The 113,634-nt window shown below is 49.5% G+C and overlaps 2 protein-coding genes and 1 pseudogene across 7 annotated transcripts; 1 reads left to right on the forward strand and 2 right to left on the reverse strand.

Annotated features, from left to right (window-relative positions):
- Nucleotides 1-7,426: 7,426 nt before the first annotated feature.
- LOC118759820 (U2 spliceosomal RNA) lies at nt 7,427-7,525 on the reverse strand (annotated as a pseudogene).
- A 600-nt stretch (nt 7,526-8,125) lies between these two features.
- ZFYVE1 (zinc finger FYVE-type containing 1) lies at nt 8,126-50,284 on the forward strand. 6 transcript variants are annotated; one of them, XR_009244252.1, is made up of 13 exons: nt 8,126-8,645; nt 31,762-32,266; nt 35,931-36,145; nt 41,726-41,832; nt 43,379-43,487; nt 43,924-44,021; nt 44,112-44,229; nt 45,845-46,015; nt 46,694-46,874; nt 48,057-48,170; nt 48,974-49,096; nt 49,388-49,683; nt 49,791-49,898. XR_009244252.1 is itself a non-coding variant. In XM_058655194.1 (12 exons), the coding sequence occupies exons 1-12, from the start codon at nt 8,163-8,165 to the stop codon at nt 50,021-50,023; spliced, it is 2,457 nt and encodes an 818-aa protein (XP_058511177.1). In that variant the 5' UTR covers nt 8,126-8,162; the 3' UTR covers nt 50,024-50,284. The 6 variants fall into 6 exon arrangements, 4 of the variants coding, with proteins under 4 accessions (XP_058511177.1, XP_058511178.1, XP_058511179.1 ...); XR_009244251.1 differs by having other exon boundaries at nt 49,429-49,683; XM_058655194.1 differs by lacking the exon at nt 49,388-49,683 and having other exon boundaries at nt 49,791-50,284.
- A 6,574-nt stretch (nt 50,285-56,858) lies between these two features.
- DCAF4 (DDB1 and CUL4 associated factor 4) lies at nt 56,859-69,837 on the reverse strand. Its single transcript, XM_058655615.1, has 12 exons — nt 69,716-69,837; nt 69,280-69,437; nt 68,575-68,657; nt 67,841-67,943; nt 66,338-66,481; nt 65,052-65,101; nt 62,408-62,487; nt 60,108-60,203; nt 59,903-60,000; nt 59,002-59,175; nt 58,643-58,757; nt 56,859-57,281 (listed from the first exon to the last, which is right to left on the reverse strand). Exons 2-12 carry the CDS (start codon nt 69,328-69,330, stop codon nt 57,088-57,090), a joined length of 1,188 nt encoding a protein of 395 aa, XP_058511598.1. The 5' UTR covers nt 69,331-69,437; nt 69,716-69,837; the 3' UTR covers nt 56,859-57,087.
- Between the last annotated feature and the right edge of the window lie 43,797 nt (nt 69,838-113,634).

Here is a 113,634-nt window from a genome sequence, read left to right on the forward strand (position 1 = left end):
TGGGGAGGGGTGGGGAGAACCCAAGTATCTATGTAACTGTGTCACATAATACAATGTAATAAATGAAGTTAAATAATAAATAATTAAAAAAAAAAGAAAGAAAATTCAGGTTCACAGAGAGAAGGAGATACAGAGAGAAAGGTCTTTCATACACTGGCTCATTCCCCAACTGGCTGCAATGGCCAGAGCTGAGCTGGTCCAAAGCCAGGAGACAGAAGTCTTTTCGCGGTCTCCTACATGGGTGCAGGGTCCCAAGGCTTTGGGCTGTCTTCAACTGCTTTCCCATATGGCCACAAGCAGGGAGCTGGAAGGGAACTGGAGCTTCCAGGATTAGAACCGGCACCCATATGGGATCCTGTTGTGTTCAAGGCAAGGACTTTAGCTGCTTGGCCACGCCGCCAGGTCCACAGATCCGTTTATGATGAATCTCTGTGATATTGTTTGAAAAGTTCTTCTTTAAGCTTCTTTTATATTTCATAATTCACATAACTGAGATCCCAAGGAAGATAAAAATCCCTTGCTTGGGGATGGTGTTGAGGTATGTTGGTTAAAGTGATCCTTGAGACACCAGCATTCCCTAGCAGAGCACTGCTGTGAGTCCGGTTGCTCCCACTTCCTGGTCATGTATCTAGGGAGGCAGAGGATGACGGCCTGCAAACTCGGGCCCCTGCCAACCATGGGATAGACCCAGATGGAGCTTCCGGTGCCTAGCTTCAGGCTGCCTCGGCCTGGGCGTTTGGGGCCATTTGTGTAGTGGCTCAGCACATGAAGATCTCTCTTCTTCTCTCCATCACTTGACTGTTTAAATAAATCTTTAAAAAATTCTTTAAATGTTTGCTTATTACTGGTTCTTATTTCTGGACTTATTTATACGAGTTGCAATTTACCTGAATTTAACTTATGGCTGTTTGAATTGGACTTCAATCCTCAGAAAAGTATTCTTGGGTGGTCCAGAGAATACCACCAGCCTGGGACCTCTTCAGTTCAGAGCTCAGACACTGGAGACAGCATAGAGCTACAGTGCTCCAGTCTCAGAAGGTAGTGTTTTTTGTTTTTGTTTTTGTTTTTGTTTTTAAGATTTATTTATTTTTATTGGAAAGGCAGAGTTACAGACAGAAGAGGATACAAAGAGAAAGTGCTTCTATCTGCTGGTTCACTCCCCAAATGGCTACAACACCCGGAGCTGAGTCAATCCGAAGCCAGGAGCCAGGAGATTCTTCTGGGTCTTGCACGTGGGTGGGGTCCCAAGGGCTTGGACCACCCTCCACTGTTTATCAGGATTAGAGTATAGCCTATCTGGAGTCATGCAGACAGGTTTCTGCTTTTCCCTCCCTGGCACGCAGGCAAACTGTTTCCAGCCCACTCTTAAACACAGTGAAGGCAGATCCCAGGCTATCCCAAGGCTGCCTTGTATTGACTAAGCATTTGGTTTCCATTCTCTGAATGTACTTACCAATCCTACAGACTTTAGTGTGGGCCGTGTCCATTGCTTTTTTTTTTTTTTTTTTACAATTTTTAAACTTTCATTTACTTATTTATTGTTATAGTTATTTTTATTGGAAAGGCAGAATTACAGATAGAAGGGGATACAGAGAGAAAGTGCTTGTATCCACTGGTTCGCTTTCCAAGTGGCTGCAAATGGCTGGAGCTGAGTGATCCACAGCCAGGAATCAGGAGCTTCTTCCTGGTCTCCCATGTGGGCACAGGGTCCCAAGGCTTTGGGTCATCCTCTACTGCTTTCCCAGGCCACAAGCAGGGAATTGGAAGGGAAGTGGAGCAGCTGACACATGGGCTCCTGGTGGTGGCAAGGCCAGTATTTAGCCACTTGGCTACTGCACGGGGTGAGATGCTTTCCATTTCCTGTCAGTTGAGCACTTGTTTGTACTTGCTGTGTTACCCACCTGTCAGTGTTCTGCGACTCAAGCCATTTTAGAATGTTAATAAGGAATCCTCTTATAAACAAAAGGCCCCATTCTGAATTCTAAATGTATCTCTCTCCTATTGCCATCTATCTGGACTCAGGGTCCTTGGCAGCAGCCCATTCGTTGCACAAAGTCCATGTCAACATGTCAACACTCACGTATGGGATTAGGTGTGAACAGAATACTGTCCTCTACTTGCCTTTTTGTTATGTTTTTAATTTTTCAAATTTTGCTTTTTCTTTTTTAATTTTTGTTTTTTTAACTTTTAACTTTTTTCTTTCTTTTCATTTTTTTCTATTTGCCTATTGATTTGTATCTCCTGTTGTTGCTAACATTGTGTGAAGACCTTTGTTTAATTTTTAGAGATTTATTTATTTGAAAAGCAGAATTACTGGGAGAGCATGAGAGAGAGAGAGAGAGAGAGATTGATTTTCTATCTTCTGGGTCTCCCCAAATGTCTACAAGAGCCAGGGCAAGAGAGAAGCTTCTTTTGGGTCTCCCAAGTGAGTGCAGGGCCCAAGCAGTAGGGCCATCCTTCACTGCCTTCCCAGGCTATTGGTAGGGAGCTGGATTCGAAGTGGAGTGGCCAGGGTATGAACTGGTGCCCATATGGGATGGAAGATACATAGAGAGAAAGGAAAAGAGAGAGAGAGTGCAAGAGAGGTCTTCCATCTACAATTCACTCCCCCAAAGTCAACAACAGTGGAAGTACAGAGCCAGGAGCGCCAACCGGGTCTCCATGGGTGACAGTAACCCAGTACTTGTATATCAGCTGAGAGGAACCTTGGGCACTTGCTCTATCTGTGGCAAAGTCTGAGACAAATGAACATATGAGGGCGATTTTGAAAATAAAATGATGGGCCCGGCGGCTTGGCCTAGTGGGTAAAAGTCCTCGCCATGAATGCACCGGGATCCCATATGGGCGCCGGTTCTAATCCCGGCAGCTCCACTTCCCTTCCAGCTCCCTGCTTGTGGCCTGGGAAAGCAGTCAAGGACGGCCTAAGGCTTTGGGATCCTGTACCCGCGTGGGAAACTCGGAAGAGGTTCCAGGTTCCCGGCTTCGGATCGGCGCAGCACTGGCCATTGCAGCTCACTTGGAGAGTGAATCATTGGACGGAAGATCTTCCTCTCTGTCTCTCCTCCTTTCTGTATGTCCGACTTCGTAATAAAATGAGTAAATCTTAAAAAAAAAAAAAAAAAAAAAAAAAGGCCTCGGCAGCGTGGCCTAGTGGCTAAGGTCCTCGCCTTGATCCCATATGGCCGCTGGTTCTAATCCCGGCAGCTCCACTTCCTCTCTATCTCTCCTCCTCTCAGTATATCTGACTTTGTAATAAAAATAAAATGAATCTTTAAAAAAAAAAAAAAAAAAAGAGGGGGCCCGGTGGCATGGCCTAGCGGCTAAAGTCCTCGCCTTGAAAGCCCCGGGATCCCATATGGGCACCGGTTCTAATCCCGGCAGCTCCACTTCCCATCCAGTTCCCTGCTTGTGGCCTGGGAAAGCAGTCGAGGACGGCCCAATGCATTGGGACCCTGCACCTGTGTGGGAGACCCGCCTGTGTGGGAGACCCGGAGGAGGTTCCAGGTTCCCGGCTTAGGATCAGCGTGCATTGGCCCGTTGCGGCTCACTTGGGGAGTGAATCATCGGACGGAAGATCTTCCTCTCTGTCTCTCCTCCTCTCTGTATATTTGACTTTGTAATAAAATAAATAACTCTTTCAAAAAAAAAAAAAAAAAAAAAAAAGAGGGCCCGGCGGCGTGGCCTAGCGGCAAAAGTCCTTGCCTTGAATGCGCCGGGATCCCATATGGGTACGGGTTCTAATCCCCGCAGCTCCACTTCCCATCCAGCTCCCTGCTTGTGGCCTGGGAAAGCAGGACGGCCCAATGCATTGGGACCCTGCACCTGAAAAGGAACATTTGGGATTGGAAGGATAGTATAGGGCAGTGAAACATTTCATGATAGAGCCTGGGGGCCTGAGAGATAAGGGGCACCTGCAACTAGCCTCCGCCCCTAATTGCATGGCCCCCTCCCTGATTATGTTAATGGTTCCCCTCCCTGTTTATGGTTCCCCCTTCCCGTTCATGGTTATGGTTTCATGATTTTAGGCTTAGCTTAGCCTTTAAAAGAACCTCTGTCTAATGAATCGGGGTCGATGCCTAGCCTCCTGCGTGAGGAACTGGCCTTGGCCCCAGCGCGCTGGTGATCGAATAAAGCCTCTTGCTTTTGCATCAAGTCTCGTGTTCGGTGGTCATTGGGGAAACTCACTCCCTCGAGACAATTGGTAAGGTTTTTCCCTGCTGGGGGGGGGGGCCTTACACACCCTCGTGGGAGACCCAGAAGAGGTTCCTGGTTCCCGGCATCGGATCGGCGCAGCACCGGCCATTGCGGCTCACTTGGGGAGTGAATCATCGGACGGAAGATCTTCCTCTCTGTCTCTCCTCTTCTCTGTATATCTGACTTTGCAATAAAAATAAATAAATCTTTAAAAAAAAAAAGGAAGAAAATAAAATGATTATTAAAGAGATAACAGGGCCCAGTGCCATAGCCTAGTGGCTAAAGTCCTCGCCCTGCATGTGCTGAGATCCCATGTGCCATGTCCCAGCTGCTCCACTTCCATCCAGCTCCTGGCTTGTGGCCTGGGAATGCAGTGGAGGATCGCCCAAAGCCGTGGGACCCTGCACCTGTGTGGGAGAGCCAGGAGAGGCTCCTGGCTTTGGATTGGTGCAGCTCTGGCCAATGAGGCCAGGTGGGGAGTGAATCAACAGACTGAAGATTTTTCTCTTTGCATATCTGAGTTTGAAAACAAAGCAAAACAACTTACAGCAACATTTCATGGCATTCTAACTAGCCATTCTCAAGAATTTCCACTGGTGTCTCTCACCTGACTTTTTGTTTCTAAGATTCCTCCTCTCCTTTTTCCACACTCTCTGTTCCAAAGGAGACTTATATTTTACAGTGCCTGCTGCGGCTCAGTTGTTAGTACCCTGTTACCTGGCATAGGCTAGAAACCGCAGTTGTGATGTGCATTTGGTGGGTCAGTGGCTCTTGGCCGCGTCTTCACAACATCATTTCTAGCCGTGTAACCTCCGGACAGGGCTCATTCAGAGTTAGGTAGTCTTACCACAAGATAAATAAAGCATCTGCCTTTCAGGTAGTAGCAGGTGGGGTCTTATCTCAGCTTTGTCAATAATTTGCTGTGTGACCTTGGCAAAGCCCTTAAGCTTATCTTTTCCTCTTGGATTAAGGATGATCAAGATAGAGTCTTACAATGTAACAACCAGCAGGGCCCTCTGAAATCACAAGGTCCAGTTCCTGCATTGCATAGTGAGGCTGAGGGACTGAGTCTTGGCCATCCCTAGAGCTGGGCACAGTGTTACAACATCCATCCATTTCGGGCATCACAGACCGTCACTTTTCTCAGCACACGAAATTTTCCCTCCATGTTGTTTCCAGAAATAAATGGGAAAAAAAAATGTTCAAGTGCTCAACAAACATATGACCATGTTCAAAAATTCAGCGTTAAAGCACCACTAAGCATGGAAGTCTGAATGTTTATCTAACAATATCCCTGTCTCACCTAAGATAATTTAAAATTCAGAAGTCTGAAAGTAAAAGTACGTATGATTCTAAAAATAATAGGTAGGAAAAAAAGTTAATGGTCAATAATTTTAGGAATACGTTTTAAGAGAAAACAAAAATATCCTTTCCTAATACTTGCAATGCTTGCAATGCTTTATGAACAATATATTTTTTTCCTGGTTGTGGTGAGTGACATGGGGAAGTGGAGGCATTCTCTTTTTATAGGTTTCTGAAGCGACCTTGGCAAGGTACTCGAAATTCCATTATTCGTCTCGCCATCTTTCATCTGTACCAAACATAATTACATCAGATCTCTAATTTAGCGCCATTCTTTCCCAGGCCAACTATCCAAACCAATGTGTTAGGTAAGACCCCCACCAAGACCACAGTCCTGGCGAAAACTGCAAGTCCCGAAATTCCCCTTCGGTCGCTCTCCACCGCGGCCTCGTCCTCGGCGCTCCTGGGAGTCGTAGTCATCTCATCGTACTCACGTCCGGGAGGTAAGCCTAAGAACGCGTCGCCGGGAACTACCACTCCCAGGAGACTGTGCGCTCGTTCCCCGCCCCCGCCGGCGCCGGGCTCCTCCTCCTCCCGCTCCTCCCTCCTGGACTGCACCGCTCACGCCTTCCTGTTAGTCCGAGCTGGGAGAAGTTCACTCCGATCAGCTGATCCCAACTGACAACAGGAGAGGAGGAAGCCCGGGAGGCAACGAAGGAGGAGGGAGGAGGAGATGGAGGAGATGAGGATGGATCCACCGGTGCCCTGAGAAACATCCCCCGCCCCCACGGGCGTCCCGCGGCCCCAGGACGCGTCCTCTCTGCGGCCGAAGGTGCTCGGTGGCGGGGTCCCCGCACCGTCGCGGGCAGGGAAGGGACGGCACGGCCCAGTGCGGGACCAAGCGACCGTCCTGGGCCTCCGGCTGCCCCCGGGAGGAAGGGGGGCCGGGTGCGGCTGGGGTGGGGGTGGGGTGGCATAAACAATGGATTCGGCTCTGGACTCTGTCGGTGTGGGGGCGATTTGGGGAGACCGTCTTTGTTCTTAGGCTTCGCTGCTACCCTTTTGGTTGTGGTGGTGGTGCCCGGGAGGAAGGACGGGTGAGGAACCCCTGGCTTGGAGGGGTGCGTTGAGGTGAAGGGCCCCAGGGGGCAAATTGTTTGGCCGTGCTGGGCGAGGTGGTGGTTTTGGTGGTGGTGGTGGTGGTGGTGGTGGTGGTGGTGGTGGTGGTAGTGGTGGTGGTGTGAAGTGTTGGTTTTGAAATGTGAATTTTATATTTTTTCACAATTGTGACAAGTTTTGATTTTTTTGTTTGTTTCTGTTTTGGGAGCTGGCTATTTAAATATGCTTCCTAGTCCCTCCCTTGGCCTTCCTTGTTTATCCAAAGACTGGTAGATTGCTTAGGATCAGGGACTGCCTGAAGGCGCCTGCACTTTACTGGGGGCTTGGGGTGGAATCAAGGCTGGAAAGGAGTGGGGAATATAGTGGTCCTAGGGATCAGAAACCTCCAGCCCCAGTGACCCCTCCGCTTTTTTTTTCCTGAAGTTATTTTAAAGTTGGATTTTGAATGACAAAGAGAAAAATTGTTTTGACTCCCTGAGGCCTGGCTTTGCAGTGACTCCAACAGAGGAATTCTGTCTCCTGTTGCTGAACCCCCGCCTTTTTTTTTTCTTTTTAACTGGGAAAGAGGGACAAAAGGAAGTACACTAGTTACTGTATTGTTTTTGACCATGAAATTGTGGCTGTGTTGTTTTCCAGATTTACAGTCCTTAATAGGCATCTCTCTAGAATGGGCTAGGCCAGTTTTAAGGGTAACCAGATCTGCCTGTGTCTTTGGTGGATCTCAAGTTTTATTATTACATTGGTGTTTTCGTTTTTTTCCAGGCCTCTTCCTCACCTCTCCCAGGTGTGGGGCGCAGGGGATTTTTCTTTCAAGGAGTTTCTGCTTAGTGGGTTTCAGTTCTGAATTTAGTAAGTAAACTGGTAAGAACAGATACTACACTTGATCTTAGCCAAAAGACCCAGAAGCGATTGAATTTAGTAACTAAACAGTCTTAGAACAGTAAAGTCTCCTGCAAGGCTGGATTTTTTCAGGAGGAGCATTGGTCATGATTTTGAGAAGAAATTTCTAGTATTAGAAAAAAGCCTGCGTAAAGTGTTATGAGCCTAAATGTAATTTTTCCTTAGTAACGTTGGTCTGGGTTTTTATCATAATTTTTTTAAGGTGCACTTCTGTTTTTTTTTTTTTTTTTTTTTTTTTTTGCATGAGTAAAATCCTCTTCTTTCCTCTCCTAGGTATCCCTGGAAGTATTGACTTGAGGCTGGATTCAACTGGAAGGCTGCTGGCCATTGAGGCCCCACCAGCACAAGTGATGAGCTTCTGTGCAGGAACTCCTCAGACGTAGCCATCTAAGAGCCTTTCAAGTTCATTCTCACAACCTATTTGCCTGCGCTGCCTGGAACAGGCAACCACCAGATCAATTCCACTGAGTCAACGTTGCTGCTGATGCAAGAGTCTTGGAAGCTGAAAAGTACAAGCCCAAACAGTAGTTGGAGCTTGAAGCCCTGTAACCCAACCCTGGTGAAAGTTCCCTTTCAGGTCCTCAGCACCCTGTGGACGCGCTGTGCTGACTGTTGTATGGTGGGATCAAGTGCTTGCCAAGCCAAGGATGAGTGCGCAGACCTCCACGACTGAGAAGGGCCTGAACCCTGGGCTGATGTGCCAGGAGAGCTACGCGTGCAGTGGAGCGGATGAAGCAGTCTTTGAGTGTGATGAGTGCTGTAGCCTGCAGTGTCTGCGCTGTGAGGAGGAGCTACACCGGCAGGAGCGCAGGCGCAACCATGAGCGCATCCGCCTCAAGGCTGGCCATGTGCCCTACTGTGACCACTGTAAGGGCCCCAATGGGCATTTGCCAGGGGGCCGCCAGAGGGCCACAGTGAGGTGCCAGGCCTGCAAAATCAACTTGTGCCTGGAGTGCCAGAAGAGGACTCATTCCACAAGTAACAAGAGAAGGCATCCCATCACTGTGTATCTTGCCGGCAAGGCCCAGGAGTCTCTGGAGGCGGAGGAGATGGATGAGGAGACCAAGAGGAAGAAGATGACCGAGAAGGTTGTGAGTTTCCTCCTAGTTGATGAAAATGAAGAAATTCAGGTAAGCTCCTGGGCACAGAGGGATCCCCAGAGCTGGTATTGTTGGGAGGTAATACTGTAAAGCAATTCCAGGGACATGGGTTTGGCAAAGCTGAGAAACTGCTCAGTACTCCCATGGCCCATGCTGGGTCTCCACTTCCAGCTCGGCTTCCTGCTTACGCGCACCTAGGGCGACTGCAGATGGTGGCTCTAGCACATTGATTCCTACCCATTGTGGCAGAGCCAGGTTAAGTTTCTAGATCCTGGCTTTGGGGAGCGATTCAGCTCATGGAAGCACTGCCTGTTGGGTCTCTCTCCCTGTCTTTACCTTCCAACAAATAAGTATATATTTAAAAAAAAATTAAAAGTAGCTTACATTTGAATCATTTAAAAAGCAAGACTTCTGACGGTTTCAGTTACAGGGTGTCAGCTTTAGTTACCAGCTACTTGACCTTGGGCTGACTTGCTATAGTTTTCTTATCTATGAGGTGGGGATAGGGCCCCACTTTCTTGTCTCAAGACACTGTATAATAAATGCTCTAAATGTGGTAGCTGCTGTTAGTAGTATTATTAGTATCAGTAGGAAGAACTGGCTGGAAACAGTTGTGAATGGGTACACTTTAGCAAGTTGTAACTGTCACTGATGAGGGACTGCCACTCCAAGGGAAGAAACACTAATAGTGGGTCTGTGCAAAGGCTGAGCACAAAGACACAAGCTTGTTATCTGATTTTAGAAAGACAGGCAGTGCTTTTAAATAAGGAAGGCATTCTCTGGGGATGGTGTCTTTATTTTATGTCTAGGTTTCTCAGTCTATTTTCTGTTGCTATAAGGAAGTGCTTGAGACCAGGTGATTTGGAAGGAGTAAGAGTCTGCTGAGTTCATTTTTTCTGGAGGCTCGGAAGACCAAGAGCATGATCCTAGCATCTGGTGAGAGGTCAAGGCCTCTGTCCACTTTGCAGGGGTGCTGAGGAAGCACTTGTGATAGGGAGCATGGGTGTGTCAGCTTAACTCTCTTGCCTCAGCTACCATTGCCATCAGGGGAGCCCTACCCTTGAAGGCCTGGTTTCATCCTCATGACCAACCTCAAGGTCACTGCTTCAAATTGTTATCGGCAATTTATAGTTAACTGCCACAGGCAGTAAAGGCATGGCAAGGGAAAACAGCCAACCAACCAGCCAAGATGCCCCAGAAATTAGGATTCCACCTCTCAGGAGAGCCTCAGGAAAACAGAATTACTGTGGGTTGCTTGAGTTCCAAGTGAGGAGCAGACAGCATGTAGTCCATGTGGTTTCAACACATCTGTCCAGAAGGTATAGCATGAAGGGTGCACTTTGAGGTCGGCTTTTAATGGCGGATGGCCTGGGTTCCCATCTACTTCCCCACTCACTGGCTCTGTGACCACTGAAGCGTGAGCCAGTGTCACTGTGACTACCGGATTGTTGAAGATTCAGAGATCTGGAATGGGAAGCATTGGCCACAGGACCTGGCACACTGTGTCCGGGATGAATTGGCTGTTGTCCGTATCCTTGGTCCCTTGAGTCATTCATTCATTCATGGCTGCAGATGGGAGGAGTTCCTGTGTCCACTATCATTTGAGAAACTTCCCAATCACCCACTAACTTGCATTCAAACCTCTTATTTTCCTGCTTGGAGAAGTTTATGAAAACGAGTTACATCAAACTTCCCGTGTAGTCTCATTGTCAGCTGAGAACTTTGCTAACAGACTTTTCTCTATGGGTTGGAAAGGAGCTAACGGCATTGTAGAAGAGTGACCCGGATGCCATCCTGCCTGCCTCGTCAGTGATGGTGTCTTCATTATGGATTATGCACTATTGACATTATAAATGGAACGGTTGTATGTGGATGATCTCTTGCTGGTTTCGCTATCGATTCTTTTTATTTATTGTCAGTCTTAGGAAAGTCAGTTTGGGTTACTGTCACTTCCCCCCAGTGAAAGGGAGATTTGGGATAAACCACTAACTTCCCTGCACCTCCGTACCCCACCCTACAAAGGGGGAAAGTGTGTATACACACACAAACACACATACACTTTTTAAATATATATATATATATATATATGTTGGAAAGGCAGATCAGATTTATGCAGAGAAGGAGAGAAAGTGCTTATCCACTGGTTCACTCCTCCAGTGGCTGCAATGGCTGGAGCTGAGTGACCCGAAGGCAGGAAGCAGGAGCTTCTCCTAGTCTCCTGCATTGGTGTAGGGTCCCAAGGCTTTGGGCTGTCTTTGACTGCTTTCCAGGGTCACAAGCAGGATGTTGGATGGGAAGTGGAGTAGCTGGGACATGAACTGGTGCCCATATACAATCCTGGTGCTTGCAAGGTGAGGATTTAGCCTTTGAGCCATCGCACTGGGCCCAAGCATATATATGTTTTTTGCTGTTGTTACATTGCTCCAGGTTTCTTAGTAGGGTAACAGGATAATATAAAAAATGTAATGAAAGCAAATCAAGCTGCCCAGGAATGTTACTCTTTTTTTAAGATTTTATTCTTTTTTTATTACAAAGTCAGATATACAGAGAGGAGGAGAGACAGAGAGAAGATCTTCCATCCGATGATTCACTCCCCAAGTGAGCCGCAATGGACCAGTGCGCGCCGATCCGAAGCCGGGAACCAGGAACCTCTTCCAGGTCTCCCACGCGGGTGCAGGGTCCCAATGCATTGGGCCGTCCTCAACTGCTTTCCCAGGCCACAGGCAGGGAGCTGGATGGGAAGTGGAGCTGCGGGGCTTAGAACCGGCGCCCATATGGGATCCCGCGGCGTTCAGGGTGAGGACTTTTGCCGCTAGGCCACGCTGCTGGGCCCAGGAGTGTTACTCTAACTCTGTTCCTGTAGTAGTGTTGACGCGTAGACATTTGAGTTGTTTGTGACAGTTCACCTTGCTTTTGTTCCCTTCATAAACATAGACTACTTCCAGGAAATACCGATTTATACACTGCAAAAGCAGCATACGTTGAAATTGGTGGATTAGACATTTATTCATTTGAGGTTGAGAATCATCCTCAGAATCATAAGTGGAAAATTGCTTCAAACAGGGGCAGATGCAGCAGGTGAGCTGCTGCTTGGAGCTTTCTGTCTCAGCTGCCGGGTTTGGCGCCTGACTTCGCACTCCATTCCGTCTTCCTGCTAATGTGCATCCCAGGAGGCCACTCGTGATGGCCCAAGGAGCTGGATCCTTGTCAGTCAGCAGACTCAATCTGAATGCCAAGCTTTGTCTTTGGCTTCACCCAGCCCTGGCTGCTGCAGACATCTGGGCGCGGTGAACCAACAGACTCCCTAACTTTCTCTGTGCCTTTCAAAAATAAAAATAAATAAAATAACTAGTTCAGTTTTCTGATAGGTGGTTGTCCAAAACAATTAGAGATATTTGTCATACAAACTAGGTGACAGTGTGAACCTAGAGTGTGAAGTCCTAGAGAACAGTTCCTTGTTACCTGCCCTTTACCCTGTATCATATAGTACGCACAATACTGACATGTGCAGACCTGTTGCTTCATTGGTGATGTCACATATCAAAGTATGTTTTTTTTAAATGTCACGTATACAACTTATTAAAATAATATAAAAAATATTAAGTGGAAAGCTTCCTTCCTATTCCTGGTCACTTAGAACAGTCACCACTAACTATTAAAGCTGCATGCCCGGGTGTCTCCCTCCCGTTTCGAGAGGCACCCCACCTCCCTGCTTTCTCTCCGGAGGTGCTTTCCCTTCCCTCTCCCCTGCTCACCTGGTTCCTTTGCAAATAAACGTTTCTGTCTGGGAAAAAAACCCCAAAAAACAAAATAAAGCTGTATGCCCTTCTAGGATTTTTTCATTTGTACTTAAGAATATAGATGTGGACCAGGCACGATGGCCTAGTGGCTAAAGTCCTTGCCTTGAACGCGCCAGGATCCCCTATGCGCACCAGTTCTAATCCCTGCAGCTCCACTTCCCATCCAGCTCCCTGCTTGTGGCCTGGGAAAGCAGTTGAGGACGGCCAATGCATTGGGACCCTGCACCCGTGTGGGAGACCTGGAGGAAGCTCCTGGCTCCCAGCTTCGGATTGGTGCAGCACTAGCTGTTGCGGTCACTTGGGGAATGAATCATTGGACAGATGATCTTTGTCTTTCTGTCCTCCTCTCTTTATATCTGACTTTGCAATAAAAATAAATAAATCTAGAAATATATGTAGATGTGTATACTCTTAATTTTTTAAAAAAGATTTATTTATTTATTTACTTGTTTATTTATTTTTGGAAAGTCAGACATACAGAGAGGAGAGACAGAGAGGAATATCGTCCGTCTGCTGGTTCACTCCCCAAGTGGCTGCAACGGCTGGAGCTGCACGGATCTGAGGCCAGGATCTAGCAGCCTCCTGCGTGTTTCCCACTTGAGTACAGGGTCCCAGTGCTTTGAGCCTTCCTCAACTGCTTTCCCGGGCTACAAGCAGTGACCTGGATGGAAAGAAGGGCCGTTCAGACATGAACCAGTCCCCCTATGGGATCCTGGTGCATGCAAGGTGAGGACTTTAGCCATTAAACAACTGCACCAAACCCTATACTCTTTTTTTTTTTTTTTTTAAGATTTATTCATTTTATTACAGCCAGATATACAGAGAGGAGGAGAGACAGAGAGGAAGATCTTCCATCCGATGTTTCACTCCCCAAGTGAGCCGCAACGGGCTGGTGCACGCCGATCCGAAGCCGGGAACCTGGAACCTCTTCCGGGTCTCCCACGCGGGTCCCAAAGCTTTGGGCCGTCCTCACCTGCTTTCCCAGGCCACAAGCAGGGAGCTGGATGGGAAGTGGAGCTGCCGGGATTAGAACCGGCGCCCATATGGGATCCCGGGGCTTTCAAGGCGAGGACTTTAGCCGCTAGGCCACGCCGCCGGCCCCAACCCTATACTCTTAATTTTTATTTTTAAAAATGTTTGTTTGAGAGACAGAGTGACACCAAAAGGGGTCTTTTATCCATTGTTTTCTTTTTTTTTTTTTTTAAAGATTTTTAAAGATTTATTCATTTTACTACAGCCATATATACACAGAGAAGGAGAGACAGAGAGGAAGATCTTCCGTCCGATGATTCACTCCCCAAGTGAGCCACAACGGGCTGATGCGCGCTGATCCGAAGCCTGGAACTTGGAACCTCCTCCGGGTCTCCCACGCGGGTGCAGGGTCCCAGTGCATTGGGCCGTCCTCGACTGCTTTCCCAGGCCACAAGCAGGGAGCTGGATGGGAAGTGGAGCTGCGGGGCTTAGAACCGGTGCCCATATGGGATCCCGGTGCATTCAAGGCGAGGACTTTAGCCACTAGGCCACGCTGCAGGGCCCTGTCCATTGTTTTCATTCCCTAAGTCCCTGCAGTAGCTAAGGAGTGCCATTGGGGTTTCCCATTGCTGGCTAGGACTCAAGTGCACCAGCCATTACCTGCCGCCCAGGTGCATTAATGGGAAGCTGGGTTGGACGCAGAACAGCCAGCAGCGTACCAGGCGTTGTGGCAAGGGGTGGGTGTTCCATGCAGCAGCCTAGCGGTGCTTGCCAAGAGGCTCATCACCATGCCTAGTAAATAAATACTTTAAATGTTTTTTGTTGTTGTTGTTTCCCTGTCATTTTATCCTGTTGGTGGATATTTGAGTTGTTACAAACAAGGTTATGTTGACTATCCTGTATGTTTGTTTATTCTGTTATCAAGGAATATGAATTTTGACCTCAGAGAATTTCAGAACTTTGTTAACCTCTGATGTACTTCTTTGTCTCATGGATTCTAGGTTATTTATTTTTCTTAAAGACTATTTATTTGAAAGGCTGACTTAGAAAAGGAGAGAGACATCTGAGAGAGAGCTTCCATCTGTTGGAGCTTCTGATGTGTGAGTGCATAGACCCAAGGACTTGGGCCGTCTTCTACTCCTTTGCCCGCAGTTTGTAAGGGAGCTGGATCAGAAGTTGAGCAGCTGGGACTCGAACCTGCGCCCTTGTGGGAGCCTGATGTCACAGACAGCAACTTTACCCGCTGTATTATAGTGCCATAGTGCCAACCCTGGGTTCTAGTCTTGGCTCATGTTAACTAAATTCTTTTTTTTTTTTTTTTAAGATTTTATTATTATTATTGGAAAGCCGGATATACAGAGACGAGGAGAGACAGAGAGGAAGATCTTCCGTCCGATGATTCACTCCCCAAGTGAGCCGCAACGGGCCGGTGCGCGCCGATCCGAAGCCTGGAACCTGGAACCTCTTCCGGGTCTCCCACGCGGGTGCAGGGTCCCAAAGCTTTGGGCCGTCCTCGACTGCTTTCCCAGGCCACAAGCAGGGAGCTGGATGGGAAGTGGAGCTGCTGGGATTAGAACCGGTGCCCATATGGGATCCCGGGGCTTTCAAGGCGGGGACTTTAGCCGCTAGGCCACAGCACCGGGCCCTTTAACTAAATTCTAATGAGGTTTTATTATGGTGTCAGCAACTATTTTTAGCATTTTACTTGTGTGAGATTATTATTATTTAAAGATTCATTTTATTTTTATTGGAAAGTCGGGTATACAGAGAGGAGGAGAGACAGAGAGGAAGATCTTCAGTCCGCTGACTCACTCTCTAGCTGACTGCAATAGCTGGAGCTGCGCTGATCCAAAGCTGGGAGCCGGGAGTCTCCTTTGGGTCTCCCACATGGGTGCAGGGTCCCAAGGCTTTGGGCAGTCCTTGGCTGCTTTCCCAGGCTACAAGCAGGAAGCTGGATGGGAAACGGGGCTTCTGGGATTAGAACTGATGCGCATATGGGATCCTGGGGCATGTGCAACGTGAGGACTTTAGCCGCTAGGCTAACATCCTGGGCCCTATGTGAGATTATTGATTTCTTTATTTGTAAAGATTATTAATTGGAAAGAAATATGGGCAGAAGGGAAAAGAGAGAGAGATCTAGTAATAGTGCATTCCCCAAATGACTGTAGTAGTTAGGACAAGGCCTGGCTGAAGCCAGGAACCAGTAGTTTCTTGGTCTCCCACATAGCTGGCAGCGGCTCACGTACTTGGGCCGTGTTCAGCTGCTTTCCTAGGTGCATTAGCAGGGAGCTGGGTTGGAAGTAGATCAGCCAGAAATCAAAACAATGACCCTGTGGAATGCCAGCTTCTTTAGGAATAACATTACCCGCTGTGCCACAACTCTTGCCTCTGTGTGAGATAATTGTATCCTGATGAATGCCGTATGTACTAATTTCCTCTTGTTTCTCTAACAAATCACCATACGTTCATTTGGTTAAAACAACATGTACTTAGGTCAGAGATGCTGGGATGAGTCCACAGGGCTGTGCTCCTTCGAAGGCGTCAGAGAGAGCTCTCATCTAGCCTCGCTAGCACCCCCGTATTCCTTGCCTTAGGTCCCAAACTGCAACCTCAAAGCCAGTGAAGAGGCATCCCTCTGTCTCTCTGTTCGCCTTGTCATGTCACCATCAGTGACTGTGCTCTCTGGCCTTGCTCCTATAAGGATCCTATGAATACATCTAGCCCACTGCCTACTCCACCATGGCCTCCCATCTTGAGGTTCTGAACTTGGTCTGTTGGCCACAAAAGTCACATTCACAGATTCCAGGGATTAGGGCATGGATGTCGTTGGGGAACATATGCAGTCCTCGCCTGCCACACCCTGTGAGGTAGATTGAGTTTCAGAGAAGAGGACTTTAGAGAGCAACAAGTCTCTTGCCAAGATCAAGTTACATTTACCCAAGCCAGACTTTGATTGGGCTCTATAGTCTCAGCTTTTACATGTATTACTTCCTTTCTGCCTTTGACTCTTTTCCTTGTTTCAAAATTTGTTTATTTGAAAGGCAGAGAATCGGGAAGAGATTTTTCCATCTGCTGGTTGTCTCCCCAAATGGCCCCAACACTGGACGAGGCTTAAGTAAGAAGATAGGATCTCCATCTGGGTCTTCCACATGGGTAGCAGGGGCCCAAGTCCTCAGGTCGTCATCTGCTGCTTCATTTTATTGTTTTGTCTGTTTATTTGAAAAGCATGATTACAGAGGGAGAGACAGATCTTCCATCTGTTGGTTTACTCCCAAATGGCCACAAGAGCCAGAGCTGGGATGATCTGAAGCCAGGAGCCAGGAACTTTTTCCAAGTCTTCCATGTGGGTGCAGCGCCAAAGGATTTGGGCCATCCTCTGTTTTCCCAAGCCTCTGATTTGGAAGTGGGACAGCTAGGACTTGAACCAGTGCTCATATTGGATACTGATGCCGCAAGTGGAGGCTTAACTTGCTATACCAGGTTGCCAGCCCTCTTCCACTGCTTTTCTAAGTGGAAGAGAGCTGTTTTGAAAGTTTTGTAGTGCCCAGCACAGTAGCCTAGTGGCTAAAGTCCTCTCCTTGCATGCGCCAGGATCCCATATGGGTGCCAGTTCATGTCCCAGCGGTCCTTCTTCCCATCCAGCTCTTTGCTTGTGACCTAGGAAAATCTCTCTGTGTTCCTTCCTGTAGTTCTGGTATTCAAATGGATAAATAACGTTTTTTTTTTTTTTTTAAGATTTATTTATTTTCATTACAAAGTCAGATATACAGAGAGAAGGAGAAACAGAGGAAGATCTTCCCTGTGATGATGGTTCACTCCCCAAGTGGCCACAACAACTGGTGCTGCGCCGATGTGAAGCCAGGAGCTTTTCCTGGTGCAGGGTCCCAAGGCTTTGGGCCGTCATTGCCTGCTTTCCCAAGCCACAGGCAGGGAGCTGGATGGGAAGCAGGGCCTCCAGGATTAGAACCGGTGACCATATGGGATCCCGGTGTGTGCTAGGCCAGCACTTTAACCACTACGCTATTGCGTTGGGCCCTGCATCTGCCTTCATGTTGGGAAGTCTTATTGCCAGATAGCAGGGTTTTTTCTTTTTAAACTTTCCTTTGGACTGTAGTGTGAGGACTAGATTGTGGCCTTCATAAAACTAGAGCCATAGAAGGGGAAGCAGGCCATAGAGGCTGTTGCTGATGAGGTTAGAGGTTATTAAGAGGAGGAAGACATTGATGAATTTGGGACAGAGTTTGAGAGGCGAACAGGAGTCTTGATGTACTGAGTGGAGGAGTAAGGAGTAAGAAAATTCAGTGATGGCTGCTAGGCATCTAGTTTCTATGGGAAACACCAGCTTGCTAGCCCAGCTCCATTTCTGATTAAGTCTTTAGGAACCCACCGGGGTTGTGTTAGTCTCATCTGGGATTTCTAGCAGGGGTTTGTTAACAGGGGTGATTCTTGTCCCCCCCAGGGGGCTTCTGGCAGTGTTTGGAAACATCTTTGGTTGTCAGTGGGGCAGGAGGGAATCCCACCGCTCCTGGGTAGAGGCTACGGTCCTGCTAAATTCTCCCATAGGTCCAAAGGCAGTCCGTCTCCCAAAGAATTATCTGGATCGAAAGTGTTGAGATAGGACCAAGCATGGTAGCCGAGTGGCTAAAGTCTTCACCTTGCTCCTGGGATCCCATATATGTGCTGGTTCGTATCCTGGCGGCCCCACTTCCTGTCCAGCTCCCTGCTTGTGGCCTGGGAAAGCAGTCGGGGACGGCCCAAAGCCTTGGGACCCTGCACTCACATGGGGGAACTGGAAGAAGCTGCTGGCTCCTGACTCCTGGCTTTGGATCTGTTCAGCTCTGGCTGTTGTGGCTACTTGGAGCGTGAACCAGTGGATGGAAGATCTTTCTGTATCTTCTTCTCTGTAAAAATCTGACTTTCCAATAAAAATAAATAAATCTTAAAAAAAAGAAGACTCTATAGAATTGTACCATAAAATTCAAAATGAAAGATGAAAATTAAAATAAAAAAAAATGTTGGTGTATGAACAACAACCTGATGATGATTCAGTCTTGTCAGGAAATCTGGATTCTAGTAGAGTGGAGAGCCTACTAGGGATGAAAAATGTAACCAAATGTGTTTTCCCTCACTTTTTTCTGAAATCAGTATTCTCTTGGCATCTTTTGTAACCTGTCCAGTGAAATGGTTGGACTTTCTGGGTTCTGCTCATTGATTTTTCTAGGTCTCAGTGGAACAGTAAGAAAACCAAAGGACTTAGTGATCCATTATTCAGAGCCTGGAATAAAGAAATGATCCATGCAGACAGGTCATCCGTAATCTCATGAGGCCAGAGGCAATACCCTCAGGAAATGCTTCAAAGGTTAGAAAAATAAAGACTCTCACAATTAGAGTTCTTAGTGGAGAAAGATGAGATTTTTTTCCCCCTACCTATAGTGTCTTACAGTAAGAGACTGTGTGCCATTCAGGAGGAAATAAATGGAAACACTGAAAGCTATCTTTTTTTTAAAGAAACACGTGAACGTCTGTCCTTTTTTCACTACCACCCCAGTCTTCTCTCTGTCTCTTTTCTACACATTTCCTCGGAGAGTGGAGGAGCAGCAGACGAAAGTTGCTCCATCTGAGCTACCTGCCCTCTGACCCCTGATGACCATGACAAGGAGCTTTCTAGATTAAAAGCATGCTAATGTTGGGAACTCTCAGGCTGGTGAGGAAGCCAGTCGGTGACCCAAGTGTGCTGTGGTCAAGACAGCTAGCAAGCGTTGCCCTGGGCTGGCCCTCCCTGGCTGGGACGTAGCCTTGCGCCCTCTCTCAAGTGGGGTCCCCAGATGAGCAGGCCTGTTCTGCTCTTCCCCAGCAGTTACTGCTCCATCCTTCCTCCTGAGGCCGTTCCTTTAAGAGCCAGCCTGCTGCCTGGCGGCCGCCCTTGTTTACACTCCCAGAATAGAGCTACTCTGAGCACCAGGACCTCGCTTTCCTTCTGGTCTTCAGGGGGTTGAAGGAGTGTCATCCTGGTGGGATCCCCAGGCGGAAGGGCGGGGTGCTTTCTCCCCATGGGCGTTCTCTGCCAGATTGGGTCCAGCTGAACCAGGCGGCCCTTGCTCTGTGCAGCCCTAATTCAGCACCCGTGCCGTTGACCTCCTGGGCCCTGTGCTCTGCTTCCTGGGACCTGCTCTTTCCAAGCCTTTTTTGGGGACAGAAGCCCCTTGAGACACCCACTGGTCCATAAGATAATAAGCCAGAGGGAACAGAAGCTTCCTAGTTGAACTTTCCTGTTGTCCTGTGAAGCCATCAGCTTGTAATGGTGTGATGACTAAGTTTGGGACTGTGGCTGGTTAACCTATGCATGGGTTCTGGTCGACACATGCATATAGGAGGGGATTTCAGAAACTTGTGAAAAAGTAGAATTAAAAAGAATTACTGGGCCCGGCGGCGTGGTCTAGCGGCTAAAGTCCTCGCCTTGAAAGCCCCGGGATCCCATATGGGCACCGGTTCTAATCCCGGCAGCTCCACTTCCCATCCAGCTCCCTGCTTGTGGCCTGGGAAAGCAGTTGAGGACGGCCCAATGCATTGGGACACTGCACCCACGTTGGAGACCCGGAAGAGGTTCCAGGTTCCCAGCTTCGGATCGGCGCGCATCGGCCCGTTGCGGCTCACTTGGGGAGTGAATCATCGGACAGAAGATCTTCCTCTCTGTCTCTCCTCCTCTGTGTATATCTGGCTGTAATAAAATGAATAAATCTTTAAAAAAAAAAAAAAAAAAAAGAATTACTTGGCCCAGCATGGTAGCCTAGAGGTTAAGTTCTCACCTTGCATGCACTCAGGATCCCATATGGCTGCCAGTTCTAATCCCTGTGGCCCGACATCCCATCCAGTTTCCCGATTGCAGCCTGGGAAAGCAGTCGAGGATGGCCCAGGGTCTTGGGACCCTGCACCCACATGGGAGACTCAGATGAAGCTCCTGGCTCCTGACTTTAGATTGGCGCAGCTCCAGCCGTTGCAGTCAGCTGGGGAGTGAACCATCGGACAGAAGGTCTTCTCTGTCTCTCCTCCTCTCTGTATATCTGACTTTGCAATAAAAATAAATAAATCCTTTTTAAAAAAAGAATTACTGTGGTGCACATTTTCCCCCCTGGAATTTGTTATTCCAGCAGACCTTCTTCTTCTTCTTTTACTATTTATGTATTTTTATTGGAAAGGCAGATTTATTGAGAGAATGACAGAGAAAGATCTTCCATGTGCTGGTTCACTCTCCAAGTGGCCGCAGTGACGTGCTGAGCCGATCTGAAGCCAGGAGCCAGAAACTTCGTCTGGATCTCCCACGTGGGTGCAGTGCTCCAAGGCTTTTCCTGTCAACAAACAGGGACACAAACTGGCGCATATTTGGGATCCCGGCTTATGCAAGACAAGAACTTTAGCTACTAGGCTATCGCACCAGGCCCACAGTAGATTCATTTTCCATGAACTTTGTGAAGATCCTTGGTTTGCATGAATGAATTTAAACCTTTTTTTGTTCTGAAATAGACTTTTAATTCCATTTTTTTCTGTAAACTTTTTTTTTTTTAAATAGCAAATCAGATATACAGAGAGGAGGAGAGACAGAGAAGAAGATCTTCCATCCAATGATTCACTCCCCAAGTGAGCACAACAGCCAGTGCTGCGCCAATCCGAAGCTGGGAACCTGGAACCTCGTCCGGGTCTCCCACGCGGGTGCAGGGTCCCAATGCATTGGGCCATCCTCAACTGCTTTCCCAGGCCACAAGCAGGGAGCTGGATGGGAAGTGGAGCTGCGGGGATTAGAACCGGCGCCCATATGGGATCCCGGTGCATTCAAGGCGAGGACTTTTAGCCAGTTGGCCACAGCACCGGGCCCAATTTTTTTCTTTAAACTTTTTGAAATACCTTACGTTTAATGTTTGTTTATTTTTCAAAAATATTTATTTTTATTGGAAAGTCAGATACACAGAGAGGAGGAGAGGCAGAGAGGAAGATCTTCCATTCGATGGTTCACTCCCCAAGGTACCGCAACAGGCAGAGCTGAGCCGATCCAAAGCTAGGAGCCAGGAGCTTCTTCCTGGGTCTCTCACATGGGTGCAGGGTCCCATAGCTTTGGGCCGTCCTTGACTGCTTTCCCAGGCTTCAGTGAGCAGGAAGCTGGGTGGGAAGTGGGGTGCTAGGATTAGAACCAGCGCACATATGGGATCCCAGTGCGTGCAAGATCAGGACTCTAGCCGCTAGGCTACTGCTCTGGGCCCTTGTTGGTTACTTAGGTGTCATATTAGACAGTGTCACGGCGCAGACACTGTGGTTTAGGCTGCTGCTTTGGATCCTGGCTTCTCGCATCGAAGCGCCGGTCGGAGTCCTAGTTGCTCCACTTCCGATCCAGCTTCCTGCTAATGCTTCCTGGGAGCCAACGCAGCGTGTCTCAAGTATTTGCACTCCTGACACCTGTGTCACAGAGACCTGGATGGAGTTCTGGAATTTGGAGTTTTGGCTTTTGTGGGACATAAGGGGACTGAGTGATTCAGTGCATGAGAGCAGAGTTTCTGTCTCTCTTTCTGCTACTTGGCCTTTCTGATAAATGACAATACATAAGTAAACATTGAAAAAGAAAAACTTCAGCAACTGAAATTTAGAGAAACAAAATAGAAGTGCTTATGAGATGTCTACCAAAATAATAAACCATAATTGTATGAATTCCAGCGCCTCCCTTCCCTGCCGCTGCCTTTTACCTGAGTAAAAGCCCCTTTTGTTCAGTGGTAGTGCTGGTGGGGAAGGCATTACATGGAAATTCCAGGAACCCCAGGGTGGAGGGTGACTGGACCTGCTGAAGGTGGAAGAGCCCCCTGTTGTGTACCTTCGGCTTCTGCCCGCTTCTGGGGAGCTTTGCCAGCTGGAGTTGTTTCAACAGACTCCTGGTGTGCAACCTGGGAAGCTGTTCTGTTTGAAGTTTGACCCATACAAAGCTGCTGAAGCTGCCAGGAATCAGCTTTTCAGTGAGCCGATCTTTCATTATTTTCAGTGACTTCCGGGTGGCGTGTGCTTCTGTGTTGCTCTCATCTCTCATTTTGTTGAAGTGATTGATTTTCTGGGCAAGCGTTTGGCTCTTTGGGCCAGTTAATCTCACGGTCAGGTTTCATATTCAGTTGGCTTTGTCTGTTTTCCCCGTGAGTGCCTATCTTGGACTGTTTCACCCTTGACTTTGGGAGAAGACATAGCACAGCAAAGCTTCCCATAGCTGGTGTGCCTGTGGTAGGAAGCTTTGTGGGGAACTCCTCCTGTGTGTGATGGACAGGGCGTCTCCAGGGCGATGGCTCCCGCCACGTGTCATAGCCTTTTCTTTCAGGAGCTCAGTGACATTCAGCAGGAGTCATGGGTGTATGCCTTATTAGTGTGTGTAGTCTCAAAAGTCAAGGAAGGCTGAGTGGGGAGGAATGGCAGAGTTCTTTTTTCCCTTGCAATGCCCGGTTCTCTTGTTTATCCCCAAGTGGAGGCTATTTGAGGATGCACAGTTCTGTTTACACACCCATCGCGGCCCTCGTGACCATGGGTGTATTATGTAGTTGTTGAGTCACTATTCTTTTTTCCTCGTGTTTCAATATTGCTATTATTAAGATCTTCGTTATTGATTGGATAATCTTTGCTTGTGCCTCCCTCCTTTCTTTTTTTCTTTCCCTTTTTTACTGCAATCCTCTACTGTTTTTATGAAATAAGACATTGAATCTAGGGCAGGTGTGTGGTGCAGGGGTGAAGCTGTCCCCAGAGGCAAGTGTCTGTAATGATTTCAAGCTTCATCCTCGTTGTAGCATGTTTGGTAGTTCATTTCTTTTTATTGCTGCATCGTGTTACATTCTATGAATACGCCATGGTTGACTCACGTATTTGTTGCTAGACATTGTGTGTACTATTAGTTGTTGAAGTATTGTTTCTCTTCAATTTTACCTTCTGTGAGGACAGTATTTTTAATAAAGCTACAAGTCACGCAACAAAATATAACTTTTTTGCAAAAAAAGATGTGTTGGTTCATTTTACTGGCACAGTGACAGAGAAAAGGGCAGAGAGAGATATTTATCTTGTGTTTGCTGACTCACTCCTCAAATGACCACAATGGCTGGGGCTGGGCAGGCCAGATCCAGAAGGGAAGACTCTACTTGGGAGCCATCCGTCTTCCCGTCGGCAGTGATTTTTTTGTTTCATGTAATTGTTATTACTTTCCAGTTACAGAAATATCTGATTCAGAATGCGAAAATATAAGTATACAGTGTTATCTTAGTGTTATAATAACAGAAATCCAGTAGAGCTTTAGTCTTTTTTTTTTTAGTGTTTACTTTTTTTTTTAATTTTATTATTTTTTCTCCATTAATTACAATGTATTACGTGACACAATTCATAGGTACTGGGATTCTCCCCCCTTCACCCCAAACCCTCCCCCCCCCCGGTGGATTCTTCCGTCCTGTTGCATAGCCACAGCTCAAGTTGTTCTGGGATTCCCTCATTGCAAGCATACACCATACATAGAGTCCAGTGTCCCATTGACCAAATTCAACCACCTCTTAGGGAGGCCCTAGTGTTTACTTTTTAAAAAAAGATTTATTTAATTTTTTTATCTGAAAGGCAGAGCTGGAGAGGGTGAAGGTGAGGCAGAGGAGATGATCCCTCTGCTGGTTCACTTGTCAAGTGGCCTGTATGAAGCAGAGCTGGGCTGGTCTGGAGCTGGGATCCAGGGACTTCTAGGTCTGCTTTATGGGTGTAGGGACCCAAGGACTTAGGCTACCTTCTGGTTTCACAGATGCCATCGTGGGGAGCTGGGTTGGAAGTAGAGCAGCCAGAATTCAAAGCAGCTGCCATTTGGGATTCTGGCGTCCCAGGTGGCAGGCAGCTTCAACTGGTACAGCACAGCGTGGCCCCGGTCTTTCCCTCTTTGTCTGAGGAGACAGGTTCTTGGTGGGCAGTGGCAAATCCTGACTAGTCGCCTCCTTGTGCAGTTACCCCATTTCTTTAAGGAGGCATTTGTTGCAAGTTGCTTAACAGTTTTTCTTGGGATATTGGAATGGAATTCTTTGGTGTTGATGGCCATGACACTGGCTGATCTGGGCAGCCACACCACTGCCAATCAGCACTTCTCTGGTATTCACCAACCATATGCCTCCACCGTGCCAAGTGCTTGGAGTGTAGTAGCTCATGTAATGTACACAGCAGCGTTATGAAATGGACTGGGTGATCTTCTTTATTTTACAGGTAAGACAGCTCAGGGCCTAGAGAAACTAATAACTTCAAGGTTGATCTAAAGTCAGAGATGAAAGGTTGGTTGAACCCAAAATGGCGATAGCACACTTTTCTCTTTAGGGGAGAGAATATAGCAGCTAGTCCTTCTGTGCTGTGTTCATTCCTTTATCCTACAGCAGTGTATTGATTGCCTGTTGTGTCAGGAACTGTGTTGGGAAGCAATGTGAATGGTGTAGGCCAGCATGGAGTACATTCTCGTTGGGAAGCTTGGAGCTGGATGTTGTGACAGAAATAACAGTTGGAATGGAGGCTGTGAGGAAAAGGGCTGTGTGTGCTTCCTGTGGTGTCATTCTAACCTAGCTGCCCTGTCTTCTGTGCAGCTGGGGCTTTTACTCCAGTCCTGGGGCCTTTACCCACGTGTGCATCTGTGTTCTTAGCTGGCTAAATATGGATGTGCCAGGCCACTTAAGAGGGGGCGCCAAGGCTGTCAGTGGAAGCACCCTGGAAAGATCTCTTGAGGACAGAGTGTGAGTCTTGAACATGACTCGCTATTTCCAGTGTGTCCTCTGAATTCAACTTGGCTTGGAAGCTTTTTATCCAGACATAAATGCAGCGCTGAAGTGAGTGGGTTGGGTGTGGTGGAAGACAGTGATCATGGGGCTAAAAATGGCTGTTTTCACAGCATCTGTTGGTCATGCCATGCTAGGGTGGAGAGGAGAGCTGCACGCAGGCACTGCCTGTGAGTGTCAGGACACCTCTGGTCATAGCAAGAATTGGGAGGACTCCTGGCCTCACAAGTAATGGAACACTTTGGGGACGCTAGAGTGGAAGAAAGTGATCTTTGCTCTCACCAAATGTTCTCTGTGTGTTTGTGTGGCCAACCTCGTGACTTCAGTGATCTTAAGAAAACATTTGATTGAGAAATGATTGGGTTCCACATGAACCTCTATCAACACGTACATGGCTAAACACCAAGTGTACACTTCCCTTTTAGAATAAATTACAAGGGAACCTTCTGAGTTACTATGTCGGGGGCAACAGGTCTAGGAGAATTTCTGGCAGGCAGCACTTGATAATGGACTAGAAACTTCTTATCATTTGGACTTTAAGAACAAGACTGGCTACTGATCTGTTTTGACGTAGTTTAAGGAAAGTCCTGTTTGAATGTCAGGCCATGGCCATCAATCATTCTCCAGTATTCTTTTCTGTGAGTCAAAAGTGGTTCTGGATTTCTCAATGGAGTGTTTCTTCACTTGCTACTTCCTTCCTTCCTGTGGAGCAAAGTGTCACCTAGGTTCTGTGTCTGTGCTGGCCTGCTCACCACGTCAGTGCTGGGCACTGGGGAAGCCTGATACATGTCTTCATGAATGGAGGAATCAAGTTCTCGTGGCCTCTGCAGTGTTGACCCCACGTGACCCCAGTTCTGTCTCCTTCACTGAATTTAACCAAAAGCAGAATGGAAATAAAAGAAACTAGTAGAAACAAATAGAAGTCATCAATTGGGACTTAATTTGGGGGGGGGGGGTTAATCTCAACTTAGGCTAGTTTTCTTCTTTTATTTATTTTTTTAAGATTTATTTATTTTTATTGCAAAGTCAGTTATATAGAGAAGAGATAGGAAGATCTTCCGTCCGCTTGTTCACTCCCCAAGTGGTCACAACAGCTGGAGCTGAGCTGATCTGAAGCCAGGAGCCAGGAATTTCCTCTGGGTCTTCCACATGGGTGCAGGGTCCCAAGGCTTTGGGCCGTCCTCTACTGCTTTCCCAGGCCACAAGCAGGGAGTGGAAAGGGAAGTGGAGTAGCCAGGATACGAACCAGCAGCCTTATGAGATCATGGTGAATGAAAGGTGAGGACTTTAGCTTTTAGGCTACTGCGCTGGGCCCAGGCTAATTTTATTAAAAAAATTTTTTTTGTGTTTCAAATTTGCTTTTATTTGAAAATAAACTTTATTTTAGAGACACACAGAGAGAAGTAGAGATCTTTGATCCACTGGTTCACACCAGCTTTGTGGGTAGTAAGAATGCATTGCTTTCATTAGGAAGAGAGGAACAGTGCTAACTGAAGCAGGCAGTGATCTCTTCAGCCAGCTTTTAGGGGCAGTCAGTTTAAATCGCTCTGTATTGCTGAATTCATAATTGAACAGCAAGCACAGGTGCAAGGGTGGCTGTTGCTGCCAGGCATCTGTGGGTTTTCCCACTGAGCTGGACTTTTTTTTTTTCAAGATATTTAATTTTATTGGAAAGGCAGATTTACAGAGGGAAGAAGAGACAGAGATTTTTCATCTGCTGGGTCACTGCCTTAATGACCGCAGTGGCTGGAGCTGAACCAATCTGAAGCTAGGAGCCAGGAACTTCTCCCACTTGGGTGCATGTTCCCAAGGCTTTGGTCCATTCTGGTGCTTTCCTAGCTGGATGGGAAGTGGAGCAGCTGGGACACAAACTAGTGCCCGTAAGGGATGCCAGTGCTTGGAGGTAGAAGATTAACCAGTTGAGCTAAAGTGCCAGCCTCCCTCCCCCCTCCTTTTTTAGGTTCACTTATTTATCTGAAAGGTTTCTGAGGAGAGACAGTTTACTTCCCAAATGGCCTCACTGGCTGGTGGTGGACCAAGCTGAGACCAGGAAACAGGAGCTTCTTACAAATCGCCAACATGGGTGTAGGGGCTCAAGCACTTGGGCCATCTTTAGCTACTTTCTCAGGTGCGTTAGAAGGGAGCTGGGTTGGAAGTGGAGCAGCCAGGACTATTAACTGGTACCCAATGGGATGCTGGAGTTGGTCTTCAAGTAATAATGGTCCACATTACTTCCTGTGTGACTATACTGTGTCCTCCTACTTCCTTATCTTGCTTAGTTCACTCACTGTCCCAGGGGGTTGTGCAGTTGCACTGTGTCATTCTCACTTTCCTGGGTGTATCAGTGGCACTCCGCTTCTGCTGCTGTGTCAAGGCCAGAGCGGGGGTTGTAGAATCGGGTGTGTTAGCCAATGGGCAGGGCTCAGGGACCGGGAGCTGGGTTCACTCCACCTGGGAAGCCAAGTGGGCTCCTTCATGGCAAACAAGCAGAACGAGTAGAACAGGAGCCTGCTGGAGAGGGGGAGGGGGCTTCCTTTAGTCTGAGGAACTCTTTGCTTTACCTTTGCCTCCTTGAACAGGAAACCAGCCTGGCCAGCACGTAACCAGCCCTAGGTGTCCTCTTTGTGCTGGCTCAGAGGGTGGTAACCACAGGCTAGGGGCAAATGCAGACATAGGGAAACACAATGTGAAACGCAGGAGGAAGAGGCCAGAGTGACTTCTCTTTGCCGTGCGTTTTCTCGCCAACCTGTTAATTGGCGTAGCAGGAACTGCCCAGTGATGGGAAGTGAAGGTGGTGCGAGCCTCATTTAGCACAGCAACATTTACAGTCAGTGCTTGTTCAGTGATTGTCCGTGGCTTGTCTGTCAGCCATTGATGAGCTTGGAGGGCCTCACCCTGGACTCACATGCCTGGGTCCAACATATGATCATGTGGATTTGGCATTCCTCAGGCCGCCAGATGCCACGACATCCCCTCTCCCACACAGTGCGGGTCAGGGAATGCTTTGGATTCAGCTGCATGAGTGAATTTACATACATGCTGAGTCCAGAATTGGGTGGGGAATTACTGTGGATCCTGAGATCATTAATTCTGCCCCTGCAGATTCCCACATACACGTTTTCCAGAGAGCATTTGTTTTGTAGGTGAATAGATTTCCTGGCAGGGAAGGAAGTCTCTGGGTCCAGACTGCCCTCAGGGCTGTTTGACAGGGTGGATGGCTCCCCCAGCTGCCACAAGACCTTAGTTGACTCCTTCCTGCCTGGGAGGTTTGTGGAGCTTTTGTTTTGTTCCTCTTGCTGGCCAGCTGAGGGACTTGGACCCAGCATGCTAGAGGAACCTAGATTCAAAATGGGCAGTTCTAGGGAACTTGTTTTTTGCAGTTGTCTGCCAGACCAGTTAGGCTGTCCCTGTTTATTGAATGCTGCTCTGTGTTTAGCTCTGTGCAAGATGGGTTGGTTGGGAAAGTGATTCCAGTTTAAAGCAGAATTTAATTCATTGAACTCATTTTTTCAGTATGGAGCCATGGTGCATATGTGGAAAGGCACAGGTGCTGTGATGGGTATTTAGTGAATTGGTGTTGTTGTCTTTAAAGACTCTTTAAAAATAAAGCAATAAAAGGATTTATTATTTATTTGAAAGAGAGAGGAGAAATAAGAGAGCTAGATCTTCCTTCCACTTGTTCAACCCCAAATGGCTGTAAGAACTGTGCTGGTCCGAAGCTGGGAGTCGAGAACTTCTTTGGGTCTTCCATGTGGGTTCAGAAGTCCAGGAGCCAGGAGCTTCTTTTGGGTATCCCATGTGGGTGCAGGGTCCTGAGGCATTGGCCCATTCTCTGCTCCAGTCCCAGGTCATAAGCAGGGGGATGGATTGGAAGTGGAGCAGTTGGAACATCAACCAGAGCTCATATGGAATGGTGGTGCTGCAGGGTGGTGAATTAGCCTGAAGTGTCACCATGCCAGCCCCTTGAAGAATCTTTCTAAATTTGTAGATAGCAGGGACCCAAGTCCTTGGTCCATCATCTGCTTGCCAGCTGCATTTAGTAGGTAGCTGCTTTGGAAGCTTGGAGTAACTGGAACTGAACCTGCCCTTAGAAATGGGTTGCTTGTGTCGCAAGGGCATCTTACAGCTGCTGTACTGCAGTGCCCACCCCTTAAAGACGCTTAATAATGTAACAAGAGATGTCATTAGTAGGATGAGGAGTGAGCTGCTTTCTTCGTGATATGACAGGAAACAAGGGCTTGGGTTCCTGCTCAGTGAGGTGCCTGCATTTCTCTAGAACTGTTCTTTATAAAACCAGCAGCCTCTTGAGAGACAGAAGGCGTATTTTTCTCTCTTCACTGGAAGGTGCTTGGTGCAAGTGTTTATCACTCTCAACTGGAGTGGACCCAGTCCATTGGAGGCGGAGCTTTGACCCTGGGCATCTGTTATCAGAGGAGGAGTCCTGAGCACCCTTCTGGAATGTTAGAGTGGAATCTCAATGGTGCCAAGCCTCTTCCTTCCTGGTCTGACTCTTAATAATGACTACGGTGGTCTTTATACTGTTAGAGGGGAATTACTGTTGAGTGGAGACTGACTGCTATGTTTTTTCTTGTTCAAAAATTACTGTTGCCTGTGCTCTGTTATAGCAGGCGAAGCCTCTCCCTGTTATGCCCAGGCCAGCTTCCCATATGAAGTCCTGGCTGTTCTGCTTCCATTCCAACTCCCTGCTAATGAATCTGAGAAAGCAGTGCAGGATGGCCCAAGAGCTTGGACCCCCACACTGCATGGCAGACCCCAAAAGTTCTTGGCTCCTGGCTTCAGCCCAGCTCTGGCAGACGTGGTCATTTGGAAATGAACCAGCAGATGGAAGGCCTCTATGTCCCTCTTTCTTCCTGCCATTAGAAATAAAAACAACATTAAAAAATTTTTATTGAGGTAATTCACATAAAATTCACTTTTTTGAAATATATGGTTCAGGAGTTTTAGTATATTTGTAAACTTTACTAGCCACCATCCAATTCTGGTACATTCTCATCACCCAAAATTGTACCAGCTAGCAGCCTCACCCTGTCCCTTCTCCCCTATGCCTCTGCCCACCAGTAATCTACTCTGTTTTTGTGCATTTACTCTCTGGGCATTTACTATAAATACAATCATGCAATGTGAGATCTTTATTTTCTTCCTCTGTATTCAAGGGTCATCCATGTGGTGCTGTGTACAAGTGCCTCAGCCTTTTATTATTATTATTATTGTTATTTAAATATTTTTAAATTTTTATTGAAAAGTCAGATATACAGAGAAGAGGAGAGACAAAAGAGAAAGCTCTTCTGTCCGCTGACTCGCACCCCATTTGGCTGCGATGACGGCTGGAACTGAGCTGATCCAAAGCCAGGAGCCAGGAGCTTCTTCTGAGCCTCCCCTGTAAGTGCAGGGTCCCAAGGCTTTGAACCATCCTCAACTGCTATTATTTTCATAGGGAAGGTGGATTAGCTGGGATAAGAACCAGCACCCATAAGGGCTCTCAGTACACACAAGGCACAGACTTCAGCCGCCAGGCTATTGCGCTGAGCTTAAGCTTCTTCCAGATCTCCCATGCAGGTACAGGCCCAGGCTTTGGGCCATCCACTACTGCTCTCCCAGGCCATAAGGAGGCAGCTGGATTGAAAGTGGAGTGGCTGGGACACAAACTAGAACCCATATTGGTTGTCTGTGCTTGGAGGTTGAGTATTAGCCTGTCAAAGCATAACGCCTACCCTGAGAAATGCGATTATATTTTACATTCTTTTCTTACTCTTTGAATCAATATTTAGGAAATAAAATAAGTCACATGTAAGAAAAATATGACTTCATATAAAATTTTCTTAATGAAAAATGAATTGAGAGGCTGGCATTGTAGCACAGTGGGTTAAGCTGCCAGTTTTCACCTTGACTTGAGTCTGGCTGCTAGGCTTGCATTGCAGCTTCCTGCTGTGCCTGGGAATGCAGTGGAAGATGGGAGACCTGGTTGATATTCCTGGCTCCTGACTGTGACCTGGAGCAGCCCTAGATGTGGCTGCTGATAGGTCTTTCCTTTTCTTTTATAAATGATAATTTATTTATTGAAAATCAAGATAACTTAGGGGAGAAAGAGAGAAAGAGATCGCGCGCCTGCTAGCTCATTCCCCAAAGGACTGGAATAGCCAGGGTGGACCAGAGTGGAGTCAGGAGCCAGAAGCTTCCTCCGGGTTTGCCTTGTGGGTGCAGGGACGCAAGCACTTCTACCAGCATCTCTATGGCCCAAGTTGTACTTTAGATCAACTCTTTATTTATTTTTCTTTTGTTGATTGTGCTTATCTCAGGAACCATTGCCTAATCCAGGATCATAGAGATGATTAAGTCCTGTATTCTTTTTTTTCCTAAGAGCTGCATTGTTCTAGCTCTTTCATGACAATTGAATTGTTACACTGGCCCAGGTTTTGGAAACTCCTGGCTGAGGATATAGGTAGGGTGGGTCCTCTGCTTTGGGTCTTGCCACCTTGTCCTGTCAGGTCCTTGACCTTGGAACACATTTGTAGCTGGTTTGCGGTTTCTGTATTATAATTTTTAAATTCCCTTGTTTTGAAGGTAACGAACGAAGAGGACTTTATTAGGAAATTGGACTGTAAACCTGATCAGAATCTGAAGGTGGTTTCCATTTTTGGAAATACTGGCGATGGGAAGTCTCATACCCTCAACTATACCTTTTTTTATGGCCGCGAAGTCTTCAAAACCTCCCCTGCCCAGGAATCCTGCACCGTGGGAGTGTGGGCAGCCTATGACCCTGTCCACAAGGTCGCAGTGATAGACACAGAGGGGCTCTTAGGGGCAACTGTGAACCTCAGCCAGAGAACGCGACTGCTGCTTAAGGTGCTGGCCATCTCAGACCTTGTCATCTATCGAACTCACGCCGATCGGCTGCATAATGACCTCTTTAAGTTCCTTGGGGACGCCTCCGAAGCTTACCTGAAGCACTTTACCAAGGAGCTCAAGGCCACCACTGCCCGCTGTGGCCTGGATGTCCCCTTATCTACCTTGGGCCCTGCCGTTATCATTTTCCATGAGACTGTGCACACTCAGCTCCTGGGCTCAGGTGAGTAGATGGGCACTGTGTCAGGTTGAGTGGGAGTACAAAGAGGCGCCATCAGGCTGACACTAGCGACTCGGGGGTGATGAATTACCCAGCAGATTTTGGCCAGGCAATATGTGAGGAAGTGTCTGAGGAAGACACAGAGTGCTCAACTGTCAGAATCCGCTGCTAGGCCAAGTGGGATAGCTGAAGGAGTCCTGTTTCTCGGGCAGTAAGGGTGAGGGAGGGTGAAAGCTGGAGCAGGGCGAGATCCAAGCCATAGGAGTAGAAACCGAGAGTGTGAGTAAGTTCAGGTCTGAAGGGGTGCCAAACAGCAAGATGATAACTGGAAGCTGATGTGGAGTTTTAAGGATTTAGAAAAAAGTAGTATGTGCAATAGTACAGAATTCTGATGGGATTGATTCTTTTTGAGAGAGAACAAAACAGATACGAGAAAGAGAGGGCAGGAAGGATTGGGATGTGTGATGATCAGGTGGGAGACCCACCTTTTCAGCAGTGTGGACAGGCCAGCAGGAGGGAAAATGCTTATAGACACAATGACAGGTAAGTAGCTTGAGGTGAGCGTGTTTTATGTGTGCATGTGTGTACATGCAACCTCGGATTGCTTCTGTGGAGAAATAGGAAGCAAGGTCCTCGCCCTAGCGGGAGGATGGGGCAGGTATCTTCAGTGATGCCCTGGGAACAGTGGTGGCAGTGGCCCCTCCTGCTCGTCTGTACCCGTTCATTCAGTCAGCAGAGTTAGTGAGTACACATCCCGTGCTGAGCCTGCAACACAGAGCTAGGAAACAACTCCTCCCTTGAATAGCTCGCAGTGTGTTTGGAGAAACCACACAGTGTTGGCTTCTGTAGTAGCTGGAAGTACCAGAGATGTGGGAGTGCTGAGGAAGGACTGTAACTCCTGATAGGAATGACCGAGTAGGTATTGAGTACTGGAGGCTTGGATCAGAAGAACACACCGCTGCTGGTTTCAGGAGGCGAGTTCAGGGCACAGCAGGTAGTTCTGCGACGCTTTTCCAGAGGGAGGTTTTCTAAAGCTTAATGAGTGGGTTAAGCTGTGTCATACCGCCGTCCGTCCATGTCTTTGACTACATCAGAGTTGAGCTTCAACCTGTGGTGTCTTCATTCTAATTCTTGCCTGTGTCTCTTTTTTAGTCAACCCTTGGGTCAACCACCATTGTGTGTGTGTGTGTATGTGTGTGTGTTTCCCCATATCCCTGTGCACATTAATGTATGTTCTTCCACTCCCCTTTCCAGCCTTTTCTCTCTCCTCCCCCCTGTATGCGCTGCTGTGTCTGTTATCTCTTGGCTAGCCACCTAACTCTCAGATCCAGCTCGACTCTCCCTTTACCCCCTGTCTCTGCTTCAAGTTTTTCTTAACTACCCCCTGTAGCATAATCTTCCTGTACCCTAGTGGTCACGTTCTCATCCCATTACCCTGTTCTTCTGTGTCAGTGCAGCCAGCACTCTCCTCAGATGAGCTTATCTGCTGATAGCCTTTCCTATTGGAGTGGAAACAGCATGGTTAGGAATACTGCTGACTTAGTATGTAAAGAGGCTTTGGTAGCTGATGCGGAGTCACAGCTTAAATGGTAGGGAAGGGTGGAGCCACTAAGGGGTCAGGCATGGATGGCCTTGGTGCAGTTCTCAGGTTTACAGTACACAAGAGCCCCTGAAGGATCTTGGAGAATGACAAAATCAAAGCTCTGTTTCCAGTAGGTTCCTTGGCTCTATCTGGAGGCAGAAGGAGCAGTCCGATTGTGACAGTGGTGGGTGAGAAGTGATGGGGATTGAGCCATAGCGGTGGCTTTGGGGTGGCAGTGAACAGACTGGACCATAAAGGAGATGGATTGGGAAGGACCTTGATTCTGGGGTTCCTGACCCCAGAAAGGTGAGAAATCAAGATCTTCCACAGTAGAGAAGACTCACCAGCAAGTGACTTCTAAGGTACAGGGGCGGGTGACCTAGACTGGCCTGAGGATGCCTCCTGTGGGCGGTGCTTTTAGGCTGTTGAGGATGCCTCCCGTGGGCAGTGCTTTTAGGCTGCTTTGGAACTGTGGTCTTTAGGGAAGGGGAGGTTTAAAAACTAGCTGTGAGGTGCACTATGCTAGGTGTTTTCTCAATCAGTGTTAACTTCATTAGACACTGTAGTCCTTGGCAAGCCCATTTGACAGGTAACGAAGCTGCTTCAGTTACGTAAGCCTGAAGTTCTAGCTAGTAAATTGTCACGTTGGGATTTCCAGCAAGATGTTCTGATTCCTAAGAGCAGTTTCTGGATTGCTGTGCTGGTGCTTAAGGCCTGGAGTTGGAAACACGGCAGATGGTGTGGTGTGCCGGGTAGGAAAGTAAAGGAACTGTGGACAAGTGGTATTTAGATTTGACTCTGCCATAGAATTTCTGATTCCCAGTTTGGTTGTGTGTATTGCTCTACAGAACATTCCTGGATGGCAGATTAGCAGGTAAGTGAACTGGTTCTGCTTTACAAATGAGCAGAAACAAGTCTTTTGGGAGCAATCATTGCTGTGTTTCCACCTCGCTATTTGAACTATCACCACTGCTTCCCAGTACCTGAGGAGGTAGGAATCAAAACCCAGTGCTTGGGTATGGGACATGGGTATTTTATGTGCTGGGCCAAGCAGGCAGCCCAAAGTGTAGGGCTTTTAAATGTTCATTATTAGGTGTTTGGTTACATATAAAAAGGTAAGAAAATTATGTATTATGGGATGAACAACTTTTGAGAAAAAAGTCTTCCTGGGCCTGGCGCGGTAGCCTAGCAGCTAAGGTCCTTGTCTTGCATGTGCCGGGGGTCCCTATGGGTACCAGTTCGTGTCCTGGCAGCCCAGCTTCCCATCAGGTCCTGCTTGTGGCCTGGGAAAGCAGTTGAGGACAGCCAAAAGCCTTGGGAGCCTGTACCTGTGTGGGAGACCTGGAGGAGGCTCTGGGCTCCTGGCTTTGGATTGGCACAGTTCTGCTTGGGGGAATGAATCAACAGATGGAAGATCTTTCTCTTTGTCTCTCCTTCTCTCTGTATATCTGACTTTCTAATAAAAATAAGTGAATCTGTAAAAAAGAAAAGGAAAAGAGTCTTCCTGGGCTGATTGGCCTTGAAGTTAAGCCACTGGTCGGGATGTCCACATCCCTTGTTGGAGTACCGAGGTTTACCTCCCAGTTCCGTTCGCAGTTCCAGTTTCCTGTTCACACAGACCCTGGGAAGCAGCAGGTGGTGTAGTTGAGTCCCTGAGCTCATATTGGAAACACAGATGACGTTTCAGCTCCTGGCTTTGGCCTGGCCTAACCTGAACAATTGCAGAGTGCAAGTCAGGGAATGGGAGCTCTCTGTCCCTCTGCCTCTTTAATAAATACAGTTCAGAGACTCATTTTTGAAATATACCTATGAGAAAGTGCATCCTCTGCCAGGTGTGTAATGTGCTGAGTTTCCATAGTCTGAACGTATCTCTGTGGTCCGCACTAGACAGGAGGCCTGAGCCTTCTCCCGGGAGAAGCCCTGCTTGTACTGCCCAGCAGGGAAGGATGGGAGCGTTAGCTCTGCCCGTGTGAGGGCTGTGCCCGCGTGGAGTCACAGCAGACCTGACTGCACCCTAGGGGTTCTGCCCCTTGTGGGTTACTCCCCGACCCTCTCTGTTCACTGCCCTCCTTTCTGCCCATGCAGACCACCCCTCGGAGGTGCCAGAGAAGCTCATCCAGGACCGCTTCCGGAAGCTGGGCCGCTTCCCGGAAGCCTTCAGCTCCATTCACTACAAGGGGACGAGGACTTACAATCCTCCCACCGACTTCTCAGGCCTGCGGCGTGCTTTGGAACAGCAGTTGGAGAACAATACCACTCGCTCTCCCCGGCACCCGGGGGTCATCTTCAAAGCATTGAAGGTCAGTTGGCTCCAACTCCGAGTGCCTCTGTGTGTGTGTGTGTGTGTGTGTGTGTGTGTGTGTGTGTGTGTGAGAGAGAGAGAGAGAGAGAGAGAGAGAGAGAGAGAGAGAGAGAGAGAGAGAATGAGAATGGGGGCAGGCAACACTCTGACCTCTGACTTAGTTGGTGCTGATGCTGGGTGGCCTGGTCTGAAAGGATAGCTCAGAGGAGGCATCTAGACATGCATGGAGACGTACTGGAAGGTCACGTACAAGGTAGTCTGAGGTTATTGTAAAAATGGGAGCGGACCTCATCGTGGTGAGCAACTGGTGGGGAGTAGGAAAAAGCCTTCGGTTCCGGGTGACATAGCCCTGCCCTAGAGAGCTGATTGAAACTCAAGCTCCCCTAGCTGGGAAACCTTTATGCTTTGCGTTCTGCCAGCTCTCTGGTGATTTCTTGGCTAAATTTACTGATTCAAGAAGAACTTTTTTTGATATCAATACATGGAAAATTTGGCTGGCAGGTAGAAAATGACCAAGACACAATACGAACCGTTGCCTGGCAGCAGTCCTTACTGCTTACTCTGCAACCAGATGTAGAGCGCTCTGCACGGCTGGGGCACTGCTTGCCTCCCCAGCTACCCGAGTTAAGAACTCTGGTCATCTTCATCTTACAAGCAAGGACGCTGAGGCACAGAGAGATGCAGGAAGTGGTCACCCACCGTTGCTAAGTGGCAGGGGGCCAAACTTCCAACCCGTCCACCTAAGCTCCTTGGCCAGCTGGGACTCTGGCTTCTCAACAAATAAAATCCACGGTTTTTCTTAATTGGAGACTGTGGCTCATGAGCCTGGGCCCCGGCTTTTCTCTGTGGGAAAGGGAGACCAGCCGCTGTTCGGGAAAAGATGAAGGTGTGCTGCCCTGAGACTCAGTCCTTCCCAGCTTCTGTTGCTGTGAACAAGAGTTAGGATGGGAGTGACTTCTCCTGAGACACTGGATGTTGCTCAGAGGATCAACCATAAGTCTTGTCTTGGGCCACCTGCCGTATGTCAGGTGGTGTGTTGGTAGGGACGAGAGGCTGGCCCGAACCCTTTGGACCCTGCACCCATGTGGGAAACCTGTAAGAAGCTTCTGGCTGCTGGTTTCGGATTGGCTCAGCTGCAGCCGTTGAGGCCATTTGGGGAGTGAACCAGCAGATGGGAGATCTTTCTTTCTCTCTGTCCCTCCTCTCTGTAAATCTAATCTGCCTTTCCAGTAAAAATAAATAAATCTTTACAAAACAAGCAAGCAAGGAAACAAACAAACAAAAACAGAAGACTTGAGCACATCATCTTTTTTTCCTGTCCCAGCAGTGGATCAGTGCTGCAGTTAAGTCACTAGACGCATTTTCTTGTTACAGGCTGTGGTGGGTGACACCAGCTTCTTTGTAACCCAGCCATCCTGCCTCCTGCTGAGTAGCCCAGGCGAGACCCTCAGGATTGGCTCTGCTCTGTTTTATCCCATGGCGTCTTTGTTCTCACTGATATGTACAGTGGCTGTGCTGCTGACAGGCCCAGCATCGTTATACCATGTCCAGAAGCGAGAAGTTACAGAGGCAGTGTGTATAACAGAATAGCACACCTGAAAATTATGACATATGGGATTCCTAATGATGGAAAATTGTATGTTAGAATTGATTATTTAGTTCTGTGACATATACATTCCTCATAGGATCCTGTGTGCCTAGTAAAACTGGAATTTTTATTAAAGATTATTTATTTATTTAAAAGATATATTTATTTTTTTATTACAAAGTCAGATATACAGAGAAGAGGAGAGACAGAGAGGAAGATCTTCCGTCTGATGGTTCACTCCTTAAGTGACCGCAACGGCCAGTGCTGTGCCGATCCAAAACAAGGAGTCTGTTCCGGGTCTCCCACGTGGTTACAGGGTCCCGTCCTCAGCTGCTTTCTCAGGCCCCAAGCAGGGAGCTGGATGGGAAGCAGGGCCTCTGGGATTAGAACCTGCACCCATACGGGATCCCGGCGGCATATGAAAGGTGAGGACTTTAACCGCTACTGAGCTACTGCGCTGGGCCCGAGAAGCATTCTTAGTAGCTTATTGGATATCGTTTCAGAAATTTTCTAGTGCTGTGTGTAAATGCATCTGTATTATTTATATACATACATATATATGTATATATAAAATATTTTTGCATGAACAATATCAATTCCATTCATATCATTCTACAGCTTTTTTTTTCCACTTATTTAAAAAGACAACTTAGTTTTCTTTTTACTTAACTTCTTCACTTAGTTTTTTATTTTTATTTTATTGTACAATTCTGTGGAGCCTGGGATTTCCCTCCCACCCCGAATTCCATCCCCCGACTGATTTTCCCCATATTGTTGCAGTAGTATAGTCCTTCACAAGACAGCCATGTGTCTTGGTTATCTTTTTGCTGTTATGTTATACATGTCTGTTGTTTTAAATATATGTATGTGTGCATATGTATGTGCATACATATGTACTTATTTTCATTTTTTAAAAGGTGGACAGAGACTGATAAAGATCTTCCACGTTGATAAGTTCTCCCAGTGCCTTCGACATCCAGGGCAGTCGTGCAGCTGCCAGCATCGCCCCCTAAGGGGTGCATTAGCCGGAAAATGCAGTCAGAAGCGGAGCTGTCTGCGGCTCAGCCCAGGCACTTGGGACATCCCGAGTGGCAGTGTAAGCTCTGTGCCAAATGCCCAGCCCATTAGCATAGCTTTACAACATTAAATGCTGTATCTTATTTATGAGATTCCACCTGGCCGGTGTAGTCCTGCTGCATTGGGGGCGTCCAAACATTACTCTGTATGTTTCATTATTGAACAGGAAGTGTGGTTTGAAATGTAATTGAGGATTGAGGGGTCTGGAGGGAGGAAGAGAGCAGAGAGGGAGCGAGATTGAGAAATCTGTAGCCTCTTTCTGTCCTAGTGGCTTGGCCATGATGCTTTGGAATGGTTCCCCCAGTCAGCCTGCTTCCAGCGGTCCATGTTGTACTCCAGACCTAGTCTCTATGCTAGCTTGCTTATTTCCCGCCATTCACTGCTTTCCGCAGGATGCATAGCCCAGATACCTACACAGCATTGTCTCCCTGAGCAGGCAAACCTGTTTAAATGGACAGAGATACAGGGATCATAAGGGAATAGGGGCTTTCCCATTGGGTGATGGGAATCTCGATCTTGGGCTCATTATGGTTATGTGTGTTTGCACTTCTGAATAATTAGGGAACCATTTTAATTGGAAAGGCAGATTTACATCCACTGGCTTAGTCCCCAAGTTACCACAATGGCCAGAGCTAAGCCGATCCAAAGTCAGGAGCCAAGGGCTCCCTGCAGGTCTCCCATGTGGGTGCAGGGTCTCAAGGCTTTGAGCTGTCCTCGACTGTTTTCCCAGGCTACAAGCAGGGAGCTGGATGGGAAGTGGAGCTGTGGGATTAGAACCGGCGCCCATATGGGATCCCGATGTATTCAAAGTGAAGACTTTAGCAACTAGGTTTCCGCACTGGGCCCTAGTGAACCATTCTCAAGCTGAATCTGTAGAGGGTTTGTGTATTGTATTCTTTAGATTTGATCTGGAGGTGTAGAAATTCACTTACTATTCTATCACTTCAGGAAGGATGGGTAGCGCCATTGATTATCCAAGAGTATTTTGAGTCAGGAGTTGCCCGCAGGCCCTGGTGTCTGGGGCTCACCTTGCCGGTACAATAGAAGACGGTGACCCTGTTGCCAAGGCAACTGAGGTTCTAGATCATTTGGTCTCCCAGCAACCTTTTCCAGAAGCTTGCCCTAGCACTCCGAGCAGAGGCCCTTTGTGGACCTTGGGAGGAAGTGAGCCCAAGAAACCATGTAATGATGTGAGGTGTGGGAAATTGGAACTGGCAAAGGCTGGGCCAGGTGGAGGCTGTGTCTGTACCGGACAGGGAGCACCAGGTTCTGGGAGGAGGAGGACAGTGTGTCCTTCCTGTGGGCCTCAGGGATTTCAGCGTTGGTCTCAGTTCCTGATGTGTTCCCTTGCGTGCCGAAGCTTCTTCAGGTCTGATTCGTTACTGCTGGTTCACCCCCCAGATGGCCATAATGACTTGAGCTAAGCTGACTCGAAGCCAGGAGCCAGGAGCTTGTTCCTGATCTCCCACCTGATTGCAGGGTCCCAAGGCTTTCAGCTGTCCTCTATTGCTTTCTCAGCCCACAAGCAGGTAGTTGGATGGGAAGTGGAGCCAAGGGATATGAACCAGTGCTCATACAGGATCCCGGTGCAAGCAAGGCGAGGATTTATCCATTTGGCTATTGCACTAGGTTTAAATGATTTTTTTTTTTTTTTTTTTTTTTTTTGGTTGGAAAGTCAGATATACAGAGAGGAGGAGAGACAGAGAGAAAGATCTTTCATCCAATGATTCACTCCCCAGTGGCCTATGTTGTGCTGATCCCAAGCCAGGAGCAAGGAACTCTTCCAGGTCTGCTACGTGGATGCAGGGTCCCAAGGCTTTGGGCTGTCCTTGACTGCTTTCCCAGGCCACAAGCAGGGAGCTGGATGGGAAGCAGGGCTGCCGGGATTAGAAACGGTGCCATTATGGGATCCCGGGGCGTTCATGGCGAGGACTTTAGCCGCTAGACCATCGTGCCTGGACCTAAATAATTTTTTTTTTCTTACTAAATGGTTTTTTTTAAAGGAAGTAACATCTCATCTCTAGTTCAAGGCTGCTGTCCCTTCCCTGCCTCTGAATAATCAGGGTCTGACCACCCAGTAGAGAGGTGCCATCCCCTTGGTGCAAGCAGCATTGCCTGGTTTCTTGTTTCTCTGTGACCTGAGGAATGCTGGCCCTGCAGGGTAGTTTGTGCTCACAGGCCCGACAGGGAAGCCGTGCAGATGCTGTGTCCTGTTTGGCCCCGATCTTCGCCCTTTGCCGGCTCCGAGCATAGCAGCGTTGATAATTCTGCCTTGTTTTTTGGCTGTGGACATTTTTTCCTCTGTTGAGACAGTTCTCCGGCCTAGTAAACTCAGTGCCTGGGGTGAGGACTGGGGCGGAATCCTGGAAATGCCCAGCTTTCCCCTGGGCACTCCCCTTCCGTAAGGGAGTAGGTCTCCACTCTTTGGGCCCAGCTGACCAGAGAGGAGGTGTGCGGCTGGTCTGTTTCTCTTTTTTTAGGTTTTATTTATTCATTTCAAAAGCAGAGTTACAGGGAGACAGAGCTCAGTCTTGCATTTGTTCATTCACTTCCCAAACGGCTGTAATGGTTGGGGCTGGGCTGGGACAGACAGGAGCCTTTAGCGCCTGTGCCACAGTGGTTGCCCCCTGAGCTGTGGCACGTGTTGATGACTTCTAGGGCGGCGAGGCGAGAGTGAGTGCTTGGCTCACTCTTGATCTATTGGGAAGTGGGCCGGTTCCTTCTGAGGTTTCCTGTGGATTGGACCAAGTTTGGTATTGAAGGTCAAGGTTGAGGAACCCCAGTTACCAGGTTCCCTCTTTGCTGTGGCATTTTAGGAAAGCATTCAGTGGTGAGGAGTTCAGAGAGGCTGCTTCGGGGGTTGCACAGCCCATGGCTCTGGGTCAGGGGCCTCACTGTCGCCTTCCCTCACAGGCCCTGAGCGACCGCTTTAGTGGAGAGATCCCCGATGACCAGATGGCACACAGCTCCTTCTTTCCCGATGAGTACTTCACCTGCTCTTCCCTGTGCCTCAGCTGTGGGTGAGTGTGTGTGGCTGGGGGTGAGGCCGGAGGTAACGCATCTGCTGTTCCTGTGGGAGCCACAATGGCTGGGGGCTGCTGTTGGAGGTCACAAGGGCTTCCAGGACACGTGGCCCTGGGCTCTGACCTAGTGTAGTCTGAGCCAGACTGCCTCCTGAGCCAGGCCACTTTTGTGCCACAAGTCCTGGGTGACCTTCTGTGCCTCTCACCCAGGCTTCGAGTTGGGTATCCTGCTCTCAGCTGCCTCCTAAGCACCACGCTGCGGGTCAGGCACAGTGGTGGACCTAGTCCCAGGGGATTTTTGCTGCAGCAAGAGCACTTATCTACCACAGGGAGCTCCCAAATGACCGAGGCCACCTCCAGGCAGGTGATGGGGCTTGCAGCCCAGCCCTGGGGCATTTAAAAGGCTCAGCATCTGATTGTTATATTCGGGTCAATCTAAAGGTTTGGATTTGGGCTGCTGAGTCTTCTGTTTGAGCAAACAGGAGCATTGCCTGGAGGTCTTAGGAAAATATCCAGAGCTAGGGCTGAATGAGGCCTGACTCCAGCTCTGGGGGATGGCAACGCTGTGGACCCCACTGTATGATGCACAGTGAGGCCAGTGATGCCTCAGTTTTCCCTGTGTTAGGAAAACCCGAAGGGCATGTTGCAAGAGGCTGTTAGAGCCTCCCCTGAATGTTTCTGGTCCAGCAGGTCGGAAGCGGGGCCTGTGGCTTCTCAGATGAAGCTGATCTTGTTGGCCAGGACTGTGCTTTGGGGATCCCTGGATTAGTTTGAGTTGTTGACGATGATGGTGACTGGTCTGTTGGACCCCATGGCCTTCAAGGCCAGCAGCAGGATAGTGACTGCTGAGACGGTGTGAAGGCGTGGCTCCTAGATTGTGTGACTTATGCCAGGAGCTTGCAAAGGGGGACATGATGCTAGCGAGATGTCCCTTCCTTTATGCTGGGCCTTGCGAGCCCAATGGGAGGGGTTTATGCACTATGGAATTGTCACTTTCCCGTCCTAACTGAACCTACCCAGGGTTTCCAGAAACCCTCGTTTTATCCCAGGGAGACCCCAAAGTCCTGGTGTCTGCCTCCGTGTTGTCACGCTGGCTGAGCTCACTGTTTTTCTTGTTCCATCTGAGCCTCCCAGGGTGGTGCTGCCATGTCCTGGGGGCTGATTTTTGTTTTGCCCCTGGGCAGCCTGTTCCGTTGCATTTTTCATTTTGTCCTGTGTGGAGTTTGGAGATGCCAACACAAGATGGTCAAATCTTTCGGGTGTCTGGTGGTCAAGTTGATGTCTTCTGTATCTTGCCTTCCTGCCTGGGGTCAAATAGAGATCCCTCCCACTGCTTTCCTCTGTCTTGGGTAATGCTTCTGCCACCTCTGGGTGCCACAGGTGCAGGCCTAGCACAGTAGCCTGGCTGACATGAGCCATGCAACCTGCTCCCGCTCCCAGAGCCCTGTTAGTAACCAAGACCTGCGCCCGGCCAAGAGTTGGAGCCCCTGTGGAAGCTTTGTTGGCCCTGTAAGGCCTCACCACGTTTTTGGACTTCACTCAGGGTTGGATGTAAGAACAGCATGAACCATGGGAAGGAAGGAGTGCCTCACGAAGCCAAGAGCCGCTGCAGATACTCCCACCAGTACGACAACCGAGTTTACACCTGCAAGGTGAGTCTGGCAGGCCAGCTTGCTGCATGCACAGTCCTTTTGGGCCAACTGGTGGTCGTTGACCTGACTGTGTCCCAAAGTGCTGGATGCTAGATTGACTCGCAACGGTTTCTCCACTTCTGACCCCATGCTAAAGTACTCACTCTACGTGGTGGGCCCCCTCCCCCCATCTACTTTTTTGAGCTGTTTTTTCTGAATTGTATTTACCTTGTCAGGTCATGCCCATTGAGCATTCATTCTCAAATAGAGCAGGGAGGTGGTTTGGCTGCATTGTTGCTGGGTGGGACAGGTGTGTGAGAAAGAGGCTGGGTGTCCCAGTGCACACCCAGTTGGTTCTTGAGGGGTTAACATCAGGCCCACCTGGGGCTGAGCAGGGAGGCAAGGCGGCCATGGGTCTGGTGTGTATAGGGTGAGCTGCAGAGTGTCCACATTACAGGCCTGCTATGAGAGAGGCAAGGAAGTCAGCGTGGTGCCCAAGACGTCTGCCTCCACTGACTCGCCCTGGATGGGTCTCGCCAAGTACGCCTGGTCTGGGTGAGTTGCTGCAGCCTCACCCGGGGTCATTGAGTGTGTGTGCTTGCCACGCCCCTGGCTGCCTCACCGTGTCCATCTGTTCTTTCGTAGGTATGTGATCGAATGTCCTAACTGTGGCGTGGTCTATCGTAGCCGGCAGTACTGGTTTGGGAACCAGGATCCTGTGGACACAGTGGTGCGGACCGAGATCGTGCACGTGTGGCCAGGAGTAAGGAGTGTGTTTCCGTTATTCACGTGGAAAAGCAGATCTTGTTTAGAATTGAGGTTATCCAGGGGTTTCAGGATGTGGGTGGTATAGGGAGGCATGAGCTAAGAGCTGTCCTTGTTTAATTACTTGTAATAGGGAGGCATGAGCTAAGAGCTGTCCTTGTTTAATTACTTGTATTCTTGCACACATAGCAGAAGTACAGCTTTCAAGAAAAGAAACAAGAGATCTGTAGTGTCTAGTCCTTTAGCGAGTAGGACTTTTTCCATGCTCTCATTTAGTCTCCTATTGTGGACATCTTCATAAATTGTCTTTCACGTGCCATTTGTATGCTTTCTTTTCAGACACTTATATTTCATTTCATTGTATTTCCTCATTGTTTCCATTTTTTGTAGTATTCCTTGGTGCCAGTGTGTGTGGTCATTTGACCATTGCTATGTAGTTTGATGCACCGTGATGCACTGTTCCCTGATTTGGGGGCATTTCTGCTGTTTGTCATGATTATATGATCGACTCATGTAGTGCTCCAGCTTGCCCCCCCCCCCTTTTTAAATTAAAGATTTTAGAAATACAAATGTGTTTTCAGCAGTGGTGTTACTTGAATGGTGCACAAAGCACAACCACCCACACCTTCCCCCCCCAAACGAAAGAAGGGTATCTCCTGGAGAGACTCATCTTGCTGGATGCTCCCCTTGCTTGCTGCCCCCCAAAACTCCTCCCATGCTTAGCAGTTGCCCTGCGGGACCCTCCTGGCTCCTGCAGCCACCCCCAGACTCAGGATTCACTGCCTCTGTGTCCTGCCCATTTTCAGGCCCTCTGTGTCTTGGTCTTGTCCTGTGAGTTTCTGCCTAGAGCCAGGCTCCTAGGTGTTGCTGTCCAGGCCTTCCTTCCCAAGGATTTAAAGTGGTCGCTAACTGAGAGGCTGTGCTATCGGGAGCATCCTGTGTATTTCAGCGAGCCTGGGATGCCACGGTTGCCTGTCTGGCTGTATCCCTCCTGGCCCTTGGGGACCGAGCACAGGCCCCGCCATTTTTGCTGGCAGGCTCTTTCCTTCATTTGAACATGCATCGCTCAGTGTTTTGTGTCTGAAATGAATTTTAGACTTTTTTCCCCTTGTTTATTGCTGGTGCCGTATGAATTTTAGGATTGTTTTCTCTGGTTCTGTCAAGATTGTATGTGTCCCAAATTAAAGTTCATGCTTTCCCAGAATAGAAGAATGAACAGGATAGGTAGTTCTCAGATCGCTGATATCCAAATGGGGAGCTGAATGAGTCCATATTCACTGCACTTGCACATAGAAGTTGGGTTCTAGGGGACATAAGGTACTACAGGGACAGAGAGCCTGCAATGGGAGAGGGAGGCCTCCTGGAGGAGGTGTCAGGTCCTGGGTCACGGGCAGAGGCAGTGGCTGCAGGCCTGGGTGTGGTTATGTTGCAGGGAGTGCGTCAGTGCTTTCTGGTTGTATATAAACTTGCTTGGCTGCTGGCTGCTGGGCCCCACTCCTGCCTGCCAAGTTGTGAGGGGTGGACTGGTTCCAGGGCATGTGCAACTCGCCATACCACTCTCTGCCACCTCAAATGTCTCTACTGGGCATAATGGGCACTGTTTCTCATTTCAGACTGATGGGTTCCTTAAGGACAACAACAACGCAGCCCAGCGCCTACTGGACGGCATGAACTTCATGGCGCAGTCTGTTTCCGAGCTGAGCCTCGGGCCCACCAAGGCTGTGACCTCCTGGCTCACCGACCAGATTGCACCTGCCTACTGGAGGCCCAACTCCCAGATCTTGGTACGGTGGGACAGTTGTCCCCTGTGTCGTATCCCTAGCACAGCCTGCATGGCCTGTGCTTTTGGCCCTGTGTGGAGCCTGTTCTGGGATGGGGCACAGGAAGTTGGCGTTGATCCTGTAGTTTATTTCCCAAATGCCTGTGGGGCTGTACCAGGTGAAGCCAGGAGCTGGGGATGAAATCTAGGTCTCCCACGTGGGTGACAGGCTCCTTTGTCACCACCGCTTCTCCAATTCCCCATGAACAGAAAGCTGTAGTCAGGAGTGGAGCCAGGATGGAAGCCAGGGAAACTCGGATGTGGGAGGTGGCCCTACCCACTAGGCTAAGTGTCCATCCACTGGCAAGCATTTTCTTTGTGGTAGTGGGTTTGAGTGTCGGTGTCTGCAAGGTCCAGTTCCTACTGCTGAGAAATCAGAAGTCCTATCTTCCAAGTCAGGGGTGGCGTGAGGAGAAGGGGCCTTTGCAGGTCATGTGGGGTCACTCTTGGCTCCGGACAGAAACCTCTAGTGCTGCCTTGCCTTGGCCTACCTTGGGCAGGAACCTGGCTCCTCACCATGCTTCCTTTCCGCTAGAGCAACTCTTGGCAGTGGAGTTTATGGCTCCCTGTGAGCTCCAGAGGCTGGTGACGTTCTTAGCCAAGCAGAAGCCCATGACACCCGCCTCTTTCTTGTTTCATGCAGAGCTGCAACAAGTGTGCAACGTCCTTTAAAGACAATGACACTAAGCACCACTGCCGGGCCTGCGGGGAGGGCTTCTGCGACAGCTGTTCCTCCAAGACGCGGCCAGTGCCCGAGCGAGGCTGGGGCCCTGCACCTGTGCGAGTGTGTGACAACTGCTACGAAGCCAGGAACGTGCAGTTAGGTAACGTGGGGCCTGGCACCGGGTGCTAGGGAGAACGGCCCTGTTTGGCCCTGGGGGTTGGGAACTGGACTCCCACAGGAAATAACTCCAGAGCTAGCTCATGGCCACTGCTCCCTGTGGCTAGGTCAGCTGTCCCGTAAGTTGTTTGCTTAGGGTCCTACAGGTGCTTTTGCTCTCTGGGAAGGAAATACATTGCAGTGTTTGTGAGACATGGCTTGGCCTGTTTTCTCCCTGAAAAACATGGTAGATCATGCTTACAGATCTTGTCTGGTTTACTTTTTTTTTTTAAGATTTATTTTTATTTTATTTTATTTATTTATTTATTTAAAGATTTTATTCATTTTATTACAGCCAGATATACAGAGAGGAGGAGAGACAGAGAGGAAGATCTTCCGTCCGATGATTCACTCCCCAAGTGAGCCGCAATGGGCCGGTGCACACTGATCCGATGCCGGGAACCAGGAACCTCTTCCGGGTCTCCCACGCGGGTGCAGTGTCCCAATGCATTGGGCCGTCCTCAACTGCTTTCCCAGGCCACAAGCAGGGAGCTGGATGGGAAGTGGAGCAACTGGGATTAGAACCGGCGCCCATATGGGATCCCGGGGCTTTCAAGGCAAGGACTTTAGCCGCTAGGCCACGCCGCCAGGCCCTTGAGATTTATTTTTACTACAAAGTCAAATATACAGAGAGGAGGAGAGAGAGGAATATCTTCCATCCAGTGATTCACTCCCCAAGTGAACACAATGGCTGGTGCTGTGCCGATCTGGAGCCAGGAGCCAGGAACTTCCTCCAGGTCTCCCACATGGGCACAGGGTCCCAAGGCATTGGGCCATCCTCGACTGCTTTCCCAGGCCCCAAGCAGGGAGCTGGATAGGAAGTGGAGCTGCTGGGATTAGAACCGGCGCCCGTATGGGATCCTGGCGCATTCAAGCTGAGGACTTTAGCTGCTAGGCCACTGCACTGGGCCATTTTTTTGTTTACTTTAAAGCTTGCAAGAGTTGCAGGTACAAGGTAACACATGTTATCCAGTTTCATGGTCTTGGCTGACCTGGTCTGCATCCTAGACACTTGGACTATGGTGCCCTCAGAAAAGCCCCCAGGAGTGTCCCGAGGTGGCTTCCCGAGCTTGCTGTTTGTGAAATGACATGGAGGCCACAGTTTGCCCTTTTTCCTTGTCTGCAGATGTTTCAGAGATGCAGGTAGACGATGAAGGCGGAACACTGATAGCCCGGAAGGTGGGTGAAGCTGTGCAGAACACCTTGGGAGCCGTGGTGACAGCCATGGACATACCACTAGGTAGGCCTGGCACCACTGCTTGGGCTGTGCTGTGTGGAGGGGGCGGGGGCGGCTTTTGGGCAGCAAGAAATCAAAAAAACATTTTCATGTGCATGGGCTCCTGCTCATCCCGTGTACACACGCTCCCTCCCACTGCGAAGGCTGACAGTGACAACCTGTGGCTCTGGGAGTCAGGGAGGTGGCAGTGCCTGGAGCTCCCCTTTGTGATTCAGGATGGCAGCTGACCCCAGCAGGACATTTGCTAAGCTGGGGTCGGCAGGAGCCCTGTCCTTCATACTCTCCTCTCTGGTTCTCCTCCCAGGGATGGCTGGACTAAATGGTGGCTCAGAGTCCAAGAGCTAATGTCACCTGGGACAGGATGTGGAAACTGCCTGTCCCTTGAGACCCGGGCTTAGACACTGGCATTTGTCCTTTGGTTGGTGCCAGTCATAGGGCAGCAAGATGTCTGAGATGGCAGGGATGTCAGGGCCGTGTCTGTGTGTGACGCAGCTCCCTAGCCGAGCTCTTACCAATTTGGGACTTAAGGTTGCCATTCTGCTCCAGGTAGGAGTGTGTGTGGGTGGCTATGATGGCAAGAGGGAGAAAAGGGGAAACAGACTAGGGCATGGATGGGTCAGGAAGGGGTGGCCAGGTCCTGGGAGTGTCCAGAGATTCCTGGCAGGGGAGGAGTGGTGGGTTCCAGAATGGCTTGGATGAGACATAATCAGTGTGGCTCAAGGAGGGAGTAGCGGAGTTTTTGGCTCAAGGGTGTAGGAACAGGTGGATTTGCCCAGGCTTGAAGCTCAGGTTGCGTCTGCCCTCAGGGCTCTCTCAAGGAGGCAAGGGCTCCCCTTGGCACAGATGGCTGTCAGCCCTACTCACCATGAGCTCCCCAGCTAGTGTGTCAAACCCGTTACTTCTTATGAAGCTCGTAGCAGATGTCAGAGGTGAGTGAGTGAAGACAAGTAAGCCCCAAGGGGTTAGGTATCTTCTCTTCTTCTTGTGGGCGCTGGCGAGTGTGGACTCGGTGGGACTGGGGTTTGGGTGATCTGATGCTGGAGTATTGACTTCCTGGTGATTCCCCCAGGGGTTCTCAAGAGATAAATGCGGGCAGAGACCAAGAGAAAGAGAGAGTGTGTGTGCTCCCATCTGCTGCTTTCCTCCCTCAGAGCTCAGAAGGGCCAAGGGATGAAACCAAGAGCTGGGGACTCAAACCTAGTCTCTCACATGGATGGCAGGAACCCAGTTACTCGAACCATCACCACTGCCCCTTCCCCAGGGAATGCATCAGCAGGAAGCTGCTTGAGTCGAGAACAGAGCCAGGTGTTGAACCAGGCACTGCAGGGTGGGATGCAGGCATCCCATGTGGTATCATGACCATGTCTTCACTCCGAGAGGCACACCCTGCTCCCCCTGCTGTGGTCCCTAAGGCAGCTGCGTGATTAGGCTCACCTGGGGAGCTAAGGAAGCCATCAACATCACTGCCAGTGCCTCCGCCTTTGGGATCCTGATGGGTTTGGGAGGCGGCAGTCCCGTAAATTATGGTGTGTGCAGTTGAGATATGCCAGGAGGTATCTGAGGATGGCTCTGGCCTGCCAGGGTCGGTCTGTCCTGACTGTGGCACTCCATTCCTTGGCACAGGGCTGGTGAAAGATGCGGCTCGGCCGGCGTACTGGGTGCCCGACCATGAGATCCTGCACTGCCACAACTGCCGGAAGGAGTTCAGCATCAAGCTGTCCAAGCACCACTGCCGGGCCTGCGGGCAGGGCTTCTGTGATGATTGCTCCCACGACCGCCGGGCTGTCCCCTCGCGTGGCTGGGACCATCCTGTCCGGGTCTGCTTCAACTGCAATAAAAAGCCCGGTGACCTCTAACCCCAGCTCCCTTTCCGAGTCCTTCACAATTCCTTAGGTTCTCAGGGTTAGAAGTGCAAGTCCTATTGAGCTAGGCCCTCCTGCCACTCACCTGGCTGTGTCCTCACCTCTGCTTGTCCTGGGCCACTTGCTGTCAGTTGGGAGTGAGCCTGGCAGCAGGCAGGAAGGCAGCAGCCCTTCCTGGCAGGGGATCGAGCAGCAAAGGGAATGAACCAGAATCTGCATACATTTAAGTCACAAATACTAAAAGAGATCAACATCTTGCTTGTTCCCTCTACATCTTTGTGCTGTGCTCTGTGTAGGGGAAAGAGGCTTCTCCCTCCCTGCTTCTGAGCTGCCCAGTGAGGTAAGGTCAGTGCTACTTCATTTCACAAAGGGAAGAAGCCCAGTTCAGCGTGTGGTGAGTCAGCTCCGAGAAGGCAGCAGGCACGGGTCTGCCCTCCCTTGAAGGCACGAGCCTGCCCTCCCTTGAAGGCATGGGCCTGCCCCAGCAGCATCGTCTGCCCCCTGCCGCTTCCTTCTCTGCTCGGCTTCCCCGTGAGGCTGTGCCCTTCCACACCTGCTCTGGGCCCTCTCAGCTTCTGAGCGCTGCACTACAGTTTCCACTGCATAGTTTCAAGTGTCTTAAACGTTCGTTCCCAGAGACAGCATCCCTTTGGCTATTGGAGGGGTGACTGTGTGAAGCCTTCCAGGTAAACAGAATGGACTGTTAGTTGTTTTGCAGCATATGTCCTGCATTCAGCCTCCTTCAAGAACATACCCTCTCTTCCTTGCAAGTGAAGTCAGATGAACTTTGGCTTTCACTTTGAGCTTGGGCACCCTGAGCTGCCGTGATTTCAAAGACTGTTGTGCTGAAATCCTGTGACAGCAACATGGAACTGATGGGTGAGGCGAGCCTCAGGGTGGTATCTGTGTGCGCTTGTGGTGGAGCCCAGGGTGCTGGTCCTTTGCACACCTACTCCTTGCCACCTCCTACGGCCCAAGGACTGACCCTACCCTAGAACTGTGTTGTAAGGTTCTCCATTATAAATGAACTTCCTGCCAATTCTAGTCCTGCTGACTCATTCCTCTGACTCCATCAGTAAGCCATTTGCATGTCCTGCTTTTCTCCCTTCTTGGCCTGCCTGCAGCTGATGGTCAGGAAGTAAGCTGGAGCTGTCGGAGCATAGGCCAGGTGAGGGGCGTGTATGAGGGGGGCTTGAGTCCATGAACAGTGGAATCCAGTTGTTTATTTTGCTGCAGTCCATGTAGAGGTAATTCAAATATGTCATGAAAATGTCTACTGTCGACAGGTGTAGACTTTATTAAATTGCATTTCCATGAATTTTTGAAGTTCTATTATAATTAGAGTGGTGATATTTTGAACTCTTCATTTATTGCCCTCATGAAAACTAGAATTTTTTTTTTTTAAGATTTATTTTTATTGCAAAGTCAGATACACAGAGGAGGAGAGACAGAGAGGAAGATCTTCCATCCGATGATTCACTCTCCAAGTGACCGTTATGGCCAGTGCTGTGCTGATCCGAAGCCAGGAGTCAGGAGCCCAGAGCTCATCTGGGTCTCCCATGTGGGCACAGGGTCCCATGGTTTTCAGCCTTCCTCAACTGCTTTCCCAGGCTACAAGCAGGGAGCTGGATGGGGAGCAGGCCTCTAAGATTATAACTGGCGTCCGTATGGGATCCTGGCGCATTCAAGGTGAGGACTTCAGCCGCTGGACCACCGTGCCGGGCCCTGGAATTGGTTTTTCTAGAGGGAATTTGACTTTTAAGAGGTGTTGAATTGAAAGGCAGTCTGTGTGCTGGTTCACTGAGGCTTGTGACAGGTCAGAGCCAGGAGCTTCTTCAGGTTTCGTGCCCAACAGCTCAGAGTGAGCTTGCCCCTCGTTGGCCTGCTATGTGTGCCCAGAACCATGGCTATCGGGAAGATTGCTGGGTAGGGAATTTGGAGAGTAGTGGTCATAGCTGCTGCTGCGTGCATGTCCTGTCACAGCCATGCTCTGAGCAGGCACTGTGGACTCACCGGCAGCTGTCTAACCGTATATGTTGTGTACCTCACCTGGCTCAGGGTTTCTAGATGATTGTGCCTAGAGAAGCACTGAACAAATCAACTTCCAAAAATGAGATGGAGGCATGCAGACATCTCCCACCTGTTTTACTTCTCCAGCAGCCAAGGCTGAGCCAGGCCGACACTGGGAATTCAGTCTGGGTCTCCCATGCAGGTGGCTGGGACCTAACTACTGGGGCCATCTCCTGCTGCCTCCTGGGGTGCAGGAACTGCAGTACAGTTGTTGGGATGCTCCACTCCAGATGGCTGCCCTCAGCAAGTCTTTTAAGCTCATTGACTATTAGAAGTTCCTACTGGGCCCAGTACGTAGCCTAGTTGCTGAAGTCCTTGCCTGACATGTACTGGGATCCCATATGGTTGCTGGTTCGTGTCCCAGCTGCTCCATTTCCGTTTCAGCTCCCTGCTTGTGCCCTGGCCCAAAGTCTTTGGGACCCTGCAGCTGCGTGGGAGAGCCTAGGGAGGCTCCTGGATTCGGATTGCCTCAGCTACAGCTGTTGTGGCCACTTTGGGAGTGAAAAAGCGGATGGAAGATCTGTTAATCTACCTTTCTGATAAAAATAAATTTTTAAAAGTTCCTAGCACTGTCTGTGTTGCTCCCCCCAATCAAGATGTGTTTATTGCTTTCATAGGTTTTGCCAAACTCTTCTTGTTGGCCTCTATTCAGCTGCTTTCTGCCTTGGCGCTCATTAGTTTAAATTGTGGCTGGTTCTTTGGAAAGGCATGTGGGGGATTTTTCCACATGCTTCCTGTGAAGTTCAACTTTAGCCTAGGCCAGTGCTGGGTTAGAGCCAATCCCATGTGCTCAGAGGTGCCCCTGCCTGATGAACCCACCACCAAGATCAAGAGGACCAACCCCTCTTATCCTTGACATACCTTGTTTCAGCCCACTTATGCAAAGATAGGGGCGAGACTGAATGGTTGGAAGCAGCAAAGAAAGCTGAAGGGAAAGAAGGGACCAGACCAAGCCCAGAGTGCCAGCAGCCACAAAGAATGAGGGGATGGAGAGGGGCAATGTGCAGCAAGTGCAGAACCCACAAGACCCTTAACCCTGGACCCGGTCCTGTGTGTTCTGCTCAGCTTCTTCCTAATGTGTATCCAAGCTCAAGGTCTTGTGCTTCTGTTACCCACGTGACAGATTACAGGGGAGTCCCAGGCTTCTGGATGCAGGTTGGCCCATCCCTAGCTATTGAGAGCATTTGGGGAATCAAAGCAGAGAATTTCAGATATCTTTCAGGTAAAATGGGAACCTTGGTCTAGGACAAGGTTTGATGGCCGACTGTACCCTGGAATTGGCAGCTTGTGGGAGAATGGCAGTCTAAACCCCTCAGAATTCCTTAGGGATTGGTGATGGTGGAACCAGTGCCTAGCTGTATTGCACTGCCAGGTTCAGTGCTAGCAGTCTTACATGTGACGTGGGAGCTCTCCCTGGGAAGGGGTGGGTGGTGTTGGCCTCCAGCATGCCTGGAGCCTGTGCCTACCTCCAGCACTGTCGCCTGCGGGTAGCCTTCCTCCTGGAGCCTGTGCCTACCTCCAGCACTGTCGCCTGCGGGTAGCCTTCCTCCTGGAGCCTGTGCCTACCTCCAGCACTGTCGCCTGCGGGTAGCCTTCCTCCTGGAGCCTGTGCCTACCTCCAGCACTGTCGCCTGCGGGTAGCCTTCCTCCTGGAGCCTGTGCCTACCTCCAGCACTGTCGCCTGCGGGTAGCCTTCCTCCTGGAGCCTGTGCCTACCTCCAGCACTGTCGCCTGCGGGTAGCCTTCCTCTCACAGGCGAGGTAGTTCTTTCACATTCTTGTAACAACCGCCCACAATACCACTTTTGAAGGTTAACTCTGCCCTTCTGTAACGTGCGAGCCAAACTTCTAATTGCTCAGAGAGAAATCTGATGTAATGGTAATTTTGCAGGCAGCCATATTTTCATGTTGGATTCCAGAATTCCATCTTTCGAGTGGGTGGTGACTGATTCTGGTTTCGGGATACAAAATCTGAGCTTTCTCTTGAGCTGTACCCGAGGTAGACATTGTAACAGATCTTAGCAGTAAGGCTTGGATGGACAGACTCCTCCCTCGAAAACTGCTGCTTTTGATGTCAGCATCTCATACTGCAGTGCCGGCTGGAATCCCTCCCACCCATGTATGTGACCAGAATGGAGTTTCAAGCTCCCGGCTTAGCAAGGTGTGCTGCTGACTAAGGCAGTAGATAGCAGCTCTCTTTTCAAAAGCGGACTGGAACATGGGCTGCCAGTGTTGCAGGTGCCAGTTTAACCTGCTGTATCCCAACTGTGACATCACAGCAAAGGTGGTGTCCCACTGCCTGAAACACCTGTGAGTCATACCAGGGTGCTGGGATGGAGCTGTCCTTGCTTCCACTCTGGCCTCCTGCTGATGCATTGGGAGGCGGTGCCTGCCACACCTGTGGGCACCAGATGGAGTTCCTGGCTCCTGCCCTTGGTCTAGCCCTGCCATGGCTATTAGGGGTATTTAGGGAGTGAATGAAAACTCCCAGTCACTCTGCTTTTAAAATTATATTAATGAGTTGGAAAAAAAAGATAGCCTTGGAAAAAATTTGATATTGTTGCATCCAGTTCTAGGCAAACCATTTGCCAGTGGTGCCTTGTAAGCCAAGGCCCAAACAAGATCCAACCTGGGAAGACCCCACAGTTCATCATTATGTGTGTCTTCAGAGCAGCAGAGGGACAGTGGTACACTTGACGTGGACACAAGGAGGGAACTCACCTGATTCTGGGGCGCACCAAGGGCTTTTTTGGAAAAAGTCCTCAGGGACAGACTTTGTGGATGGGCCAGCAGCTGCTTCTAAGTGGAGAACTAGATTATAAGTGGCAGAAACTAGATTAAGCCTGTAACTGCTTTGGAGATGGTTTTATTAACACCTAGACCAGGAGGGACTCGGCCACATCCAGGGATTCTTGTTGGGGGACACTTCCAGACTGTGCTGTTGAAAGCATGCCAGGCTGGCAGAGTCCCAGAGTTATGGAACGTCAGTCATGGGTCACTTCGTGTACATGTTTGATAACCATTGGTTGTGCTAGGAGGTCATGAGCACGCGAACACTGTGCTAGGCGCCACTCAGTCCCTAACAAACCTGCTAGTGAACATGTGTCTGTGTAAGGCACTCTGGCTTTTGACACCAATAGATCGAAGAAGCCAAAGGACCAAAATGCTTGAACTCCTTGGCCAACTTTACCCAGAACCAGTGTTTGCAGTGGCAAGGCTGACCAGAGAATCAGTGTTTCAGTGTGCTGCAGCTGTTAGCAGCCCTCCAGTATTCCCTTGAGGGATAGATAACTACCCGTGTGTTCTGAGCCCCCCTCCCCAGTCATGGCATAATCATGCCTGAAGGGCCAGACTGTAAGGAATGAGCAGCACGTCCTACTGTGCTCACTTAGGACTTGCTGGGATCAAAGCCTGGGGACATGCTGCTGTCAGCATGCACTGTGCTGGGTTGTGCCTTGTGCAGTAGCACGTCACCAGACTTGATCTAAAAGGGGCTGCAGCAAGGAGACCACCTTCCCTCTTCATGGTAGGGGGACTTCCTAGGAACTTCTGGGACTGGGGCACAGACCTCAGTAACTACATGTGGAAGCACTCGTTAAGGTGCTCATAGCCAGTGCCAAGTAACAATGGCACCCAGCCACCTATAGGTGCCCCATGGCCCTGGCAGGGGTGGGAGGGACTTGGGATACAGAACCCCATCTTCAAAGTCCTCACCCCACCCTTAACAAGCTCTAGCAAGTCTCTGGGCCCTGGCTTATCTGCATAAGAATCCAATCATAGCCCTACAAATGATCCCACTTCCCTCATGGGTTGCTGTAAGGCTCAAATGTGAATAGCATTGGCGAAAGTTCCTTATAGAGCGTGACACGGAAAACCTTACACATAGTCCACCCGTCAGATCATGTACTGGATACTGTTAGTCTTGTTCTTGATGTGGCAGGAAGCAGGTGAACTATTCAAAGCAGCAGGTGGGGAGTCCTGGGGCTGGGAGCAGGGAGGGGTGATCAGGAGCTGCATCCCTGGAGACAGTGCCGCAGCCAACCCAGTCTGGCAGGAAGGGGGCCAGGAAGTCAATAGTCCCCCTTTTTTCTGCATTCCCGCCACCTGGCAGCTAGGGGTCAGTGGTCATGGCTCTGGAGAGGTGACCTGAAGCATCCCAGCAGGGCTGCCAAAGTTGGTCTCAGCCTTCTCTGTCCTGCAGACACCATGGCAGCTCCAGGAGCCCAAGCATGGCAACCGTGCAAGCTGACACGAGCTACCTGCCCATGGCACTGTTGGTCCAGTTTACTGGCAGCAGAAACAGGCTATTTGACACTTACATGGTATAACACACCACCACTCCCAGGTGACAAAGTGTTGCCATGACTCCTCTACATCGGGTCTTGTCACCAGCACCATAGCAGGAGCTGCGGTGCCGCCTAATCTGGAAAGCCCCGCAACCAATACAATTTGCAGCATCTGGAAAGGCCTTTCTGTCCTTCCAGCTCCCAGGAGATGTGCTGATAAGAACAAACCTAAGGATTTGCAGCTTGGGCCTCTGACTGCTCTGCACATTCTGAGAACTGCTGTGCCTTCCCCTGGCCTGTCCCTCTTCTTGGGACCCCAGCCTTGCTGATGGTCCTGCCATTTTGTCAGGCTCCTCCGAGGGGCTTTTTGATGAAAGGAGGGAACTTTGATTCAGCTAGGTCCAGCCAAGCTTTAGTTCTTAGGAAAACAACAACAAAGGGGATGTGGGGAACTATTTTAAGACTCAACAGAAAAATGATACAAGTACTTTTTATGAAGAGCACTTTCCAGCTCCCTGAGCCCAGACTGTAACGGAAGTAACTGCAGAGCCACCTTTGCCCAAGACATGGCACCATGCCCTGGCAGCTGTGCACAGCCTCTGTGGCAGCCAGTACCACCTGCGTGTCCCAGTCCAAAATGGAAATAAACCATGTTTTGTTCCTGCAGGTTGGTCCATGCTCCTCCAGGCCGTGCCCTGCAGCACTAACTATAGGAAAAGTAGTAGAGGTCCCGTCCCACGGCCATGAGCAGCCCCGGCGCCCCTCGAGAGCCCCCGAGCCGAGAGGAGAAGGCCACACTGGGGATGTCGGCTTTGGACGTGGGGTGTGGAGAGGGGATGGTCCTGAGCAGAAGGCCGTCGTGCAGGCTCCAGATCCGTGTGTAGCAGTCCTGGCCCACTAGAGAGGCAAGCCCAAGCAGCAGGTCAGCAAGAGGAACACAACACATAACGCCAAGGGCCTCTCCCTACTCCTTTGGGCCAACACCCCCGGGCATTCTGGTTCACGGGGGTCTGAGGGGGCAGGGTCCTGCCTCTTTTGGTGGCCAGGGCTGTTTCAATGGGCACTTGGCCCACCCAATCTAGACAACAGGTCACTGATGGCCTTTTTATGAAATAGTACCCAGGAAGCTGTCCCGACTCATTTTATCCCGGGGGACAAGCTGAGAGATGCCTCCTCCCCTGCCCAGAGCTCATGCTGGTTTAGGGGTGCTGCTCACTGGGACCAGCTGAGGTCTGTAGGGCCCCAGGGAGAAAAGCAGAGACACAGAGAGAAGGTCTTCCCATCCTCTGGTCCACTGTGAGTGGCCACAACAGCCAGAGCTAGGAGCCTCTTCTGGGTCTCTCAAGTGGATGCAGGGGCTCAAGCACTTGGGCCGTCCTCCACTGCCTTCCCAGGCCATAAACAGCTGGATGGGAAGTGGAGCAGCTGGAAAAAGAACCGGTGCCCACATCGGATGTCAGCACAAGGTGGAGATTAGACTGCTGCACCACTGCATTGGCCTCTGTAGGGCCCAAGATTTGAGCAGTGCAACACAACAACAACCTGGGTCACGGCAGCTCAGCTATGTGACCCAGCAGCCAGGGAATTGCAGCGGCAGCAGCGGGAGGGGCTGGGCCTTAGTCACTGTGGAGCCAAGGCACACGGTGCCTCTGAGACCTCAGAGGCCACCAGGCTGGGTGGACCTCAGGCTGCCTCTCAGCAAGGCTTCATTCTCCTGTTACCCAGCACATGGGAACTGTGCAGGTGCATGATGTGGGTCGAGAGAGACTGAAAAGGGTGCTCAGTGCAGAGGAGAGTAAATTGTCTGTAAAGACCAAGAGTCGCTACTTACGGCGTAAGCACTTTCTAGAATATGAAAGGAGTTCAGAAATGGTGTACTGTAATCAGTAGCTCCTTTCAAGGGGCTAGGTGGCTAACAGCCACTGCTGCCAGGCAGGCAAGTCGCTGATCCACATGAATGGTGTCAGAGGTGCAGCTATCAGCATCCTTACGGCCATGCCAATTCCCTTTCGCAGCACCTTGTGGCTGCTGAGCCCCAGTCCCAGCACAGCAGGAGGGGATGACACTGGCCTGAGCTGCTTTGTTTCACTGCATCTCCCGCCTCTGAGTGCAGGCAGAGGGCTGTCTGACTACTGGCCGCTCAAACTCTTGCCTCTACCTCCCCTTGTCTCCCCCCTTCAGTGCACACCCCTTTACTCAGCTATGGTTTTGGTTTAACTTCTCCCTGTGCGGGGATGGACTCCTCCCTGCCCAAGCACCTGCCACCAGGATCTCCTCTTCCTCATGCACGTGCAGGGGCAAGTAGGCATACTCATTCACGTGACCTTCGTACTCCCGGAGGCACTTGGCGGACCGCAGGTCCCACAGCTTGATCTGTGGGGAAAAGCAGGAGAGGTGGTGAGGGAGGGGCCGCCAGGTCAACTGGAGCAGTCCCCGGATGAAGGCAGGGAAGGCGAGCTGGTCTCCAGTGGCTTCTTCAGGCATCTCAGAGTCCATGCAAAGTGGACCCTCACAGCGTCCTGTCCACTTTTCAGCCAGGCTCGTGCGTGTGCACAGCCAACGTGTTACCCGGTCAGACAGCCTGCCCTACCTGAGGTGGGGAGTCGGCGCCCCTCACCTTCCCAGCCATGTCCGATGCCATAAGGCACTGTTCTTCCTGGAGGATTCGCACTGAGGTCACTGCCGAATCATGAAACAGACGGGCAGCCTTCCAGCCACTGCCCTGACTAGGGCAACGTAGATCAATGGCAAAAATCTCCCCGGAACGACAGCCATTAAACAGCAGTGGAGTCTGTGAAAGGAGGGGCTGCTAAGGCGGGGTCCTCTGGAACACTCCCTCTCCTGGCCCAGCCCTCAGCTCAAGAGGTGGCGGTGGAGATGGGGCCACCAGGGTTGGCTCTCAATGAACTTGGGAGGCAGAGGAGTCATTGTAGACAGGCGGGAGAACAAGAGCCAGCATGGCCCCGGGGCTAATCCTGCAGAGCCAAATGCCAAGTGCTGCCTGCCTTGAGTTAGAGGCTGGGGCGGAGGGCATGGCACAGGAGTGATCCAGTGTCCCAGCCAGGGAGGGAGGCGGGATGGCTGGAGTGACCCCAAGCTTGCAGGTCAGCAAGGTTCCCACCCCGGGCTTTGAAGATGGCCCTTTCTATAGGACAAAGCTTTCAGAGTTGAGCATATCTAAGTGCATAACTTGGAAACTGTATAGGAAAATATTAAGTGTTCTGACTTGGTACTTGGTTCACACATTGTGGAAACAGCCTTGCTGGCTAATCCATGTTCTTAGGAATGGTTACCAGTTGATTTAGACAGGAAGTTCTAAAGCCAGCTGTGGCAGGCCTTTCTGCAGGTGCCAACTTACATCCAGCTCAGAGGGTCACAAAGCAACACACTGGTGCTGTCCCAGGCTCCCTTTCCCCAGTGACAAAGGGTGATCTAAATGCTGCATGGGGGTCCTTGACTCAATCCAGCAAACCTCTCCACTGCAGGGAAATTAGGACCTTCTGTCTCAGCCAACCCACCAGGAGAGCAAACTGTTGCGCCAGGACGTCACTGTTGGTCCCGTATGTCTGCCGGTGTCCCGTCACCACGTTGGTCAACAGGACGCGCCGAGACAAACCTGGCAGAGAGAGACTGTGCCAGTGCGGCGAGGGCGAGTAGCTGCTGGGTGGGATCTGAAGCCCCCGTGCCTTCACCCAGGGCCCCAGACAGGCAGCCGTGGCTCACCAGTACTGAAGCAGTTGTTCGCCTGAATGTTCAAAGACCAGGCACAGGACCACGCACCGGGGATGCGGAAGCTGCACAGCATGCCAGGTCGGTCTCCTGCCATGAGAGAAGACACAGCAGGCTATCCCCAGGGGGCGGAAACCAGCAGGAGGCTCCACTTGGCCTGCTGGCCCCCTCAGAACCCACATCTGCAAACTTCCACCAAAGCCTTCTGTTGATAGTATTTGGAGGTGGGTTCAGTGGGAGGCAATGAAGGTTACACTGGATCATGAGTGTGGGCTCCCAGGATGGCAACGGAGGCCCTACTCTGGGGCCCTCTGGCATGGTATACCATCACTAGAGATGCCACTGCCACTGCCTGACCTCCCATTTACCCTGTGAGTTACAGCAACAGAGAGCAGACCAGGATAGGCGCTCTAACCTGGCCTGCTTCTGGGTTTTCTGGTAGCAAGGGAGAGCTCAGCCGGGGTGCCAGGCTCAGAAGTGGTTATTCTTGCACTAAGTCGGTACGTTAGGCAGAAGGAGTGAGGCAGTGAAAAGCAAGAATCGTATGGCGTTGTCCATCTGTGGGAACCAAACAAGTCGGTCTCATGGCAGCCAGAGAATGGAGGTGGTTCCTGGAGCTGGGGCAGAGTGGGTGGAGGCTGCGGGGAGTGATGGGGAATGGCTGATCACTGGATGCTAAGGCAGTAAGACAGGAGAAGTAGGGCACGTAGACAGGGAGGATGCACTGTGTAGCTCCAAGAACAAGCAGAAAGGATTCTGATTGTCTTCACCACAAAATGACAGACACTGGAGGACAGACACACTTGTCCTGATCTGAACATGATACAAGGCCTTCATATATTAAAAATCACATGGTCAACTGAAGGAAGTGGCTGTTCTTGCTACCATTCCTCATGGCTCACTAGTGCAGTTGGTGTCCCACACAGACGACTTCCAACTGTGCCACTTCAAGGGAGACAGTTTCAAAAACTGTGGGAAATGGCTGCTGATCTCTGCTTGCTTGGCCTATGTGGGAGGTCATAGGTACGTGACACAATGTGTCCTAGAAGAACCCTCCCCAACAACAGACTTGGCTCACCAAGACTTCAAACTGGCCTCATCACTGGTCATACAGGTGAGGAAAGTGGGCTGCACCCCAGTCTGTCTTCTGTCCTTAGATGAGCTGTGCTGGGACTTCCTTGATAAGCAACTCTGAGAAGTCAGGTGCGGTCCACGTTACCTGCTAGCCTACTTGGTATACGTGACCCACAGCCTACCTGCCAGCCATGAGTGTTGTATGTGACCTGTGACATGATTGGAGGGTCCAGAGAGATAGATACGTCTTCTAGCCAATTACAGTGCCATTGTTGGGTGGGAGGATTGTCGGGAGATGCCCTTCTGCCTTCCCCTTTTCTTAGTCTATGTAAGTTTGTGTTTGCATTACAATAAATGGACATGCTTGACCAGCCTGTCTCCAGTGGTTCTTGCTGCTACTGAACACCGTCGCATCACCCCTCAGTGGTTTTGGGGCCTGCCAGTCAATGAACATTGGTAAAGGGTATATACTGTTGGGTCAGAGTTCAGGGAGGTAACGCAAGGTTGGTTACTTGAGCCAGGTTCCCACTGCCCAGGCTGAACCAGCGCACCTGAAGCTCCCTCATGCCCCTTTCCCAACTGCTCTGTCCCCAGGTCCTCCTCACAGGAAACTGCTCTCCAGACTTCTAACACTAAAAGTGGTTTTTGTGAGGCACGTTCCGAGCCTGGTTTTGCCCCAGTGGCCTCATCTGTGAAGCATGGTTAAGAGCATGCTCCTGCTTCAGTGGCTTGCTGGGGCGACGGTGTGTCAGGCCTTGGGCTCAGGGTTCGCAGCCTCAGAGGCAGCCAATCTGTTCAAGCCTGGAGGCGGTGGTGGGGGTAGGTCCACCTAGACCTGCCCTCCTTCATCTTATGGATCCCGGGTCCAATAGGCTAGGAACTTCACATCCAAAACAGTGCCAAGAAGTAGTCAGACTGCCTTTAGATGGACAGCGTCTAAGTCCCCTACAGTGCCCACAGACCGCAGAAATGTAATGGAGGCTTTCTGAAGGATTCGTGTAGGCAACCAGACACAAATACACACACACCCGTGTGCACATTTCAGCCATGCTGTGGCTGGGTAGAGGAGGGGCAGAAACCCTTTCCTGCTCTGGGAACCCTCCCCATTCTCATCCAGCAGCCCTGCCCTGTGCTCTTGCACCAGGCTCCCCCAGTCGGAACGCAAAGGACAGAACCCTGGCACAGAGCAGGGGCTGCTGCCGGAGCCGAGGGCCATGTACCTGGGTGACTGCTGACAAACAGGGATGCAGGCAGCAGAGTGGCACAGCCTGGGGTCTCTGCGAGTCCCATGAGGCACAACCTGGACAAAGCTGTTAAGGACAGTCAGATGTGAGGCTCTCCTGAGGCAGGGGAGGAGGCAGTGGGACAGTCCGAGCAATGGCAAAGCCACAGAGGGGACAGACCCAGCTGTGACTCGCTTGCATGCATCCTGCAAGTGCTGCAAGATATCCTGAGAGTGCTAAAAGCTCCCTGGCCTTCCCTGTCCTAGTCCCCCTTCCCATTTGTGCAGAGAACTGCTGTTCTCAAAGTGGGGCAAGGTCTCTAGGGCCCTGTCCCGAGCTTCTTGCCCATCAGCAACACAACACACCTTGCTTGTTTTTAAATGCAGGCAAAAGCAGCATAGAGTCTTCCCTCACTTTCTAGGCACTTCTCTCTCCCGTGCTGACACATGTGTCCCTTGGTCCCTCCTTGCCACCAGAGGACAGCCTTCTACAAGCAACACGAGGTCCCCAACTGTTGGCCGACAGCACTTGGCGCGTGCTACCTTGTTGCTCTGCCACCAGGATGAGCAGCTCCCTGTCCCCGTGCCATACTGCCACGGGCGTGAGCTGTTTAACCCGTGGCAAAAGCCTCATGTAAACACAACATACATGGATGGAATGCTCCACAAATAATCTATCCTGACCCTAAATATGACTGTTCTCTTCTAGTCAGGTTCCTGCAGTAAGAGCAGACCTACAAGGCCCAGGAACTGACCCCCTCAATGGCAACGAGAGCACATTCATTTCCTTACACCAGTACTTCTCCCGACTTCCACCCTCGCCAACGATCAGCCCTTTACATTTTATTTATCTCTTCTTGATTTTTTTTTGAAAGGCAGAGTTAGAGAGAATCTTTTATCTATTCATTCACTCCCCAGATGGCTAAAACAGCTGGGGCTGTTTCAGGCCGAAGCCAGGAGCTTTATCCTGGTCTCTCAGGAGAGTGGCACGGCCCCAAGCACTTGGGTCATCCTCTGCTGCCCACATGGATGCCAGTGCTACTGGTGGCAGCTTCATCTTCTGTGCCACAATGCCAGTCCCAAATGTTTGCTCTCTGGAAGGGTTATAAAATGATATTAGAGAGGCAGGCCTTCGACACAGAGGTTAATCTGCAGCTTTCAACACCCCATCCCTATCAGAGTGTCTGGGTTCACCTCCAGGTTCTGCTTCCTGTCCCAGCTTCCTGCCGAGGACCGCCCTGGGAGGCAGAGGTGACGATCCCCGCCACCCTCATCAGCACTGCTTCTCTCCAGAGCAGCCCTGCTCAGCCTACTTCCTTACCTCTTTCACTCTTCAACCCGCTGAATTCAGGCCTGACATTCTCCTGGTTTTCGGATTTCAGGTTCAGGTTCTGGTCCTGCTCTGTGGCTGTGCAGCCCACCTGAGGTAGCGCTAGGTCCCTGGCTCTTCAGTTCCAACCTGCCACCCTCTCAGAGCCCCATCCTTAGACTTCTCTTGTCACTAAATGCTGGCCATAGGTAGGGTCAGGCCAGGCTGAAGCCAGGAGTTGGGAACTCCATCCAGGTATCCCATGGGGGTGCCAGGAAACCCAATTACTTGAGTCATCCCACTGTCTTCCAGGGTCTGCATTAGCAGGATGCCAGAGTCAGGAGCCAGGGCCACGCATCGAACCCAGGCACTGTGTGGATCACAGTTAGGCCAAACACAAGCCCACTTCAATAAAATGCACTATCAGATCACCAGTGTACTTAAAAGTTTGAAATCCTCTGAAGTGCAGGGCTGTGAAACAAATGGTTCCATTCTCAGAACTGTCATTTGTTAGGACTGACAACGTACTAGAAACTGTGCTAAGTGCCTACACACAGTTAACCCATGACCGTGACCATGTGTGAGGTCAGTGTTAAGTACAATGAAAGTATGCCATTTCCTGAACTCATTTATTATGGGAATGAACCAAGGACAAGAACCACGAACATATGGCTTTAGCTAAAGATCAAATAAATCCTGTGGAGTATCAAGTGTGCCCTGCCTCTTACGCATAGTTCCAGAAGAGTCCAGACCCCATGATACTACACTACTGTGCTCCTGGTAAATTCCCCCGATGCCTGTGTGTAAGATAGAGGCCAGAACGAGCTGAGGAGGCCTCTCAGAAAAGCGACGGCTGCCAGGCAGCCTGGGCACTGGGACCCGCAGAGCCATGTTTCCCACCTGGGTCCTAGCAGGATTCAGGGCTCCTTCCATGGCTGCGCTGTTCCTTTCTGTCTCCCCTCTCTTCTAGAGCACCAACTCTCAGGCTTGGCTGCTGGGCATGTCCATAGTCCCAGGACTGGAGGCCACAGGCACAGTGGAAGACCAAGCTCGGGAGCCACACTGCCTAAGGCCCAAACCTGTCTCTACCACGTAACACCGTGGTGTTCCAGAAGAGTGTGTGGCACTTGGAAGCTTTAGTGTCAGCCATCAAAGAGCCTCGACTGCCTCTCTGTGCTGCGTTTTGCTCCTGCTCCACTTTCTTCTGCAGGGCAAAACACAGTGTGGAGCGGTCTAGTCTCCTGCCAGCAAAAAGCCATCTTGCAGTGGGAGGGTGCTCAGGCCCAATGAGGGCACAGCTGCCCCCCATCCATCTCTGAGTGCCAAAGGATACAGAATGTGGGAATCCAGATGATTCAGCGAGGCCCAGCACACGGAGTTCACCTGGTAAGGAAACACAGGACTGGATGGAGAGAAACAGCAAAGTGCCTAGGGAACAGCCTGGGAGAGATACACACTAACTTAGATGCGATCTCACTGCCCTGCTAACAGGTATGACATGGCCCTAGGTGGGGCAGTGAGAGGTCACCATGAGGTGCCCACACTGAGGGATCTGGTATGTCCCCGGGCCCAGCTGCATCCTCTCCAGTGACAGGGAGGAAGCTGGCAGCAGGTGCACTGAGCCTCCCTTCACTCAGAAATAACTCACTTGGCATCCATCTCTCTCAATCTGGGAGAAAAGATAATGCCTTATGATGGGTACACATAGACATGCCTGAGCTCTGCCCAGAGACTAAAGTGTCCTGACCATGAGGAGACTTCAACTGCAGAGTCCATCCTCCTGTGAACCCCTTATCTCAGCAGGGAGATCCCTCGGGGTGCACAGAGGCACACTGCGCGAGCAGTCCCAGGTGTTGTACTTCCACAGCCAGCCCCGCCAGGGTCAACACTTGTGCCTTGGAGCTGTCAGGCCACTCAGTGAGATGCCTGCTTATCCAATCTATAACCAGTAACCACCCTCAGCATGTGTGGCTGGCTTCCTCTCATTTCATTTCCCTGGTCTCTGGGGAATCTTCATAAACAAATAATAAAATATGCACATTAGCTCTCACTCTAGGAAAGTGAAACTAGCTTAGACGGGCAGATCTGAGACGAAAAGAGAGAAGTGAGTCTGGGTCTTCTGCATGACTCGCGTCCTACGAGAACTGAAGCGTACAGCTTCTTTCAGCTGTTCCCGCAGATGGCAAGCTCTGGCCACTGCTACAGGGCTGCACTGGCCACAGACTGGCTCAGTCACGTCCAGGTGCACAGCCAGTGGGCCCTCCCTCAGGCCACGGTCACTGCAGCCCAGGAACCTGGGCCACAACAGGGGTCCTTCCGGAGCAGCTCCTGAACCTCCTGGAGGGAGAGGTCCTGTTTACTGGCTAAAGCAGCACTGCCCCGAGCCCAGCCCGACCAGCTCCACCAATCGTGTCTTCCAAAACATGAAAGCCCCAGGGCCTGCATCCTGTCATGGGCTCTCAGGAAGTAAAAATCCAGATGTCCCTTGGGAGCATGAAAGTAATGGTGCCCCGCTCTCATGACAGGGTTCCTTTTTTCCTTTTGAATTTAGCCAGCCAGTGCAGTGCCCCTGGATGGAAAGGTTCAGTGGGCTCGAGGCCACAGACGAGGGCGACGCACCTTACGGTTGGTGAAGTAGAGGTTTTCATGCATGTGCACCTGTGGCGTGAGTGGCTTCAGACCGTGCAGGCTCATAATCCCGTACTTGGAGCCTCCGACTCTGACATCATTAACCGTGAAGAGCCGGCTGCTACTGGTATCCGCCTGGTGGGGGAAGCAGGCCAAAAGTGACCTTCTGGGGTGACCCAGGCAGGTTCCAGAGACTACCTGCTCCTCTCTCCCAGCCCCTACACTCTGTATTTTCCCCAGATGAGAAATTCCAGGCATAAGAAAAGAGTGAAGATGAGCTGACTAGCTCCTCCTTGGCACAGCCACCATCCTTGAGCCCTTGTCTCGGACCCATCACTTCAGGAGCGGGAATGAGGACAAGATAGAGGGGGTGTGGCCAACAGGTGTGAGTTCTCAGCGACCCCTCCCTCAGACCTGGGTTTGGGAGAGTCTCAAGTTGGCCCGGAGGAACATGGCATGTGTCCCTGGTGCGAGTGACATAGCAGCAGTGAGAACGCCAGTTATAATTGCTGGGACACAGAATTCTCTTCCTGCTACACAGGCAGTAAGATTACTAGCAATAGATACAGGACACTGCCTAGGAAGTACAACAGAGAAAACAACAATAGGGTGGAGACCATTTTTAAGATTTTTTTTTCAATTTAGCAATAACTTGGGGATGGGCATTTGGCCTTAGCATTTAAGATACCCACGTCACACACCAAAGAGTATGGGCTGGATGTCCAGAGATGGCTTTCCGGCCCAGCTTCCTGTTAACACACCCCCTGGGAGGCAGGTCAGTGATGCTAATATAAACATAATAGCCCAAGTGGTTGGGTGCCCGCCACCCACAGGGGAGACCTGGGCTGACGTCCCCAGCTTTTGGCATCGGCCTGGCCCAGCCTTGACCAGCACAGGCATTTGGGGAGTAAAACAGCAGATGAGTGTGCCAGCTCTCTCAAGTAAATATATTTTAAAAAGTGGCTAATAGTTATTTCAAAGCAAAAGCTACATATCCGTGGTTCCCTTCATTTGTAGCCGACCTTTTGGTTCCCCGGCCCCTGTTCTCTTGCAGCCCACGTGTAACCCTACGCTGATTTTGCACTCCTTGCAAATGATGTGAAGGGGTATGCTGATGGGCAGGACCCTGCCACCAGGGAGGGGTGGGGGCCAGAAGGCAAGGGGGTCAGACTCTGCTACCACTGGGGGCACAATGGAGCTTCAGGCTCGCCAGCCTGCCCCAGGTCAGGGTGAGAAGTCCCTTGGCCCTTGGGCACCTTTTCAGCTGTACACACAACACAACCAAGAAGTTCTTTTGTACTGGTTCTTACTGTTCTTACTCAGTGTGTGACAAGTGGGGGTGGGCTTGACCCCAACATGTGACATTCCCATGGGTTAAAATCACAACTAAAAACTGGCTTCACAGCTTCTACTGCCACTGGCTTTTGCACTGAGCCACGAGGCACCGGGGGTAGTGGCTACACTCTGGCATCCACACAGTACCCTCCCACTCACCAGGATGAGGTTAAATCGGTCACTCGCCAGAGCGGAGGGGTCTGAGCTCTGGATCTGGACCTTCTTCCTCTGCATGCAGCTCAGCCGCAGCTCATGCGCCAAACTGCAGAGAGAAACGGGCCTCAGCCGGATGCCCAGCAGGACGACGCCGGAGCCTCCGCCCTTTGCCACCCCAACACCATCTCACCACTGAACTTCCCAGCAGTGGAGTCCAGCAGGGTATCCCGCAAGAAGGAAATCCTGGGGGGCCTGCCCTGCTGGCCAGGGGGCACTAGCCCCCACTGATGGGACCAGCTGTGCCTCAGGAAGCCACCTCACTTCTGGGTGAGAGGCAGCAGACCACCACACAGAATCCACCTTCAAGCTTTACTGTGAGCTGTCACTCTGGGCCCCAGTCTTTAGGAACCGAGAACTAGCAGTTCTTGCGCTGGGTTTTATTTAGAATTACATCGCAACTACTCTGATCTAGTCCAGTTCAGCGCCCTGGAGCTGTGCAGATGACTACTGGCGCACACGCAGTCAGCACTGCAGTTTCTGTCTGAACCCCGCCCCTCTCTCCCACTAGTTCTCAGGCCAGGTTGAAATGCAGGTAGACTGCCCCCTGACACCCCCAACTGTGCAGATGACGCACAGTCCCTTCTCTAAGGGGGCTGTCCAAGAGCAATCCCAGATGAGGGAGGAAGACAGGAAAGAGCATGTGTGCATGAAGAAAACATAACAAGGCACCGTCTTACCGGCAGTAACTGGTGCCATTGAAAAAACCCAGCTGGCGTTTTTGGAGGAAGGAAGACGCATTAAACCGCTTTCTGGCTGCTTTCTAAGATTAAAGAAAAACAACTCAATCAGGATGCTTTTAGGTTATAGAGTTAATGGAGACGTTTCAACTGCACAGGGTACAACGAAGGTAACCTTCTCCTGGACTGACAGAAATTCCTCGCACCCAAACCGGAATGCGTGTTCTATAAGTTTCGTTGGCAGATGGAAGGCCAGCCTGAGCACATATAGGATAGGCACAGCCGAGGGGGGTGATGCCCCCATGTGGGGGAGCACAGCAGTCGGACGGGACCCCCCCAGGGTTGTTTGGTGCTTTCACTTCACCCACAGTGACAGCCACCCCCAGAAATCCCCCTTTACTGCCCACCCACATGGTAGCCTGGCATCCACATCTAAGAGAAGGCAGTTACTAGAATTATGCCAGGCTGCCTCCAAGGGTTCTATGGGGAAGGACAAGGTAGCGGGGCACTGACATTGAGAATACAGGAGAAAAGGGTGGAGGTGGGGGCGGGGGTCTTCGGGCCTGTTCTTTCCCTCTCCGTCACCTTCCTGCCAGGGAGGCTTTGGGGCTACCCACCCTCGAGTGCCCACGCGCAGCACACTGGGGTGTTCACGTGGCACCTCTTGTTGGCTGTGGGTGGCACTGTCCCGGGTGCAGAGCCCACCTTTTCCTGTTTTTCCTCTTCCTTTAGCAGCAGCAGCCGTTTCTTCTCCATTTCCTTCAAGCGGATGCCCTCCAACGTGAGGGGGTTGCAGTTGTTATTTCCGGGCAGCAGGCGGAAGTAGCGGTTCTTCTCAGGATCAAAGTAAAACCCCGGCAGCTCTTTAGAGAGAAAACAGTGAATCAGCCAACGGATGATGCCACCGTGGGCTGATCCACCCGGGAAGGAGCCCGGGGCCTGCCTCTGCCCCCCTCTCTCCTGGACCCAGTTCAGTCCCAGTGGAGACCACGTGTCTCGGGATCACAGTTTCCTTCCACTTGTTCCCAGAATTCCCATCAGACCATGAAAGTGTGTCCCAGCCCTGGCTAAGAAGCTGCCACAAGGAGACAGAAGGCAGAGATGAGGGTCAGCCCTTCCCCCAGGCACCTCGCAGCCTTACCTGGCACGGAACTCCCTGCACAGGTGGACGAGGTGGATGGGGACTCAGCATTGCTGGGGCCAGGATCCTGGCTCTCTGGAGCCTCCGTGTGAGGTCTGCTAACACAAAGGAGGGTCACTTGGCGGGGATGGGTGCTAGAGGCTGGGGGCCTTTCAAACAGTTCTGCAGGCCCCCACCTGTGTTCCTGTGGGGTGCATGATCCCACTGCAGACCCCAAAGTGGAGGCGGTCTTGAGTCTCTCCTGTGCTCCTTGTGTAGCAGATGACCATCAGAGTTATTCTCTCTTCTCACTCCTTCACTTCAGCATTTTCTAAGCTCTTTGGGAATTTTCCAGAAGTCTTTGCCAGTAAGAAGTTTACCAGTTGAGCTCTTTTGTCAGCTCAACAGAAGTTACAAGGCCAGGGGAGTGCCACTGCTTACTGGATCCGCAAGAACAAAGAGCTGAGGTTTTCCTTGGCTGCCCAGCCTCCTTGCAGAGACCCTGGGGCGTGAGGCACGGAGGTCAGGCGCTCAGTTGTTCTGAGAGAGTGCCACAGTTAACACACCAGCCTTATAAAGACGCACGTGGCTTCTGTGGAAATTGCACACTGGATGATCGGACGAGACTAAGGAGCTCACAGGCGTACCCAGGTCCTGAGGCGTCCCACAGGCACACGCTGCCCCCTCACACACACCCCAAAGGGCTGAAGTGATGGGAAGAAAGTGGTTTCTTTTCTTGAAACACTACTGCTAGGCGGAGTTGCAGGGGCAGGGCCCCAGGGTCTGATAAGCAGGCATGCCTTCAGCCTGAGGACTGCAGCTCCGCTGTTCTCGCACTGGCCCCGGCAGGCCACTGCCCAGCAGGTCCAAGCCGCTCTGCCCAAGCCAGCCCAGGCGACACTTCTGGACAGATGGCATTTTGCTCCACACTCTGTTCTCATGGAAAGGCCTGGAGTCCCACAAGTAGCCATGGTTTTCCTCTAAACATGCAGACCCTAAGCCCTGTGCTGATCTTTCAACAATGTGGTCAAGGCTGGGCATCTGTACCCGCGGAGGCCTGGTGAGGGCATTACACATGTGACTGCCAGAGTTAAGACCATGCCTGCTGAGTACAGGAAGAAACAGCAACTCGGCATGTTGAGGAAAGCAGGCTGTTCAACCAAACCTAAATCCTTACTCTTTTCATTATCTCCAGATACTTTTTGTTTTTGTTTGGGTCTATCTGCTCCAATTAAAAAAAAAATTATTTGAAGGCCTGGCATGATAGTGTAATGGTTAAGGTCCTCGCCTTGAACGCCCCGGGATCCCTATGTGCGATGGTTCTAATCCCGGCAGCTCCACTTCCCATCCAGCTCCCTGCTTGTGGCCTGGGAAAACAGTCGAGGACGGCCCAATGCACTGGGACACTGCACCCGCGTGGGAGACCCGGAAGAAGTTCCTGGCTCCTGGCTTCGGATTGGTGTAGCACCAGCCGTTGTGGCCACTTGGGGAGTGAATCGTTGGACGGAAGATCTTCTTCTCTGTCTCTCCTCTCTGTACATCTGCCTTTCCAATAAAATAAATAAACCTTTAAAATTACAGGGAGACAGAGAAAGATCTTTTGTCTGCTGGTTCTTTTCCACCTGACTGAAGCCAGGAGCCACTTCTGGGTCACTCATGTGGGTACAGGACTCCAAGGACTTGAGTCATTCATTCTCTGCTGCTTTCCCAGGCCTTCAGCAGGAAGCTGTACTGGGAGTAGAGCAGCTGGGACATGAACTAGTTCCCATATGGGAGCCAGTGCCCCAGGCAGAGGGTTCAACCTATACTATACCATGTTGCTGGCTCCATTAAAAAAATTAATTTGAAAAACAGGGTGACACATATACCCCACACAGAGTCAGAGTGTGCTACCTCGCACCTGCTGGTTACTGTGTGAATGCCTGCCCTGGCCACCTAGGCCAGGGTGAATCCAGTGGCCAGAACTCTGTCCTGCTCTCACATGAATGGCAGGTGCCCGAGCCAGAAGCTGGCTTTAGGGCAGAGCAAAACACAAACTGGCACTCCGACACAGAATGCTAGTGTTGCAAGCAGTGGCTTAACTCGCAGTGTCGCCATGTTGGCCTGTTCCTTCTCCCTCCATGCCCCTTGCCCCATTTTCACACAGAGACAGATCTCTCATTGGCTAGTTCACTGTTATGGTACAGCACAACCTGTCCCCCCACAACAACCAAACTCAAGCAGATATTTAAAGTTCTATATTTGAATATTAATGGCTGAAGGACTGAGGGTAGGGACTTAGTCTGAGATGATGGGACTGATGGGAAGTCTTTGGGGTGCATCCTCATAGGGTGCTCTGCCTCTTGCCTGCTCCTGACTCACCAGGTGATCACGTCTCAGACCCTCCATGAGTGCCCTCCACCAGCAACTGGAAGACAGAGCCACCTGGTTCTTCCGCTCCAACTGTTAAGCTGAAACCAACCTTTCCAAAAGATGCTCCTCTCAGGTATTTTAGTTAAAGCAATGAAAAGCACAATGACACACCCCGAAGTGTCCCAACAGCTGGGGCAGGGCAGACGGAAACCAGGGCAACTGCATGGGGGTCTCCCGTGTGGGTGGCAGGAACCTAAGCCCTTGTCTCCCGGGGTGTGCACGAACAGGAGTCTACGCCTGGGAGCAGGGCCAGCATCTGAGCCCAGGTACTTGGATATGGAGTGTAGGTGCTCCAACTGCTACCTTCACCACATGCCAAGCACCTGCCTTGGTTGATAAATCTGTTCTAGAGAAACATCTGGACAATGCTCAGAAATCTGTCCTTTCTGGGGTCTGGAGTGAGGAGGTCTGGGAACTTGCACAAATATCCACTTTGATGACAAGCTGCATACCAAATTGAAGGCTGTGTAAAGACTCTGGCCACAGATGCAAAGCAACCTCCCACCTGTGGAGGGGTCCTCTGCTTGGGTGCAGAATGGGGCTTCCTGTTGAGATGAAATCACCCGCACCTGCCTCAGGCAGAAACCCAGGTAGAATTCGGAACATGTTTACTGTGGGGTCTTCAAGGGACCTACCGCCTGGGCTGTTTAGTGGGTGCTCAGCATTCACTGTACTGTCACAGAGTGCACATGCACTTCTGTGAACATTAAATACTGTATTTCCTCTATTACATTTATGTACCACACAAATACATATCATGTGTCCTATGTAGTCATACATGTATATTTACATATCCTTTTCCAGGGGAAACTAAAAAAAAAATTGGATTCCTGAGAGGTATTTGACCGAAAAACTTAAAATCAACCAACAAAGCAGCAGGGCTCCCTCAGAGGGAGCCTCACAGCAGGTGCTCTAAACCGGAGTTCCAAGTACAGTCCTCTTCAGGGGCTGGGGGCAGACAGCAGCAGGGACAGGCCCTACTTTAGGCCCATGGCTTTAGAATCTGCATTCTGACCAGCCCCCAGGGATGCCACGCACAGGAGGGAAACCACTGTGGGGTGATGCTAGGAGCAGCACCAGGGCTCACTTGCCTCTCGTTCAACTCGCGTTGTCTCAGGCAAGGGTTGTGCTGGTAGCGGCTTCTCCCGTGTCCCCTCCTGCTCTGCCAGCCTCTTTTATTCATTCTTGTTCCTAGAAGAGAAAAACAGAGCCACATCTTGGGCTGTGTATGTGCTGCCTGGCTGCCTCCTGACACTCACACAGCTCAGCATCCATGCCACTGCCAAGGCTCCTGCGCTTGGCCAACACCTTCCCTGTGTCTTTCTTGTTACTCTGAGCTGCCGGGGTGGTGCTCTGTCCCATGGAACAGAGACCTCACCAGGACTGAGCACCCTCATTCCTGCTGCAGTCTGTGGCGCAAACGTCAAGACCCGACGTGCAGCTCGAGCCTCAGCTGGCTTTGCCTTTCACACAATCTTTTTTTCCTTATTTAAAAAGAATAAAAAGAGATCTTCCTCCAGTCACCTGTTCATGCTTCCAGTGGCTGCAACAACCAAAGCCAGCCGAGTCTGAAGCCAGGTCGTTACAGTTTCCCACATGGGTGCTGGGGCCCGAACACTTAGTCTGTTATCCATGGACTTAGCAGGTGTATCAGCAGGGGCTGGATCAGAAGCCGTGCAGCATTCGGGATGCCAGTGGCGGGCCCTCAGACAATCTTTCGAGCCCTCAAAGATGCGTGTGAGGAAAAATAATTTCTGAGATACTGATATTGCGAAAAGAATATTAATATCAAACAACATGCTTTGACTTCGTGAAAAAGGGGTAATATTTCTCAAGTAACAGAGAGGCACACAGCTTCCTTCTGAGAATAAACCCTAAGAAGGTAACTCGGGAGAATGTGAAAGTTACACAGATACTACAACTACTACAACATTCCAAATACTTCCTGAAAAGATTGTACTTATTTTGAAGGCAGAGTGACAGAGATGGAGACGCAGAGGAGAATCACATCCACGGCGAGATGTTCCACCTGCTGGGTTACTCCCCAAGATGGTCACATTGGCCCGGACTGGGCTAAACTACAGCCAGAAACTACCCGTACCTCTCATGCTGAGTGTAGAGACTTCAGCACTTAAACCACTGGTTGCTTCCCAGGCACATTACTTAATGGCTGAAGACTAAAAATCTGCCCCTTAAAATGGGGCAGGGAGGGCCTGGCGCAGTAGCCTAGTGGCTAGAGTTCTCCCCTTACACACACTGCGACCCCATATGAGTGCCAGTTCTAATCCCAGCGGCCCTGCTTCCCATCCAGCTCCCTACTTGTGGCCTGGGAAGGCAGTCGAGGACGGCCCAAAGCTTTGGGACCCTGCACCCGCGTGGGAGACCTCGGAAGAGGTTCCTGGTTCCCCGGTTCAGATGGGCGCAGCTCCGGCCGTTGCGCTCACTTGGGGAGTGAATCATTGGACGGAAGATCTTCCTCTCTGTCTCTCCTCCTCTGTGTATACCTGACTTTGTAATAAAAAATAAGTTAAAAAAAAAAAAGATAAAAATGAAAACTAGAAAAAATGCAGTTAAGAAAACTAAAGTACCTTCTGTCTAACCCTACTACCATCACCCTTATTATCACCCTCATATTCGCCATTATGTAGCTCTTGGACAGGCAGACCACCCGTCATCTGGCTGACAGCACCCCCTGAAAAGCAAGTCTGGCTGTGCTCCTCCAATGCCTAAGTGATAAACAACCTGTCAGCCAGACTGCTTCTGAAAATCCTTTTCCCTATCACGTTGTATAAGCGGGTGTATGTTTGGCAGACAGCTGTATATCAGGTTCCCTTGTGGGAAATGGAGTTAAAAACACATTTTGGTATAAATTTTCTTGAGAGCCACGTATGGAGTGGGCTGTTTAGGACAACAGTGACGCTGCCTGCGTCCCATACTGGTTTTGAGTTCCAGCTCCACTTTGGCTCGAGCTTCCTGTTAACGCACAACGGTTCGCGTCCTTGGGTTCTTGTGCCCTTGTGGGAGAACCAGACCGAGGTCAGGCCTCACTGTTGTGGGCACTTGGGGGGATAAACAACTGGGCGAAGAACTGCACGCTGCCTTTCAAATAATGCCAAAATAAACACACAAACAGATAAAAGAAACCCACACATACAGGGGCTTTAGAAAACTTCACAGAGAGCCCAGCACAACAGCATAGTGGTTAAAGTCCTTGCCTTGAACGCCCCGGGATCCCATATGGGCGCCGGTTCTAATCCCAGTTGCTCCACTTCCCATCCAGCTCCCTGCTTGTGGCCTGGGAAAGCAGTCGAGGACGGCCCAATGCATTGGGACCCTGCACCCGCGTGGGAGACCATGAAGAGGTTCCTGGTTCCTGGCTTCGGATTGGCTCAGCTCCAGGCGTGCGGTCACTTGGGGAGTGAACCATCGGACGGATCTTCCTCTCTGTCTCTGCTACTCTCTCTATATCCGCCTTTCCAATAAAAATAAATAAATCTTAAAAAAAAAAAAATTCACGGAAAATGTATATTGCAAAAAACTATGCAAGTCTTCCAACATCTCCTTTTTAAAGATTTATTTATTTTTATTGGAAAGTCAGATTTATGAAGAGAAGGAGACAGAGAGCAAAGATGTTTGGGCCGCTGGCTCACGCCCCAAGTGGCCGCAATAGCTGCAGATGAATCGTCGATTTGAGGCTAGGAGTTTGTTTGGGGTCTCTTACGCGGGTGTAGGGTCCCAAAGCCTAAAGGCTGTCCGCAACTGCTTTCCCAGGCCACAATCGGGAACTGGAAGGGAAGTGAAGCAGCTGGGATACGAACCAGTGCCCATACAGGATCCTGGCACATGCAAGGTGAGGACTCAACCACTAAGCTACTGCACTGGGGCCATTTTTTTTAAAGATTCATTTTATTTTTATTGGAAAGTCAGATATACAGAGAGGAGAGGCAGAGAGGAAGGGCTTGTCTGCTAATTCACTCCCCAAGTGGCTGCAACAGCTGGAGCTAAGCCCATCCGAAGCTTCTTCTAAGTCTCCCACACACGTGCAGGGTCCCAAGGCCATAAGCAGGAGCTGGATGGGAAATGTGGCAGCTGGGAGTAGAAATGGCGCCCATACGAGATCCTAGCTGGTGGAAGGCAAGGATTTTAGCCACTAGCCTACCATGCCAGGTCCCAAAACATTTTTCTTTCATTTCCGTAAAGTTTTTGATGGATTCTCATGCAGCCCTAACCTCTACTGTGAAGTAACATCTTCATAGTGATCAATTCTGAAAATACAGCCTTTATACCCTCTATTTTCTGCTTTTTCAAACTCTTGACAAGTTCCCACAAGAGGGCCGAGTAGTACCCAGGCAGCTCTGTAATTTGGTTTCTGCCTGTGAAATAACACACCCAGCTTCTGGGTGTGTCCTGGCTTGCCCTTGTGACCAGTGAACAGCCTCATTCCTCACCTGGGAGGGCGCCTGGAGCATTTTCACAGCACTTCCCTGAGCTTCCAGGGGCCACATTCCTTTCTGGCAGTTCTACTTTGCTTGCCCAAAGTCTAGAAGTTGGAGAAACTCCCTAGGACCTTGTTTTAGATTCTCTGAAGGAAAAAATTTCATTCACCTGGAGGACGGCCTGGCCCCTTGCCTGAGAGTTCCTTGCATTTGAGCAGCATGCATTGTGCGTAGTTCTCCAAGATGCTTCCTTTGGCTCCAAGGACCTGCGCATTCCGCCCTCACTGGCTCTCTGTCCTCCAGCACCCTGTTCCAGAGGCCTTGGAAAGGCCAGGAGGGCTGTGCTCGTGAAAAGGCAGAGGCAGGGGCATGCCCACAGCCTGGTGGGCAGGAGGCCTCTCCACTGCTGGCTGCACTAGGACCCTGAAACATCAGCGGAACTCATGCAAGGGTGGAAGCCAGGGAAAAACATGGAGTGGGCTAACACTTGCCACCGGGAACCGTTTGGGTCAGGGGACGCCTGGCCCGTTACTAGTCTTGTGGCTGCACCTCAAGTGCCTGGTACTCTCAGCTGGAGCCCAAACATTGGGGTTCACCCAGGGGGCCAACTGGGTTTTTCTTTTGGAGCAACAACAATTAGGCAGCAGGAATGGCTCACAGACTTCTAGACACACTTTTGTGTTTTAATTTATTTTACACCTTATTTTTAAAAGATTTATTTTTATTGGAAAGGCAGATTTACAGAGAGGAGACAGAGCTTCAATCCACTGGTTCACTCAAAAGTGGCCGCAAGCGCTGGGGCTGATCTGATCCAAAGCCAGGAGCTTCTTCCAGGTCTCCCATGCCAGTGTAGGATCCAAGGCTTTGGGCCATCCTCTATTACTTTCCCAGGCCATCGGCAGGGAGCTGGATGGGAAGGGAGCAGCAGGGACAAGCGCCAGCGCCCATATGGGATCCTGGTATATGCAAGGTGAGGATTTAGCCATTGGGTAATTGGGCCAACTCCCCTGCCCCCACATTATTACAGTAGTATAACCCTTTAGTAACAGTTTTAAGTTTAACATTCCACTATTGGGCCCAGCATGGCCTAGCGGCTAAAATTCTCGCTTTGAATGCACCAGGATCCCATATGTGCACCAGTTCTAATCCCAGCAGCCCCGCTTCCCATCCAGCTCCCTGCTTGTGACCTGGGAAAGCAGTCGAGGATGGCGCGAAGCCTTGGGACCCTGCACCCAAGTGTGAGACACCTGGAGGAAGTTCCTGGCTCCTGGCTCCGGATCGTCACAGCTCCAGCCATTGTGGTCACTTGGGAAGTGAATCATCAGACAGAAGATTTCCTGTCTCTCCTCCTCTCTGTATATCTGACTTTGTAATAAAAATAAATAAATCTTGGTGTCTCTCTCCCTCCTCTTTCGAGAGGCATCCCACCTCCCCGCTCTTCGGAGGTGCTTTCCCCTTCCTCTCCCTTCCCTGCTCACCTGGTCCCTTCACAAATAAACTTATCTGTTTGCAAAAAAAACTTCAGCTCCACTTCCCATCCAGCTCCCTGCTTGTGGCCTGGGAAAGCAGGTTCCCGGCTTCAGATCGGCACGCATCGGCCCGTTGCGGCTCACTTGGGGAGTGAATCATCGGACGGAGGATCTTCCTCTCTGTCTCTCCTCCTCTCTGTATATCTGGCTGTAATAAAAATGAACAAATCTTTAAAAAAAAATCCGCTATTTCAGTGCATATGATGGCACAGTAGATATATCCGACATGGGTGGCAAGGGCTCACTGGGCCATCTGCCTCTGCTTTTCCAAGTGGCTGCCCTGGAAGGGGGTGAGGCAGAACTTCAACCTGCTCTCGCATGGGATGCCCAGCCGTGGTTTAGGTTGTGTCACGACAGGTTCTGTAAATAGACTTTTTTGGGGGGAGGTTTCATTACTAATTGTTTTAATAGTTGTGCTATGCTTGCAAACATACTTCTAAAAGGGGTCAGAGTATTGTGGCACAGCAGGTGAGAGCTGCTCCTCAGACACCAGGGGCTGGAGCCCTAGCTCCTCCCCTTGGGACCTGGCTCCCTGCTGAAGTGCTTGTAAACCAGGCCAGATGAGAGTGTTGGGCTCCTGGCTTTGGCCTGACGCAGCAATGGCTGCTGCAGCCGTTTGGAGAGTGAACCAGCAGATGCAAGCTCTGACTCGGTCCCTCCTCCCTCTACCTTTCAAATAAAATATTTTAACAAACAACCCATACTGCGTTGCACACTGTAGTGATTAAAGAAACAACCAACCCTGGGCTCGGCGCGATGGCTCCATGGCTATATCCTCACCTTGCAAGCACTGTGATCCTATTTGGGTGCCAGTTCACGTCCTGGCTGTTCCACTTCCCATTCAGAGGGTGGAAGATTTTTCTGTCTCTCGTTCTCTTTGTAAATCTGAGCTGCCTCTCCAATAATAATTAATAATAATAATAATAAGCCCAACAATGTCAGGGTTCATAACATGGAAACGCAGTGAAATTCGCAAGCCGCGCGTTCTGCAAGATGGAAGGGCTAGCCACCTGTTTGTAACACCCGGCACAAAATGACTTCCCTCAGCTCAGCGGGCAGGAGTCCGGAAGAGGACACGCCGTGTTAGGAGTTGTGTTTACAGGAGAAGACAAAATTATATACATATACATGAATTTCTCAGGTTTTTCTATTTAAGCTTGAATTTAAAGACACTGCAGTTTTATTTTTAAAAAGTGACACACCCACATGCACATGCAGACATCTACCAGGAATTCCACCTTGTCTCCCAGGCGCCTCAGTAAGACGCTCCCAGGGCTCCCAGGTGGGCCGCCCCAGTGCCCACCTCCTCCCCATTTTACAAGAAGTGGCAAAGACACATCCAGAAAAAAAAAAAAACAACAAAAAACAAAGCGACCACTGGGGGTAGGAATAGGAATCTTACCCCCAAAGGCTTAGCCTCCGGATATTACCTTGTTGAAATTGCCATTGTTATTTTAAAGCAGGAACACTGTCTTCCCCAGGAAGTCGGGCCCCAAGGGCTCTCCGCTGGCCGCGCGGGGAGAGGGGGGGCTTCGCGGGACCAGGTGTGCAGGCCTCCCAGGGTGATGGGGGCGAGCACCCCGCCGGCCTCCTCGCTGGCCGGCTCCATCACTGCCCAGGCAGAGTGACCACCTCGCTACAGGTGACCGCAAAACTTGGGGAACGCACGGTGCCCCGCGCGGTCTCAGTCTCTCCAGGTCCAAGAGCTGCGCACTGAATTTTAACAAGGCAGCGCCGCCAGGTGCTGGGCGGGGCCTGCAATCTCGGGGATGGGGACCGGCCTTCTTCGGGTCCAACTCTCGGACACCCTACTCCCCACAGCCCTCCTCCGCCCGCCCCGACCCCGTGCTCCCCGAGCTCCCCGTGCTCTCGTCACCCGAGAACGCCGCAAGCCGGCATAGGCCGAGATCTCAGGCCCCGTCGCACCACCCACGCCGCACCCGCGGTCCACGTGCTCGCCCCTTCTCCGCCCCTTCCCCTCGGCCTTCCACTGGACGCCCCGTGCCCCTTGAGCCCCGCAGTAGAAGCCCACGCCAGAGGACACCCCAGCCTCACCTGTTCCGTAAACGCCTTCCGACTGCCCTCTTAAAACCCTGCTTCTCGGTAGTCGGGGTGACGCGTGTAAAAATCCGGAAAGCCAGTCGTGTAGCGTCAGCTATTTAGGTGCGCCGGGCTTTGTGTGGTGGCCGCCGATTGGTCTATGACGGCCGTCCTCTCCTCCTCATTGGATGCGGCTTCTGTCTGTGGATGTCCGCAGGGGGGCGTGTCCACGGAGAGGGCGGGATTGTGTAGTCGGCTCCGCCCGGGCCGCGTGGGGGCGGGACCTAGGCTAATATGGAGGCGGGGCAGTGCGTGTTTGGGGCGGGGCCTTGACGCTGCCCTGAGAGATCCGAATCCTCGCGGCGGGCGTTCGCGCGAGGCGACGGAAACTCGTCTTCCAGTCGCTGACCCACTACTGGTCTGACGCGCCGTTCGGGGCTGTTTTAACTCCCCTCCACCTAACCCTGAGGTTTGGGGGAGGAGAAAAAAATTTTGGCGTTGTGAAAGGTTCTACGGAGGCTCTGAGGTGAGAGAGAGAAAGGAACAAATAGTGAACAGGTGGTGAGCGGAAGAGGCAGTTAATGGCGTGTAGACCCGTTTCCTACAGACTGACCTAGGGGGAATTTCCGCCCTTCTGTGTGCCCTCTTTCTTCGGTTGAAACGGGGCAGTTGACCTAAGTGGAAGTTTGTTCTTCATAAGTACTGTTTCGAATGACCCACGTGTGCTGTCTTGGTTCTTGGGGGTCGGTTGACAACTGTGAGGTCTTCTCAGAGGGGCGCTTTGACTGGACGGGACAGTTTGGAGCAGAGGAGAGTTGGATTACAGGCCGGGCTTCGTGGAGGAAAGTGCCGTGTTCACGCAGACCCCTGTGAGGGGCTGGACCCATGGACACTGGGTTGTGGGTTTGTCCGTGGTAACCGCGTGTAGGAGCTTACAAAGCAGGGCAGAGCGTGGAGTGGGGCTGGACGACAGTGAGGGAAAATGAGAGAAGGGAGTAAAGGCAAAATACAGCGTAACTTGAGGAAGCTTGAGTGCCTGTGAAGGGGACGTAGACACTGAAAGTCTGGGCTGGACAACAGGACTGCTGGGAGCCTGGGCAGATGGTTGTTTTGGCTCCTAGCGGAAGGGTGGCTTAGGGGCTGCGCTGGCAAGCTGACTTGGGGGTCTCAAATGCAGATGAAGGAGCAGGCAGTGGGGCAGGGGGATTCTGAAGCTGCAACAACGCTGGGCCCAGGACAGCGGCCCCCAGAGGATTGGAGAGAGAGGGGAGACTGGAAGGCAGCTGCCAGACTGTTCATCACGGTGGCTGAGCCAGGGTGGTGGTCGCCATAGGCAAGGGGGCAAGATCTGGGAGACCATGCAAGCTTGCAGCTCTGTGGGAAGCAGCAGACAGGACTCCATGCTAGAGAGCTGCGGGAAGTCGGGAGGAGTTGGCTGAGGAGCTTGCTGAGGGACTACATGGCCAACTGCCAGGCTGCCAGCCAGCTCCGGTGTCTAGCGGGTGAGGGAACAGTGGGGTGGGCAGTGGCTGTCCCCTGGGGACCTGCAGCAGCCTATACAGAGCAGACGAAAGCTCTTTGGCAGTGTACAGAGGACGCCTGGCCTTGGTTGAGTCTTGTAGCAGGCCTGCCTCAGTTTCCTCACAGTTAGGAAGAGAGCACGGTGGTGAGGTGCTTGGCCTGTGGATCCCCATGGTTACGCATCCTGTCTTGGGAACCTGGGAATGTATGTAACCATCCAAAATGGGACTGGTTTTTCATCTGATCTCTAGCATTTGAAGCCAGTCAAGTTTCTTCTTTGTGGACATGGCCTGTGTGAACATGAAATTTGATGACCGAAAAAAAATGAGGGTACCTTAGAATGTGGTGAATGAAAGCAAAAGATAGGTTTATTTTGATGGTAAAGACGTTGAAATCCATACTTTTTTTCCCCCGTAATACTTGATCTTGATGAACTTCGCAAGTTCCCTCAGACTTTGCTACTACTCCTTGCTCTGTGCCAGGTGTGTCGGGTGTTTTCTGAGTCCTTTCGATTGCAACAACTCTGAGAGGCAGATGCTATTAATAGAATTCATCTCTTGGCTTAAGTGACCAGAGGTTGAGTGACTAACTAGTACATGGTCATGGCGTGCGCAGAGCCAACACTCAACCCTAGCCGGTTGGGTTCTGGAGTTTATATTCTCAAGACACAGACTGTCAGCATGGGAGTTGAAAGAGACCTGCCTATTTGACATACAATGTTTGCTAGTCACATCACAGAGAAAGGCTAATTTTCCAAATAAAATGTAATATGCTCCTACAAATAAGCTCAGCAGAAAAATGAGCCATGACTGTAAAGAGACCATAGGAAACGCTGCTCAGCCTCCCCGGTACGGTTTGGACTTCACCTGACATTTCCTTTCTTCAGAGTCAGGCACAGTCCAGTGTTTGCCAATCTAGCGAGTAAGTTATTACTTAGTAAGGTTGTCAGTCTTGAAGGAAGAGTCAGTGTAGTAATATTTATCTAAAATTCAAAATATACATGTCTGTAAGCACTGCTAGGAGTGTCTTTTTTAATATTTATTATTATTTTGTTTTACTGGAAAGGACATTTTACTGAGAAAAGGAGGGACAGATTTTCTGTCTGCTGGTTCACTCCCCATGGCTGGAGCTGAGCCAATCTAAAGTCAGGAGCCAGGAGCTTCTAACAGGTCTCCCACATGAGTGCAGGGTCCCGAGGCTTTGGGCCATCCTCTGCTGCTGCTTTCGCAAGCCACAAGCAGGGAGCTGGATGGGAAGTGGAGTAGTCGGGACATGAGCCAGGGCCCATATGGGATCATGGTGAATGCAAGGTGAGGACTTTAGCCACTAGGCTATCACTCTGGGGCCCCACTTTTTAAAAAAATTATTTATTTTTATTTAAAAGGCAGATTTACAGAGAGAAGTAGAAAGATCTGTGGACTGGTTCCCTTTCCAAATGGCAGCAAAGACCAGAGAGTTGAGCCAAACCTATACAGGAGCCAGGAGCCTCTTCTGGGTCTCCCATGCAGGTACAAGCTCCCAAGGCTTTGGACCGTCCTTCATTGCTCTCCCAGTGCACAAGCAGGGAGCTGGATGACAAGTAGAGCAGACGGCAAGCAAACCTGCATTCATATGAAATGCTTATGCTTACAGACAGAGGATTAGCCAATAGATCTACTGTGTTGGCTCTTATAGGAGTATATCTTAAAAATATGTTTGCTTCAATACAAAGGCACATGAATCATTTTTTTTTAGGTTTTTTTTTTTTTTAAAGATTTATTTTTTATTACAAAGTCAGATATACAGAGGAGGAGAGACAGAGAGGAAGATCTTCCGTCCGATGATTCACTCCCCAAGTGAGCCGCAACGGGCCGGTGCGCGCTTATCCGAAGCCGGGAACCAGGAACCTCTTCCAGGTCTCCCACGCAGGTGCAGGGTCCCAATGCATTGGGCCATCCTCGACTGCTTTCCCTGGCCACAAGCAGGGAGCTGGATGGGAAGTGGAGCTGCCGGGATTAGAACCGGTGCCCATATGGGATCCCGGGGCTTTCAAGGCGAGGACGTTAGCCGCTAGGCCACGGCGCCGGGCCCTAGGTTTTTGTTTTTTAAGATATATTTTTCTTTTTATTTGGAAAGGCGGGTTAGACTCACACAGATAGATACAGAGAAAGATCTTCCAACTGCTGGTTCATTCCTCAAATGGCCACAATGACAAAAGTTGAGTTGCTTCTGAAGCCAAGCACCTCCTGGGTCTCCCACGCAGGTGCAGGGTCCCAAGGCTTTGGGCCATCCTCGACTGCTTTCCCAGGCCACAAGCAGGGAGCTGGATGGGAAGTGGAGCTGTTGGGACATGAGCCGACGCACCCATGTGGGATCCTGGCACTTGCAAGATGAGGATTTATCCATGGAGCCATCGTGCCAGGTGCTGGAGTTTTTATGTTTTGTTTTATTCTGAACCAAGTCATATTGTCTGTTTCAGTGGATGCTTGAGTGAAAGAAGCAAACATCAGTTAAAGTGATCTCTTCATGACTCAGCCTTTAATCAACTTGCCTTTTGCTCTCCTTGCTATTTCTCCATTCTCTTTCCTTACAATTTATATTACATTCCAAGTAACGTTTTTGTAAGCTTAAGATGTTACTAATAGAAGTGTTGACTTGTTTTCAGTGTCTGCCCTGCTCACTCCAAAAGCCCTGGGCCGCAGAGTGGAGAGCTAGACGTCCCGGATGGACAGCCTGGGAGATGAATGTCCGTCCATCCCAGGCAGGCTGCTGTGACTTAGGGACTGGATGAATTTGACCATCTAGCCTAGCCCCTGTGAAATCACAAAGCTAAAAATCATCGTTAGGGTACAGACATTAATTAGAGCATACCTGGAACAAAAACCCAGTTCTCTGGATTCCCTGCTGGTTTTGACCATTCTTGGCTGTGGCTCGGGGCCTGGGTTATGGTAGTGGAAGTTTATAAGGCATCTTTTTATTTTTTTTTTTACCTTTTTAAATATTTTTTCTTTGTACTTTTTCTCTCTTTTTTTTTTAAAGACATCGTAAGGTATGTTAGTAAAAGACTTGTTTAAAAAAACAGGGCCCAGCATGGTAGCCTAGCGGCTAAAGTCCTCACCTTGCATGTTCCGGGATCCTATATGGGCACTGGTTCTAATCCCGGCAGCCCCACTTCCCATACAGCTTCCTGCTTGTGGCCTGGGGAAAGTAGTAGAGGACGGCCCAAGTCTTGGGATCCTACACCCGTGTAGACACAGAGGAAGTTCCTGGCTCCTGGCTTCAGATTGGCTCAGCACCGGCCATTGCAGCCACTTGGGGAGTGAGAAAACAGAAGATGTCCCTCTCTGTGTCTTCTCCTCTTTGTGTCTTCTCCTCTCTGTATAGCTGACTTTGCAATGAAAATAAATACATCTTTAAAAAAAAAGTACAGGGATGCTGATTTTGTTAGCCCGGCCTCCTGTTGCCGACAGCTGGCTGCTTTTGATCCATCCAGACCCCCATTACCTGACCTTAAATTTTCTGTTGCCTGGTCACCCACTTTTAAAATATCTTTATAAAATGATAAAAAAAAAAAAAAGTACAAAAAATGCTAGTTTAAAAAAATGGGCTTATCACTTAAGATGGTGGGTGAGGAGACAGCAGTGAAGGTGCTGTCATCTGGGCTGCTGGACAGGACAGAGGGAACCAGAATGGCTGTGAGTAGCATAGGAAGTAGGAGGCCACTGCTACACTGAGGCTGGGAGTCCAATCTCCCACAAGGGCACTGTGGTACAATCAATGAACACTTAAAAAAAAAAAAAAAGGCATCTGGCAAGCACAGTGGATTGTGAGGTCAGGCTGCAGCCTCAGCTGACCAGACAGGTGCCAGCCTGGGCCAGCGCCATTCAGTGTAGCTGTCTGGGGAGTGAACCAGCAGATGTGAGATGTGTACTTTTCTCTGTAACTCTTCCTTTCAAATCATTCAATCAATCTAAAAAACAGAGGACAAGTTTACTTAGTAGAGTATTACACAACTGTTCTAAAAGAAAAAAAGAATAAATAAGCTCTTTGTAGAATGATGCTTCTAAAACTTCGTGGCAGATGGAATTAAGAATTACATTTAGGGGCCTGGCGGCGTGGCCTAGCGGCTAAAGTCCTCGCCTTGAAAGCCCCGGGATCCCATATGGGCGCCGGTTCTAATCCCGGCAGCCCCACTTCCCATCCAGCTCCCTGCTTGTGGCCTGGGAAAGCAGGTGAGGGCGGCCCAATGCATTGGGACACTGCACCCGCGTGGGAGACCCGGAAGAGGTTCCAGGTTCCCGGCTTCAGATCGGCGCGCACCGGCCAGTTGTGGCTCACTTGGGGAGTGAATCATCGGACGGAAGATCTTCCTCTCTGTCTCTCCTCCTCTGTGTATATCTGGCTGTAATAAAATGAATAAATCTTTTTTTTAAAAAAAAAAAAAAGAATTACATTTAGGGGCCGTGTTGGGACAAAATGGGTAAACCCACCAGCTACAACGCTGGCATCCCATATGGATGCTAGTTTGTGTTTCAGCTGCTACACTTCCAGTCTGACTTTCTGCTCATGGCCTGGGAAAGCAGCAGAAGATGGTCCAAGCACACACATAGGAGACTTGGAAGAAGTTCCTGGCTTCTGGCCTTAGCCTGGTCCAGCCCTGGCCAGGATGACCATCTGAGCAGTGACCCAGTAGGTAGGAAATCTCTCTGTGTTCCTTCCTGTAGCTCTGATATTCAAATGGATAAATAACGTGTGTTTTTAAAAATACAAATGTATTTTGATTTAAAAAAACCTTTAAAATAAAAAACAGGGCCCGGCGCAGTAGCCTAGCAGCTAAAGTCCTTACCTTGCACGTGCCAGGATTCCATATGGGTGCCGGGTCTAATCCTGGCAGCTCCACTTCCCATCCAGCTCCCTGCTTGTGGCCTGGGAAAGCAGTCGAGGACAGCCCAAAGCTTTGGGACTCTGCACCTGTGTGGGAGACCTGGAAGTGGCTCCGTGTTCCTGGCTTCGCATTGGTGTAGCTTGGGCTGTTGAGGCCAGCTCAGGGGGAGTGAATCAAGGGACGGAAAATCTTCTCTGTGTGTCTTTCTAATAAAAATAAAAGTAAATCTTGAGAAAATATATTCTTGAAAAGCATATTTACAGAGAAAAGGAAAGCTAGATGAGATCTTTCATCTGCTGGTTTGCTCCCCAGTTGGCCACAGTGGACGAAGCTGAGCCAGTGCATAGCCAGGAGCCGGGAGCTTCACCCCGGCCTCCATGTAGGTGCGGGGAGCCAAGGACTTAGGCAGCCCTCTCTGCCTTTTTAGGCCATTAAGTGCCTGAAGATGAAGGATTAGCCATTTCAACAGGTGACCTGTGTATGTGTTATGAAATAAACTAGGATAACTGTGAGCTCCCACCACGGTGACACTAATCCAAAACATAACGAATACAGGAGGAATGTGATGAAATTGACATGTGCTTTGTGTGGTAGCAGTCTTCCCAGGGCCCAGAACAGGAATGCATTCATGAGAGCATGTGGCTATTGGAAAGGCATGGTTGCAGAGAGAGCAGCAGAGGGAGAGATACCTCGCATCTGCTGACTCACTCCCCAGGTGCCCACAGTAGCCCGGGTTGAACCAGCTCAAAACCCGCACTCCATCTGGGTCTCCTGGGAGGCTGGCAGGAGCCCGAGTACTTGGACCATCGTCTGCTGCCTCCTGGGTGCCTTCGCAGGAGCTGGCTGGGGAGTGTGAACTGGCTGGGACTTAAAGCAGTCACTCTGATCTGATGGAGGATACAGGTGCCTCAGGTAGTAGTTTAACTTGCTGCACCACAACCCCCCACCCTGAAAGGATAGTTTTTATCAGAATTTGCCAATATTTCTTCAGTTGTATCTGAAAAAATGTGAGTTTGTTGATCACTGAAAATCTGGATGCAGATAATTCTGTGGTCCCTTTTCTCTCCTGACTGGAGTGTTCCAGACCTTGGAATGTTCCAAACCAAGCCCTCCAAACTCTGTTTATGACTGTATATTCACTAACCTGCTGATAACTGATTCTACTACCATGATTCTGGGAAAGAGGCAGTTGTAGATAATTGAGAAGAACGCTCTAGCTACCTAGAAATCATGGAAGTATGTCCTAGTAATAATTAACCTGTCCTATTGGTGTTCTGTGAACTTGAATAAACACAGCAGTTTCCAAGGATCTCATCCAACTGATAACATAAAATGTTGACATCCACAAATTCTAACTTGTTATCCTTGGGCTGGCATTTGGTGCAGTGAATTAAGCTGCCACCTGCAATGCCAGCATCCCACATGAACACTGATTCATGTTCTCGGCTGCTCTGCTTGCAGTTCAGCTCTCTGCTAATGTGTCGGAAAGCCGTGGAAGATGACCTACCTGCTTGTGTCCCTGCCATCCATGTGAGAAACCTGGATAGAGTTTGAGGTTCCTGTTTTTGACCATTTGAGAAATAAAGCAATGGATGGCAGATCTCTCTCTCTCTCTCTCTCTCTCTCTCTCTCTGACTCTATCATTCAGATAAAATAAATAGATCTACCTGGTATGTCACAACACTGGTTGCTCATTTAGAAGTTAACATTTTCTACTGCAGAATCCACAGCCCTATTCAAGCATCATCCATGGTACTTGAACTTTATGGCCAAAGGCTCCAAATCCATATCTCATGTTGTGTCTAGTTACCGTGTTTGTTTGTTTATTTATCATGTTTTATTAAATCTGGAACAGGTTCTCAATTTTTAAACATTTATTTTTATTGCAAAGTCAGATATACAGAGGAGTAGAGACAGAGAGGAAGAACTTCTGTCCGATGATTCACTCCCCAAGTGACTGCAGCAGCTGGAGCTGCGCCAATCTGAAGCCAGGAGCCAGGAGCTTCATCCAGGTCTCCCATGTAGGTGCAGAGTCCCAAGGCTTTGGGCTGTCCTCGACTGCTTTCCCAGGCCACAGGCAGGGAGCTGGATGGGAAACAGGACCAGAACTGCCGCCCAAATGGGATCCTGGGCGAGGACTTTAGCCCCTAGGCTACTGTGCTGGGCCCACAGATTTTCTTTTTTTCATTTTTAAAGGTTATAGAGCTGTTAACTTGTAGACTATCACTCAGTTTGTACTCCCAGTTTGAGTTTGATGTTTTCTCATCATTGGATTCAGCCTGTATCTTCAAGAGAGTAATCATAAAAGTGACACTCCAGTCTTCTTGTTCTATCAGGAGGTTCATAAAAGTTTTTGTGAGGCTATACAAATATTCTACTCCTTATCAGACTTTATGTATTTACTTATTTGCCCCTAAAATAGCTGGGGCTGGGCCGGGGCTAAAGCTAAATTCAGGAACCAGGAACATAATTCAGATTTCCTCTGTGAGTGCCAGGAACCCGCTTAGCTTAGCCGCCACTGCTGCCTGTACGTTTCTGCATTTAGCAGGAAGCTGCAGTCAGATGCTGGAAGCCAGGCACTTTGTTGTCGTCTGTAGGTTTCTTAGGCCGCTGGGCTAAACATCCACTTTTCTTATTTATCTGTGAGCGTGATTCCTTGTTATTGTGTGAGTTAAATGCATTACTCTCTGTATATTGTACTCTCTGTATATTGATGCTCAAGTCGTCTGACCAATAGAAGCCCCTTCAAATTGGATATAGAATTGAGTTTGTAATTTGCTCCTTTATCTCTGAGGCTTTGGTAATGTAGGCGTGTGAAATGAACTGGCAGTAGACAGCATTGGGAAAGAATGCGTATGCTTTATGATATGCTGGGTCATGGGAGTTTAGCACTCATGGAGTGGTTAAATCTTACACGGAGCTTAAAGGGTTGGAGCTTGGACTTCAAGGGCATGAGTGGAACAGTCTGGAAGGTGGTGGGAATGGGGTATGCGGCAAGTGATGGTTATTTGGTTATGAAGATGAAGTGTTCTGGCTCACAGTTGCCTGTGGGCGGTGTGTCTGGGTCAGGTGTCCTGCCCCACATCTGTTCTTTGTACGGAAGACCGCTCTTCAGCAGAAGGAAGTGCCTCTGGCTGCCACTGCTGTTTACTAATACAGACACACATCCATCTCCTCTGCAAGAGGCCCACACTTCTGGAGTGTTCCTATGTCTGTCATTTACAGCTTCTCTGAATAAGCAATTTGAGATAGGCCAAGAAAATATACTTGAGGTGGCATGTGCCCTGTCACTTTTTGAGCATTCCATTGTTTTGCGATAGAAGGTATTCCAGGCTTGTCTGTCTTTTCCCTGCCACTGCCCTGGGATGAGTCATCTCTTTAAGGAGCTCTAGATGACTCCTTATGGAGATGGTGTTTAGAGGCCAAGATCTGAGTGCTCAGAGTGTCCACTGCTTTTAAGGCATCCTGTTCCAAAGTGCTGTCAGTGTTTGCTCTTTGGGATATAGTCGTGCTCCCACATACAATACACACATGCACACGTATGTACACATGTACAGCTGGATGTATTTGTATTATGCCTGGTCTTTGCCCAAAGGCTCGAAAGCAAGAGATAGATTGATCTGTATCTCCATATCTGCCTATCTATTTCCCTATTACCAGTCAGTCTTGAAAACCGTAATTTCACTCCACAGATGGCCACAGCAGCCAGGACTGGGCCAGGCGCATCCAGGAAGCGGAAGTTCATCCAGGTCTCCCACACGGGTGCAGGGTCCGAGGGTTTGAGCCATCCTCCACTGCTTTCCCGGGCCACGAGCAGAGAGCTGGATGGGAAATGGAGCAGCCCGGTTTTGAACCCATGTCCATATGAGGTGCTGGCACCACAGGCAGTAGCCTTACTAGCTATGCCACAGTACCAGCCCCTCTCCAAATAACTAAACAAGGCCTTGTTTCTCTTCTTCCCTGTTAGCATCTGAAAGCCCCAAGTCTTCCAAGGGTGGACTAGACTAGAGAATCTGGAGGGACCCACTGGAAGGGTTCCTCACCCTGTCCACCATGAGCACCATAGAACAACGTTAAAAGGATGCACATCTTATCTCATGGTCAACTTCATCCATGTCAACAGCTTTATAGACATCAAAAGCTATGGGGCTTGCAGGGGAGAAGAGAGAGAAAGCCCTACAGGAGAAGAGCTGGGGGGTGTGACACCTGACATCATTCCAAACCTTACTGCTTTCTGCTTTCTTCTGCATTTCAATTTCCTCTTAACACCGATAAATTCATCAAGATGAATTCTCCAAGATGATGTGTGGCTGTGCCTGAGGAGGCTTTCCAAAAAATCTCACGGGAATTGTCGGACCTGGCCCGGGCATGGGGTGCTTTAGGAACAGGGAAGTGTCCTTTCTGTTTTCTAGAATCATACACTGATACACAGATAATCAGGTAAAACCAGGAGTAAAGTGAGGAACCTCTTCAGTCCCAAGGCATGTCCCTCACCCCCACTATGGTCTCTCACGTGAGTTAGCACCACTGAGCTAGATGCTCTCGCCAAAGGAATTCCTTCCTTGTCCCAATTTTGACTACCTGGTCGGTGCCCTGGTAGGCAGGGAAGGAGGTGACCTGAGGCACTGTGGCCCAGCTTTGCAGATGACACCAGTAGTAACACTGTGGATTGCTGGGGCCAAGTGTTAGGAAGCGTTTTATGTATAGGAAGGAAAACACTTTATAGATGTGGCTTATTATTGTTAGCTATCACCAAAATGTAGCCCAGAGATTAAGACTGTGTTCTGGGGAGCCAGTTTGGCCTGTGAGCAAACTCCTATTCCCTCACATTTTAGTTGTGGGTGGGTGCTCAGGTATTCAGCTGAACCCTCATCCCTGCTGCCTTGGATGTGGACTTCTTCAGGCCTCAGTCTCTCTCACTCTCTCAACTTGCATTTTGTCTGTCTCTACTATGATGATTACAAGGCAACTCCTTTTTGAAGATTAACTCGCTGAATTAAATGGGTGCTGTAGGGGCCAGTCAAACCCCTACATGACCTCGAATCACAAGACTCAATCCAATGATCACCTCTGTTGTTAAGTCAAATGCTAGACTTCATTGTGAGGCACTTCCTAGGAACCTCAGGCAGTGTTTAAACCATGTAATAATCGTGTGCCTCTGGACCCTAGGCAGACCAGAGCTCTCTTTGGCATCACAGCGTTCTCAGAACAAATGGACTGTTTTGTCCCTGACCAATCAAGGGAAGCTGTGAGCACTGTGGACCAACCAGGGGCTCAGACATGATCTGATCACACACTACTCAAGCATCATTTTAAGAGTCATCACTTTCGGGTCCAGCGTGGTAACCTAGTGGCTAAAGTCCTTGCCTTACACATGCCAGGATCCACTATGGGCACAGGTTCTAATCCTGGCAGCCCTGCTTCCCATCCAGCTCCCTGCTTGTGGCCTGCTTGTGCACATGGGTGCAGGAGCCAAAGGCTTTGGGCCATCTTCCACTGCTTTCTCAAGTATATCAGCAGGGAGCTGGGTGGGAAGTAGAGCTGCTGGGATATGAACCAGTGCCCCTGTGGGATATCTGCGTTGCGGGTGGAGGCTTAACCTGTTACTCCACGGTGCTGGCTGCTGAACCTAGATTTTATGTGGAGTTCTACACAGGAATTTTTTAAAATTTATTTTACTCAAAAGATTTACACAACAGGAGAGAAAGAGAAGGCAGCATCTTCTGTCCACTGATTCAATCCCCAAATGGCCACATTGGCCAGAGGTGAGCCAGTCCAAAGCCAGGAGCCAGGAGCTTCTTCTGGGTCTCCCACATGGGTACAGAGTCCCAAGTTCTTGTGCCATCCTGTACGGCTTTCTCAGGCTGTAAGCAGGGAGGTGGATCGGAAATGCAGCAGCCAGGACACAAACCAGCGCCTGTCTGGGATGCTGGCGCTTGAAGGCAGAGGGTTAGCATGTTGAGCCTCTGCACCAGCCCCTTACCCAGGGATCTGAACTTGACCTCTCTGAATTTCAGTTTTTCTAGCTAAGGATATTAAGAGTTTCAGGGTGTCTCCCTCAAGGTGAGAATCAGGTATGGGCTCACCTCAGACGAAATTTCTTTAGGGATTCCTCCAACTGAGCTGCTGATCTCAACCCCAACGATGAAGAGAAGTGCGGGTTCCATGGTCTGCCCATGGAGTGCATGTGTCAAAGCTAATCTCTTTAGAGTCTCAGACATAACAGTGGACAGCATAGCCAGGTGCACATGGAAAATATGACAGTCCATTGGAACCTGCAGAGGACACCTGGTACCACAACAGAGGACGGAGGACAGAACAAATCATTCAACTACCCAGCCATGTGTTAGCAGTGAAAAACTGGGCAAGTGAAGATACTAAGGTGGACTATGTCAGCCAGTGGATTCTTATGAGATTTCATCGTGCTTGGAATGGTGAGATTGTCAGCAATTCAGAACTGTTGAACTATCAAAACCACTTAAGCAGTGCCCTCAGAGCATGCCCCACCTCGGGGACCCTGGGATGGGTGGGAGGCTGGGTGGGGCTTCTCCCATTATCTCCCCTCTTACCCCAGATTCAGAAAAAAGAATGTGGAAACAATGGTCTTATCAACTTTCCTGTAGCCTTTGACCCTTTGTGCCCTAATCAACTATGTAGAGATTATCAAAATAAAATAAACAAGTTAAAAAAAAGTTTCAGGGTGTCTCCCTCAAGGTGAGAATTGAAGACATTCAAATCACATGAAGTTCTCGCAATACCGCCGGACACGCTGCGAGCCCTTGACAACTCTGTGAAGTTGAACCCTAAAGCTTGTGCAGTGACTTTGTTCCGTGGGCCTAAGCAGATCCCCTGCAGCTCAGCTGACCCCCTTAAGAAAAAGCTAGGAGGCAGAGGAACCCGGCAGAGGAGCCCTGTAGAGGGAGGGTTTCCCAGTGTCTGCTTTGCCACTCTGAGGCCTGGGTGTGGCTTGTCTGCTTCCCTCCCGCCCCAACAAGAGGCAACACTGAGACTGAACCTTGCTGCGTTTTGCTGGCTACAAGCAATGTTAGCCACCTTGTCTCACAGTAGAAGCTTCCACAGAATGTACTCCCCCATCCGCACATGGCTGCTGCTTCCTGCACAACTCTGGGCAGTGTCTAACAGTGGAGTTGGCTCATTTTCTGGAAGCAAATCAGCGTTTGTTCCCCCAGCCCTGTAGTGCCAGTGCTGCTGTTAACGAGCTGCGGTGGTGCCTGCTGCTGCAGGAGTCATTAGGGAAGCCCTGATGGAGTTGGGTTTATTGCCAGGGGAGGTGTCTGAGGCAGAAAAAGTGCAGCTGGAGCTCCCCGCACCCAGCAGATCGTGCAGCCCCGGCCGCCGGAGCAATCACACCTCGGCTTGTAAAGCCAGCAGACAAACTCCGAGAGGAATAGAGGTGGTCAAGATAAAGGATATGGGAGTTGGTGATTCAGAGTTGTTTTTTTCAGGTTTCTGAAATTCCAAGTCAAGGAAAGAGGGTGGTGCAACTTAATACCCCCTCCTAAGGGGGAGGTTGCCATTTGAGCAGTGCCATGCTCTGAGCTGGTTTCCTTCGCAGAGACCACTTTCTGGTGTGCAGTAAGTATGCGCTGTAGGTGCAGGAGACTTGGCTGAGCCGTGGAGGGGAACATCAGGGTGGATAGGGTCTGTCACGGTACGCCATGCACGGTGGATATTAGGATGAGATGTAGCGGCTCTTTATCTGCAAAACCAGACATGCTGAGACTGTGCACAGCTGGCAGATTGATTTAGATGCCACATGAGACTGACATAGGAGTAGATGCTCTTGGAACTTGCCTAAGACAGGCTTGTAGGTGCTGGTTTTCTATGAGGGTGCATCCGACTGGATGCATATATTGGTTGGCTAGGTCTGGCACAACAGCACTACTGGCTGCGTGGATTTAAACCACAGACATTTAGTTTCTAGCTTGGGCCTCTAGAAGTCTAGGGTGAAGGCTTTGGCAGGTGTGTTTCCTTCAGAGGCTTCACTCCATGGCCGGTGGGTAGATTTTCGTCTGTGCCCTACTCTTCGCTTCTCATAAGGACCTCAGTGCACACGGGTCAGGGTCCAGCCACAGTTTTTAAAGGCCCTTTCTCCAAGATCAGTCATGTTCTGAGGTGCTGAGAGTTAGGGCTTCCCTGATTTTGGGGATGCTACCATAACATGATCCAGGAAACAAATATGTGGAGATCTTGGGAGACAGAGTTTGCATTATTGGAGACCAAAGTTTAGAATGTAGAGAGGAGAGGTTGGCATCTTCACATATCAGACTAATCTGCCTGGAGTGCTGGAATTCCATATGGGTGCTGATTTGCTTCCAGGCTGCTCCACTTCCAGTCCAGCTTGCTGAGATGTGCCTGGGAGAGCAATGAAAACTGGCCCAAGTCCTCAGGCCCCTACACCTGTGTGAGAGAATTGGAAGAAGTGCCAGGCTGCTGGCCTCAGACTAGCCAAATTCTGGCTGTTGTAGTCATCTGGGGAATGAACCAGTAGATGGAAGATCGATCTTTCTCTCTTTTTTTCTCTCATCTGTAATTCTGCATTTCAGGTAAAAAAGCAAAAAAAAATTATAGACAGGGAATGAAATTGCAGCAGAAGTGTTAAAGTGAAATCATTGATACACACACAGCACTCTATTGTAAATATGCATTTGTACATATTCATATATTCAATACATCTGTAATGAGCATGAATGGTGTGTAGATCTTGATTCCTAAATACTGTTTTCTACTAAAAGGAATCAGGAGTTTTATTGTTTAGAATTTCAGGGTTGGGGCAGAGAAGTTCTAAGAATAGTTCGCAACTCCAGCTGAATTGGCTGCTACTGGCCGATCCTGAGCGTCCAACTGGATGGTGGTGATAGTGCTAGGTTATAATCTACTTTATAAGGACAAATCATTGAGTGTGTACCGATATAACTAAATGCTTAAGTTAGGGGAGGAGAAAACCCTGTTTTTTTTTTTTTTAAGATTTACTTTTTATATATTGGAAAAAAAACAAACCCCGTGCACTAAGTATTGTCCGACTGGACGCTTGGATGATCCCAGTTTTGTTGGCGGCATCCAAAGCATCACCGGGAGCTTGTCGACCGTAAACCTTTGTTTCTTTCCATCAGGTCTGCTAGGCCATTGACTTTGGCAGCATCAATATCAGAGTTTCTCCACAGCCGGTTTGATCTGGTGCTCGTTGCCCTTGATCCACAGTGAACCTGAGTGTGTTATCTCCTGTCTTGTTTATGGCAGGCTCAGCCATCAGGGGGAGCTGGAGGATAGAGTCGCCAATTTTGTTTCTCCTGGGGCTCCCTTCCACGGGGGCACTGGAGCTGCCAGGGTTGTGTTTTGAGTGTGTGTGTGTGTGTATGGCTGTGGATGTCTTTCAGCATTGCCTTCTTTGGCTTTGACTTTGGAAAGGGCAGGAGTAAATGGAGAAGGGACGATGGGGTTAGAAAATTGCTGTTTGGCAGCCGTTGTGATGGTAATTAACTAGGCAAAGAAACATTGCTAGTTGGGGTCAGCATTGGGGTGAGTGGGTTGAGCCACCCATGACACCAGTGTCCCATATGGGTGCTGATTCTTCCCTGCTGCTCCACTTCCCAGCCAGCTCCTTGCCAATGTCCTAGGAAATGTGTGCGTGTGTGCTTCTTCTCCCTTTGTCAATAATTTATTTGTTCACTTTATTTGTTGAAAGGCCAGAAGACAGACAGAGAAAGACAATGAGAGGAGGAGTTCTTCCACACACTTGCTGATTCCCCATATGGTTGCAGTGACTGGGTTTGGGCCAGACCACAGCCACGTTAGCCAGGAGCTGATGAAGGGGGCCAGCGATGGCTTGAACCACCTAGCTCTGTGATGTGGGAAGCTGGATTAGTAAGTGTGGCCTTAATGCACTGTGCCACAATATCAGCCCCATAAATATTTATTTTAAAAAATATTTTATCTATTTTATTGGGAAGTCAAATTTACAGAGTGAAGAGGAGACAGAGAGAGAGAGATCCTGCACCTGCTGATTCACTCCCCAAGTAGCTGCAATGATCGGAGCTGAGCTGATCCGAAGCCAGGAGCCAAAAACTTCCTCTGAGTCTCCCATGCTGGTGCAGAATGTCAAGGCCTTGGGCTATCGTCTGCTGCTTTTCCAGGCCACATGCAGGGAGATGGAAGGGAAGTACAGCAGCCAAGACCGAACTGTGCCTATATGGATCCCAGGTGTACAAGCTGAGGATTTTAGCCACTAGGCTACTGTGCCGGTCCTAGTCCCATTAATATTTCTGTTGCTAGTAATATTGTGTTACTATTGTTTTTAAGAAATATAGTAACACTATTGTTTTACATGAGATGAGGTGTTGTTTTTGAAACATTTTTCTTAAAGATTTAGTTTTTTTAAAGATTTATTTTTATTGAAAAGTCAGATATACAGAGAGGAGGAGAGACAGAGAGATCTTCCATCTAATATTTCACTCCCCAAGTGAGCGCAACGGCCGGTGCTATGCCAATCCGAAGCCAGGAGCCAGGAACTTCTTCCAGGTTTCCCATATGGGTGCAGGGTCCCAAGGCTTTGGGCCATCCTTGACTGCTTTCCCAGGCCACAAGCAGGGAGCTGAATGGGAGGTAGGGCCACTGGGATTAGAACCTGTGCCCATATGGGATCCTGGTGCATGCAAGACTTTAGCCATTAGGCTATCGTGCTGGGCTCCCAGTAGTGGAAATTTAAAACCATTATAGCACATTTTTTTTTTTCAGACAGAATTAAAGTTGTTTTAGATGGAAGACTGGGCATAAGTGAAGGAATAAAAAAAAAAGAAAAGTGGGTAAATGGGAAATGTAGAGAAGTACATCAACTGTAGAGTTTTTAAAAAAAATACAGGACAAGAATAAAATCCAAGTTGGGAAGGTGATAAGTGAGTTAGATATTTAAAAAATATCTTAAATTTTCTGTGAGTTAGATGATACAGTGATTATGGACATTTTTAATAAGTGAAGGCTTCATATTCTAATGTAATGTAAGCACTACAAGAACAGTAACAGAATTAAATAACTTCAAAAGGATAAGAAGGCAAAATGACACAACAAAATTCTCTGTTGATCCAGAATTAGACAAAAAGGAGGGAAAAAAAGGAAAATAAAGTCTATGAATCTGACACAAAGCACAAAATAATATAATGGTTTTAAATTCAAATGTACCAGAATTTGACTATTTTAGGAATACATACCTCAGTTAAAAGACAAACATCGGGCCTGGCACGGTGGCCTAGTTAAAGTCCTTGCCTTGAACGCGCCAGAATCCCGTATGGGTGCCAGTTCTAATCCCTGCAGCCCCGCTTCTCATCCAGCTCCATGCTTGTGGCCTGGGAGAGCAGTCGAGGATGGCCCAAAGCCTTGGGACCTGCACCCACATGGGAGACCTGGAAGAGGTTCCTGGCTCCTGGCTCCTGGCTCCTGGCTCCTGGCTCCTGGCTTCGAATTGGTGCAGTTCCAACTGTTGAGGCTACTTGAGGAGTGAATCATCGGATAGAAGATCTTCCTCTCTATCTCTCCTCTCTGTACATCAGATTTTCCAATAAAAATGAAATAAATCTTTAAAAAAATAGACAAACATTGTCGAATTGGATAAAATGTAAAGCAAAATAAAACTCAATTCTGTGCTGTTTAAAGGGTACAAATCCAAAACAAAAAATAGAGAATGAGAGTCAAAGGGCAATAAAAGCAAATGCCAGAGAACAGGGAAGTTCGGGCTGTGGTTAGTGTTAACGGAGGCCTGTAAGGAAAAAAAACACTAGAAATAAAAAGTCTTCTCATAATGATTAAAGGGTTAATTCACCAGGACCAATAAATCTACATTTGAGTGCACTAATAATGGTGGTCTAAAATATATAAAATAAAAATTGACAAAACTACAACTAACAACTGATATATTGGCAATTACAGAATATTTTAACATATGTCTCTCAACAAGAGATTGGACAGAGAAAAATCAATAGGAACGTGGAAGATTTGAACAACATGCATACAATTTAATGGAAATATCAATAAATAATATGTTGGATCCAAGGTGTATATTCTTTTTAGGACTAAGCAATATTTACAAAATGGAATCTGATTGAATCTTTGCATCCATGATTCAAGCTAGCCTTGGGTCCAAAAACACTTGGGAAAAAATTGATTCCATCTTGGACAGATTTTCTTCTCAGCATCAGTGCCTAAACAGTGTAACATAGCAAGTACATATATATATAGCATTTACATTGATTGAAATTTTATAGATAATTATAGATGATTTAAAGAATGTGGTAGGGTGTGCATAGGTTTTATATGAATATTATACCATGGGTCTGGCACTGTAGTCTAGTGGCTAAAGTCCTCACCTTTTATGCGCTGGGATCCCATATGGGCACTGATTCTAATCCCAGCTGCCCTACTTTCCATCCAGCTCCTTGCTTGTGGTCTGGGAAGGCAGTGGAGGACGGTCCAAAAAGCCTTGGGATCCTGAACCAGTGTGGGAGACCTGGAGGAGGTTCCTGGCTCCTGGCTTCGGATCAGTTCAGCTCTGGCCACTGCAGCCACATGTGGAGTGAACCAGCGGATGGAAGATCTTGCTCTCTGTGTCTCCTCTTTCTGTAAATGTGACTTTCTCATTAAAATTTTAAAAAAAGTTTTTAGTGATTTATTTATTTTCATTAGAAAATTAAATCCACAGATCCAGAGCTTCTTCTGGGTCTCCTGTGTGGGTGCAATAAAAATAAATAAATCTTGAAGGGCACACACACACACACACACACATTTACACAGAGAGAAAAACAGTTAATCTGGTTCACTTCCCAAGTGCCTGCAACAGCCAGACCAATGCCAGGCCAAGACTGTGAACTGGGAACTTAATCTAGGTGTCCTGTGTGGGTGGCAAGGACCAAACCCTTGAGCCTTAACCTGCTTCCTCCCAAGGGGAGCATTAACAGGAAGCTGGGATCAGATGCAGGGCTGGGCCTGACTCCAACGCAGGCACTGGGATTGAGAGGGCTACTTTTTATTATTTATTATTTTAAAGATTTATTTATTTTTTTATTGTAAAGTCAGATATACAGAGAGGAGGAGAGAAAGGAAGGAAGATCTTCCATCTAATGATTCACTTCCCAAGTGACCACAACAACCGGTGCTGCACCTATTCGAAGCCAGGGGCCAGGAACTTCTTCCAGGTCTCCCACATGTGTGCAGGGTCCCAACGCTTTTGGCTGTCCTCGACTGCTTTCTCAGGTCACAAGCAGGGTAGCCGCTAGGCTACTGTGCTGGGCCCCGAGAGGGCTGCTTTTTAAATGGTGTTGGTTCAACTGGGTGTCCTATTAGGAGAAAATAAGTTTAGACTGTTAAACTTCACATATACAGATAAATTCCAGATGGAAAAGAGAGGTAAATGTGAAAAACTAAATATTTAAAAATATGAGTTAAGAGATTACCTGTATTTTTTAGGCACCAAGAAGATCTTTTCAACTAAAAGTGGGTGCCAAGGACTCTAAAAGAAAGACAACCATGTAGAGGTAAAAATTAAGCATTGAAGGTTGGCATTACAGTGTAATGGATTCAGCTGTCACCTGCCTTGTCAGCAGCATCCAGAGTGAGTGCTGCTTTGTGCCCAGGCGACTCCACTTCCCATCCAGCGCTCTGTTGATTGCTTGGGAAAAGCAGTGGAGGGTGGCCCAAGTATGTGGGCCCCTGCACCTGTGTGGGAGACCCAGAAGGAGCTCCTGGCTCCTGGCTTCTGCCTGCCTCAGCCCTGACATGTGGCCATCAGGAGAGTGAACCTCCCTGTCTCTCTTGTTCTCTCTAACTCTTTCCAACAAATAAATAAATGGTTTTAAAAACTTCAAATGTTATGCTGTAAATGATATCATTGAGAAAGTTAATGGGCAAATGACAGTAAATGCGTTGGGGGTCAGAGTTAGTTTCTATTAAGTTAGTCTTACAAATTGCACCTCATAAATTGACAAGAAAAATGCTCAATAATGCTCATAGGGATTTTTCTATTGAATTCTACTAGAAGAATAGAGGTATGAAGAAAAACTTGCAAAACAAGTCTAAATATCAAACAATTATAGAAAAAGATGCTAAAATTAAAAATGTTAAATGGTTTTCAGTGGCATTTAAAAGAGAGCTCTCTCTCAGCTGCTGGTTCACCCCCTACCCCCTGTGGGATCCAGGGCTGATGCCAGTAGCCCTCAGCTCCACCTGGGGCCCCCTGTGGATGGCAGCGACCCAAGCACTTGAGCCATCACCTGCTGCCTCTCAGGGTGTGTAAGGAGGTGGGCTTGGGGAGTGAAGCTAGGTCTAGAACCCAGTGACTCTAGTTTGGGGTGTGTATGTCCCAGTTGGTGCTTCAACTGCTGGGACACGTGCTGCTCTCAAGGTGGTCAAGCCAAGGCTACTGGCAGTGCTCTTCCCAGGCCCTGGAGATGGCGTGTGGGTTTTGCAAGCCGTTTGTGAAACTCTGTGACTAATGTGTACAGTGGCTGAGATTCACAGAAATTCAAACCATAAGGCAATGCCGCTGCAGTATCTAGTAAAAGTGAAAACGAAGAAGTGCTGTCGTACCTGTCGCCGGCAGGCATGTGGGCTGGTCGTGTTCTCTCAGCTATTGCTATTCTCAACCTTTTTGGGAAGGCAAATTGACAATATCTATTAAAATTGAGAATACATATTCCCCTTGATCCCAGAATCCCACTTCTAGGAATTTAGTCCATAAACATAAAAGTGCTAATTTGTAAGGACATGTGTGCAGGAGTGTTTATGGCGGCATTGTTTGTAGCTGCCAAGAGTAGGAGCATGGCAAATGGCCATTAATCAGGCAATGGCTGAAAAATTAAAATATATTACTCCATAGGATATTACATGGCGATGAAATGTAATGAATGATAGCCCCACCAGATGTCTGAGAGAGATTTCCATGAAATACTGGCGAGTGAGAAAAAGATGCAAATTGAGTGTATTCCAGAATTATAAAAGGGCCGCCAACCTTCGTCTCCAGGTGGGTGCACGTGGTTATGGTGGCGCTCTTGTTTGAAGGAGGAAGAAGGGAACATTTTCACATTTGCCTACAAAGATGTTTGCCCTAATGTTACTGGTTAGGATGGTGCCATTTCAAGGGACTCTTATTGTCATCATTTTATCTTCATGTATTGTTCCAATTCTGTATAATGGATACCTGTTATTTTTATATCTAGGAAAAAAGATGAGGTTATTTCCACTTTGAAACTACAGTACCAACAGGAAAAACAAATAAACCTCAAACTTACTACTAATTATTAATGTGAGTCAGTAACATTCAAATTTTTATTTATGGTTGCCTGGAGGAGGTTCCGTTTGAAACAAGGATGGCAGAGAATGAATGCAGGGGGTGCCAACCAACCTGGAGTGTTACCTCCATTGCAAATAATGGGGCAGCCGGGACAGCGTGGGAAGGCACATGTACATTGGTTGTAACACATCTCTGTAATGGCTTTCTTGTGTCAGAATTATTTGCTGCTTGTGGAAAACCTTTTAAAACTTCTAGCACAAGTTTGATTAAAAAATATTTATTCTATTTATTTGAAAGATAGACACAGAGAAAGAGACAAAGTGGATTTGCCATCTGCTAGTTTCACTCCCTAAAGGGCTTGGCCGGGCTGAAGCCAGGAACCTGAAGCCCCACCTGGGTTTCCTGTGTGGGTGGCAGGGGTCCAAAGATGTGGCTCATTTGCTCTTGCTTTTCCCGGTGCGTTAGCTAGGAGCTGGGTCAGAAGCAGAGCAGCAGGGTCTTGAACTGGCACTCTGATAGGAAGTGCTGGCTTTCAAGCAGCTTATCTTGCTGCACCACAGCAACAGACCAGAAGTTTGATGTTTCAGTGTTTTTTTCCCTTGCTTATGGGGTATGTACTGTAGTCAGTGATGTTGAGATTCCCCACCCTGCTCCAAGCTAAACATGAAAGGAGACAGAAAGGCGCAGGATGAAAAGTGGGACTCCTTTCCCTCCCACTGGGAGCACTGGCTCCATGTCACCTGCTCCCCGGATTTATGCTTTTATCCTTTACGGTTAGAAAAGAGGTTTCTTCCTTGATTTCCAGTACAGCCAGTAGTAAAAGGATTGTGTGAGATCATATCAGCACTGCAGGCTGCAGAGTGGAGGGTCCAGGTCTCTCTCTCTTTAATTCATTTAGTTTGTGAAAGAGTGACACACAGAGATTATCTATCTATTGTTTCACTTCTCAAATGACTGCAACGGCTAGGGCTGAGTCAGGCCAAAGCTAGAGCCCAGGAACTCCATCCATGTCTCCCTTGTGGGTGGCAGGGACTCAGGTACTAGGGCCATCTAACACTACTTTCCTGGGCACGTTAGCAGGTAGCTGGATCCCAGTCAGAGCAGCCGGGACTAGAACGGGCACTCTGATGTGGGTGCCAGAAGCAGAAGCCCAAGATACTGTGCACAAAACTGGCCCCGGGTTTTGGGTTGGGTTTTGAACTTGGGAGAAGAGTTGCAAGGCTGGAATTCAGAAGATTGGTGAGCCTGCTCACCTAGTTTTTAAAGTGCAGGCTGATAGTATGGGCTCATTTCTGCTCACAATCTTTTTACAAACTAAATACACGTTTTCCTGCCTGTAAAAGTGGAATTCTTGGGAAGGTTCATGGAAAATGCATATTGGAAAAAGACTAGGCATGAATTTTAATTTTTATTATGGTTCCAGGATAAGCTTACTTTTTTTTTGTCTTGTAAGCTTACATTTTAATTTCACTTTTTCAGGAATTTTTTGGAAGCCTCTTGAATGTTGAAGGAGTTATTGAGTATGGTGTATATGGGCTGCAAAGGATAAAGGGCTTGGAAAGGACTATGCAAGTGAAATTCCTCTTACTGAAATTATTAATTTTCCTCATTGGTTGTACTCAGCTGCCTGCCTGCATCAGAAATACCTTTAAATAAACGTATAGATTTTACAAATGACCTATGCTGTATTTCCATAGTTTAAGATTCTGTTGCATATAAAATTTTCCCCTACTCCTGTGACCTAGAGGGCATCCCCATCCTATTAGAAGGCAAAATTCATTCAGTGAAAGGTTACCTATAGTCATCTTAATAATGAGATTGAGGGATTTCATAGAATGTTAGAAATATTTCTGATTTATTTAAATTAAAAATTTAAAATATTTATGTATTTATTTATTTGAAAGAGAGAGAGAGACAGAGTGAATCTTTTACCCTGTGGTGCATTGGTTCAGTCCCCAGATGGCTGCAAGGGCCAGACCTGAGCCAGGAGCTTCTTCCAGGTCTATCACGTATGTGGCAGGGGTGCCAACATTGGGGTCATCTTCTGTTACTTTTCCCAGGCCATTAGCAGGGAGCTGAATTGGAAGTGAAACATCTGGGGGTCACACCGCTACCCATGAGGGATGCTGGTGGTGGCTTCAGCCTTTATGCCACAATGCTTGCCTATAAATAAATACGTTTTGCAATGATGATAGGCCTTGCTGATGCTCAATTTGAGATGGGACATGCAGGAAGTTGCACTGTATGGGGTTGCTGTAGGTTTCATGAAGGATGCCTTTTTGTGGTGATTGCAAATAGAACCTTTGACAAGAACCTGTTATGAGGATGAGTGGAAGGTGTTTGTTCTTGAGTTTGGTGTTGTTGCTTCCTCTTCCAACGTCCCACCACCTGTGTGTCCCGTGCAATTCTGAGTGCAGCGTCTTTCAATGCCATTGCTAACTCTAATTCCTTTTCTTCCAATTCTGGATAAACCTTTAAAAAATATTTATTTTTATTGCAAAGGCAGATATACAGAGAGGAGGAAAGACAGAGAAGATCTTCCATCCAATGGTTCACTCCCCAAGTGACTGAAACAGCTGGAGCTGAGCCAGTCCAAAGCCAGGAGCCAGGAGCTTCTTCAGGTCTCCCATGTGGGTGCAGAGTCCCAAGGCTTTGGGCCGTCCTCCACTGCCTTCCCAGGCCACAAGCAGGGAGCTGGATGGGAAGAGGGGCTTCTGGGATTAGAACCGGTGCCCATATGGGATCCCAGCACATTCAAGGTGAAGACTTTAGCTGCTAGGCTGCTGGACCTAATAAACATTTTTTTTAAAAGATTTGTTTATTTTTATTTTAAAGACAGTTACAGAGAGAGAAGGAGAGACAGAGGAAAATCTTCCATCTGTTGGTTCACTCCCCTTAATGGCTGAAATGGCAGGAGATGGGCCAGTCTGCAGCCAAGAGCCAGGAGTGTCTTCTGTACCTCCCACGTGAGTACAGGGTTCCAAGAGCTTTGGACCATTTCCCACAGTTTTATCACGCCTCAGGAAGGGATCTGGATCAGAAGTGGAGCAGCTGGGACACAACTCAGTGCCCAAATGTAGTGTTGGTGCCAAAGGCTGAGGGTTAGTGCGTTTTGCCACTGTGCAGGTCCCCTGGGTAAGCTATTTTGATCCAACCAAAATGGGAGGACACTTTGCAGGCTAGATGGCCAGGAGCCCTGAAAAGAAGGCAGAGGGGATGGCTTCATTCTTTGGTAATGTCTGTGAGCCTGCCAGACACTGTTGCAGGGTTGCAGATTTTAGAAGCGTCTTGGTGAGTTTAGCCATCCTGTAAACAGAGGAAGACATAGCCCATCTCCTATTCCATTGCTTATAATTTTCAGTTGAAACAGAAACCAGTGGGACCAGAGCCATGGAATAAGAAGCTAAGCCTCAGCCCTAGATGTGGCATCCCACATAGATGCCTGTTTGAGTCCCAGCTGCTCCGCTTCCCATGCGGCTCCCTGCTTATGGCCTGGGAAAGCAGTAGAGGATGGCTCAAGTCCCTGGGCTCCTGCACCCATGTGGGAGACCCAGAAGCAGTTCCTGGCTTCGATGGGCTCAGCTCCGACCATTGTGGCCATTTGGGGAGTGAGCCAGCAGATGGAAGATCTTTATCTCTCCTCCTCGCTAATTCTGCCTTTCAAGTAAAAATAAAAATAAAAAGTAAAATAGGAACCAGTGAAATGTTACGGAGCTACTTGTGACGAATGCTCACCTACCTGTCGCGCTTTTAGAAACTTTGAGTGAGTTGCTCCCTTTTCTGGCACCTTCTCCTGGATGCTGGCATTGTATGGGTGTGGATTGTCCCAGTCCCCTGTGCCTCAAAAGGCAGAAAAAGAGGGCCTAAGTGTTTGGACCCCTGACATCCACATGGAAGACTGAGTGCCGTTCCAGGCTCCTGGCTTTGGATTGGCCCATCTTGGCTGTTGTGACCATTTGGGGATTCAGACAATGGATCTGAGATCTTGTCTGTCTGTCTGTCTCTTGTTTCCCTCCCCCCACCCACCATCTTTCCTTCCCTCTCTGTAATTCTGCCATTTAAATATATATATATGCATATATATTTATTTATTTATATTTATATATATGTATAAAGTGTCAGGGCAAGCTAGTATCTAAAACGACATCTCAAATCTTTCTACCTGACGGTTACTTTCAGGCAATTGACCTGAAATTACCTAACATAAATACAGGCCTCAGGTACAACATGGCGTTTGCATGGGAAGAAGCACAAGGGGTTGCAGATCTGGGAGGCCAAGCAAGTGAACACAGCGGCTCACACATGGTTGTTGCTCCCGGTCAGTGGCCCTGATTGCCTGGAGAACACACCTTCCCAGGCACTGCTGGGCACCCCTGCCATCCGGGCCCTCTCATCAAAGTGAATCATTGCCTGCTTTGGGCTGTTTTTGTTTCTGGTTTGTTTTTTTTTTTTTTCCTTTTCAAGCTTTGCAATCCTTTCAACAAAACTGGAATCGCCAGGGAATCTTTGCTCCATATACTGTTGAATCCACTGAATCCAAGTTTCCTGCAACCAAAGAACTGTACTAACAAGTAATGTGAAGAGGAGGACTGTGTGCTGAATTGTTTCTCCCCTCTCTAAGAGTAACAAATCTGATGCCAGCACAGCCTTGGCTGGATACCCAGGCATGCTTTTTCCACCTGACTCAGCATGAGTGACAACGAAATCAAGCATGTGGGTATTTTTTCTCCAAGGCACATCGCTTTCCCTGTTGCCCACCCCCCCCAGGGTTTGCCAGTCGACTCACCAAAGCTCGGGGAAATGATGCTGCTCTTACAGATACCATATCCATTTTGGTTGACCCAGGGGAGCAGTTTTCCTGATGCCCTCGCCATGCCCCTTACTCTGCTGTGTCACTCATAATATGCCCTAAAATCTGAGTTTTCCATCACGGCTCTGGGTTGACAGTTTGTGTGCGCATTGCACATCAATACCATGATGGACATTAATCCAGGGCTGGCTGCCTCGGATCTGATGCCAAACACTGGTTCAACATTGCTCTTGTGCATACTGACTGTGTTCCAGAGCCTCAACACCAAGTGGCTCATTGGCATCTTATTGGTGCCTTTTTTTCAACCCTCTTCTTCCAGGTATCCATGTAAATATTGCTGTTTGGTAGTTGTTTCCAAAGTTATATTGTCCAATAGGTTTTCTCAACTTTGAGGCTTTTCATGTCCTTCCCGCTTACGGGCACTAGAGGGAGCTCAATTGCCAGTAACAAATTTAGGCCTTGGGACTTTGCATTATTTCAAGAAGTTGGTTTACTGTTTTTCAGCCAAAGTCCATCCTCCTTCCAAGAGGCGGTGGGAAGAGGAGATGTATGACATGGTCTAGTCCGTGGCTTCCACTTCTTTTTTTCCTTTAAAGTCTAGACTTGTGAACTATCCCAGTTAACAGTGAGTAACTTTCTAGGAATGTGTGCTGGATGTTTCGTTTAATCCCATCCTGTTGTCATCTGTCACATTTGCATCTAATTCCTGATATCCCAAAGGAAGTTCTGGAGTGGACAGTCTCCCTTCTCAGGGTCGGAGGTTTAATGGACGGGTCAGCCTGGCTTTCACTCTGCTTTCTGTTATACCCAGGGCCCCTTTTCTTTAAACACAGCAAATCTCATCCTTGCATTCCTGCCCAGAGTCACCTGATTTTAGCCAATCGATAGGTCTGCTTCTGTTAACTTCTGGCCCACTCTGGCTCCAACATTCCTTGCTTTCTGTCTTTCCTTGTACCTCTTCAGCGCCATGCGGGTCTCAGTCTTCCTTCCCTAGCTAAAGAGAAGGAAGTGTTGATCAAGGGCCATGGCCAGTTACTCTTTCCGTCACTTCAGTCTCACATGAAGAAGCTGGTGTGCATGTCCGCATTTTCGAGATGACTCGGTGAAGTCACCTGCCAGGGGTTTGTACCCTGTAAAACAGTAGGGCTGTGTCGCCTGGTGTAAAGCGAGATTCACATGAAGATGGAGTCACTGAATCGAAGTTCACTTTGCTCCAGTTGTCTCCATTCCCCACATGCTTCATTTGGTCCTTCTTCTTCTTTAAAAATATGTATTGATTTTGAAAGGCAGAGTTTTACAGAGAGAGAGAGGGAGAGAGAGGGAGGAAATGAAGGAGAGAGAGAGAACCCTCTGTCTGTTGATTCACGCTCCGAATGGCTGCTGAGCCTGTTTGAAGCCGGGAGTCAGGGGCTTGCCCCATGGCCCCCTTGCGAGTGGCAGGGGCACAAGGAATTGGGCCATCTTCTGTGCTTTCCCAGGCACATGAGCAGGAAGCTGGATTGGAAGTGGAGCAGCTGGGATTGGTGGTGCCACAAGCTGCAACTTTACCTGCTGTGCCACAACGCAGGCCCCTGCCACGCAGTTCTTAAGGAGAAAATAGCCAGGTAATCATAAACACTTCTGAATTGGTGAGCTTCTGACATTTATTATGGATATATTTGTAAGCAGTTTTATGGAGATATACGTCATATGCCCTGCTGTACAAGAAATGTATGGTTCAGTAGCTTTTAGTATGCTCCGAGCTTTGTGCTGCCATTGTCCTAGTTGGTTTGAGTGTTTTCATGACCTCAAGAGGAGAATCTGGATCTCTTAGCTGCCCTGACCTGAGTAATGACTGAGCTGCCTGCTCATCTTTCTGGATCTCCTCGTTCTGCCATTGCACGGGAACGGACTCGTCGTTGGCTTCTTTTACCGGACGTATGAAGATGTTTAAGAGCCGTCCACGCTGTATCATGCAGCAATACTACATCCTTTTGTTTTTAAGATTTTTTTTAAAAGATTCATTTATTTTTATTGCAAAGTCAGACATACAGAGAGGAGGAGAGACAGAGAGAAATATCTTCCATCCGATGGTTCACTCCCCAAGTGAGCCGCAACGGGCCGGTGCTGTGCCAATCCGAAACCAGGAGCCAAGAGCTTCTTCCAGCTCTCCCACGCGGGTGCAGGGTCCCAGAGCTTTGGGCCGCCCTCCACTGCTTTCCCAGGCCACAGGCAGGGAGCTGGATGGGAAGTGGGGCTGCTGAGATTAGAACTGCCACCCATATGGAATCCTGGCACGTTCATGGTGAGGACTTTAGCTGCTAGGCCACTGAGCCGGGCCCTAAAGATTTATTCTTTTTTTGTTTTTTTTTTTTTTTTTAAAGATTTATTCATTTTTTATTACAGCCAGATATACACAGAGGAGGAGAGACAGAGAGAAAGATCTTCCGTCCGATGATTCACTCCCCAAGTGAGCCGCAACGGGCCGATGCGCGCCGATCCGATGCCGGGAACCAGGAACATCCTCCGGGTCTCCCACGCGGGTGCAGGGTCCCAATGCATTGGGCCGTCCTCAACTGCTTTCCCAGGCCACAAGCAGGGAGCTGGATGGGAAGTGGAGCTGCCGGGATTAGAACCGGTGCCCATATGGGATCCCGGGGCTTTCAAGGTGAGGACTTTAGCCGCTAGGCCACGCCGCCGGGCCCTAAAGATTTATCCTTATGCAAAGTCAGATTTTCGGAGAGGAGGAGAGAGAAAGATTTTCCATCCACTGGTTTACTCCCCAAGTGATTGTTAATGGCTGCAGCTGAACCGATCCAAAGCCAGGAACCAGGAGTTTCTTCCCTGTCAGCCATGCGGATATAGGGTCCCAAGGCTTTGGGCCGTCCTCGACTGCTTTCCCAGGCCACAAGCAGGGAGCTGGATGGGAAGCGAGGCAGCATGGACAGGAACTCATGCCCATATGGGATCCTGGTTCGTGCAAGGCGAGGACTTTAATTGCTAGGCTACCGTGCCTGTTCCACTCCATTCTTTTTTATGGCTGAAGAATATTCTGTCGTATAGATGTGCTGCCTTTTGTTTAGCCGCTTGTCTGTTGATGGACGTTGGGCTGTTTTCCTCTTTAGGGTATTATGAATAATGCTGCTGTGCAAATTCAAGTCCAGGTTTCCATGTGTACTTATGTTTTTCTTCGTCTTGAATGTCTATGCCTGGTAGGGGAATTGCTGGACAGTGTGGCAACTCTGTGCCTAGTTGTTTATGCAATTGCTACAGTGTTTTATAAACCTGCTGCCCCATTTTATAGCCCCATTGTTGGTGCCCTTGGGTTCTGATATCCTTACATACTCAACAACACTTGCTGTTTGTCCTCTTGACTCTAGCCGTCCCAATAGGTTTGAAGTAGATGGTTAAAAAGGTGGGGTTTAGCACATGGAATTTAGTTATTTCTGCTTTTACTTGCTCTTTCAACTGCCCATTATTGGCCATCTGGGAGGTCCTGCACCCAGGCTCTGGAGATTTCAAGTTACGCTAGCCCTCCATGCCTTGTGGGAGCTGGAGACAGAACACAAGAATCACCAGAATCCTAAAGTGTTCTAACAGAGCTGTAGCTAAGCCTCTGCCACGGCCCATGGGAGCCAGTGACCAACCTGAGATCCCTTTAATCCAAATAGATTTAAATTCAAGGCACTGAGTGGGTAGGATTAAAATATTTACTATCAGTTTCTTAAATAGCCTTTTTAGAAGCACAATGTTTTTTTGTTTTTTTTTTTACAGTCACTGCTGCCAAGCCCACTTGTGTCCAGAAAGTGGCCGTGGTTTGCAGAATTGTCCTTGGGCTCTAAAGTTAAGGACAATGTGGTGAAAACAGAATTCCCGATGACTTTGTGAATCCAGGTGCCAAACAAGAATTCCCTCTGCTTCCCACATCTGTATCCTTGCCTCCCCCTTGCTGGAACCGGTGCTGGTGGTCTTATCCCTCCTCCCAGCAGAGCCTGCTCACTGATATCCCCCTGCTTCCCCTCTTCACGTCATCATCTGGGTTTCTAGATGCACTGGGTTGTGCCTCTGCCTCACAGTGTAGTACTGCACTGAAGAAGTTACCTTCCGGCTGGCTGCCGCTGTGCAAACATGGACTCGGGCCTTCTGTGAACTTCAGAGAAACCCTCACCTGCCTTCCTCTTCCCCGCTGGCACAGAGTGAGCAAGGGTTGGAGGTCCCTTTCGCAGCCACGCAGGCCGGAGTTCATCTCCCGGAGCTGTCAGAGAACAGAAAAACACCTGCTTCACTCCTGCAGGTTCCAGCCTCTTGGCAGGAGTGTGGGACATTCTTAGGTCCTGTGGCTTCAGTCCATTGCTCCTGCTTGTGGACACCTATTTTATATGGTGGTGTAAATATCTGCAGAACAACAAGACTTGAAATGCCCTCCTGTGCTTGGCTAGTGGACTCCTGGATGAGTCTTGCCTAGTGACAGCCTGGAAGTTGAGGCCCTGTGAAGTGGCCAGAGTGAGGGAAGCAGGTGCCTGGGAATGTGACCACGCTTAAAGGAGCATCCTGTAGAAAGCCCTCTATGAGGGAGTCTCAGGACAGATACCTTTGCAAATGAAAAGGGGCTTTTCTCCCCATGAGGAAATGGCTAACTGGCTGAATTTACCACTTCACGCGTGTGCAATGTCTGGGGGAATTTTGCTCATGTATGTCTTGTTCACTCCCCATGGCTGTAGTGGTGGAGTCTGCCCTCTGTTCCATTTTGTCCTTCTCCATAGTAGGCCATACCAGTTACTTTGATTTGGGATACTTAGGATACAAGAGCTACTGGAGGAATTTCTTCCACAGGGTGTCCATGTGGATGGGCCAAGAGGGGACCTGGGCAAGATGGCCCTGGCAGGTAGAGGAGGGTGAAGAGGGAGGAGTTAGTAATCCTTAAAGGAAATAGACAGCTCTAGGACTCTATCCCCTGGCTCAGGAAGAACCAAGGCCTGCTGCTGAGATTCTAAGAGTAGAGTAAAGCCAGGGCTGGCTCTGGGAGTTGAGGGTGGTGGTTTCTTGGTGCGATCAAAATGAAAAAAATATCCTGGGTAGAAACAATTGTCCTGCCCTCGTCCCTGGCCCCTGAGCTTCTAGCCCAGCTGCTGCTGTGGCTTGCATTTTGTTGATCACAAAGGCTTGACTCCTTATGTCTGAATATTTTGGGGTGTCCTTTTTAAGATGGGGTGACCCAGAAGGGAAACTATGTGAAGTCCCTTCAGGGTATGCCCTGGGGACAGGACTAGCAGGAAGGGCATTTAGGAGTGAAATTCACAAAGGAAAATCTGGGGGTGGTCCTCAAGTGTCTCAAGAGGCTCCTCAGCCCCCAGGCCACCCGGCCCTCAGGGAAAGATTTTTAGACTAACTGGAGGGGAGGGTTAAGGTCTTCTAGTAGGACTAGCCCCTCCTACTCAGCGGAACCTCCCAGGGCTCTGTTTGTATCCAGCCTTGGGGCCTTTGGCCTTGTCCCGGTATCCTCCCCCAGGAACTTTACTGAGACCCCCACAAGCCCACAGCAAACTGGTGACCTCGCCTGGCAGGTTCTGTTCTCCCAGAAATCCCTGTTTCTGGCCTTATCTGTCCCCTCAGGCCTGAGCCAAGCCCTTTCCCAGGCTTCCAGCTCAACCTCCCCCACAGCCGCGCTGCTGCCTGCCGACCTGAACTTTCTAAAACAGCAAATATCTTCTTTATCACCCTGCCCTTAACAGTCTTTCACTGTTGCCTGATTGGCTCCCCTTTTAAACAAACACACAAACAAAAGCCACAAAAAAGTTTCTTAGTATTGGCACCATCCCCTGCCTGCTTTGCCTCATCAGCGCAGCCCCAGCTGCCTACTTTCTGAGCTGGTGGTCTCCTGCAACCCCAGAACCCTTCCCCACACCCCTGCAGACCATGCCTCTCCGCAGGGGTGTGGTGGGACGGTGGGTCAGGTAACAGCTTCTTCCAGGAAAATCCTGATCCTCTAGTCTGGTCCTCCCTCCCCCATCCCTGCACTGGTGGGGATTGTTTTGGCTTCTCTCTGCACCCCTACAGCAGAAGTTTACATATATATGTGCCGTATATAATAGCTGTTGCCGGTTCTGGTTCTGGTTCTGGTCCAGAAGGCCTTTCACCCTTAGGTTCATTTTTTTTTTTCAGATCTCCTTAAGCCAAGTAGAAATAACTTCCATGAAATTCTTTGGCAAATATCACCTTCTCCTTTATTTACCCTAATTTATGAGAAGTCTGGATACCTTGCAGTCATGGAAAGCAGTCAGTCCACTCAAGCAGCACCCAAGGATGCATCCACTGGGCTTGCGGACAGCCTGTGGGAGAAGGGGGACACCAGCAAGGCAGGCTTGCGTTTTCCTCTTCAGTCCCATCAAGTAATTGCTCTGTGTGCTCTTAGGGCTGGGCCTACTATCTTTATTCTCTCTCCAGATGGGATGGAAATTGCTTTTTGAGGGTTGTTTCCATGTCTGGTTTATTTTTGTTTCGCCACCTGTGCCTAGCACGTTGCCTCTCCCTCTGAGGAGGCCTCGGTGAAGGGATGATCTCTGGGCAAAGCAACTGAGAGGTGGGCTCAGCCTGACAGCTGATATTGTAGGGGCCTGACTCTGGCAGCATCTTCCAGACCCACAACTTGAATGTGAGTGTCAGTGCATTTGTGGGAGGGTCTGTGCTTTGCGATACTGTGAACAGAGGAAAAATCCATCTGCCCACAATCCCCCAAGAAGAGAGTCAATCAGGTTGCACTTTGAATGCATCTCCCCTCCCCACCCCCAAAAGAATGTGTCTCTGGCTCCGTGCTCAGACCCTGCAGAGCTGCTGTGTGGCACAGACTGTGACTGGCTCTTCCTGTGGATTGCCGGTGAGCCTCCTCTTGCTTTTCATCCCCTTGGGCTGCCAGACCCCAGAAGAGCTCCATTTATTCTGGATGGCTTTTGTAGCACACTCTGCTTCTGCCAGCATTCCCCTCCAGGCCTCTCAGGAGTGAGCGGAGAGGGTGGCCCTGGCAGCTGAGGTCCTTGGTTTCCCAGGGGCATCCGCA

Source organism: Ochotona princeps, chromosome 26 (genome assembly GCF_030435755.1).
Source record: "Ochotona princeps isolate mOchPri1 chromosome 26, mOchPri1.hap1, whole genome shotgun sequence".
Taxonomy (NCBI): Eukaryota; Metazoa; Chordata; class Mammalia; order Lagomorpha; family Ochotonidae; genus Ochotona; species Ochotona princeps.

Coding starts and splice junctions, on each gene's coding strand:
- DCAF4 (XM_058655615.1), bottom strand. CDS start 69,330: ATGGAGAAGAAACGGCTGCTGCTGCTAAAGGAAGAGGAAAAACAGGAA. Junction 66,482..67,840: donor ACCGATTTAACCTCATCCTG/GTGAGTGGGAGG, acceptor TTCCCCCACCAG/GCGGATACCAGTAGCAGCCG. Junction 58,758..59,001: donor CATCGGACATGGCTGGGAAG/GTGAGGGGCGCC, acceptor TTTTCCCCACAG/ATCAAGCTGTGGGACCTGCG.
- ZFYVE1 (XM_058655194.1), top strand. CDS start 8,163: ATGAGTGCGCAGACCTCCACGACTGAGAAGGGCCTGAACCCTGGGCTG. Junction 36,146..41,725: donor TCATCTTCAAAGCATTGAAG/GTCAGTTGGCTC, acceptor CTTCCCTCACAG/GCCCTGAGCGACCGCTTTAG. Junction 41,833..43,378: donor TCCCTGTGCCTCAGCTGTGG/GTGAGTGTGTGT, acceptor GACTTCACTCAG/GGTTGGATGTAAGAACAGCA.